Raw genomic sequence first — 142,399 nt, 5'->3', positions numbered from 1 at the left:
TACCTGTGACCCTTGCCCCCTCCCCTGAGGAGCCTGTTCTGTCCAACTTTCACTGTGAGCCACTCTTGGCTGCTTCTCCATTGTCTCTCCCACATGGAAGGGATGTCAGAGCACAGATGTTTCCATCTCCAGGTTTTTCTCTAGGCACTACAGTGACTCAGGGGTCAGTCATTGGTTTTCCAGCTGGACCCCTTGCAGCCCTGCTGGGACCTTGGAGGAGACCAGAGTCTGATAGGACCCTGGAACAAAACCAAACTCTGCAACAGGCTTAGATTACAGCTGGGGTCTGGAGGGTATCCCAACGATTGCCTCTTTCTCCTTCCAAAATTCCGAGGGAAAGTTTGTTTGGGCTTCAGTAGAGGCTTCTGTCTTGGGGCTAGGTGTGTGTGTGTGTGTGTGAGTGAGTGAGTGAGTGAGTGAGAGAGAGAGATTTGGCAGAAAAATAGGGAAAAGTTTCACTCCATCTCTCTGCACACCGTAATCCCAATCCTGCTCAGGAGATCCCCGTGTCTTCTATTTAAAGAATCTGAAATTTCCACATTAAATGCAAATTTAATCTATCACCTGGAAGGGGTGAAGGGTGCCTCAAGTAGCTAGACGACCTCTTCTGTGGTCTGGAATATGATGCTTACCAGTGAATCAAATCAGGAGCGTCCAGTGTCTGCCCACAGAACTGATAACTAAGGTGGTTCTGCCCACAGAACTGATAACTGATAACTTTTATAACACCTCACCTTCTTTCCTTCTGTTTCCCCCTCATTAATGGGAACAAGAATAAATTGTGGTTCTTGTACAAATGGGAATCAAGCACTTGGTGGCCTGACCTGTCCCAGAGGGCTGTCGTGAGGTGCGGGTGCTGCTCTCGGTGGGGTACGAAGATGATAAATATCCATTCTGATTATTTGAAAATACCCATCTTTTCCAGAAAGGCAGCTTTTGACCAGCTCAGTTTCTTTGGTTCACTTCTCCTAGCACCTTTGTGGGGAAGGGTATCACCATGACTCCTACTTATCTGCATCAGGTACGGATGGTTTGGAGCAGGTGCTGCTTTGGTGGGAGGTGGGCTTACCCCCCCCAATACTATGCAATTCTTCTCTTTCTCTTTGATTCCACCTCTTCCTTACCAGAGTATGGAATCGAAAGCTCCCCCCACAAAAAAAGTTAGCTTGGCTGGAGTGTTGTCATGCATGAAGGTGAATTGTTTGTGGAGCTGCTCCAAGGGCACAGCGACTTGCCTGCTCCAGGAAGCCCTCCTTTTGGATCCCTCCCTCTGGCCCCTTTGCTTTACTGCAAGAGTTGTTTACCCAACAGCTGCTGGGAGCCAAAAGTGCCCTTGGAGAACAGAAGTTTGAAAGGCACGGAAATTCACCCTCCTGTAGAGCCCCGGTAGCTTCTGCCTCTTTCTTGGTGCTGGCAAAGGATCCCTACCCTCCTCAAAAACCCCAGCGCTCTGGAGTGTGTGAACTGGCTCAAACGAGGGTTGGAAGTCATTCAGAGACAAGTGTACATGTTGCTGGGACAAAGTGCTCTGCACCCTCAAGAAATGCAACAAAAATGCAAAATACAATCATTAATATTTGCTAACTGGAAGATTGCAGAGTTTGCCCCAGGATGAGGAAGAGCAGAGATGGGATGGAGGCTGCCTGGCCCAGTGGGTTGGTTTGGGGCACCACTAATAGCAGAAATATAGGATCTGAGCCTCAGAGAAGGAACTCTGTGCTCCCTCAAAGGAATTATCCCCACAGATAGAAAATGATCCTCCTGCTTGGAAAGCTAGGCTGAAACTCTTCTCTGTGATATGTAGGGATATGTATAGATTTTCATGGGAATTCTTTCAAACTTTGCACCATGAAAAATAGGTGTCTGTCAACCTGTGGGTCCCCAGATGTTGGACTACAACTCCCATCATCCCTGAGCTCTGGCCTTGCTAGCTAGGGGTGATGCGAGTTGTAGTTTAACAATATCTGGGGACCCACAGGTTGAGAAAGGCTGATTTATAGGCTCTTTTGACTTGAAAGAAGCTGTTGTCCTTCCCCAGTAGACAAGATCACCTGAGCTGGGGGGGGGGGTGGAATCCAGGGCTAGTGGAGGAGCACATGGGGCTCACCCCATCCCACATGCAGAATCCTACCAGACAGGCAGGTGAAGCCTTTATTCACCACAATATCTGAGGTGAGCAGGCTGCCTTAGGGAGCCCAGAAGGGTTGGGGTTTTGCCATCCTCCAAGCAGTACCTGTTGCCTGAGGCTACAGACTCACCCTACCCAATGGTAGGACTGACGCTGGAGGAGGTGAACCCCAATTAAGAAGCTGTATCAGGGTCAGCAACCTTTTTCAGCCCTGGGCCAGTCCTCTGTCCCTCAGAACATGTGGTGGGCCGGACTATATTCTGAAAAAAATATGAACAAATTCCTATGCCTCACAAATAACCCAGAGATGCATTTTAAATAAAAGGACACATTCTATTCATGTAAAAATGCGCTGATTCCTGGACTGTCCATGGGCCAGATTGCGAAGGCGATTGGGCTGCATCCGGCCCCCAGGCCTTAGGTTGCCTACACCTGAGCTATATGTCCTGCTTCATTCCCCCAGTGGCTGATAACAGCTGGGTTGGGGGAAGAGTTCAAAACAGGAAAAGGGGAGATGGGGGGGGGGAGAGTCAAATAACTACCCTGTGCTGAACTGAACCTATCCCTCCCAGCACCCCCCCCTCCCAGGCTTGTGGAAAACAGCACACCTCTGTCAGGCCCTGAAGTGATGCACAGATAATTGAGCTCTTTGGCTAGACAGGAGCTCAGAAAGCTGCAGGCACCCCCCCTCCCACCCCGCCTGCGCAATCTGTCTGATTCTTTATTTTGTATCTTCTGAGCTAAGGCTGGTGCGGGTGGGGGGGGGGAGGTGCCTGGCTCTTGCTGACCAACAGCTTGTAGGCACTGAACTGTGGACCCAGTGTGTCGGCGGTCCTTTGCTTTTGATGGATAGTGTTGCACTGAAAGTCCAAAGGCTCTTCTGGCAAATTTTAGAGAGGAAAACAAACAAAGTGGGACAGCGGAAGTTGACTTTGTTCAAAGGCTTGTTTGTCTGCATGCTACATGCTTGCAACCACCCTCCTCTAAGTAAACCCCCCATTGTATGCCTGGGTTGGCTAGAGGTGGCCTGCAGGGCTTTGCCCAGCAGTTTGGAGCAGTTTCCTGATACTCCTGATGTTCTCGGGATCTGCATGCCGGCCGTGATTCAGAGGGAAGCCTTTAGAACCCGCAAGGAAAGGGTTGTTGCGTTATTCCTGGAAGTAAGAGTTTATTCTACTCTAGCAGGAATGGAATGTATATTGGTTAAAATTTACTTTACCATAAAAATTGGAGATAATTTGCCTTCAGTATAAATATTTACAAACTGCTCATGTAAGTTGTCAGGATTTTCCGGGTTGTAAGCAACAGCGGTGACTAAAAGACAGAAATGCAAACAAGGTATTCAGTTTGAATGTCAACTCCTCTATACCAGGCATAGGCAAACTCCAGCCCGCAAAATGTTTGGGACTACAATTCCCATCATCCCTGACCACTGGTCCTGTTATCTAGGGATGATGGGAATTGTAGTCCCAAACATCTGGAGGGCCGGAGTTTGCCTAGGGCTGCTCTATACGCTCTCCAGCTAGCCTTAAGCCCCAGGGGTCAGCAAACTTTTTCAGCAGTGGCTGGTCCACTGTCTCTCAGATCTTGGGGGGGGGGGCGGACTATATTTTTTGGGCGGAAATGAATGAATTCCTATGCCCCACAAATAACCCAGAGATGCATTTTAAATAAAAGGACACATTCTACTCATGTAAAAACACGCTGATTCCTGGACCGTCCACGGGCCGGATATAGAAGGCAATTGGGCTGGATCTGGCCCTCGGGCCTTAGTTTGCCTACCCATGCCTTAAGCCTTAACATACCCTCCCTCCCTCCCTCCCTCCCTCCCTCCCGATCTGCAATATAGGATAGTGTTAACTTTCTTTATACAGTTGTTGTTAATGGTCACACGAAGATATCATGTTTGTTAAATACTTTGAACACTCAAAAGTACTGTTTCCATGCTAAGTATCACCAATATTCACGATGGTGATATTATTAGCAACATTAAAATCTCACAAATAAACCAGGTTCCATTGATATAATAGCCCAGAACTAACCAATAAGAATAAGAGGAGAGTTGTCGAGCAATACCAGTATGACTGCAAAATGCTGCTTTTCAGTCCAAAGCTCCCCAAAGTAGTGAACAGCAGATTAAAGCAACAGAATATAATATAAAACGCCATAACTTGCAACAAAATAGGGCTCCACAAAGGCCTTATCAAGCTCAAGGATGAAAGAAGATTCTCAGCAACTACATCCACACACTTAGAAACCTGAACAGACAATGAGAAATATTTTAAGTTTTTTTTTTAAAAAAGCTTTCACCAACTAGAAAAATTCATTGAATAAGTTCTAATTTGGCTGAAGATGGTACAATTTACAAGAAATATAATAGTAGCAATATTTAAAGAAACTATTCAGTAAAAAAGCTTTCAGACAATGAGAAGGAAAGAAAAATAGGTAAAATGTGACAGAGAGAAGACAATGTCTGTGCATTCTTTGCTAGGAATCAGACTGAAAAATGAACAAGCAGGGATATAGACAATCCCAGCTCAACTCCTAAAACAAGCAGGCAGAGACTTACAAATACACCTGTTAGTACCGCGCCCTCAAAATTAGGCAAATATTGACATAATAAATAATAAATAGACTAAGCCACACTTCAGAAATATTGTCACAGCCTTTGCCAACCCGGTGCCCTCCTGCATCAGCCCTAGCCAACTAAGTTACAGAGCATTTATTGACAGGAGCAGGCTATGATGACAGAAGAAGAATACGTATATTGTTAAAAGAAAACAGGAAGCTGAACCAAAAGCCAAAATGCTCACAGAGGCTTGTCAGGTGAGCTTTGTCTCCGGTATTATGTTTACAGTGGATGCAATTCAGAAAATGAAGTTAAGTGGCAGATAATGGAGGAAGACCAACAACAAACTAACAAACTAGATAAAGGTAAAGGACTCCTGACAGTTAAGTCCATTCGCAAGTGACTCTGGGGTTGTGACGCTCATTTCGCTTTACTAGCCAAGGGAGCCGATTTTTGTCTGCAGATAGTTTTTCTGGGTCATGTGGCCAGCATGACTAAGCTGCTTCTGGCGAAACCAGAGCAGCACACAGAAATGCCGTTTACCTTCCCACTGGAGTGGTACCTATTTATCTACTTGCACTTTTTGGGGTGCTTTCGAACTGCTAGGTTGGCAGGAGCTGGGACTGAGCAACGGGAGCTCACCCTGTCGCGGGGATTCGAACCACTGACCTTCCGATCAGCAAGCCCTAGTCTCAGTGGTTTAGACCACAGTGCCAAACTAACTGGGAAGCAATATAACATGGGATGAAGACTTGGGTGCAAGATAAATATGGCATAACACAGTGGTTCCTGACCCTTTAGGTATGGTAACCCACATGTCACCCACAATGCTTACTATGGTGACCCATTGGCGTATTGTCACATGGGGTTTGGACCACAGGCCTTTGGCAGCAGTCAGTTTCGTGTATTTTAACTGCAACTTTGCCCATTCTCTAACATTACTTGAGGCAACCTGTCAAAAAATCTGCTTACCACTTATTAAAGTGGAGTTTGTTGGACTATTTATAGCACTTACAGAGCTATTCGGTTTTGTTCATGGGAATGTAAGAACACCAAACATCTGATTCCAGGATTTTACTTAATAAGCTATAAAAAATTATTCTAAAAACGCATGGCTACATGAGCAGATATAATGAACTTCAAATCACTAACCTTGGCAGCAAATACAGTAATGGTTTGCCACAGGGTGCTTGTGCAGGGAGGTGTTTTGAGTGATGGTTGCAAATTGCCTCTGATGCACATTGGAGGTGAGCTGTGGTGGTCACTGGGGGTGACTTCCTGCGTGAGCACCTTGTGGTGGCCCATCACTGGATCAGGGCAGTTCCCAAAGTGTTAAAATGCAAACCTTTCTGACTTTCAGTTACAAGTGTCAAAACAGCATTATAAAATGAGAACTAAACAAAAAGTTGAAAGGTATTCATCAAAGCAGTTTAGGGCGACAAGCAGTATTTATTTTGGGTTTGCTCTGTGCTTTTTTCCTAAAAAAAAAATTTTAAGGGGGTACTCTCATTTTCCTACTCATATTGAAACTCTGCCCCTCAATGAGGCCAAACTTAGATTCACGAAATGTTTAGGGTATGCGTCCTCCTGCGTCCCCCCAGAAAAAAGCACTGGGTTTGCTGCTTAGAAAGCCCAGAACCATTTTGCTGGTTGTGACCTACGGACTGGGAAACACTGATATAACTGAGATTTTATAAAAGGAAGACCCATGGATGAGGAGAATAAATTTACTTATTATATATATATGTGCATATGTATGTATGTATGTATGTATGTATGTATGGCTCTGTGTAGAATGTGACCTGGGAAGATTTGAAATGAAAGTGGATGGAGAACTATTGGATAGAACTGGAGAGGACAAAGACTGATGTGAAGTGTGACGAGGAAGCCATCATGTATGAAGGAGGCAGTCCAGGGTCAAGTCTGGGTGTGACTAACCTTCTCTGCCCCAAAGCCTGCACTGAAGGTTGGCCAATGTTCTGAGTGTTGCATTCCATTTGCAGGCACACACACAACCCCACTCACCACAGCTAAAGCACACATGAACTCACCCAGGCAGACCATACACAACCCCCACCCCACAGAGGAACAGAGGAAGCAACAGCCTTAGGCACTTCAGACCATTGGCTCATTCCAGTTTAGGGTTGGTGATGCTGACTGGCAGCCGCCATCCAGGGTTCAGCTGCAACTCTTTTTCCCTTGCAGGTTGTTCATTGGCAGGGGAAGAGTGTTGCTTCCAAGGGATTCTTCTTCAAGGTTGGCCCCAAAGAGTACACTGGGAGTTTCATGGGTGGGGAAGCAGTTGCTGCTGGGGTTGGATGCAGCAGCGGCTTCTGCAGGCCTGAGCCCCCCGGGTGATGTCATTTTTCCTTGGGTCTCTTTGTGCTTAACGCAGCCTTGGCTGCATATTTAAACATCTGACTGCCCGGAGGAATGAGTTAAAAAGGAGACTCTGGTCGGAGGCCAGTTTCCCAGAGAATGGAATGATAATTAAGGAAGCAAGGACTGTAATAATGCTGGGAGGGCGGCAAAAGCATCCAAGAAGGAAGGCATACAATGCACAGAAAGCGGCTGGGGGGGGGGGAGAGAAGCAACCCTGTTTATAATTGGGTTTTGATAGGGATGGTAGAGTAGCAAGTGAATGAGTTGAGTGTATGTAATTGTGCAAATGAGGCCACTGCCTAGGAGGCCTCCCTATGGGGCACCCGCCTTGCATTGGATAATGCCAGCTTGCACTGGTTATGCACCACACAAACAGAATCCTGGCTCCCATGAGGAGCACATGAATGGGGCCCAGTTCATACAGTCCATGGCAGGGTGGGAACTGCTTCCAAGTGGCATCTTTGGATGGGGGACCACATCTGAGACGGGGGTGATTGAAGGCTGTGGCCCCTTCCTACCCCCCAGCCATGGAGCTGGGTCCTAAGAAGTGGAGCGCCCTAGCGCCTTTCTTATGTTTTAACTGCATTTTAAAGCATTTTTTTCCTTTTAAATGCTGTTGCATCAGAAATCCATCTGGGATGCCTTCCGTATTGAAACAGAGCAGTAATTATCTCGTTGGGAGTCCCGCCTTATGGAGACACAAGGTTTTCTGGAGTCTCGGCTGGAGGAAAACTTTGTAAAACAAGCCAGAGTCTCCTGTGGAGAAAAGGGCTGGTTGTTATCAGATATTTGGACACAAACCAGCTATTGTGCTTGAAAGCGCAAACTGCATATAGAGGCACCGAAGGCTCCTGGCTCTCAGTGGTAGCTCAACCATCGTTGCTTTGCCATTGTTTCCACAAAGGCTGCTTTGATGTTCAAGAAAGAACTCCCAAAAGTGAATCACATGTTTCTACCATAGTCTAGTTTGGGGCTCTGCATCAATGGGGCAAGAAAACACCGAGGAGGAAAAAGAGGAAACGGGGCCTTACCTGTTAATTGTACCTTTTAGACCAGCTTTTTCCCAACCTGAAGCCCTCCAGAAGTTTTGGACTACAGCTCTCATCAGTTCCAGGGACTCCGGTGGTGCTGTGGTCTAAACCACAGAGCCTAGGGCTTGCTGATCAGAAGGTTGGCAGTTCAAATCCCCGTGATGGGGTGAGCTCCCGTTGCTCGGTCCCTGCTCCTGCCAACCTAGCAGTTCGAAAGCACGTCAAAGTGCAAGTAGATAAATAGGTATTGCTTTGGCAGGAAGGTAAACGGCATTTCTGTGTGCTGCTCTGGTTCGCCAGAAGCAGCTTAGTCATGCTGGCCACATGACCTGGAAGCTGTCTGTGGACAAATGCCGGCTCCCTTGGCCTATAGAGCGAGATGAGTGCCGCAACCCGCAAAGTTGTCCATGACTGGACCTAACGGTCAGGGATCCCTTTACCTTTCTCATCAGTTCCAGCCAGCAGGTTTAGACTGGCAAAACAGAGACTCCATACCTGGGAACAGATCAGACTATTTGAGAAAGCCACATGCAATCTTCTCGTACAAAGTGGATCAAGATGCAACTGGACCTAAAGGGGGATTGTGGGCCTCTCTGATTAGCTGATTGGCTAGACCTGCAAAGGTCCCTGTGCAGCCCTTGACAGCCCTTGACAAGCTGACTAGGTAACCCTTGTGCCTTTGCCTAATTTCAAACTTTGTGGGTCACCTGATGTGATTGACAGATGAGCTGCCCTGGCCGCCTGTCACACTTGGCCCACTGGGATGGGGTGGGGGAGATAAAAGATCCAGCCCACCAGCAAGGCTCAGTTCCCCATCTCTTATCTAGCCTCACATGTTTACCTGAAGGAGGATGCAGATGGGGAGTCTAGAGCAGTGTTTCCCAAACGTTTTTGGGCAACGGCACACCTGCTTACCGGAAAAAAATCTCGCGGCACACCACCATTGAAGCCCCGCCCCGTGACGTCAGCGCGCAGCGTCACGCCGGGAGGGACGCACAAAAGTGAACGTTTTTTCCCTCCCCCTTGCCGGGGTGGGAGGAGGCAGCAGAGCGAGGGCAGCTGAGGCGGCGGCGGCAGCTGAGGCGGCGGCGGCTGCGATAGCGGGCGGAGGAGGAGCCGTCGCCGGGAGTTGCTGCTGCTGCTGTTGCTGCTGCTGCCCGGACATGCCGGCCTCCTCCTCCTCCGCTGTCTCGCGCTCCTCCATTTGCGCGCGCTGCCCCGCCGCTCGGCACGACCACCGCGGAGCCGCCCCCGGCTCGACGCGGATCCTCGCCGCCGCCGCCTCTCGCCGCCGCCTCTCGCCCGCCTCCCTCCCACGGCACACCAGCCGGTGTCTCGCGGCACACTAGTGTGCCGCGGAACACCGGTTGGGAAACACTGGTCTAGAGAAAGAAAGTCAGGCTGGAGATCAGGAAGTGTCTTCCGCTGTTTCATTTCTGTAGCAACACTTGCCCTAGTTTACATAACAAAGGAGATAGTTAATAGACAAGACCAGGGCTATTCAAAATGAAACCATTTTGGTCACTTTAAAGATAAAGGTAAAGAACCCCTGACAGTTAAGTCCAGTCGCGGACGACTCTGGGGTTGCAGTGCTCCTCTCACTTTACAGGACGAGGGAGCCGGCGTTTGTCTGCAGACAGTTTTTCCGAGTCATATGGCCAGCATGACTAAGCCGCTTCTGGTGCAACGGAACACCGAAACCAGAGCAGCTCACGGAAACGCTGTTTGCCTTCCCGCCGGAGTGGTACCTGTTTATCTACTTGCACTTTTTGGCGTGCTTTTGAACTGCTAGGTTGGCAGGAGCTGGGACCGAGCAACGAGAGCTCGCCTCATTGCGGTGATTCAAACTGCCGACCTTCTGATTGGCAAGCCCGAGAGGCTCAGGGTTTAGACCACAGCACCACCAGCCACCAGCTTTTCACTTTAGCCACCAGCTTTTCTTCAGACCCCAGTCTTACATCTAAGAACCTATAAGAGCCTCCTGAGATGACATCCAGGCTAGCTCCTCAAAATGACAAAAATATTGTTCTTGGTTTTTTTCTTGTTTTTTATTTTAATTTTATGGGCCAGATAAAAATTGCTAAGATGTGAAACAGAAGAGTCTGTGCCATTAGTTAGAGCAGGGGTTGTCCACCTGGTCCCTACCGCCCACTAGTGGGTGTTTCAGGATTCTAGGTGGGCGGTAGGGAGTTCTACAGCACAAGCTGAATTCTCCTTCCATCGAGGACTGGTGGGCAAGTAAGGAAATTTTAGCATTAAGAAAGATGCATTAGTGGGCGGTAGGTATAAAAAGGTTGACTACCCCTGAGTTAGAGAAAGGCAGGCCATGAAGGAAGAGCTTACGGTTCAGAAAGGAGGGTTGGAAGAGGCAGCTCAAAGGAGGGAGCTTTGATTTGAGTGGCTGGGGAAACCCAGCCAGATGGGTGGGGTATAAATAACATCATTGCGATTATTATTATTGAAACAACCAGCTGCACCTTAGCCAGCAGGCGCTCCAGGACCAGGACTGGGAAGGACGCTGCCCCTTGAAGCGTTCCTGGCAGCCAGTCTGGACTGGTGATACGGCAGACTCACTGCTGGCTTCTTATAAAAATGAATTGCCTGCTCTTTAAAAAATGTTATTTTGGACACTTATTCTCATGTGGGTAATGATAAAAACCATCTAAAAGACACAGTGTAAAAAGCAATACTGTAGGCAGCAAAACAGCAGATCAAACCCTTTCAGCCCCCAAACCAGCCATTTGCAGTCTAATTAAAACCATCACCAAAATGTTTAGGCAAATGAGAAGCTTAAACTGGTGCCAGAAACTGAGTAACCCGGGTGTCAGGCGTGTCTCCCATGGGAAGGCATTCCACAATGGAATGTTAATATTTAAGAAGTGATAATGTATGAATTAATATCTACCTGCCTGCTGTCTTTCCTTAGCCTAGCCTTTCATTTGCTGAATGCTAAATGTTGGGAGATGGACTAACACTCCTTAATGAAGCTTCTTGTAGCCCATTAGCCTAAAGGAATATTCTCTGGGGCAGGTGATGGTGTGCTGCTTTAGATTTTGTGGCTCAGAGGCTCTCTGTTTTCCTGGAGGAGAGACAAGGATGGTTACAGGTAAAAGGTCCATGGGCTGCATTGTGTGGCTTTGCAGCAGAGTCAGGAAGGGAGCCCTGGCTTCTAACATGGCAGTTGGACCTCTTTTGTGAAAGGAGCATTGCTCTTTTGGACCTGATATTCTCATCTGGGTAGTTTGTTGAGCTTGTTCATTTTTTTCCTGGAGGAAGATCGATGGTTCTTGTACTTGGTTCTACTGCCAGTGTTCCCTAATCTGCCTCTCCTGTTCTCAGAATCTGGAATCCAGTGCCAAAATGGCTCATAGCCGACATTCCAAGTGTGAGACTCATGATGGGCATTTCTATAAAGACATTTCCTTCTGCTGGGTCTGAATGGGACCTGTTCAGGTTCCGTTTGGAGGGATAGCGAATTGTGTCTACTCCCTCGAGAGCAGCGACTTCAAACAGACATTGCTAGCCTCTTGAGATTCAGTAATGGAGTTGAATGTGGGTTTGTGCAATTCTGGGACCTTTTTCAGAGCAGGTGCAGCTGTGGCAAGTGAATTAGCTGATACTGAAGCTTTCGGGTTTTACTGTGTCTGTGCCATATTAGCATAGAGGAAAGAGAATAAGGAAAATAAGCAGAGATATTTCCCTCCTTTTCTTTGAAGTGTTACCATTGAAGTGGCTAGCAAGAAGAAGTTCCTACTTCATGCTAGCCATTAAAAATGGTAACCCTTCTTTGCAAGATTGCTTGCATTTCTGATTCAGAGCTAGAGGCTGTATTTCAACTGGCTGGAGTTGCTAAAGCCGAATGTGTTTTAGAAAGTTGAATCTATGAAGTAAAGGACAAACTGACTCAAGGAAACTATGGATAGTCAAGCTGATTCCAGTAAACTGGGTACTGTGTTGCATACTGCTCCTCTTTGGTGGGGTACAGTAACTGATCAGCAATTCATTTTTTGGATTTTCCTATGGGGCTGTCATGATGAACTTCTGAATTCCAAATTTACAACTAACCTGCTAAGATTTAGTACCCAAGAATCTAGTAGCCATTGGTGGACCTCTTCTCCGGTGTTAATTGGTCTACGCTTTTTTCTAAACAAACAAACAAACAAACAAACAAGAACAACACTCAATCTAAGCTTGTAGCCATCCTTACATCCTGTGGCACAGTGAATTAATTCTAAACTGCAGGAAGAAAATGTTCCTTTGCTTTTTGGAGGCTGTGAGATCTAGGATTGTGAGGCGGTGGTGAAGTTTTCTTGTAAACCAGGCATGTCCAACAGGTAGATCGTGATCTACCGGTAGATAACTAGACGTCTGTGGTAGATCACTGGTAGATCACTGGCTCCCCTGCAAAGAAGCTCAACAACTTTGGCTCCCCTAAAAAAAGCTCAACTTTGACCTGAACCCCCCAAAATAGGGCTTTCCTTCCTAAGAAAAGCTCAACAGCCTTGACCTGAACCCCCAAAAAGGGGGTAGATCACTGCTAGTTTTAAACTCTGTGAGTAGTTTGCAGTCTCTTGGGAGTTGGCCACCCCTGCTGTAAACCAGCGTAGTAATTATATCAGGATTCAATATAAATAACCATTATAAGAATACTGTGGAAATTGTGTGTTGGTGAACTGGCAAGGTTGTTTCCAACCCAATGATTGGTGTAACTGAAAATACAGTTGCTCTATATTCACTAGAATTGGGTTTTTTGCTTTTGTTTCGAGTCCAGCCATGTTTGCATTTTTTTGAAATTCTGGGGGAGCTTTACCACAATGGAGGCTGGACTAGAGAAATCAGCCTGGCTACCTGGGGAAAAGGAAGCAGATGAGATGAGCCAGAAAGAGACCACTTAGTAACCTCAAACAATGAACGAGCTTTGTGCCTGCACATACAGTCTCTTCCCTCCTCAGTGTGCTATGATTAAGCCTGGAAGTCTTTAGTTAAGCATCATTTCCTGCTCATTCCAAACTGGAAAACTATATTAGACTCAGACCAAGCCAAGACCTCAGTCCATGGTTTGAAGTTAGTTTAAGACCCTGGCTTCTTCCAGACATGGCAACCTGTCTCTAGGTTTAGGTTCAGTGGGAATCGATGGTTAATTAAAGACTTCTTGACTTAACACAGCATGACAGGACGGGACAGTGCAAGGATGGGGAGCATATACAAAGGGTGAACCAGATTGCTTGAACTGGGCTAGACAACAGGTTTGAGGGGGAAAGGAACTTAGAAGCAGAATGTCCTGAACCCCAACGTACATGGAGGTAAGTCCCACTGGTGTACACAGTTCCCAAGGGAAATGGTAGAGAGTAGTCAGACAGTCCAAGAGGTCAAAGACCAGGCCAAGTCCAAAGTCAAACAGTTAGGCCAGGCTCCCGCCTCTGCAGCAGATCCAGGGTCAGAAAACCTGCGGTCAGAAAACCTGTGGTCAGTCCCGAAGTCACAGTCCAGTGGAGCTTCTGAAGCAGCCAAGCCGTGGTCTATCAACATGGAAAGCTGAGCAGACACAGATTCTCTGCCTTGCTTCCCTTTTATCCTTCCAATTTTGACACATCTGGGTTTGCTCTAGCTGAGCAACTGTGTCTCTGCACTCGACAAGGCATGTGATCCTCACCTAATCCAGCTGTGTGACCACAAACTTTCTCCCAGACCTACTGATCCCTGTGATCCCCACCTGGTCAACTAGTGAGCTGGGTTGTGTTCCCTTGCCTGCCTCAGTTTCCTAGAGCTCCCTTCCCGCTGTTTTCAGCGCCTCAGAGCCCGCCATGTCTGTGGAGATGGGGCTGTCTCTGGTTTTGCTGATATGTTCCCCCTCTCCTGGCTCCTGTGAACTGTCAGCGGCCCCCACGCCATGTCCTGTGTGTACCTCCTAAGTCCCCAAACTCCCCTTCCCCATCTTCTTCTTGCCTTGGTGTGTACCAGTTGTGGCTACAGCCCTTGCCAGGATCCTGTTCCCCTTCCTCTATGTCCTGCCAGTTCATGTCACAGAAGGAGGCAAGGGCTGAAGACAGGCAGGCTCAAGGGACCACCCAGGTAGAAGTATAGGAAGCAGCCTGACACTGAGTCAGACCACTGGCCCAGATAGTTCAGTGCTGCCTAAGCTAACAAGCTGGGAGTGGCTCCCCAGGCTTTCAGGCAGGATTCTTTCCCCCGGTTCTGCCCAGGAATGTCATGTCAGGGGTTGAACTTGAGACCTTTTGCATGCAAAGCAGATGCTCTACTGCTCAGCTCTGCCCCTTCTCCAAGAGTTGATGACCAGAGTGAAAACAGCAGCAGAAGCTTCTTTGGGAGGGAGCTACTTGAGGCTGCAGCCAGGGAGTCCAGGAAAATTCAAACAATTTAGGCAATGCTGAAGTGTATGTCTTCAGCATGGAGCTCTTTGATCATTGGCCACAGAGCTGATAGTGCGTTTCTTGTTTTGCATTTAGGTTCCCTTTAGGGGTGGGTTGGACTTTACAGTCATTTCGGGATTGCTCTGGAGAAGCTTGAGTGTGGTGCCGGCTGCCTCTCCGGTCTGACCTGCTGCCTGGAAAGACCTGCTTGCATAAGTTGCGAAATATCAGAATGTGATTGAAGTTCATTTGTAGAGAGAACAGATCACATTCCTGGGAGTGCAGTGCAAGCCTCTGTGTGGGAGGAACCTGGGCAGGGCTCAGCAACAAGTACAGGATGTGGCAATTTTCTGTAGGGTTCTTTGGGGTCTGGTACAGGGTGGATTTGACATAAATTGCCTCAGGCTCAGCACTGGCCAGAGTCAAGCTGGAAATTCTACAGAAGACATGTGGTCTCCCAAAGCCCATGAGTTTCTTCTAATGAAACTCTTTATTTTTCCATTTACAGTGGTACCTCCCAAGACGAATGCCTCGCAAGACAAAAAACTCGCTAGACGAAAGGGTTTTTTGTTTTTTGAGCTGCTTCGCAAGACGATTTTCCCTATGGGCTTGCTTCGCAAGTTTGTTTCCTTTTTCTTAACACCGTTAATACAGTTGTGACTTGACTTCGAGGAGCAACTCATAGAACGCGGTGTGGTAGCCTTTTTGAGGTTTTTAAAGACTTTGGTGATTTTTGAAGCTTTTCCAAAACTTTCCCGACACCGTGCTTCGCAAGACGAAAAAAATCGCAAGACAACAAAACTCGCGGAACGAATTAATTTCATCTTGCGAGGCACCACTATAAATGCTGTATAACAATTGACAATAATACTAATAAAAATACACATGGATAGAGTGGTGGAGCAACATGTTGCAGCCCCCGGAGCGGAAAACAGGCGTGGGCGTGGCATGTTGCCCACGGGGGCGTGGCGCGTGGCTGGGATTGCGAGGCATGCAGCGTGTGTCGGGGGGGCAGCTGCGATAGCACCCTTTCCCCAAATGGTGCCCATGGAGGTACGCCCCCGCCCCCCCTTCGTATGCCAGTGCATGGATACAACTGTAAATCACAGGTATATAATGCTAAACTCTCTCATTAATAGACTTGGCAGATCGGCCAGGGAGGGACTGTATAGTGGGATCTGTTAGGTCTTCCTAATAGAAGAACAGTAGAAAAGAACCTGAAAGACACCTCAGCGCTGCTACAAGTGCAACATCTGTTGTTCATTGGGGCTTTGCTGTATCTTCCTTCTAGTAAGTTGGAAGGGAAGTGTTATGTACTGAGTTGAATAGGATCCAAACTGAAGCAGTCTGATTGGTCCTAGAACAATAGGATCCAAATTGCAGCAGTCTGATTAGTCCTAGAACAATAGGATTCAGAATGCAGCAGTCTGATTGGTCCTAGAACAATGCAGCAGTATGATTGGTTGGCAGGAACCACCCAATCCTGCTCCAGATAGAAGTGAATCCACAACCTGATTGGCTTACAGTAGAATTCCGGAATTAGCCAATCATGTGCAGCCCATTGTGTAAATAATGTATATAAAGCAGATACTGTGAGGGGACTTTCATTCATTCCTCCTCACCACTATGAGCTGAATAAAGAGCATGAAATCACTTTGCGACTCTGAGTATATTTCAGGAAGACATTAAACCTTGCCAAACAGGAAGTCTTGCTATATTTAGGGATAGTTAACTGTCCCTAGTGTGTCATTCTGTCTTTCCAGGAGAGGCTGTGAGGAATGGGGTCCTGTATATATGCCAAACCCTCCAATCATTATATCCCAAACTATATCCCAAACCCGCCAACCATTGATTTGGTCCCTTCAGATCCATAGCTAGCTGGTAAGAGGACGATTCTTTCAAGGAAAAGAAGCCACAAGTGGCTATGACTCTATTAAAGGGGGAGGGGTCCTTAACCCTTTCCACACAGCCCATTTTTCTGATGAAAACTGCCCTCCCTGTCCATCTTTCCCCACCCCAAGTGGTAGCAAAGTATTATGGAGAGGCGATTTTGACTGGAAAATCAGACCGCTGAAGTTATTAGCCCCCTGCTCATCTATTTGAAATGACAGCCTCTCACAGCTGCATTGCATGAGGGACACCCCCACCCCCTTGAGAGGCACATCTGCCACGGAACAAACAGTGTTGCTCTGAGTATTGGGCAGCAACTTCATATGCTAGCAATTAATAATTGTTAATAGCCAGTCTCCATTTCTGAAGGGGCCCCTTGTGCGCCTTTTGGTGGGAGCTATTTTGGCAGAAATTCAAATGGATCTTGCCAGGTTCTCTTTTTTTGCCCTTTGATGCTGGAGAAGTGAGCATGAATTGGCCGTCTGCTCGTGTCTTCATTCCGCCTGTACTTACAAACCTAAGTACAGTTCCTCGGTTTCTCTGTCTCCCTCATCCAACAGCTGGGCCTGGAATAAGAGCACCCCCTGCACCCCCCTCCCCATAGTTGCCTGCCAAAGACCGCTTGTTCTGAAGTGTTTCCTGTTTTAAAAGGGAAGGATAAATAAAATAATTTTCAGTCATAGAGGAAATCCAACACTGGTTGGTCGCCACAGGGCCAGAGGAGAGGCGGCCGTGAGGAAACTGGTATGGCCAGGCGGTGGGCTTAGAACGTCGCTTTGGTGGCCTTTTTGAAGTACTGTAAAGAATTCCATTTCCTTCCATTTGGAAGGTGGCATCAAGATATTTGTACTTTTACAGACCAGAAAAAAGAAATGTACAGTGGTACCTCGGGTTAAAAACTTAATTTGTTCTGGAGGTCTGTTCTTAACCTGAAGCACCACTTTAGCTAATGGGGCCTCCTGCTGCACAATTTCTGTTCTCATCCTGAAGCAAAGTTCTTAACCTGAGGTAATGTTTCTGGGTTAGCAGAGTCTGTAACCTGAAGCGTATGTAACCTGAAGCATATGTAACCTGAAGTACAACTGTAGAATAAAACTGCCTCCTGGCGCTTGGTGATGACTCCTGCTGTGTTGGAAGTCTGCAAGTGGAGACAGAGTCTGGGCAGCATGGGCCAAGGCAGGACACACCTGGAGTCTCCAAGGCAAGGTGGTTTGCTTGCCTCAAGCAGAGCTTGCAGAAGCCCCATTAAAAGAGCTGCAAATTGTCCAGTTGTTTCATTTTTATGATGGCCTGAAGGAGGCATCAGAATGTGTCAAGTTGTCTCTGGTAACAGAATCTCCCATGTTCAACAGGCCCAACCTGGGAGCTTATCTGGGGTTCAGGAGGAGCACCCCCTGACCTGCTCTAGCCTCTCAGCGGAAAGAGGCGTCCCAGGCTGCAGTTCCCACCTTCGGCCAGAGCTGTGGTGGTGGTGGGGAACAGTGGCTACAGCCCTGCTTTGGTGGCCACCAAGTCCCAGGTTCAGGTTGTGCAGCAGAGTTGAGCCCTGGAGAGGAAAAAAGGCAGGGCAGGTGCAGATCTGGGGCAGCTGATGTTTCCTTTGGAGCATGGCTTCACCCAGGCTGCTGGCACAGCACCATTCCCCTCACTGCTGCTGCTGCTGCTGCTGCATCCTCAGTGCTGCCTTCTGGCAGCAGTCTGGACACAGCTGTAGGCCAGTTGCAATGGCAGGGATGAATGCAAAGGAGTGGGCCTGGATCTGCCGGGGGGGGCATCAAGGACAGGGGCAGTGGGGCATTCTGCCTGCAGTTGCAAAACTTCTTGGTTCCTTCCCTTCCAGCCAGCTCCATGATTTGTGACAGTCAATCACATAAATGTACCAGCCAAGGGATCTCATTCTGCACCATCCTGTTCCTCACTCTCCTCTGTGGAGCTCTTTCCCCAAATACGTCTCCCCAGAAGTACCGTATGAAGCAGCTGAAACTTTGCCTAAGACGCTCTTTTCCCCCAAGCAGCCTGTTTGTTCTTTGCTTTTGTGACAGCAATGGATTCCCCCCCCCTTTCTAAATCCATTCAGTCAGGTAGAAAAATGTAAGGAAAGAACTGTAACTGCATCTTCCCTCCCTCTTTTTAAGATGTTGGCTGCCTGCAACAGGGCCTCTGAAACATTCGCAGCTGGGTTTCAGTACTTGAGAAAATTGGATTTGAATGCTGATTCTGACACAGCTGATCCCAAGCGAGCAGCTGATAAAACAGATTTTTAAGAGCTACTTAAATGCTCCATCTTGCGCAAGTTTTTTCTACATATAAGCAGTTCCAGGAGCAAACAGTGCAACGCAGTGCAGCCGCTGTGTGATGTTCCTGCAGTTTTCCAGCCAGCAAAGTAGTAACTGGGTTGGCTTGGATCGGCCTGACTGATGTAGTGCCTGGACTGACCTGGGGAGAAAGGAAGTTCTTTCTGTTTGGAAGATGAGCCAGAGACAGTACTTCCTTGCTAGATTCAGGGATTAAAAAATGATACCTTTTGGCCATAATGCAAGTCAGTGCCAGTTACTGGTTATTCAAAGTGTCTCCAGAACTAGTAGAATATATTCTGCAACTCCCTTAGAGTATCAGTCTTTTTAGTTTATTTATGGATTTATATCCACTTTCCTTCAAATATGGTTAATAAAAAAGAATAATTCATATTCTAAATATTAAAATATCCAACTATTGTTGCTCATAATATGAATAAAATGCAAGAGCAGCAGCAGAATCAGTAAAATATACCAGAAGCTGGCAAAACCTCCAGTCACAATAACAGAGAGTGAATACTCTTATGGGCCAATGGGATGCCAGTGGATGCCTTAGAGAGCAGTAGAGAGCAGCTTCCCCTAACCTAGAGCCCTCCAGATGTTTTGGACTGCACTGGTTGGGGTAGATGGGACCATAGTCCAAAATATCTGGAAGGTACCAAATTAGGTAGGCAATGTTAGTATAGCTCCTTAACAAAAAGGTGCCAGGTGGACAGACCAAGGGAGGGAGTGTCATGGCAGGCCTTCTCCAGTTTCCCACCTGGCAGACCTCTAAGCACCTGGAGAAACCTCTGAGGGAAATCTTAATTGCCAATGAGGTTCATGTGGAGAAATGCAGTTGTTTGATCAGAGGGTGATGAGCCTTGGATGTGGCCCTCCAGTCTTCTCTGTCTGGCCCTCAGAGTTCTGCTCCTTGCGTAGGGCTTATCTCTGCATCCTCCTCAAGAGCTTTTGTCTGGATAGAATGTTTCTTCGCACTGTGATTGTGCCTGGTGCTTACCTGGATGGAGGGATGTGGCCGTCCGCATGTGGAAACGCTCTGACTTTTCCTGTAAAGAAATGGGCAATATTGTTGCTGCCCCCGCTTCTGCCTCTAGCCCCACACACCACTGGCATGTCGCTCCTATAAGGTTGCCAATGTGGCCTTTGTGCTGAAAAGGGTCCCCCTGCCCTGCTTTAGATCTTGCTACATCCACCTGTTTTGGATTGTTACTCCTCATTTCCTGAGCGGTGAGAAGTCCAGGGTTTTGTTTTCTTTGGCGCCGAGAGAACAGTGGAAACTGAAGTGTCTTTGTATTATTTACAGCTAGTGAGCTTGCAAAAAGATAGGATTCCCAGAGCCCCCAAGCCTGCGTTAGATTCCCAGAGCCCCTAAGCTTGTGCCGGTTTCTAGTCAGCTCCATCAGAACTCTCTACTCTTTTTAAATTTAAGGTGCAAAACTGGTTCCAGGCCATTACTCTGCCCTCCCCTCTCACCAGCCGGAGGGTGCCACCTTCTCAAACATTTACAAAACCCAGCTGTTGCATCAAATACAATCAGCTTACAAAAAGGCAGCCTGTGACTTCCTTGGCCTGAATTCAGACTTTCCAGGTGAAAGGGTTTTTTTTTTGCTCCGTCAAATTTGGCATAGTATGAAACAGTGGATGTGTTGTCCTGCTAGGCAGAGAACATCAAAAGTGTTTCTTGCCCCCCACTTCCTAAATTGCAGCTGACTGTTTTTAGTGCCAGAAGATCCTGGGAGTTGCATTATTGGCCTCCAAAGTGTTCAGGCGCATTACTGACAGGAGAGGAAGCAATTTGTTCCAACTAACTTATGAGAAATAAGCTGCGGCCTGCCGTTCAGGGGCATGTTGCTGCAATGCCAGATTTAGGGTGGTATGGGCAGCCCCCCCCCCAGTGTGCAAAGCTGTGGGGGGCACAAAATCAAGAAGACCCATAATAGAAAAGATCCATTTGGGGGCACCAAATTTTGGCTTGGCACAGGGCGCCATTACGAAAGACTACCCAAGTCTGCCTCTGGCTGCTGTCCCAGGGATGATATATCTGTTTTGCAAAGTGGACAGGTTTCTGGAATGTCAAAATAATTCCAAGGAAGAGAGAAGCTTTGTTTGGTTGCAAAATCCTGTGCAGAGGCAGTTCTTTTCTTCAGCGAGCCCCAGATTGGTTTTGTGCATTTGAAGAACATTTGCTGCAACCTTAATGGTTTCTGCTTCATTTCTGACAAGACTGGCTGTATTAATAGCTGGAATGTGATACATTATTTGGACCAGATGCCTTTGGGCTTGGAAAAATTCTTTGATCCTGAAGATGTCCCTGGTGAAACAGCTTCTTCCTCCCCACTTTAGGATGTGATTGTTAAGAAAACAGTACGTGAGCCAGTGTAAAATTGAACTGAGTCCAACTACTATTCCTATCTTTTTATTATTTGATGGGACCATACAAAGTGGCTGTGCCTGTTTGTATCTGATTGGAAGAGGTCCATGTCAATAAAACTGCAGCCGTAGATAACTTAAGAACCGTACATTAATCTGCGTTAGGCATGCCCTCAAGATTTACAACACAACACAGTGCAAAATAATTTGGCTACTTTATGCTCTTACCACTCAAAATTGATATTGTTATGCCTCTATTTTATTTGCGAAACTATTTAAAAGGCATCAGCACACTGAACAACGATAAATAAATTTCCCCTCTAAATTAACACATTACTGAAATTTAGGGCAAATTAAAACAGAAGGCCATGTTTTTAAAAAGGAAAATTCCACAGCCATTGGATGAAAAGCTCAAGCTCCTAATTCAGTTTCCAGCGTTTAAAATATATTTGATACAGATGCCAATGCTTGTGCGCCTGTGTTGTGTGTAATAAAAGAAGGTTGGAGGTGGGAAAAACAACTCCCAAACAGATTCAAAATCTCCCTATAATGTCTCACTGGCCAGATTCCAGAAGATGATTATTTCTATTGCAATAAAAGCCATTGCTAGCACCTTAAAGAATAACAGATTCATGACACAATCATATTCACAGTCTCATAGAATTGTAGGGTTGGAAGGGACCATGAGGGTCAACTAGTCCAACAAGGCAGGAATCTTTTGCCCAACGTGGGCATGTTTACTTAAGTCTTATGCTCAGGTGAGTGTGAATTGAGTCGCAACCTTACTCTATAGCATTGACTTTCATAGGAGGAGCTCACTTTGATCTGTAGCATTAATTACCGTATTTTTCGCTCCATTGGACGCACCGGACCATAGGAGGGGGAGAACAGGGAAATTTTTTTTTCTTGTTCTCCCCCTCTAAAACAAGGTGCATTCAAGGTACATTCACCAGAGCTTGTGGGGCTGGCGGTGGGGGGAAGCGCTGCTTTCCCCCACCACCAGCCTCAAAGATCCCTGAAGCCTTTGGAGCGCAGCGCCCCGCTGCCCTGCAGAAGTTTGCGCGCAGCCGTCCCCAAGCTAGAGCAGCGAGACGGAGCCCTCCGTCTCGCTGTTCTGGCTTGGGAACAGCTTTGCTAGCTTCTGCAGGACAGCGGGGTGAAGGCACCCCGCTGCCCTACAGAGGTTTGGGCGCAGCCGTCCCCAAGCTAGAGCAGCAAGATGGAGCGCTCCGCAGTGCTCCGTCTTCCTGTTCTGGCTTTGGGCTTAGCGGCGCAGCCTGCATTCGCTCTATAGGACGCACACACATTTCCCCTTAATTTTTGGAGGGGGAAATGTGCGTCCTAAAGAACGAAAAATATGGTAGATGCTGAAGGTTCAGGATGGGTGTTGCTTTAAAATGTTAGAAATGGAGAAATCTCTTTATTCTGGCCTTACTGGCTGTTGCTTTAATAGTATTATGATGTCAGCCCCCCATACCCAGCCAATATAAATTATACATTGTTTCTTTTTTCCAATCTTGCTTCAAAATCTGTCAAAATGGACAGAACATTTTGTGGATATCCAAGGGTGCTGGATCTGTCTGACTGCGATTAGATTGGAGGCACCGTTTCCGGTGTTGTCTTCTCTCATAATACCTGGAAGTTGGAGATCTTGTGGGAGATGTGATTGTGCAGAACAAACAAAGGGAAGCTGGAAGTGTGGGGAAGTTCTGGGGAACTGAGAAATGGAGGCTGGGAGCAGCAAATGTCATTTCCTGCAGTTGTTCGTTGTCCACCTGTGTTTTCCTGTGCATTTTTGAGTTTTTACTCTTCATTCTGCAGCTGGGACAGGGCATGATGCTGTAGCTTGGCGTGTTCTGCTCTGAGCATGGCCACATGGTCTTCTCAGTGACGACTGTTGGGAAGCAGCAGCTGTGCCCTGGTTCCTCACCCTTCTGAAGCCTGATATGGGCAAAACGTTGAGTTGCCCTTTGGCAACTCTTGCCCCAAGGTGGTCTTTGATCAAGTGCCAAGAAGTGAGGCATGCATGGTGCTACAGAAGCACATTGGTCACAGGAAGGGCCTTTTACCATTTTGTGCCACACGTAGTTGCTACAGCTTTACTTTCATAGCCAGCTGACACTCCTGTCTGGCTTGGGATGCGGCATTAGGAGGTCACCAACTAGAAGAAGCGGAACAGCCAACTTTTGTTCATGGCGCTCTAGAATGTGTTCATGGCAAAATGGAATAAGGCTGTAAGTGCACATCCAGCAGGAAGTGGGATCCTTCTTTTGGACTTGTATTGCTTGAGAAGTGCAGCAGGTTTGCATGTGTAAATGGTTAAACTTTTCATCATACATGAAGTTGATGGGCTAAAGCTAGGTTGGTGAAGGCAGCATTACCTGACTTAGGGAAGGAGCTTTCAGCTTGGAAACATGAGTGGACTCTCTGTGTGGTTTGGTTTGGGCTTGCTTCTTCATGAAGAGGGGAGGAAGTGGGGCATTTGGAAGCTGGGAAGAGGATCTGGGCCTAGGGCATCTGAGGGGACTTTCTCTCTCAACATGTTCCCTCCACAGACTGAGAGTCCACCTGGGGAAGCCCTTCTCAGGTTAGGCCAGTGGCCTTTGCACTCATGGTATTGTCCAGGAGTGGCTAACCCACAGTTTGGAAACCTGATCCAGCCCCATTTATTCTGGCCCACCAAGACTCTATTAATTTTGGCAGCACTGGCAAAGAATAATGTAGTAGTAGTAGTAGTAGTAGTAGTAGTAGTAGTAGTAATGGCATCACAGTGAGGTAGGCAAATGCTAGTGCCCTGATGACGCAGAGTGAAAATTGCTTCCTCCTGGGTCCTTGGATTGATTATTTGCTGAGCAGAGAAGGGGTCCACCACTCAGCTGACATGCATGGATCACAAAGTATGCATTAGAATTCCTGAGATGAGGAAGCTGTGTGTGCCTTTAAGAGTTTGTGAGAGAGGCTGTGGGGTGGTTATACCCACTGCCAGCATCCAGCCCTTGGAGGTTTAGCCAAGGGTGAAGGCAGCACTCAGGCCAATGATGGTTGGGCAGTCCTCGTGTTTCCCTTTGGAACTCCCTGCTTGAGGAGATCAGCCAGCCTTGTTCTTCTCACTTCCCACTCCAGCCCATTTCTGTTCAAGGACTGAACTTCCTTTTACTGAACTGTATGTGGTGGATGCATTTTGGATTTTCCTCTGCAGATGCCCAATTGTCTTGGATCAACCCCATATGTCAGTGAAGAAAATGATGGTATGATGAAGATGAAAGTGGCTCATTTCCTCTACTCACATATCTGTTTCTTTCCTCTTTGCAGTGCTTAAACCCATGTGAAGAATGGAGTCCTATGTGGGCAGCTTCAGGCACATGCAGCAGCAGCAGCAGCAGCAGCAGGACTGTGGGATCCACTTCAAGCTTGCAAGCAATGTGCCTCCAAAGGCAAAGAGTGCACTGAATGCAAAGGATGGGTCCTATGGAGTCAGCATCCGGGTCCAAGGGATTGACGGGCATCCATACATTGTGCTCAACAATGCAGAGGGATGTTTGCCTGACAGTCACGTAGCACCTGCAAATGGTCCACAGGTTGCAACCGAGACACTTGATAGGTCAGTGCTGGACTCCAGTTCTGCTCCTGAACTGGGGAAGAAAACTGGCGAAGAAAGACAGTGTTTGGGAACTTACAGCACATTGCCAAATAAGTTTAAAAGCCTGCAGGCCAGTGTGGATGAGGGAGAGAGCAGCACCTTGCATTTCAAGGCTGGGTTTGCCCAGTCGTCCAGTCTGTTGAACTTCCAGAGGCATCCTGAGCTTCTGCAGCCCTATGATCCTGAAAAGAACGTCCTGAATTTGGAAGGCTTTGAGGCTCCCCCATCCAGTAAATCCAAATCTCTTGCAGATGAAGAGAAACCAGACAGCAAACATTGGAGCTCACCATTGAAGGTTGCTTCATTAGATAAAATGACCCTCCAGTGTGTAGAACTGGCCAAGCCCAAACCAAAAACTGTGAATTTGACCATGCCTGCAGTAGGGGCAGACCAAAGCAAGCAGGAATTGGAATGCCCCAGTGTTGTTGACACTCCTAATGGAATGCATGGATCACGTTCTTCTAGTGATGGATCTCCATCTGCTATAAGTCCACCCACCTATCAGGAAACAAGGAAATGCAGACCTGATCTCCTTCCTTTCCGCAGGCAAGATTCAGCAGGATCAGTCCTGAATGGCTCACGGCGGTCGTCGTCATCATCAACTACCCCAACTTCTGTTGCTTCCCTGTACAAGTTCTTCCTTGATGACCAAGAGTATGCCATCTATGCTGACAATGTTAACAGGCATGAAAACAGAAGGTATATCCCATTTTTGCCTGGGACTGGTCGCGATATTGACACTGGTTCAATTCCTGCAGTTGATCAGCTCATTGAAAAGTTTGACCGGAAGATGGGTCCTCAGAGAAGAGGCAGGCTGGGAATCAGGAGCAGGATTCACCCAGATGACCGTAAGCGGTCAAGGAGCGTCGACAGTGCCCTTCCCTGCGGGCTCAAGGTGAATTCCAGTTGTTCAGATGAATTTAGTCAAAGTTCGGCAACGTCATCCAAGCATTTACTACAGCCCTCTAAGGTTTGCCTTCAGAAGGTGTGGTGTTCAGATCAGAAGTCAGTGTCTTTTGGGGATCAGGTTTCTCCTCGGTCTGTGGGCAAACTCCAGGCAGCAGCAACAGCAGCAAGAGATTCTCCCAGCAAGCATTTCAACTCTTTGCAATATCACAAGCAAAGTAAAATAGTCAGCGAGAGTTCGGCTTATAAATCATCCACACTTCCAGGCCAGACCAAGAAAAGTGAAAATAAAATGGTGACTTCCACTCTCTTGTTACCAAACCGTATTGCGACTCCGAAACTGCCTGTGAAAACATTTGCTTCTGCTTCAGCTACTCAGGTATGTTTGCCAGAGTGTGATCTGTTGACATGATCCAGTGACAGGATGCTGTGCTACAGAGATGCAATTTTGAACATATGTATGAAAGAGCTGGTTATCCCTGCACCTTGTGGCCTCAGCCACTCGGAGGCGAGATTGTTGAATGGAAAACTTAGAGAGACAGAAAGGGGGAGTTCAGCTAAGCAGCTTCCATGCTCTGGGGAGGTAGTGCGGGGTGGTGATGGCAAGTTAAGACATATTTAGGAATAATTCACATTTTTGGATTTTGAGCCATTACCTTTTTGAAGGCAAAGTATCAAATAAACAGAGCTCTCCGGACACAGAAGTCCATTTCCCCTCCTGACTTTGGCATCAAGGCAGTCATCTGCAAATCCTCTTCTCTGCAACTTTGCAAATATTTCTGCCGCACACCTCTCAGACCATCCTATAGCACTGTTTTGGGCTCACCCTGCTTGTGGCACAGAGGCTGTTCTGTCTGAAGCCGAAGGCTTTCCTTGCAAGGGATATGACTGATACCTGGCTTTGTCTTTCCAGGTCACTCCTGATCTGCTGAAGGGCCAACAGGAACTTGCACAGCAAAGCAACGAGGAAACAGCTAAGCAGATTCTCTACAACTATCTCAAGGAAGGGTTAGTGGGCTTGCACAAACTTGTAGCTTGTGGAAATGGCATTATGTTGAGGACTTGAGCAGATGAATATTTGATATTTGGGACTGATATGGTCGCTGTCTCCAATTAATACATTACACCCCCCTCCCGATTTTCAGTCCTTAAAGCAACCTTGAGGTCTAGGTAGGCATCTCTGATTTACTACCAGGAGGTACAATTCCACTCTGATCTTAACCTACTAACATCTGTGGCTGAGTGTCTTTTCATAAGATGGTCACTGTAGGAATTGGGGGCTTTCAGGTGACTGTGAGACATCTCAGTCATTGCCTTGCTGGCTGACGTTTGTTCATGTTTCAGAAGCAGCGAAAATGATGATGCAACGAAGAGGAAAGTCAACTTGGTATTTGAGAAAATCCAGACTCTAAAGTCCAGAGCAGCAGGGAACTCACAGGTAAAGTACACAAGGAAAACAAGGTTGTCTCTCTCTTCAACTTTCTTGTGTTTATCCACATCCCTCACCTTGTTGTGTGAAGAAAAAAGATTAGGGCTCCTCTTGGCAACCCTGAGGCTTCAGCACCCACTCTGATTTGCTTCCAGTCTTTATTCTGATTTGTTTACAGGGCAGTTAGATGGCAATGAGTGTTCATCCTGCAGTCATCCTGATTTACTTGCAGGATGTTTGCATGCCTTTCCCTTAAATATCTCTTCATGTTTCCATGCATTTTCCTGTCACTTTCAAACTACAAAGTCCATTTCTTTTTTTAAAAGTGGATTTTTCATGCTAGGGTGACAGAGCAATTTAATCTACTTTAATTGAGCAAATCTAAAGTTCTGGAATGTGCATCCATCCTGCAAAAGCGTGACAGTCTGAATTCCTCCTCACTCTATAAGATTTAGTAACTTGGCAGGGATTCTGCTATTTGGATCTCTGTCCTTTTTCAGCATGTAAACTCCAGAGAATAATGAAGCTTCAGACCATGCCAAGCTCCATAAGTGTGTTGGCGCACTGTTAAGCTGGCAAGCTGTGCTTTGTAACTGTTACACACACTTTTTATGCCTGTTCTTTGTTTTATGTAGATATCAATGGTTAGCTGAGCACTATCAGGTTCAAATGTTAGTTTCAAATTTAGGCTGAACTCCATTGAAGTAAAAACATGATCCAATGGTCCATTCACATGTGATCCTGCCTTATGTTAAGTATGATATTAATACAGGAAATCCTTCTGCTAATTGGTACTCAGCGTTGAAGATGAAAAGGGATGCTGTGAGGTGAAACGGGGGAGGGGTGATGTTATGTATTCAGTGGTCTATGTTCACCTGAGCTCGAGTCTGGACTAAGGATCCTGAGCCCCTGCGTTCTGATTCGATACACGCTATCCAATCACGTAGCATTAGGGTTTGGGCTACTGGCATTGGCTCTTAAGCTCTGAGTTACGATTCGCTGCTTGCGGGGCTTAGACAGCCAATCACGTTGAGAGTGGGTGTGGCTCAGGCCTCCAGAAATATGGTTGCTTTGCCCTTCTTATGTCCCTGATCCTTTTGAGCTGAACTTCAGCCTCAGTCATGACTGAACCCACCTACACTTCATGGGAAGCCCCTCCCTTTGACCATTAGGACTAGGGCTGGGCCTACGTGGGGTCCTTGAGATGTTGCTCAGTGAGACCCCCTGAGTTTAGCTCTTGCAACGGATTCAGAACCTGGATGGAAAATGAGTGAAATCTGCTGGTGAAAACAAAAGCAAAACCGAATGGACAATTTTGTTTCAGGCCTAGTTTAAGAGGGTCGGCTTCGGCCTGAGGGGGTCCCTTGGCAAAGGGGCTCCTTGTTTGCTTATTCACTTGTTTAATTTATATACCACCTTTTCCTCCAAGTAGTTCAAGGTGATTTACATGGTTCTTGCCCTCCCTGTTTTGTCCTCACAACAACCCTGTGAGGTAGATTAGGCTGAGAAATGGTGACTGGCTCAAGGTCACTCAGCTTCATGGTTGAGTCAGGATTTGAACCCGGATCTCCCAGGTTGTAGCCCAGTGCTCTAACCATTACACCACACTGGCTCTGAGTTGGACCCAGTGGGCTTACCTAGGAATGGTGGGTAGCACCAATGTGAGTGGTCCTTCTCTGTGGTGCACACAAAGGACAGGACTCCCTGGTGACACGTGTTCCGCCCCCCCCCTACAATACATTATTTAGATATAGTACAGTGATGCTCCTTCAGGGACAGTGTGGGATAATCAGACCTGCTCTAAACTGAGGCATTGGCTTTGGATGGCTCTTTTAGAACAAAACAATCTATAGATTTTTCAGAGCAAGCATGTGTTCTTTGACTGTAGGCCTCTGATACGTCTGCTTCAGTCAAGGCGTTGATGGAACAGACAAAGGAGCTGGAAAAGGAGGTTTCTGATCTACAGAGGAGGCTGGATTTGGAAGTCAAGGTAGGTTCCCATCCACCCTGTTGTGCATCAGTGCTGTGCGCTGCACATTGCTCTGCTTTCTCAGGGAGAAGCAAAATTGTTTGCATGGGCAGGGACTGTCAGGGCAGCTTCGCCTTTGCATCAGAGTGCCCTTCTTTGGGGAGCCCATACCTCTATGTTGGGCCTAGGCTCTGTTCCCCACCCTGGGCCAGGTAGCACCCTGTCTGCCTGAGAGCCAGTGCTGGCCTAGTTGGAACAAGGGCCTTTCAGAATACAGAAGCTGCCTAAGCTGGTGGGGGCTGGCTGTCGATGTGGCCCCCAGCCCTGAAACTAGGGCTGCTGCTGGTGCTGAGCCCAGCTGCTGGGTACAGTGAATTTCTGCAAACATTACTATTTAAAAAGGGGGGCACCTCTTATTATAGTAGCTCAATGTAGTGCCTGCCCCTTTTCTCAAAAAGGCAGCATTCTTTCCGAAAAGGGCCCACCCCAGCCTCTTTCCGGCATCTTGTCTTTCTGATCTCCCCCGTTTGCAGAACCAACAGAACATTGCAGATGAAAGAGATGCAGTGAAGGCAGAGTTGAGATTGCTCCAGCAGCAGCTGGAAAAGACCATAGAAGATAAAGACACCTTCCGGAAGCAGCTGGAGGAGAGCGAGAAAGACCTCAGGCAGCACCTTGAAGAGTGAGTTTTGTGCAGGAGGACTTGCCTGCCTGCCTGCCTGCCTGCCGGGGTGAATAGTGGGGTGTGATTGTCCGCCCTCTTGGGAATCACCCCGTCAGCCCACAGATCCCATCTTAATCTCCCTCCCTCCTTTGCAGCCTTCCATCAGGAGCCTGATAGGGATCCTGGCTTAGGGGCACGATGTTCATGCCCTTTTACGGTTTCAGTCCATTTCCCTCAAAAGCCACCCTCCAGATTTTGCTTCTTTGCGGCTCTCTTGCTCCTCTCCCTGCCTGCCTCTTTTCTGCGCCAGGAGTGGGGAACCTGGGAGGGGGGAGATGTTGCCAGGAACCCCAACTAGCACGGCCAATGGTCAGGGATAAGGGCAAAGGGAGAAGCTGAGCACTGACTGCAATTCTTTTCCAGAAATGATGAAAAAAGGGAGTGGCCAGAACAGAGGAAAACATCCCAGAAACACAGTTTGGTTTCACCAGATGTTTGTCTCTTACTGCCAAAACTGTGGCTCATGTTTGTGTAGGAGCTGCCTCCCCCCAAACTACACCAGCGGCCTTGGTTTCCCTCTGTTCTCACCGGAAACTCTCCCAAATAAACCAGCCTTGAACCTTTTCCTGTGACTCTGGAGAGAGTTGGCTGAGAGCGTCTTCTTGGGTAGGGAGTTCCCAAGGCGAGAGGTTGGGAGGTCGCCAGACCATGAAGGCCCCAACTTTCCATTTGCCATTACCTGAAAGGAGGGGACCCCTTTGGCCTTCCTCAGAAATCAAGAATATATACATGAAACAATACATGACCAAATATAGGTAGAAAACATGATTCCGTTTCCCTTATTGAGGCTTTTTCAAGTGAAAATGGAGCAGGAGCAACAGCAGACGGAGATCCGGGACTTGCAGGACCAACTCTCTGAGATGCACGACGAGCTGGACAACGCGAAGCATGCTGAGGATGGCGAGAGGGAGATGCTCCTTGGGGTGAGTCGTGAGGGAGGCAGAATACGACCTGGGGGAGCGGCCGTGGTTCTTTTTAGAAGAAGGGGCAGGAACCCGCAGGCCTTCTGCTGTGTTGGAAATAGCGACTGTGGTAGTCCAGGCCTGAGGGAAGTGTTCTCCTATCCAAGGTCCCTGAGGTGAATTGGTGGCACCAGAGCACAGGGTTCAGTTTAAGGGCCAAACAAGAAGGGATGTTGGAAGATAGCAACTTTTTACTGATCACTGACCAAGCAGTGAGACACTGGTTTTCATCCCATAGAACAGGTGGAGAGGGGAATTCTTGTCCCCAGTATCTTTTTCCTCTGTGTGGAGCCAGTGTGGTGGTGTGGTTAAGAGCAGTAGACTTGTAATCTGGGGAACCGGGTTCGCGTCTCGGCTCCTCCACCTGCAGCTGCTGGGTGACCTTGGGCCAGTCACACTTCTCTGAAGTCTCTCAGCCCCACTCACCTCACAGAGTGTTTGTTGTGGGGGAGGAAGGGAAAGGAGAATGTTAGCCGCTTGAGACTCCTTCGAGTAGTGATAAAGAGGGATATCAAATCCAAACTCCTCCTCCTCCTCCTCCTCCTCCTCCTCTTCTTCTTCTTCTTCTTCTTCTTCTTCTTCTTCTTCTTCTTCTCCTCCTCCTCCTCCTCCTCCTCCTCCTCCTCCTCCTCCTTCTTCTTCTTCAAAGCGAGAAACAGCTGGGGTGGGTTGCGAGAATGGTTAAGCACTCTCCTTCCTGCAGCTTCTGCCTGCTGCTACAGTCATATTCAAGGCCTTTTAAGCCTGTGTTAAGGTTACAAAATCTTCAGAAGACTGTGTTTCATCTTATTGTGCCCTGAGCTGGAGTTGGGAAAGGAGATGGATTTGAGCCAAAGCCAAAAAATGCCTCTTTGGGCAAAGGGAGGAAATCTGGGCTCCTGGGCTCTGTATCAAGCCTGGCCCATCCAGAGAGTTCTTGCTGCCTGCCAGTGATAGAGGCTGATGCTCGGGGTGGTGGCCTGTCCCATTTCGCCACCTGAAAATCTACATTGAGAACAGGTGGGGGAATCAAATCGACCTAGCCCAGCGGTTGAAGTGGGACTCAAAGGCCACCGTGGGGAGGAAAGAGGCCCGCTCTGAATCAGGCTGGGCGGGTGCAGAGTCCACAGAGAACAGCCCCTGCCATTTTGTCTCTAGGGATGGGAGGAGACCAGCAGACCTCCTACTTGCTGAGAGGTTGCTGTAGAGGTGGTATGGGGGGATGGGTTACTGCTGAGGAGGAGGCAGATTTGGCCTCTAATAAGGGCACCATCACTGCCACTGTGGTGGCAGTGGCAGATGGTGCATTTCTTGAAGGCTGGAGCTGTGGATCCTGCCGCCTGAGGCATTCACCTCACCTTGCCTCATGGGTGGGCCAGCCCTGCTGATGCTCTACACTTATATCCTCTTCTGTGGCTGAAGAGGACTCTGCGGCCTGAGCACCAACAGTTTCAGGTAACTCTTCAAGCTAGGACTTGGTGCTGAGTTTCTGAGGGCCTTGGAAATGTCCCTTCTGCTCTCAGTGGTTTTGACCTCTCTTTTTAAGCAGTGCTGGCTACAAGTCCCTTCTTTTTTTTTATTGGTGCAGGAGCTAATGCAGCTGAAGCAGGATCTTCAGGCCATCCTGAGGGTCAAAGAACAGCAGGAAGACATCCTGAGGAAGCGAGAGCGTGAACTGACAGCCCTGAAGGGGGCCCTGAAGGAAGAAGTGTCCAGCCACGACCAGGAGATAGACCGGCTCAAAGAGCAACACAGCCAGGAACTCCAGACCCTGAGAGAGAGCTTGGAAGAAGTTACAGAGGTTAGCGTGGTGCAGAGCCAGACTTAACATTCAGCCAAGGCTGTTGTTCATTGGGAGACCCTGGAGGGGAACAACTGGTTTGCTGGAGCAGGGACTAGCCAGCAGCTAGCAGGGGACTCACCCAGCCCAGGACTCTGCTTCTCTCTGAGCCAGGTTGCTGTGCTGGGGTGGCTTTCATCCTGGGGTTCTTTATATCCCGGTTACTCCCCTGCCCCTGTTTGAAATGAGCCTCTACCTGCTCCCTGGGCCTGGTCACTCCTGTCCTGCTGACACCCTTGGAGTCACCTGGGAGCGGCTGGGGCCATGTCCCTGAGTCATGTATTACAACATCTGTCTTTGCTGTTCTCGGTTCCTGGGCTGACACCCTTCCTTCCAGGGTGGGCATTGAACCCAGCTGGACAGGAAGGACTATGAGGGGGCAACAAAGGCTTTCTGGACTTTTCTTGTGTTCTTTTGGTTCTGATATCTGGCTTGCCCCCTGGCCCCTAGTTCCTGGCTCACCTCAGACCCAGCCATGACATTTGAGCGAGGCCCAGTTCCAAAGTACAGAAATCCTCCTTTAGACAGCATGTAATAAACTTTTGGGCTTCAGGATGTGTCTGGGACGTTTAGATGGCTCCCTGAAAGCGAAGGGACAGAATTGGGAGCAGGGCAGGTGTTCCAACAGCTGTGAGCTGAATGGAGCCTCCATTTGCAGAGGAAGTCTTATCCCTGAAACTGGATACTGACCACAGGGTGGAGGGCAGGGTAGGGGTGGGGGGCACCAGAACAAGGCCCTAGAGAGACTTTTGTCCGGTTGAGCAAGAGGAGTCTTATAGAGCAGTTGCAGCCAGAACAGAGGCTGCTGCCTGTGGTCTCAGACAGCTCCCTGCTTTAGTGCTCAGAAGCCCAAGGCTCTTCCCTGTACCTCCACTGCCCTTAATAGGAACTGGGGGAGCAGGGGTAGAAAATTGGGGTTCATACTCAGGAGGAGGATGTAGACTGGTGGGGAGGAGTGAAGAAGGCCTTTGAAATGGAGCAAGACGATCTCCTGGCAATTATGGGATGCTCTCCTGTCCTGACTTAGGTCCTTTTTAGGGTCCCATAAGCCCTCCTGGGGGGGAGAGGATCAGAGTCCAGAGGCAGAGCCCCCGAGTTGCATGCATAAGGTTCAATCCCAGGGAACCTGGAAAGCGTTGCCACTTGGGAGACTGGACTCAGCTAGCTGGAGAAATTAAGTGGCGTGGTGGACGGCTGTCCCCATGTTCTTCCCTTCTCCTTTGGTGGATTTGTGCTGGCCCAGGATTTTTTTTTTGTTGTTGTTTTTTTTGTTCCTGTAGCTGTTGCTAAGGAGTGCAGAGAGGACAGAACTGTGCACCCCCCCACTTGCCTGCTGCCCTCTGCTGGTGCAGTGAAGGGTACTGTGCTATTGCCCGCTTTGATATAAGATTTAAGTGCCCACCACAGGCACTTCTCTGTTTGTAAAGGGGGAACCTAAGGTGTCAGAATGTATTCCCAGCCCTGGGAATGAAGCAGTTTCATACATCCTGGTGGATTGTACCCTAAATGGGGGCCACATTTGTCTGCCCCCCCTACTTTGCCACACTGAGTGGCACATATAAGCCACTCGCTTGTTGCTTCCTGGCCAACTGGTCAAAAATGGAATAAACATTTGCCTCCCATTTCAGATACTTTGCTCTGTTTATTTGCTGCATGTTTGGAATGTAAAAGCCAACCTGCATCCGTAGCAGAACTTCTTTGGCCTCCACAGAGCATCCTTGTGAAGCTGAGTCCATGCACATGTAAAAATCTATTTAATGGTCTTGGCAAGTCATTAGACAAAGCCTGCAAGGCACAGATTATCCCTTTAAACACTTTGTGGAAACTCAAAGGCTCTGATGCCGTCATCCTTCCCCTCCCCGGTCAGTCCCTTTAATCTTGAGTCTGCTAGATTCATTCAGTTTTTAATCTGACCAGACCACATTTTCCATTGTGAATATCATATTGCAGTAATAACAATAAGATATGTTAACACAGGCAGCACTTGTTTGCTTCCTGCCTGTGGCTTAGGCATAGGCCACCAATGTTTTGGGTGAATTTCACCAGCAATCTTCAGTAGCAAGAGCTGGTGGGAAGGAGCCAGTTCTGTTGACAATTTGACCCTTTTCCTGTGGCTTCCACAGCCACCCCCTGCTCTGCCATGCATATATGGGTGAGGGGGCAGGGGGCAGGGGGTTGGCCCTTCACTGTGTCCCTTCCCAGCATTCTACCTCTCTGATGTATTCTTTGTGCATTACATAGCTCACATGTCCCCAGCCTGGTGCCCTTTAGCTGTTGTGAACTGCAACTTTCATCAGCCCCAGGATTATACAGCTGCACTGGCTGAAGTGGTGGGAATTTGGAAATAACTGGAGAGCACCAGGTTGGGGACGGCTGGTATTGTTGACTGTCCCTGATTTTTACACAATGATTTCACTTGATTTTTCTGGTTGCGTGGTGAAAATGGTGAGTTATCAGAACTGGGCAGTTCTCCTACTCAAGCCTACTTAAATCTGCCTTGTGGGTGGGTGGATATTGGAAGTAAAAGGAATTCCTTTAGATGTTTTGTTGTTTATTTCTTGCATTTCTAAACCATCCTTTATTCAAACAAATTCCAGGTCAGTTTACAAAATGAGTAACATTTAAATTATGAATAGAAGAGTAAAAGAGCAGTTTAAAATAATGAGACAAAATACAGCAGCAGGCATAATCTGCCTGGATTCCAAAACCTTGGAGACTGATCAGTTCCACCAAGAGCAAGTCTGCTTGAAGGAGGACATTTTAACTTGGTACCTGAAGGCCTGATCAGTGCTGATCACACCTCTAGTGCGAGGGAATTCTGTAGTCAAGTTGCTGCTGCAGAGAAGCCTCTGAATACAGATAATTGCATATCCCACTGGGATGTTCTGCTTGATTGTCAATAATTGGCTGAAAGATCTGGCAAATATATGTTAATATTAGCAGTTAAAAAACACACAACATGTGGTTAAAAAAACCTAACATTCTGCACAGAAGGGTAATCATGTGGTTCTTATTGTTTGTCAAGCTGACATTATTTATATCTGGAAGTTTCATTTGAGCCACTTTGTTAAAACCCTCCCATGTTAATTCTTTTGGCCTAACTGAACTTTATATAACCAGCTTACTGTTTGGCAGAGGTGTCAAAATCTTCTGCTGTTCTGTTATTTTCATTTATTTGAACTGAATCGTCTGTTTGCCTTTCTGTGTTTGGGTTTTTAAAAATCATTTTCTTATCTACTTGGCTGCAGCACTAATTACAGCCATAAAGGCCCCATGAAGCAGCAGCGCATAGCACAATGTGGTACTTCCTGGCCAGAGGCCATGTGATGTGATTTCCCTCTGCTGATGAATTTTTGGTGCTATGAAGGGGTGCAGAGAGAGATTGGGCCGGCCCATCAGGAAGTTCTCTAGCACAAACCCCACTGACATGAACATGAGATGGAAAAAGAGCTTGGCTGTACTCTTGCGTATTCATTCCAGCGGGGCTTGTGCAGGAGAATTTCCCAGTGCTCTGTGTTGTACAGTAGTTGATTTAAGAAGTGAGTTGGTCTGTCTTGGGCACCAAAACGTTTTCATGCTGCCCCTGGTATCAGGTGTAATACATGCCACGCTGCCTTAGTTCTCAAAGCTTGGCCCAGTTCTGCTGCAGTCTAGTCTCGCTCTTTTCCTAAGGCTATCTAGAAGCAAGCAGAATACTTCTGTCTGATGGTGTCACATCTGAAACAGGGAAACCTATATTGGTAGGGGGTAGCTTCGGGGTTTCCCTGTTTAAAGCCTAACAAGTCCACAGGTTGAGGCCCTGAGGGAAAACAATCCACCCGTCTAGCGAGACCCAGGCCATTGCTGGGAACGCGAGTTAATCTTCTACTCGATTGGTATGACCTTGGCTGTGCTGGAGAGCCAAGCAAACAGAGTGTGGCAGAAGCAATGTACGGCTAAGAGGATAACACAGCCCTGAAATAACCACTTGTTGATAGGTTAATCCTTTTCCTGCTCTGGCTGCTTGTAGCCACGTTAGGCTGTGTTTATGCTGTGAATGAAGTGGCTTGTTTAGCGTGAACTGTACGTGGTAATCAAAGATAGGAGCGACACACTCTGTTATTAACCCAGGAACAAGGCTCTGGAGTCCTCTTTTGACTCCAACTGCACCTTGGTTCACACAGAGCAAGCCATCACTCAATAGATGCAGCATCTGGCAATGACTAAAGGAGATTAGGCAAATTCATGGACAAAGAGAAAGCTAGTTGTGGCTCCATTGGACTATCCAGAGGCTGGATGTACCGCTAAATATACCAGTTTCCAGTCGCCCCTGCTCTCCCCAGCTCCTCTCTTCCCAGGGACGTCTTATGTCCCTTGATTTAAAACAACAACATCCCCAAATTAAAAAACACACAAGTTAAAAAGCAGTTAGAAACAATTAAAACATTTTAAACAATTAGGGCACTAATAACAGCAACATAATCCCTCCTAACAGCAACAACGCCCCCCCTCAAACAATTCCCCAACCCAAGAGTCTGTTCAGCCACCTCAGCTTTGGTAGCTGGAGTCAGTCAGGGCGTCAGCCTCCCATGGCAGGTGGAAAAGGCCTGCAAGGCAGGGAACAGGTCTTCCAGCCGAGATGTGAACGGATTGCACCAAAGGCTCAATGTCCAATGCCAAGCGATGTGAACAGTCTGCCTGTGACACTTGGTCTGTGGTGATGGTCCACAACACAGACAAACCATCACATGATGTTGTAGCCCCTCAAGTGATGGGCAGGCTGCCACTGGGATGGTTCGTTCCCACAGCAAGCCCACGCTAGAGGTATTCATTTTTTTCATATTTGTAGGCAAAGCGTGAAGACGGTGGCATGGAGTTGAGGTGAAAGTAGTGTTTGATGTTGCACACATTCCCCCCACTTTGGTGGGGAAATTTCTGAAATCCAGAAAAGCTGTTATTCCAGCACACGTGTTATCTCCAAAAGTTTTGTGTCAGGCCAGGTTTTGTTGCCAAGTCAGAAAATGGGTTGGGGGTGGGGACTTTGAAATGAGTGACAGGAACTGAGCTAACCCAAGGTATTTTTATGCCCATGTTGCCTCTTTTGGAATTAACACAGATCATGATTACTTGGATATTTTACCTGTTGAAGTCTCCCTAAAGCGATTCTGTGCTACAGAAGCCTCCTGCCATTGGTGGAAATGTCTAATGAGTCAGACTTGCCTGTCTTCTAGTTTTCAGCTTTTAATGGCATCCCAAATGGAGAAGCCTTCAATTTAGAGTTCAAATTTAAGTTTAGATGTTAGATTAGAAGCCTTCAGAAGGAAGTCCAGTGATCTTCCTTTCAACTAAACCCTAATTCTGAGTGATAAACTACCAAGGTAAAATGGGTTAATCCAGCCCCCACTGTCTGTTATTAGCATGTCTTTTGATAATTAGGCTAAGTATACAATAATCTCTCAGGCGATGTTCGCACCCAATTCCTTCTAGGATTTTAGTACTGAGAGTCAGAATTCAGATCCATTCTCCTGGGGCTGCTGCATCCCTGTATCCCTGGAAGGGAGTTGGCCTATAACTTAGGTGGGTCACAACTGAGGTGTTGGAAGATAAGTCACTGGGTCTCCTTCAGCATTGTGTCCAGTTATTCTTTGACCCAAAGGAGGAAAGGTTATTTACTATAAGAACTGTTTTGAGAGTTAAAGCAAAACAAACAAAATCCAGCCTTATTTTCCACCTTCATTTGTTGATGCAGTTTTTCGCCCCACTGTCTTTAAGCTAAGCAAACTCTCTAAACTGCTGTTGTATGGCCAGACTGCTGGCTTGACCTGTGGGGCAGGGGTGTTTTCCCAACCCACAATATGCTTGTTTTTTAAACTGTCCAGACGGTGATATTCTTATATCCAGTTAAGATAACCAGCTTATTCCACATTCAGCACTAAGTCTTTTCTGTAAATTCATCAGCAGGATTGCAGGGCAACTCTTGGACCCATCCAAGATGACCAGAAACTGAAAATCTGCTTTGAACTTGGCTTCCTTCTGACATGAAGGGAATGTTGTGAGTCACACTTAGCTGTGTAGTTAAATGGGCCTCCTGAGCTGCAAGGACTTAGCTGTACTTTAGCAACAGAATCCTAGAATTACAGAGTTGGGACCCCAAGGGTCATCTAGTCCAACCCCCTGCAATGCAGGAATATCAGCTATACTTCCATGACAGATAGCCATCCAGCCTCTGCTTAAAAACCTCCAAGGAAGGAGAGTCCACAACCTCCCAAGGGAGTCAATTTTTGAGCCACGTTGCAGATCTGCCCAGATTGATTTGTGCACTTGAGGTGAGGGTGCAGTAGCAGCTAGAGTTGTGCTTCTGACACATTGGAAAGCGGCATTTTGGAAGCAGGAGAGGAAGAATTTGTATTGGAGAGACTTGGATCCGTTTTGGTCACCAAAGTGGATAGCTTTCTTGGTTGCTGTGCTAGCCCATTGAGCAGCATGTGCCTCTTAGGCTGCACTGCAGAACTGGTGCCCTGGCAAATATTGCCCTCCACTAGGGAGTCTTGTGGGCTCCTTCTGCAGTTGCACCATCCATGGTACCTTTTATATAGTGGACCTGGAATGGGGTGTGTGTGTGTGAGTGAGGAGATTCTGGGAAGCTGGCTTTGGCTATAGGCCCAGGTGGCCAGAAATGCCTAGTTCTGCCCTGCGTGCTTCTCGTGTACATTTTATGTTTATGTATTTTGTTAAAATATTTCTAGCAGAAGGGTTGAAACAGTAGCAAAATATAAAAATGGAAACAAGACAACATTGTTACTTAAAAATAACAGCTGAATTGAGTAATTAAAGGATGAATAGGCCAGGCACTTTCCCTAGGGCCAGCAAAAGTGCTGGGTATACATTTGTAAAAAGGGAGTTTAACGGGGGACCACCACTAAGGAGGCTCTTCTCTTTCTTAACCCCCAGGTCACCGAAGTAGAAGCACATGTAGGAGAAAATTTGAAGTTGACCTGCCAAGCTGGTGCCCTCCAGATGTTGGACTACAACTCCCATTGGCCCTAGCCAACATAGCCAGTGATCGTGGATGATGGGAATTGTAGTCCAATAAATCTGGAGGGCACCAGCTTCAGCAGACACATCAACTTGGTCATTTTTATCTGCGTTTTGCAGATGGAGTGGGTGGGGGCTGAGCAGAGGTGCAGTGCAGTAATTTAAGGCTCTGGTCTTATTGGGGCTTCTCTCTTCAGAGGACAATGTGTTGTGCTTGGCTGACGTCTCAATGTGGCAAGCCAGCCCTGCGGTGCTCAGAGCCTTCCTGCCGTGTGGGGCCCAAAGCCTCTGCCCTCTAGTGTGGCACCAATGACACTGGGGGTGAAAGGGCAGCAATTTGCCACAGGCAGCCTGACAAGTTTGTGGCTGAGCCAGCATTTGGCCTGGGGGTTTCCCACCTCCCCATCTTCTCCTTCTCAGTGTACTGCTGGCTGACTTCTGTACAGATTGGTATCAGCTCCTGGGGTGGGAGGTTGTGTCGTCCCTGGTGCCTTCCTAAGAAATACTTGCTGCATTTAGCTATATGCAACCAAGCCTAACAAAATTGCCACTTGCCGTTGGCTGTGCTAAAAGAAACCCACCCTTCAAACCAGTGCAGTGCGCTGCTCTTGTTGTGGCAAACCAGCCAGGCCATGTGCCCGCCTCCCATGCCTTCTTGGCACACACTGAGTGTTGCAAGGAATTAGTCTCAGAAGTGAAGAGCTCAGGTTCAAGGCCGGGCCGGCCGGCCACTGAAGGCTCTTTTTTAAGTGGGTTTTTTTCCACCTAGGTTCTTGAGATATTCTCAGCCTATCTGGATAAGTGAGCAGGTGATTTTGGCCTTTGCCTGCAGGAATCTTGCACAGCCGGTTCTGTGGCTTGTATTCTGTGCTTTATGTTAAATCAAGTAATCAGGTTTTAACCCTTGGGAGAGCCGCTGTGAATCACAAATGAAGGAGGGCAGAGCGTGGTGGGGGTGGGGTGGGGTTACAGTAAAACAAGGTTAGTCCAGCACAGGCATCTAACTCCAAACTTTGTGTAGCCTTTAAACACTCTGCTGTTGGTTTGGGGGCATCTGGAACAAATCGATGTTGTCAACCTGGCTTAACCTGGCTGCTTCTGTATCCCAAGGCTGTGTATCTCTGTGTGTTTGAGTAGGGCAGGGGGGAGTAGGGAGAGGATATGGTGTTCCTTACACAGTGCTTCCCCCATGTGCAATTCTTGTTATACGTAACCCAAGTTGTTAGGAAATAACAGTGCCTTTGGGCAGATCCAGAAGCTATCTGTTTCTCAGGTACGGAACACCGGTCAAGTGAGACCCCCAGGATCTGGCCACACCACACCACACCCCCCGCTTCACTCCAGCAGCTGAATCTTTTCTTAGCCTAGATTTGGGATTATTAGCAGCACTTTTGAGGCTTTTAGGACCATTAAATAAACAAACCATTAAATCTCTTTAAAAATGTCATCTGCTTTTGTTTCAAAAAATCGTGCTATTTCTTTTTCCCCCCATTAGTTTTTATTGAAGATGTTCTTGTTTTACAAAATTGACAAATACACAAGGGAAAGTACATATAGCATCTCCATTTTTGATTCATAGAGTCTTTTTCACGGTTCGTTAATGTTCAGTATGAGGCACTAATGTCATAGGCATCTTATGGTTGGAGGAAGAGATGGGTAGGTCCAATATTTATGTATTTATCTTCATTGGCATTGCGAGGGGTTGGAGGGTCTAGGGTTTGGTTGGTTGCGTTCAGTTGGTTGCAGTGTGGCTTGTTTATATGTGGGGGTGGTTGTTTAGTCAGGTTAGCCATATTGGTTTGTATGTTATTGTGGAGGGTAGGTTGTTGTCTTGTTGTGCTGTGTATATGATGAAGAGGAACCACACTGGGATGAAGGCGTCTTCCTTTGCTGGTCCCCATGCTAGTTTAAGTATGTTGGCTAAGTTCTCCAGTAGGGCGGTTTCCCATACATTTTGGTTCCAGTGGTCTATGTTTGTTCTTGATAGGTCTTTCCAGGGTCTACTTATGATGTTTCTAACTGCTGAGAGTAAGTGACTCATGAGTTCCTTGTTGTGTACATTTGCATTGTTGTCCTGGAAGTTATTTAATAGAGCTACTTCTACAGTGGTACCTCCGGTTACAAACTTAATTTGTTCCGGAGGTCCGTTCTCAACCTGAAACCGCTCGTAACATGAGGCGCACTTTCGCTAATGGCGCCTCCCGCTGTTGTGCTGCTGGCACGTGACTTCCACTCGCATCCCAGGGCACCCTCCCAGTTTGGTGTCATCTGCAGATTTGATGAGCATCCCCTCAATTCCTTCATCCAAGTCATAAAGACATTCAGTTCAGTTTATTGTGTTTACATTGCACACATAAAAAAAATAAGAAGAATACTGCTGCTTATAGTGGCTTACATTTCTACTCCCCGACCTTTAGAGGATAAATGATTTCCTATTCCTCATTTAAGTTTTATTACACGAATTTGTAAAGCCTTGGCAAAAAAAATGTTCTAAAGGATATATACTTCTCTACATCAGACAACAAAAATCAAGCCTTTGCAAGAGACGTACCTCCCTTCTGCGATCTTAACAATGGGTGGATGTAATTATTTCTAAGATCGTTGTAAAATGGGCATCCAAGGAGTACACGAGTTATGTCTTTGACTGACACAGAGTTTCAGCCGCAAACTCGTATCCTTCTTAGGAACTCCTTTATGTTGGCCCATTTTTATAAAGACATTGAACTACAACGGGCCCAGGACAGAACCCTGTATCATTTCCCCCCCAGGATGATGAGGAACCATCAATGAGTACTCAATCAACCAGCTACAAATCCACCTAGCAGTTACCTCCTTCAGCCCACATTTCTTCCAGCTGTGGGAGATGAGGCAGGTGCCAGATTGAGGCTGTTGGGATCCTTAGGAGGCGGTTTCCATATACACTGACCAGATCTTTCAAGTAGAGTCCATGTATTGAAATAGGTGGTACATTTGGAAAAAGAGAGCATTATAAAATTCTGCAGTCCTTTGATATATAGAGCAGGAGGTGTCTTCTCTGTCTAATGTGAAACGTAAGACTGAAATGGCAGCTGCCAGAGTATTAGCTGCAGCAAGATAATCCTCCAGTTCTGTAACATCTTTATTGGTTCCAATCCTGGGACTGTCTCCACCCACAAATTTTCTACCTGGACTCTTCAATGGACACCAGAGGCCCTTCCTTCTCTTTCTTCCACCACCTGAGGTCCTGTGGGTGGGCACACGAGACATGTCTTTGTGCCAGAACTGTGGGACGTCTTCGGAATGAGGCCTATCCTGCTCCATTGAGGCTACTGCAAGGAAGACTGTTTGAGGGAGGTGCCCTGTTAACAATGATTCTGTATTCAGCTATTACCGTACCTCTCCTGGTTTTTAGCACAGGACTCGGCTGTGCTGCGTTTTCCTCCTTGTCCCATATTTCCCTCATATTCTTTTTTTGTTTGTACAGTTAGCTTCTTTTTTAAATGGAAAGCTTGGGTAGAGATATTTGTTGAAGACTAGATCATCTCTATGGATTTAATAATATAATAAATAATAATAAATTTTATTTATATCCCGCCCTCCCCAGCCGAAGCCGGGCTCAGAGCGGCTAACAACAGTAAAACGATAAAACATTCTAAAATCATTTCATTCTAAAATTAATTCCAATCAAATTAATGGCAACCATTGGGCTAGAAACTATTTCTTGTTTTAAACCCTATAATAAGCAGCAGATATTGAGAGTGATCAGTGAGGAGTTGGTTAATGCACAGTTGCAAAGTACTAATTTGAAATATTACATCCCCACATCCCCGCCATTCAGTCTTGAGCTATGAGCAACATAATCTCCCTCAGCTTTCACTTTCATGTGCATAATGGGATTCCTTTAGCAAAGTTTGGTCTGAGGGTGACAGGATGGTGGCAGTGGGACAAATCCCTCTTAAAAACATTTTGTACCGCAATGCATGGGAGAACTGGTTAAAGGGCAGCTCATTTGAGCGAAAGTGTAACCTTTGCATAGCTGCCAAGGTGGTTGGAGACCTGTGGCGGTTGGTGACTAAGTGCCGGTCACACAGCTTTGGGTAGCCTTCAACAGCTTTTACTCGTACACCCCCTTCCCCCCCTTCCTTCCAGCCTCGTGATTCTAAATAACATGGGGGGGGGCAGAAATCCTTGGAATAGGTTCTCATAGCATGGCTCTTTACTGGTGAGCTCTGGGGAGCTGAAAGGGGCAGATGAATTGGCATCGAGGAGCTGATAAACATTAGGGAGAGCAGGCAGCAGCCCAAAGTCATTCCCCATCCAAAAGGGTTCAGTTTTGTACAAAGGACGTTGGGGATGGAGAGCTCTCTCTCTCTCTCTCTCTCTCTCTCTCTCTCTCTCTCACACACACACACACACACACACACACACCTCCCTTCTCTGCTCTGTTTCAATTAATCCAATTTAAAATGCTCGATAGAAAGTAAGACAGAGTTTGGAAAGACTGGTGCTTCCAATACCATCTCTGTGCCAACTTCTCCCAATGGCCCTTGCCTTCTCTGGCTAGAAAACTGCCACCGGCATCTTTGTATGGAGCCACATGGCAGAATGCACGTCCAAAGAACCTTGTGAAAGCCCCTCTGAGAGTTACTTCTTTCCCCCGTTTCTCTCTCTCCCACTACCACATGGGAGTTGCAAAGCCATGCTGCCCGCATGACAAGAGCCTGTGTGCCAGGTTGATGGCGCTGGAAGTTGCACTCGAGTTGTCCCTAAACGTGGGTGTGACCAGCACTTGGAGGGTTATGGGAGACCTCAGCATTGCATTCACTGAGTTCTGCGGCTCAGCAGGTCCTTTCAGTGTGAGGCCAAAGGAAAGGCAGGCCCCTCTCTGGAGTGTTTGCTAATGAGCAGAAAACTCTCGGCTCTCCTTTGTGAGAACTTGGAACAAACCTGCGCAGCCACAGCAGAGGCAGACCCACCTGATCTGTCTATCTTGCTAGCTATCTGCTAGCTAAAGCCTTTCTAACAAATCATGCAATTTAAAAAATGACATTCAATCTGATAGGCACGTTACAGTGGGGAAAAGGAAGGAGGAGTAGAAAAGCAAAATAGGCAAATCTGTGTAGCAACTCTTAGAAAGTATTAGATGATGGAGTGGCAGGCTGCCAATGGGAACAGTTCTGGGAAGGGAGGAGTCAAATGGCCAGTGGTGCTAGCCAAGCCAGTGGGACAGGCCCTTGCATCAGAGGCTGGCAAGAATCCAGAGTCTATTCTAACCTAAGAGAATCATAAGAGAGAATCGTAGAGTTGGAAGGGACCCCGAGGGTCATCTAGTCCAACCCCCTGCAATGCTGGAATCTCAGCTAAAGCATCCATGACAGGTGGCCATCCAGCCTCTGCTAAAAAACCAAGGAAGGAGAGCCATCATACCTGTCAATTAATCCCAGTTCTTCAACCCCAGCTCCATTCCCAGTGTCCATTGTGCGTTTTTGGTTAGAGAGAATGGCCAGGGAAGCTGTTTTAGGGCTGTCCATTGAACCATTCCTGTTAAATTCTGCCTTTCCACACTGTGGGATCCAGTGATGTCCAAAGCTGTTGCCCTCTGGTATATTCTTCCTAGTAGACTTGCAGCAATCCAGAGTTGAAAAGAGAAACCATATACAGTGGCACCTCGGGTTACAGATGCTTCAGGTTACAGACTCCGCTAACCCAGAAATAGTGCTTCAGGTTAAGAACTTTGTTTCAGGATGAGAACAGAAATTGTGCTCCGGCGGGGTGGCAGCAGCAGGAGGCCCCATTAGCTAAAGTGGTGCTTCAGGTTAAGAACAGTTTCATGTTAAGAACGGACCTCCGGAATGAATTAAGCACTTAACCCGAGGTACCACTGTATTTAGAAGACAGACTGTGTGAGCCCCAAAGCCACTTCCTTCACTGCCTCTCCCTGTTCACGGCATTCCTGCTTTGATGTTGATTCTCTAAGATATGTCATGCAATGGTCTCCTCCTCCTCCTTGGCAGATGGTTCAAATGATGAATCCCAGGTGGGAAGCATGGACTCTCCTGGTTCATATCTGCCTAGTCTGAGTTTCTGCTGATGCAAATCTGCTGGTGGAGGATCTTCTATAACAGTGTTTGTTCCTTTTTTTTTTAAGTGTTTGTTAAGATGGAATTGCATTTAAAGGCTCAGGACACCCTCCTTGGCCATCTGCTAACTCCAAGCCCGTGTGTTAAGCAAATACATCAACAAAGTCCATCAGGCAACAGATGGAGCCTCTGCCAGCAACCTGCTGAGAGGGTTCAACAGCTTCCTGATTTCTACTTTGTAATGACCCAGCATATCCTCTCCTCCCCACTCGCAAATGCTTAAGTTGCCTCTTTTTTGAGCAAATTGGTCAGACCATCTAAATTCATCAGCAAACAGGACTTTGGCTTCTGCCACTTTAAATCCAGAGCAATTCTGCCCCCTCCAGTCTCCATTTACAACCCTGTGAAGTAAAGGTAGCTGGACATGAAGCCACATACTTTGAGGTTCAAGATGCCAATGTTGACCATCTCTTCAGATACAGGCCAGTGTGACTTTCCAATGGAGGCACATTCTATACACTGTGTGTGTGTCTGTGTGTGGTGAGTCTTCTCAGAGCTGCCGTCTTCTGACCCATGTCATGTGTTGTGTTCCTAGAAAATGGGCTCCCTGTCCAGTGCCAAGGCTGCGGCCGAAAAGATGCAGAGGACAGCAGAAGTTCAAGTGGCCAAGATGGTGGAGCAGAGCCAGGAGTTGGAAGGAGCCATTGCAGAGCTGGAGAAGCAAAGCAAAGAACTCCAGCAGGAGCTGGAGAGGATGAGAGGAGAAGGAGGGAAAAGGGAGGAAGTAATAAAGAGCTATGAGGTGAGCATTGATGCACAACCCACAGCCAGCATGTGTGGTTTTTTTATATCCTATTTATTAAGTCTCCAAAAATGTTTCAAAGCATTTGTCATCATATACAATTTTTTTTAACATCCAAAGTTTCTTCTTGACTTCACATCCCTCCTTACCTGATGCTTGTTTTTTTATTCCTTTTTATTCGTTGTTTTATAACAGATATATTTTTTTATTATCTAAACCCCACTAAAAACACTAAAACTACCTAGTCATCATGTTGGGCTGCTCGGGCAAATGAAAAAATCTGCCCATCATCCAAATACACTAATCCGCTGCTTAGCCACAGCCAACATGTTTAGAAGCCAAAATAAACCTGGGGCTTTGAATGCTCAGCTGTAGCAAAGGCACAAGTGGAAGGGTTTAGGGTGACCTTTGCCAGCCTGGAGCCTCTAGATGTTTCAAACTACAACTCCCATCAGCCCCAGCCAGTAACAAGGGGCTGGGCAGAGTAAGGAAGGTGAAGTCTGAACAAGATGGTTTCTTCTTTATTTGCTTTATTTTGTAAATACTGTACAGAAGTCACCCTTCTGCATAAGATTGTCAGGTTGAACACAGTAGTCATGCCAACACAATCATAATAACTAAAATCACCCTTGAAGATACACACTTTAAAATTAACTTTGTGCTGCTATTGCCTTCACACACACACACACACTGGGTGAGATTCACCTTTTACTCAGTGTAGACCCACTGAACATAACTAAGTTAGGCCCATTAATTTCAGTGGGTCTGCCCTGAGTAAAACTTAGTTGAATATCACTCCCTGGTTTGTTAAAGTATTGTGGATTGTATATTTATTTGATTTTGTTTCTACGGGGATATACGCTCGGTATTTATCACTCCTGTTATACAAAAATCTCCAAATGGGTCCGAACTTCAATGTCTAAAACTCCTGGTAGAGGACAAGGATCTACAGATCACGCTAAGGGGGGCCAAATTCTGTGTGACTGCCATAAAACTTAGGGAACAAGCTGTACTACCAAAGTGATTAAGGTTTTAAATGACAATTTTAGGTTATATTTTAGTGATCAAGATTTAATATATATTTTTAACTGCCACTATATCTGAATTGTCTCTGTTATACCCAATGGCAATTCAATATATTCCTGTTGTGTTTTATGTTTTTCCTGATATTGTAAGTGAGCCAGAATTGGTTTGTGACTGTAATAATAAATTCATTTGATTTTTAAATTGTGAACTGCCCAAAGGACACCATGGATTAGGCAGAATAAAAATGCCTACAAAAATAAATAGAATGAAAGCAAAGTAACAAAAGTAGTGGACCATAACCAAGGAAGGGCATAAAAACTCTAAAACTAGTCATCATGTTGGGCTGCCTGGGCAAATGAAAAAAATCTGCCCATCACTCAGATGACATCACCACCGACTCCAGGAAAGCTTCTCATAGAAAAATTCCAAATATGTGGTGCCTTTAACCCCCACCCTCCCACTTGACTTCTGCTGGGGCAGGGGGTGTCAAGGGAGGGTTTCAAAGGATGTGAGCAAGATAAATGGGGAAGGACTGCAGCTCTGCATGCAGATGACCCTCAGCTCGATCTCTGCTGACATCTCCAGCTGGGGCCAGGGACCCCGGAGAGCCTCTGCTGGCCTGTGTAAACAGTACTGAGCTAGGTGGACCAATGGCATGACTTGGCATCAGGCAGCTCCGCGTGCAGCTGCAATAGCAGGGTTCAGAGGGCAATCCCTTGGCCCTCGTGGGGCATGCAGGGAGGGTGGTGAGGCCCTAAGCCCACTTATTATTATTATTATTAATTTATTATTCATACCCCGCCCATCTGGCTGGGTTTCCCCAGCCACTCTGGGCAGCTTCTAACAAAATATTAAAATACAATAGTGTGTCAGACATTAAAAGCTTCCCTAAACAGGGCTGCCTTCACTTGGTTTGAGGAGCTGGGTAAATAAAAGAGCAGAATTGGTGCCACAAGAAAGAGAGCCAAACTAGGTGAATATGTAGACTCATTGTACGGGAGCAGAAGTTTTGGAGTTCCAAAATGGGCAGAAGTTTGAAATGTTGTATCTTTGGGAGAAACACCATGGGGAGAATGCTTCCTCAGTTTTTTCAAAGATAACCTTGTCTTTTATGGCAGAAAGAGAAGCAGCACTTGGAAGAGGCTCTGGCACGTCTGGCAGAGGAAAGGCAGGCACTGGCACTGACCAAAACCGCTTTGGAAGCCCAGCTGGAGGATGCACAGGTAAAGAAAACCTGACCCTCAGCCTTGCATCAGGCCTGCTCTGTCCCCTTTTGCCCTCCCTGCAGAGTCTTTGGGCTTCCATGTCCTCTGGCCTTTACTGGTGTCCCTGGTGGTGTCACCAGCAGGATTGCTTTCCTGCCACAGTTGTTGAACATCAGCATCGTATTTTGCTTTCTAAGTCTGTATCCCTTCGACTTGCTTTGCAGCATCCTAAGCTGTCATTTTCTTCCTACAAAGCTGGCATGCTTCTCATAGAACGGTGAGCAGCAGATCAACAGAACTGCTGCCGAGACCTGCTGGTTCAGGGGACTTTGAAACGGGCTGGATCTGTTGCCGCCACTACTCCAACTTCATCTCATTGGTAGTCTGGCCTACAGGCAGAGCACGCATTTTTTATTCTCCAGCACTTAATGCTTTTGCCATGCAGCCTCCATCTCTGTCAGATCTGAGTTGGTGTTGGTTGGTTTTCAAGGATTTGTAAACAAATGGTGAAGTTAAATGAGCTGTGAAAGATGGATTCATGGGGCTGCAGGAGTGTTTTGGAATGGAGCAGGGCTGGCAGATTTAGTTTAAAAACACACAGAGAAAAACACAGTGGTAGCTTTTAACATCATCTTGTGTTCTGGTTAAGTGCTACATTGCCTGCTAGGCTCTTTTTCTTCAGGATTCAAAGATCATGCTACTTTTTGCACCCTGTTCTCCTATTTAAAACCTGGTGTGAAACTTTTCAGCTATAAGAACTCCCTTTTATACTAGGGTAAAGGACGCGGGTGGCGCTGGGTTCTAAACCACTGAGCCTAGGGCTTGCTGATCGGAAGGTCGGCGGTTCAAATCCCCGCGATGGGGTGAGCTCCCGTTGCTCAGTCCCTGCACCTGTCAACCTAACAGTTCGAAAGCACGTCAAAGTGCAAGTAGATAAATAGGTACCGCTCCGGCGGGAAGGTAAACGGCGTTTCTGTGAGCTGCTCTGGTTCTCCAGAAGCGGCTTAGTCCTGCTGGCCACATGACCCGGAAGCTGTATGCCGGCTCCCTCAGCCAATAAAGCGAGATGAGCGCCACAACCCCAGAGTCGTCCGTGGCTGGACCTAACAATCAGGGGTCCCTTTACCTTTAAAGACATAAGAGTGACCCCTCCTAGCTTTACTTGTGCTGCTGAGGAGTCTCCTTTGCCCCATGCTTGGTGTGAACACTGGGGTGGGGGGGACAGACCTAAACAATCAGATTCAGAATATGAACTGTACACATTGAGCAGGGTGAGGTTTTTAGGTGCAGGTGTGTGCAGCACATGAAGCCACATTTACATAAACGCCCTTGATCCACCATTGTCCGTTTTGTACACTGAATTTGTACTTCCCTGGTGCTCAGCACAGTCAAATGCTAGGTGTGCTTCTGGGCAAGATTTGTGCTTGGTGGTACTTTACTTACAATGTAACCTCTGTATTTAACCTTTAAAATAGTGATTGTGCCCACAGAGCAACATTAAAAGCCCAGGTCCCTGCGCCAGGGAACTTAAATCAGAGGACCCCTTCTCTGATTTTATTTTATTTTTTAAGTTTCTTGTACAGCAGGGATTCCCCCCCCCCATTTGTTCTCATTTCTTGGAAGAATGTTAAGTGCATGGGATCAAAAAAATTGCAAGAGAGCATCTCATGCGGTGGCTTTTTTTCATGGCTGCAGAAGGACGTCAGCCGGCTGAACCAGGAGCTGCAACAGTTAACTGACCGGCTGAAAGATGAAGCTAACCAGAAGGATCAGTTAAAGAGGATGAAGAGTGAATTAGAGAATGAGAGGTGGCAACTGGACAAGACTATTGAGAAGTTACACAAGGAGGTATGAGCTGGCTGGAGATTAAATATCAAGGGCAGGGGGAGAGAAAATAAAAGACCAAATTGTACAAAAGGGTTAGAGAGAAAGAGAGAAAGAGGTACAAATGAAAGTGAAATGTGAACTTTGCACTTAATGTTTGGGACCCAGGGAAGATCAATAGGCGCTTTTAGAGCAGGAGTTGTAGCTGGAGCAGGAGCACAGACATCTATCCCAAGCGCAAAACTGCAGGAAACGGACAGCACTTCACCTGGGGCCTGAAATGTCAGCAAACCTGGTGATTTATTTCCAGCAAAACTTAAGAACAACACATTTGTTGCTGGCTTTTTTTTTAACCCAGTGGCCTCGGGGCTGGCTGCCGCAAGCACAGCCAAAGAAACACACCTATGCCAGCTCTTAAAAGGGCAGCATAGATTAAACATGAATTAGTCAGAATGACTGCCCCTTCTCTCTCCTCGCCCCAGCTTTTCATTCCAACCCACAGCCCTTCTTTGCTGCTCCTTTTCTTGATATAATTACTTACGGGTTCATTTTTTAAATGTTTAGAACCACTTTTCTGCTTGTATGCTGAAGGTAGTGTTCAGTGTAACCGTAAGAGTTATCTTTAAAAATGCAAAATGAACTATTATTATATTAGCCATTTCATGAAGCCAGATGAGACCATTGTCTCAGGCCTTCTCCTGGATCACTCACTCGCCCTCTTCATTGCCAACCAGCACTCCTGGAACTGCCACTAGCATGCTCACCCACCGGTGCTGAGAGCCAGGCCAAGTCCCCACGGTTTAAGTAGCCACCGTGCCTCTACAAACACTATTCAAAGACTTTATAGCAGAGGTGGGGAGCCTGGTGCCCTCCAAGATGCTTTTGGACTGCGACTCCCATCATCCTTGACCATTGGCCATGCTGGCTGCCGGGGCTGATGGATGTTGGGGCTCCAGCAGCATCTGGACAACCAGAGAAGTTCCCCACCCACCTTTCACTTTAGATCGTAATTTGTGAGCAACACAAGCTGAGAAACCACCAGTCTGTGATTTGCTCTTTGGCCTTCTGTGTTCAGCCTAAAGCAGGGGTCCCCAAACTAAGGCCTGTGGGCCAGATAAAGCCCAAGGGACTCGTTTATCTGGCCCGCAGTGACCCCCGCTGCCTGCTCTTACCAGCGCTGCACTGCGCAGCTGCCCACTTCTGGGTTGGAGGAGCACTGGAAATAGCTTGTGTTCATGCGCATGCGTTGTGCGCATGCACATTATTTCCGTTGCACATCTGGTCGGAGGAGGCCCGTGCACATGCGCACAAGCTATTTCCGGTGCTCCTCCTACCCGGAGGTGCACCAGAAATACCGTGTGCGCACGCATATGGGCACGCACTCCCCCGGCCTCCGGCCCACCTCCGCGTGATTGGCACTGGAGACACCAGCCCGAGGCGTGGTAAGTTTGCTGACCCTTGGCCTAAAGCTTTTGGATATGCCATTTCGTAGTTGGAGTGATGATGGGAACCTGCTTTGGGTATCTTTTGATTGCTTCCTGTTTCTTGCTAATGCTTCCTTTCCTTTTTTTGCTAGATGGCAGAAATCATTGAGGTTTCACGAACATCGACGCTGGAGCTGCAAAACCAGCTTGATGAATACAAGGAGAAGAATCGCCGGGAGCTTTCCGAGACACACAGGCAGCTGAAAGACAAAAACCTGGAGCTGGAAAAGGCCCACTTGGCGTCCCTCAAGATGCAGGAGGAGGTAATGGCTCCTCAGCCTGGAAGAATCATCCTGATTCTCTGGGACAATGTGGACTTTTGCTTGGGGGGGGGGGCAGGGAGAGAGAAAGAGAAATCCCAATCTCACCTGAGTTAGCTCCATCCAAGTCCTTGCCAGCAAGTGTCCTGTTCTGGTCTCCCATGGTCAAGAGAGAGGTAAGAACAGACACATTGGGCAAGCTTCAGTGTTTTACAAAAATTTGAGAACTTATCAGTGGAGGATATAAAAGAATGTGGCCTCTTCATCTTTGAAAAGGAGCCATTTTCTATGTTATGATTTACACAGGAACCTCCCTGGGCAAAGTGGTCCAACAAGAAACCTGTTTTCCAGCATGATTCAGTAACTGACTGTAAATCCTATAATGAGTTTAAAGGGTCACTGATCATGTAAAGAAGCTCCAGGAAGAAGGGAGGGTTTGGCTTGCTGTCCAGGGTTACTGAGTTATTATCTAAGGCTTGCTAAACCAGGAGATGGTTTCGTTAGAATGTTTTTTATCCCATCCCACACCTATCTCCCCAAAAAGCCATTGGCATGCTGCCATCTTGTGGCTGGAAGAAAATCATGCAAGATCACCAATACAAACAGTTAAGAAGTGCAAGTTCTGACTTAACAGACTTTGCTCATGAAAGAGCCTGGACTTTTAAAAAAGTCTCTGCGTGAGTGATTCCACGTGGAAACATTACATGGAGATTGTTAATCTGCACACTATATCTAGAGCTGTATCCGTGAACAGGATCTTACAGAAATCTAAGATTCTGAATCTGGAAGTGGTATTATATTCAAATAATCTTTTCCCACATGAGGTGCTCACAAAGTCACCCAAGAAAGTCCACGAGCACAGAACACACCTCCAAAGGCAATTTGTACAAAGCTGTGCTCCTCTTTTGGCTTGCCTAATGAGCCACAACATCCAGATATCTTGTTCCTTTGCATAAACGGCTAGATCTTCATTTGCTTTGCCTCTCTTGCTCCCATGTTCCCGTTTCCTTTAGATAACCTTCCTCAACCCAGTCCCCTTGAGATGCGTTGGAGGTTTTTAAGTTGGATGGCCATCTGCCATGGATGCTTTAGTTGGGATTCCTGCGTTGCAGGGGGTTGGACTAGGTGTCCCTTCCAACTCTATGATTCTGTGACTACAGCTCCCATCAGTCCTAGCATCATACAGCTGTACCGGATGAGGGTGATGGGAGTTGTAGTCAAGAACATCTGGTAGATACCAGTTTGGGGAAGGTTGTCCCAGGAGGCTGAGGTGAGTTTTTTTACTTGCTGATCTGGGCAATGCCCACACAAATGTGGCCACAGATTCCTGATATTGAGAAAATAGAGCTGCCTTATTTGGTATTTCTTTCTGTAACCAGTTCCTTTCTTTTCAACAACCACTTTCTTCTTCTCAAACTGGAGTGGGTACCCCAAAATGGTTAAGCTGCTTTCAGTGTTAGCTGGACAGGTGAATTTTCACAAGACACCTCCCAAATGGGATTGCTTGCTACACTAGGCCAGGATTCCTGCACAGGGCAAGGTGGTTTGTTCAAGGGGTGGGCAGTTAGCCTTATGGGGATCCACTGCCCCTTCTCACCTTTGAATCAGGCTTGGAGGGAAGTCGGGCTTATAATAGCAGATGGGCCCATGAATCTGTACTTGGAAAATGCAAGGTGGGTTCACTTTGCCCTATAAGTTTCTCTGTCTGCAACAGACCAGACTAGTGATTGCCTCCTACCCAGGGGGCTCTTTAGCCCACAATTTCTTCTTCTTCTTTCAGATGCATTTTATGGAAAAGGAATTACGAGATCACCAGAGAGCTCAAGATGAGGCTATTACCAAAACACAGCTTCTGGAACAGACTTTGAAAGCCTTGGAATATGAACTGGAGGCCAAAAATCACTTGAAAGAAGATAGAGCAAGACAGGACAAGATCATGGAGGTAGATGAGATGAGTGGGGTGGAGGGTGGGAGAGAGCTGAGTCACCTTTTCAGACACCACCAGGAAGATGAACATGGGGAAGGGGGCTGACTCCAGCTCCAGCTCCAACTCCTTTCCATAAGCATCACCAGAGGCCAATGAGGTTTGGTTTGATTGGCTTTCTCGCTTGTCTCACACAAGACTATTTAGCTGCCTGGCCTTTGCTTACATGTTTCCTTCCTCCCTTCTCTCTGGAGAGGGAAAGACATGTTGCCCAGATGTGATCAGCTGGCTATTTGAACTGGAGCAGGCCATCCCTGGCACTGGGGCACAGAGCACCCACAGAAACACACAACTACACACAGACAGAGTTGCAAGGGTTCTGGGAGCGCATGTTTCAAATCTCACCCTGCTCCATTCACACTCCATCAAATGTTGCCCCTCTAAGTGCCCGTTGAGGTTGCTGGTACATTCAGCCCAGCCCACCACCTGCCACATTCCCACACCTCCTTTCAAAGACTGTTTCCAAGGCAGTATTACAAAAAGATGGCAATATAAAACAAAAAGGAATTGTAAAATGGCAGTAGAATCATAAAACAGCAGCTAAGCTATGTTTTGGCACTCACGGCTCTGCTGGAGTATGTAGAAGCCCCTCAAGGCATCACCGACCCCTTTTCCAGGAAGGGGAACTGTGAAGACTGCCCTTGGTCTGGGAAAAGCTGCCCACCTGTGGACCTGTGGACCTCTGGTTTTCCGGGGTTCTTCATGTGATGCTGCCATCACGGCTGAGGGGAATGAAACTCTGGTTGCCCTAAGGAACTGCCCCAGAGATTTTTTGGGGGGATTTCACATCTAATTGCTGATTCCTTTAAGCTTGAGAGATGTTGAATGATGATCAACGCAAGCCAGAGATGGGCGCCTGTGATCTTTTAGTTAATGATGGACTATAATTGCCGGCATCCCTGGCCATAGACCATTCTTGTTGGGCTGATGAGAGTTGGAGCCCAATAAACCTTTGGAGACCCACAGGTTCCCCATTCCTGAGATAAACACTTGGGAGCGCAGTCCTCACCAGTGCTTTCCCCCCTGTTGCTCCATGCCAGTATGCAGCACCAGCACTGTTTTCCAACAGCTTAAAGCAGGAGAGCAATGACTGGGGGCTGTTCAATCCTCTGCACCTTGGAAGTATTTCCAAGATCCTGTTTCCCTGCTTCCCACTTCCTCTAGTTTCTTAGCATTGCCGTGACAAACATCATAGCTGTCATTGCTGTTATCATCATGGCAGTTTATTCAGCCAATCCCATCTCCAGAATTTAACCTCCACCCTGGCTGTTCTGTGAGTCCACTGCCTCTTCTGCCCACTCTGATTTGACCAATGAGAGAGACTGTAATATGGAAGGTGACTGACAGCTGGTTCCTGGGTGGGTGGGTGGGGAGCAGTGACCGGCAACTCTGCAAGCCATTGGGGGCATGATTTGCAAAGGCGGGAAGCCCCAGCAGCCAATGAGATTTGAGAACGGAAAGGAAGGGGTTGAGGGAAAGAAGCCATGCAGGGAAGGCACTTCCGGTGCCTCGTCCCACCGCACAGGTGCCGTTTCCCTCTCCTCTTCCCGCCTCAACGCCTGCCTCCTCATGTGGCTGTGTCGCCAGTGGAGGTGCTGCAGCTGCTGTAGGGGCACATACAGGACTTTGCCTCTTTTAGGAGCAAGGCTGGTGCGCCTTTGAGTGGTACGGTGAGTACCAGCACCATTTTCCTGGTAAAAAACACTGGTCCTCACCCAGTTTCTAGTCCTGAATTCTTATCTTCCAGAGTTTGCCTTGGTCACCCACTGCTACTCCTTCTTCCCACTCTCAGCCACTGAGCCAATGTTGTGTCATCTCTTTTAGTACAAGATGTCCCAGCTGGAACTCGAGCTTGAAGAGGAGCGGAACAATTCAGACATCTTGTCTGAAAGGATCAGCAGGTGCAGAGAGCAGGTACCTGAGCAGGGGGAATTCTCCACTGGGCAGCTCTGGCTGGAGGGAGCACATTAAGATTCCTGACAATCCGCTGGAGTTCTCTAATTGGGCCCAACCCACCAGCCACTACTCAGCTGTGTTTCTAGGGATTCCATTCACATTCTCCTCTAGACAGCATACAAGACGATTGCCCTGTGTCATCCTTGCAGCTTCTCTGTGTGGCAGGTGGCACTGGGAGAGTAGGACTGGCCTAGGGTGAGTTTGGGGGCCGTGCCAGGAATGTGAGTCCAGCATTCTGTCAGCAGCATTAGCTGGTAATGAATCCCTCTGTTTCTTGTTGGTTTGAATTGGGCATGTACAAGCCTTCTCTTCTTCCTTCCTCTCTCCTGCTTAAAAGTTGTTTGTATTTATGCGGCATTTTGTGGGGCTAGGGCAAGGGGGCCCTTATTGGACCCACAGACCATGCCAGTGTTCAGTGGGGATGCTGCAGCCCATTCTGTGCCCAGGATCATGGAGTGGAGGGATGTAGCTGTAGTTTTTAATCAGACGTTTTAAAGGAAATGCAAACCACCAACTTTCTGACCAGCAGCATATTATGTAAGTTGGGAGGCGGGTGTTGGGTCAGGGCAAAATAGGTGTTCGTCCCAAAGGCTCTGGAGCCCCTAATTTTATACGAGTTACAAAGTTTTCCTTGTTCTGAGTCAACACTAGGATGGCCAAAGGATGGATTCCCAGGAGACTATTTCAGGGTCTGCTAAACATTCACAATAAAGCAAGGACTAATAATGGGTTTGTTTTGGTCAACATCGTTGATTAAGGGTGCCAACTGACCCAGCCCGGTTTGCCCCTGTGCCTTTAACAAAGGTTTGGGCTGTGGCAATGTGCAGGTGTCATTTCCATGGCATGGATGAAGCTAAATGTTGTTACCACTTGCTAATTGCTGCTGAAGTGACAGCAGCAGGGGCTGGCTGAAAAGTTGGCAAACCTTTGGGTGACCCAGGAAACTCCCCTCCCCCATTGCTGGCAAGCTCTCTTAATATGAAGTTAATGGAGACTAATCTGTAGAGTGATCAGCATTAAATAGAAAATATTGCCTAAGTTTTATGGTGCATTTAACTCCTTAAACTGCTGTTCGTCATGATTGAGAAGCTGTACATTTCTGCTTTGGAGTTAATGGCAGCTCTTCCAGCTCAGCAGGTGAGAGTTGCAGCTTCTTCATAGCCCCATACTTCAGGTGGCTTTGAGAGGAAAGAAATAATTGAAATGCGATTGTGGGGCTCCAGGGCCCTGGATTGTGTTCCCTGGATTATGCCCACTGTGTTGCTGGGGTGTAAGGAGGAGAAGGGAACATGCGGCTTGCTTTTGCAAAAATGTAAGGAGATGGGAGAACCAGTTGTGTCTCTGTGTCATTTTGTTTAGTCAGTCCCTAAACCTTGATTAAAGGGACGTCACCCAGAATCAATGCTGAGGGTGACACTATCAGCAGGAACAAAATCCTGTGTTATTATTATTTGCAAAGCTTGCAGGGGTGACTTGAACCCGAGTCCAGCTGTGGATATGAGAGAGCCTTCTTTGGCAATGCCACTGTGCCAGTGGCCAGCATTCAACAGCAGCCCTTATTCTTCTACTGCCTGGATGCATTCTCGTCCTGCAGCAACTAACAACTAGGGCCGGGGGACGGACGACCAAAGAAATAAAGCTGACTGAATTAATTGACTCCGGAGCAGCTTCTCTTGAGGGGCCTGTTTCCATAGCAATGGCACAGTAAATGAGCAAAGGATGAAGTTACATTGGCAGGGCTGTCATTCACTTCTTTTGGCAAAGCAGTCCCAGTGGATGCTGCACACCTGCTCCTCACTTGGCGCAGGTGCGTGGAGCAGGCAGATGAAAATGTGGGAAGTGCTGGCTTTTTTTTGGCCAGAGAGGCATCCATGCTTCCATTAGTTCCCTTTATTGAGCAGCTGAGTGTTTCTGCTGAGTCAGGCGGCCCAGGAACAGGGAGGGCTGAGGCTTTATTTTCTCCTGGCTTTCCCCTCTTGAGGACTAGTGAGACATGTCTGTGTCCAGTGGGAGACGGAAGACAGCGGCTGCAGCCGTCTTTAGGCTATTATTAGAAATCAAATTACTTTTCTCCTTGACAACGAACTCCGCAGCTGCGCCTTGTCCAGAAACAGACCCAAAGCACCAAGCTCTCTAATAAAGGCCCCTTGGACCGGACGTGCTTGCTCTTCAATGGGCCTCCCTTCCAGCTGGAGCAGCTGCCACCTGAAGCCGTGCAGTTAATGCTTGTGCTTGTCATAGAATTAGAACATCTTTGATGCATTGGGAGGGAGAAGATAAAAAATTCAGAAGAGCACAGTAGGCCCATGTCTCTTCTGTCCTAGTGGCCAAGATGTGCCAGTCTGGGGCTATCAGGAACCTGCCCCTAAATCAAAGGTAGGCAAACTAAGGCCCGGGGGCCGGATCCGGCCAAATCGCCTTCTAAATCCAGCCTGCAAACGGTCCAGGAATCAGCGTGTTTTTACATGAATAGAATGTGTGCTTTTATTTAAAATGCATCTCTGGGTTATTTGTGGGGCATAGGAATTCGTTCATATTTCCCCTCCCCCCCAAAAAATATAGTCTGGCCCCCCACATGGTCTGAGGGACAGTGGACCGGCCCCCTGCTGAAAAGGTTTGCTGACCCCTGCCTAGATCCTTCACTAAATTTGATCTTCTCCACCGATCTTTTTTCCTTAAAAAATGTTTAGGGGTACTCTCATTTTGACTCAAGAAAGTCACCATTCAGTAGTGCAAATTGGGGAAAATAAATACAGCAAATGGACAAAAGTACAAAGAACATGCATTACCTCATATTACACAGCTGACAGCTCACAGTAACGCTCACTTCTGTCTGAGACTCAGGGAACACCAGGAAAGGAAAGGAAGCCGCTGTTGGAGGTGGTAACAACAAAATTGACCAATCACCGTGCTAGATTCCAACTCCTACTTCACACATTAAACGCTCGCTTCCGTGTGAGACTCGGGAAACACCGTGACAGGAAATGAGGCCGCCATCGGGGGTAGCAATGAAACTGACAATTCACCGTGCTAGAGAAGAAACTAATTTTTAAAACATTTTTCGTTTCTTCTCCCGTTAGATTCACAAAATGTTTAGGGGTATGCGTCCCCCCCCCCAAAAGCACTTTCTCCACCAAGGAAGAACAAGACCCTCCCATGGCCCACAGCTCAGTTAACACCCCTTGAGAGCCGCGCCAAGGGTTGCAATTCAGAGAAGCCCAGTAAACCCTGAGAAGACCCCTGCTTCAGACCCCCCAGCATTGGGCCCAGTGAGATTGGCACCACAGGCAGCCCTTGGGGAAATGTCCACCAATAGACAATTCTGTGTTGACCCTTCTACACAGAAGCATCCTTCAACCACCACAGCAGCAGCATCCATCACCTCAGTGCCCCTTGCTGTCCTACATCCATCTCTAATGTGAGACCCAGGGATGGCCGCCCACATTTTTCACAGCCTCTGAGCACACAGAGGACACAATAGCTCAGTGTCTGGAACCTCACTGTGACCAGCTACATCCAAGCCCACTGACAAACACCATCCATTTAAAAGCTGCATCTTTAATTAGTTGCTCATTAATTCCCCCCTCCCCTTCAGAATTTTCTTTCATTTTGTCTGGGCCTCCTGAAGCAATTATAGCAGAGTTTTCTGCATGACCCCAATAAAAGGGCCTTGTAAAAGATGAAAGTAGGGGTGGTGGGCACTCCATGACAAGATCTTCCAATGGCCAGACAACAACATTGGTTTCAGAAGTTCATGGTACTCGGGGTGTGTATGTGTGGGCATATGGAGTGCATATGCTGCCATTTGGAATTTGGTGCACATTGGGATGGAACTGACCCTGTGTCTTGGATATGACTGAACCTTCCACTAGGATCCTCTTTGACCTCATTTTCCTATAAAATGGCACTGGTATCTTTGGCTAGTATCTCATTCCACCTCTCTCTCGGTGTTTGTGTGGCTGTGATTTTTACCCTAAGAAAATGACTTTGCTTTCCCAAGCTCTACTTCCCCCACTTCATTCCCCTTCTTGACCCCCCTTCTGTGGCTAAGCTCCTCCTTTGCCAGCCCCCTTTGTCTTCACCCAAACCCACCATTGGTCTTTGCCCTCCCCACTGCTCCCTTGGGTCAGAAATAGCTCCCTTCCTTCAGAAGCAGCTTTACACCGGACCAGACTATTTGTCTTAGCACTGCCCACTTTGACTGGCAGGGAGGCTCTCTCTAGTGGTGGCACATGCAGAGAAAAGTCCCATGCGCATTACCTGCAACCTGAGCTTTTTTAACTGGAGATGCTTCTGGAGATTAACCTGGGACCTCTTCCAAAATATGTCCTGGGCTACATTGAGCTACAGTTTCTCCTTTCCTCCCATCTGGCTTCTTTTTCCACAAGGCAGTCCCTGAGCAAGCCTGATGCTCCTTTCTTTCCCATCCTCGTCCATCCTCATACAGTGGTACCTCGGGTTACATACGCTTCAGGTTACAGACTCTGCTAACCCAGAAATAGTACCTCGGGTTAAGAACTTTGCTTCAGGATGAGAACAGAAATTGTGCTCCGGCGGCGTGGCAGCAGCAGGAGGCCCCATTAGCTAAAATGGTGCTTCAGGTTAAGAACAGTTTCAGGTTAAGAACGGACCTCCAGAACGAATTAAATTCTTAACCTGAGGTACCACTGTACTAATATTCATGCTGCCCTTCCTGCCACTTGTGCCCTTTCTGCCCATTTCAGACTGGAAATGCCCTTAGCTGTGGCCAAGTGGGTGACTACTAGCCATGATGGTTGTGTACTACTTTCAGGATCAGAGGCAAGGCCAGCTGCCGAGTACAGTGGTACCTCGGGTTAAGAACTTAATTTGTTCTGGAGGTCCATTCTTAACCTGAAACTGTTCTTAACCTGAAGCACCACTTTAGCTAATGGGGCCTCCCACTGCCATCGTGCAATTTCTGTTCTCATCCTGAAGCAAAGTTCTTAACCCGAGGTACTATTTCTGGGTTAGTGGAGTTTGTAACCTGAAGCGTCTGTAACCTGAGGTACCACTGTATCACACCTGGGGACATGCTGTTGCCCTTGTGCCTTGCTGGTGGGCTTTCAGGAAGCCCCTAGTTCACCCCTGTGGGACGCAGGGCTGGATAGGCCCGCTTGGGTCTGACCTACCCGCAGGTCTCTTTTTAGTGCCCGCAATTCTACGGCATTGGCTGGAGCTGTAGAGGAGAGTCTTAAGACGTGTTGTTAGGTTGCTACCATTTGGAGGTTTCAGCCTTTTTCCTTTTCTTTTTTGCTTATCACCTACAGATTGAGCAAATGCGGAGTGAGCTACTTCAGGAAAGGGCTGCGAGGCAAGACTTGGAATGTGACAAGATTTCGCTGGAGAGACAGGCAAGGATTGCGGCTTGTTTTGTGCTCAGGCTTGGGGTGTTTGATGCCAGGACCGGACAATGGGAAATATGGATGTTAGCAGGCAGTGCCAGTGTGTACTGAGTGCACTCCCAGTGCCATGGAGTGTCCAGAGCCTGGCTCAGCCTCCCCCAGCCTAGATCCCTTCAGATAGTTTGGGCTGCCACACCCACAGCTGTACTCCCAGAATCTTATGGCTGTGCTGGCCAGGGCTGCTGGGTGTTGTCCAAAACAGCTGAAGGGCATCAGGTTGGGGAAGGCTTGCCTAGGCCCACACCTTCAGGGTTAAGGAGCAGAGCTGCCTCCTAGCAGGGTTGGACACCAGAGCCTCTTCTCTTGGAAATTACACAGGAAAAACCCACCCATGGCCATCTCAGCTTAAACACTTCAGGAGCAGAGTGCCACCTAGTGGTGGACATGCATCTTAGCTGTCCAAAGCTAAAGGCTCAGCCAGACATCCTTTTGTCCACGTTACCAGGCACAGGTCCAGGCTTTGAAGCTCTGTGCCCGAGCGGTTTCCCTGCGTTTGCCTGCTGAATTGGAGAAAATGGCAATCGAGTTTTCTGCGGATTGTCATTTTGCTCCAGTTCAGTGGTAAAACATAGGTTTTCATGAGGAAAGCGCTGGGACAAAAACAAAAACAGAAAATGCTTGGACAAAGAGCTTTAAAGTGCAGATCTGTGCCTGAAAAGTGCAGCAGTATCTGAAGTGTGGATGATCCCTACGTGTGTGTTTTTCCTTCTCCAAAGGATCCACTATTTTCTTTGTGTTTGTGTAGCTTCAGCATAGAAGCCAACTCCTAGGGGCCAAGGTCCCTTCCGCCCCCCTAAAGTATTTGACTTCCCCCCCCCCCAGGTTGATGGCCATTGCCATTCAAATAGGGTTTGTGTGCACTGTGTATTGTGATTGATTATGTGAGGCGGGGCTTAGCTAGGCCCCCCCAATATTTTATTCAAGTCTGCACCCGTGATCTTCAGCAAGACTTTCACTACATGTTGTGAAATACAGAAACTTCACATCTATAACTTCCATATCCACAACAGTTTCTGCCAGCCAGTAAAAGCCACCAAAAGAGGTGGGTCTTTAAGGCCCATTTCAAAATATAAAAGGGTGAAGTTTCCCTGATTTCACATGGGACTGAATTTCACAAATGTGGGGTCACTCAAGAGAAGGGCCTGTTCCGTGTGCCCAGCAACCTAAGCAGGGCCTGTGAAGCAGATGGTTAGGCATAGGCAGGTTGATCTGAATTGTTGATCCTTTCTGAGGAATCTTAAGGGCTTTCAGGGTTATCACAGCACTTTGCATCAGACCTGGAAGGTACGAAGGTCAGATCTGAGCAGAGGGCCACAATCCCTTCAGAGGTTTCCATTAATCAAAATGAGAGACTCTTCTGACAGAGTGGGACTCATATTAACTGGGGAGAAGAGATGGATGCCATTCGCCAGTCAAAAGTCTAGGGCATGCAGCTGTCCAGGCCCCGTGCTGCATTGCTAATTTGTCCACAGACTTATCTGCTCAATAAGCTCTGCATATTCTTACTCTAGAACAAAGACCTGAAAAGCCGGATCTTTCACCTTGAAGGTTCTTACCAGTCCAGCAAAGAAGGGCTTCTGGTTCAGATGGAAACCAGGATCATGGAACTGGAGGAGCGGCTGGAGAATGAAGAGAGGTAATGCAGACTGCAAGACCACCCAGGGAACACCATGTCCCAGTCAGATATTCATCTACCGTATTTTTTGCTCTATAGGACTCACTTTTTCCCTCCTAAAAAGTAAGGGGAAATGTGTGTGCGTCTTATGGAGCAAATGCAGGCTGTGCAGCTATCCCAGAAGCCAGAACAGCAAGAGGGATTGCTGCTTTCACTGCGCAGCGATCCCTCTTGCTGTTCTGGCTTCTGAGATTCAGAATATTTTTTTTCTTGTTTTCCTCCTAAATAAAGTCTTATGGTCTGGTGCGTCTTATAGAGCGAAAAATGCGGTATTTTAAGAGTCGCAAAAGGCCTCTCATCTAAATACTGGAGACCCACCACCTCTGTTAGCTTAAAAAAGAATTGAACCTATTTCAAAATTTGTACTGCTTACAATATTTCAGATCAATACAAAGTTTATAATCCACCCATCCAATAAAAATAACACAACAGCAGAGCCACATATAAGAAGAACAGGTAGTAGAAGCAGACCATCCATACTTACTGGCAGTGGACATCAGAATATCTCATGCTGGAGACACACTATACGGAAGGGCTGTTGTCTCCATGTCCTGGCTGGCAGACTTCCCACCTTCCCACTTGTCTAGACAGGCCTTTGATATAGAAGTGTTCCAGGTTTTCCTTACCCTTAAAAGGTAAAGGGACCCCTCACCGTTAAGTCCAGTTGTGGACGACTCTGGGGTTGCGGTGCTCATCTCGCTTAATTGGCCGAGGGAGCTGGCATACAGCTTCCAGGTCATGTGGCCAGCATGACTAAGCCGCTTCTGGCGAACCAGAGCAGCGCACAGAAACGCCGTTTACCTTCCTGCTGATGTGCTTTTGAACTGCTAGGTTGGCAGGAGCAGAGACTGAGCAACGGGAGCTCATCCCGTTGCGGGGATTCGAACCGCCAACCTTCTGACTGGCAAATCCTAGGCTCTGTGGTTTAACCCACAGCACCACCCATGTCCCTTACCCTTAGAGACATATAATTCATGGGTTATTTTCTCTCCAATAGCCAGTCAACATATTTTTCTTCCACAATGAAAGGTTTTAAGTCCAATAATATATTTCATTTCTGGGCCAAAGAAGTTCTTATTGTATCCGGCATCCATGTAAGAAGTTAACTCGATCTGAAAATTGCTGTTTGATCATCCCATAAGTTCAAAATGACAAGTTGTGGGGAAGCTTGGATGGAGTATTTTTTTAAAGAAAAAATTCTTCAAAAACACCACCCCAAAATTTGGATGTCAGGGGCATTCCCACAAAAATGGAAAAACGTCCCTCTGCTACTGGAGCTGCACCAACAGTCCTGTGTGGCAATTGATGTCATGTGAGAAAGCTGGCCAGGAGTACGATGCTGCCTTGTAGAATTTTTAAGGAACACCCCCTTACACAAGCTGAGGTTGATTTATAGGGCTTAAGTACCCATGTTGCATTCTACTCTGAGTCATCTATTTTCAATTGTAGGTTCTTCTCCCAGGTAAGTGGAACATTTTTTGGTTCTTACCTTGCTACCTGTGAGTATTCCCTTCTCTTTTCCTAGGGATCGAGCTAACCTCCAGCTGAGTAACCGCCGGCTTGAAAAGAAAGTTAAAGAGGTCATGATGCAAGTGGACGATGAGCATCTCTCTCTGACAGATCAAAAGGACCAGGTAAGGAAGAAAAGCATCACTTGGGCTAATGTAGTTACCAAGGATTTGTCCCCCAAATTTACTTTTATTAAGTTTATAGCTCACCCTTCATCTTGGGACTGTGAGCCACCCCAGGAACTCACTAAAGACACTAAAACCATCACAAATATTACACAATATGAAATGGCTTCCATTTTTAAGAAAAAAGGGCGCTGGTAGTCACCATGAAGTTGTTACAGTAAGTGCCACACTTTTAGCATTTTGGGTGTGTGTGTGCCAGTACTGCATACCCTTCAGTACCCCCAGAAAAAAGCACCGAGTACACCTCTGCTTTTTCTTGTTTGTGGCATCCAATGCCTTCTGTTGTTCTAAAGCAGGGATTTGCCCACATGGTGTCCTTCAGAGGCTGGGACTCCCATCAAGTCCAGCCAGCCCAGCCAGTGATGATGTTGATGATGGGAGTTGCAGTCCAGCAGCATCTGATATGCTCCACTTTAGTGGCCCATTTATTTCCCAAAGGGTAAAATGCATACATTCATACATACTCGGTCAAAGGGATCCCATGGAGGGTTGGTCACTTCTGGAGCAGGTCCTTCCAATTCCCAACCTCTGGCAAAGGCTTTGAGCTTAAGCTTTCCTCTGACCATAAAAATAGCATTTCCCATGATTACTCCGTTGCTCACATAGGCTCCATGCCCTCCATCAAGGGTTGCTGAGGATGACTGATCCCTTGGCCTGCCAAGCTCTAACTGGCCCCTTTCTTCTTATTTCTCAGCTGAGCTTGCGTTTGAAAGCAATGAAACGCCAGGTGGAGGGAGCAGAAGAAGAAATAGATAGGCTTGAGAGCACCAAGAAAAAGCTTCAGAGGGAGCTGGAAGAGCAAGTTGACTTGAATGACCAACTGCAAGGACAGCTGAATGCAATCAAAAAGGAACTCAGGTGGGAAAGGAGGAGCCTTGGGACCCAGAAAGGTTTTCATCAACCCTTCCCAAGATCTGGAAAGTCACTGCTCCACTTGCCACATTGGCTCCTTGCTCATGGGTTGTATGACCCAACTCATTCTCCTCATTCTGGATCTAAGAATCTTTGTTTGGAAACCTTAACCAAGCTGATCATCCCTGCCCCTTCCAATTTATAATTTTGGGGTTCCATGGCACTTTGGATTGGATTTCCCCCTACCCTAACATTCAGCCCTCTGGGAACTAGTTTAAAATGTCCAAATTTGGAGCTTTCCCTCAAATTCCTTCCAGAAAAAATGTAGGACTTATGTGTCATGCCAGAACCTTCACTTTCCAAGGAGCTTATTTTTGTGTAAACATTTGGAGAAAGAGGAACTTTGCAGAAAGGGGCACATGCCCAAGATTGCAGTGCTCATTCTGGTGTTTCCCCCCAGGGCTGTGGAGAAGACAGTTGCACCCATTTTCCTAGCCTTGTAGTCATTGGATTGGCTCATTCAAATCAACCAGCGTCTTTAAAATACATCATGAAAGCAGTCCAAATGTTGACAGCCAGCTTATAAAGCCACGCTAACATGTTTATATATTTTTGCTTTAGCAGGCACAAAAAGACCTCTAGTAAAATGCTGAATGACCTTGAAGATGACGACGACGACTTCAGCACTGATGGGGAGAGCCTTTATGAAGCACCTTCAGGATTTAAATTCTTAAAGGACGATGATATCAAAAGCTAAAAATTCAGCTGTTCCATGAGTTGTGGATGTTCAGCCTTCATTGTTGAAAAGCAATGAGCTACGGACTCTGGAAGCCAATGGCTGCAGGAATATTGGTGCTGGTTGGCATTTATCTCTCTCTCCACAGTGTGCCATTTTCAGACTTGAGATATTTCAGAAATAAACAGCCTAAAACACAAAGGATTTGCTTTCCAAACCCAAAGCTGCCTGCAGACATAGAGAGTACACCACTAAATTAGGATGACGTTTCTCAGCAGAAATAGGATGGTTGCTAAAATTGTGTCCTAAGGAGCCAGCGCCTTCTGTTTCTAAACTGCATCCATCTGACATGGATGCTAGAGGTTTTTTTTTAAAGAGAGAAAAAGAGTATTTAACTGATGTAACTAGAGGAAACTGTATAGAATGTACATATTTTAAATTAGATGTTTTAATTGATCACACTATAGCTATTTTTGTAAAGCTTCCCGTTTTTATAGAGCACATGCAAAGTACTGAAATCTCTGCTGAAATATCATACTATTTTTCAGCTTGAAAAAGCCTTACATTCCAAGTATTCAGCAAGCAAGGTTTTAGGTCTCCAAGCAAGCAAGCAAGACTCTGTGGGAGGGTTAGGAAAGCTTTTATTCACAGGGCTCATAGAACATAAAGAGCAAGTTTTGAGCCAGAAGCATTGGATGCAGCTATTCCAGTCCCCAATCCTTGGTTTTCAGGAGTGTGCGGATGCACTCACTGTGTCTTTCATACTGATCCTGCCGTTTCAGTGAAGGAAGAGAATTTTGGGAGCTAGGTCTGCATCCCAGGAGCAATGACCTCCACGGGAATGAGCTCCCATGGATCTTGGCAAGGCTTTCCTGACATATGGAAGTACAGCAGTTTGTGGTGCCTTGAGCTTCTCTCACATCTAAATCCTCTGCTGTTCATGAAAAATGAGTTGAGAAAAAACGGTTCTCCTCTGGATTTGCAACTTATTTTTTCCACAACAACCCCCCCCCTATTTTCAATTGGTCTGTTTCATTCTGACCCAGCAAAGCCCTTGAGAGCAAAAGAACCAGGTGATTTCCTGCTACAGCCAGGTACAGAATCCCCGACTCTTTACTCCAGCTCTAGTGCACTCCCACTTCTGGTGTTTTAGGCTGGGTACACATGATGTTAGCCATATTCTATATGAGTCTTAGAGTTTTTGCCCAAACTGATATACTGTTGTTTGATGCATTTCCCTCAAACCAGCTTCCATCCCGATTCCGAAAACTTAAGCTGCAGTTAAGTTGAGGTGTGTACATTTGAGACAGTCATTGTGCATGTGCAGATGACACCTTCATGAATAGGATTTTCTGGGGAGGGGAGAAGGGGTTGTAGGCACAGAAAACCAAACAGGTAATGTGCATTAGGTGAAGACACCTCCATCCCATCTCTGGTGTGCACAGCAACATGCAAATGCAACTTGAAACACATGGGGTTGGGGGAAACAACCTCATTGTGTTTTAAGCTACTAATGTGTACATGGCCAGTCTTGGACCAGAAGCTAAAACAAGCCACTTTGTTCTAAATGGTTTACCAAATCTACTGTTGTGGACTACAAAGAACTGCACAACAAGCATATAAGAAACAGCTATCCCACTCCGACTTTGCATTTTATCTACAGGCTTTTATAAACATGCTTTTGTGTACACTGGGGAGGCTAACCTGTGGTCCTTCTGATGATGTTAGACTACAGCTCCCCTCACCATTCTTGACCATTGGCTATGCTAACTGGAGCTAATGGGAGCTGCAGCCCCACATCGTCAGGAGGGGAACAGATTAGCGAGGATTAAACACACACACACACACACACACACACACACACACACACACACATAGGTTTTATTGCAATACCATATTGCCATCTATGCAGCTTTGGTATTCTACAAAAGGAAGCATCCTGATTCATCAAACTGCTATACTGATGAATGCTGAATTACATGAGAATTATGTTAATTACAGTAGGTGGCCAACTTTGAGGAGTTAATCAGTTTTGGAAATCCATTGCTCAACATGTTGAGAATGAACTCGAGTTGAATGCTGCCTAGTTAGCAACAAAAACAAGTATGTCTCAAGTGTACTTGGGATTTTAAGTAACTTTGGTTATAATAACAATGAAAATCTTGGAAGCAAAAAAATGTGCATATGGGTCCACAGTAGCACTGTTAAGGGAACAAAGATACCAATTAAAAATGAAGGGTAAGAAACCATTCCTGATGAAGGAAACTTTGCTTCTGTATTGGAACAGGTAAAGCAGCAGTGTTTGTATGGCTTGAGTCTTGCATAAAAGCAATTAAGCCTCCATAATGCCTCCCATTGTGCATACATTAATAAATTCCCCACAACCCCCAAATTGGCAGTACCCTTTAATAGGAGAAGAAGCCTTAGATGAGTTGCAGGGCTATAAGGAAAGTGGGCAGGGGAGGACATCAGTCTGTGAAGTTTGTTTGATCATCTAAGCAAAATCAAATCCAGGCACTGAAGATCCCATTAGAAATGGCAGCTCCTGGGCAGCAAATGAGTCATTTGGAGTGCTGCTGCACAGCAGCTGACTTTGTAGCTTGACGTTCATGCTAAGAGTTCCTAGGGGCAGGTAGAGGCTTCGAGAGAACTGGAATTGGGGTGTCACGGAGGTCTGAAAGAATCTGAAAGCACCCAAGTGGCTTTCCTGTGGAAGTTTGATTGGCAGAATAGTCTGGTCCATCTTACAGGGCAGCAGCTGTAGGGAATGGAAAGGGAATTCTAGGTACAGTCAGAGCACCAGCTTTGTATGCAGAAGGGGCCCGGTTCAGTCCCTAACCCCTCCATATGAACACAGAATAGCGCTGCTGCTTTGGGCCAAAAAGGCCCTTCCAGTCCAGCACCCTGCTCTCGGGATAAACCAGATGCCTATTATGGGAAGCCCACAAGTGGGACCTGAGCACAACAGCACTTTCCCCGCCTGTGATTCCCAGCAAGTGGAATTCAGAGGCACTCTGCTTCCCACAGTGGAGGGAGAACCATGAACCATTGCCTTATCATCCACGAATTTGTTCAATCCTCCTTTAAAGCCATCCAAGTTAGTGACTCTCCTTACCTCTTCTGGGAGTGAATTCCATAGTTTAACTATGCACTGTGTAAAGAACTTTCAAAATACTTGTTATAGGTATTTCAGGTATGCTGGGGGGAAAACCCACCTGAGTTGTTGGAGAACCACTACCCATCAGAGTAGATCATACTAAGCTAGATGATACTCAATATGAGGCAACTATTTCTGTTCAATTAGGGAGGTTATACTGTGCAAATCCCTTGAAAACAAATCTGAATTGTGGTTCCTGCCAATGTTCTTTTCAGTCCTCTCTCTCCATTCCAGCCCATCAGCATCAACGAGAGGATTGTCACTAATATCTGTAGGAGGCAGATTGCACCATACTCAGGCAGCATTTTTAGAAGGGAAAAAGAAACTGGAAGTCTATTGTGTTGACAATCAATAGAGGCTACCTCTTGTGGTTTTATGTTTGTTCTGAAACTATCATATAGACATTATTTTACACTGGTGTTCAGCTGTCCTTCCAGAAATATAGGGCAGAATCTACCAGGAGGTTCCCTTCCAAAGTCCCTGTTCATGTCAAGGATTCATGCAAGAGAAATTTCCTTGTGGACTCTGCCCATAAACTGATTCACTCAAGCCATTTGTGTGTGGGGAGGTGGGAAATCAAATAATTCTGGCAGCTACCTCCAGATATGCTTAAACTGTAAAGGACTAGTCATTCTGAAATAAAATTACATTGGCTAAATATCATCCAATTTTGGAGTCTCTTTGTGCAGTTCCAACACCCTCTTTCTCAAGAGTAGAGGCACCTGGTGGACAGTGGTAGCCCAAACAGAGTTGGATCTCGAACATTGTTAAGGGTGGCAGAGTGGAAGACAGTTCAGTGGGAACTTTTATATAAGCAACATGGAAATGGGTCAACAGGAATAGGCCTAATGGATGAATAACATTCCCTCCATCTCTTCACAATGAGAGAATGGAAGCATCCTGGGGGTTCCTGCGCTTTTTCCTTCCCTTTTTAGTATTAAGCATGTTGCCATGTTATGCCTGCACTGAGATTAACAAAAATGGTGGTAACCTTTTAATCCAGTAGCAAGCTTCCTACAAGCCTCTTTTTCAAAAACTTGTTTAAAAACCAGGCATGGTTAGCAGTGGAGCTGTCGTAACACTACATCCAAGCAGTGCTTTTCTTCTAGAAAAAAAGTGCCAGTACAGCATAGCCTTGAGTATCCCCAGAAAATAGCACTGCATAAAACAGTATGTCCTGTGTCAAAGGAGAGGTTTAGTACAGTCAAACATCAGTTTTCGAACGTCTTGGATGCCAAACAATTTGGAAGCTGAATGCTGAAAACTCGGAAGTGAATGCTTCCGTTTTCGAATGACTTCTGAGGTGCATTTTTCACTTTTTCCCATTGACTTTGCTGCCAGCCCTTTGATCCTGTTTTCGAATGTTTCGGAAGTCAAACGGACTTCTGGAACGGATTACGTTTGAAAACCAAGGCTCCACTGTAATACAGTGGTACCTCAGGTTAAGTACTTAATTCGTTCTGGAGGGCCGTACTTAACCTGAAACTATTCTTAACCTGAAGCACCACTTTAGCTAATGGGGCCTCCTGCTGCTGTGCTGCCGGAGCACAATTCTGTTCTCATCCTGAAGCAAAGTTCTTAACCTGAAGCACTATTTCTGGGTTAGCGGAGTCTGTAACCTGAAGCGTATGTAACCCGAGGTACCACTGTAGTTAAAATGTGACAAAAGTGGAGAGGGGGATTGATGAGGCCTTTCAAAATGAGACCCACTTAATGGACCATCTTTTTTCATGTGATGTTTGGTTCCTTTTTTCTCCCATTTGGCATACCTGTGCTTGCAGATTGGTAGGAGGTAACATGGCAACTGAGACAGTTGTGCAACTACAGCAGTTGGCTGGCAAGCTGTTGTGAGAACAAGAGAACATAATTCCTGGCCAAAGAAAATGCAAAAAGGGGGGGGGGGAAGGGTAAAAAAGGAATATAAAACAATACGATGCAAAACATTGTTTCCAACTAAGTCAGCCTCAGAATATGCCTACTGCATTGAGCTTAAAACAGTCACGTCCATCGATTCCAGGCGGTCTATTCTGGGTATGACCCACTATGCAACATATCACTGAGTATAAAGTGATTTTATTTTAAAACAATGTCTTGAAATAAGGATACTTGACTTCTGAAACAACAATGGGATATTAGCTCTGCCCAAGGCATGATGGAGGGCAGCAACGGCTGGGAAAAGATTGATAAAACATTTTACAAGGACAGGAAGGAACACTATGGCCAGAATAATTGTCACACACAAGAGGAATGAAGATAGTTTGAATGCTTCACCTATAGATTTATAAATCACTTAATGTGTCAAGATGAATGGATGTCGTTAACATTGCAGTTGTCGTATAAGAGATTGTTATTTTGACTGAAATGTAATTGAGATGAATAAGATTTTGGAATGCAGAAACAAAGTAAATAATCAAACCATCAATGCTAGCACGCAGGCCACCTAAATTATATACCGGTAATTTGGCATTTGAATGAGTGGGATTAGTAATTGTATCAAATTGGGAATTGTTAGAATGAGGCTATCATTGGATTATTGTAATTAAAAACTAATAAAGAATATTGTTAAAAGAAATAAGGATGCTTGAAATCAGGATAAGCTACAGTTGTTGAAGGCTTCCACCCTCATAGGACATACAACTTATGTGGTAACATAACCATGGTTAAGTCAAAGCATGGTGTGCAACCTCACTTGGAATAAGTTTCATAGCCTGACTTGTGGCCAGTTCCTAAAAATGATACATGGCCTTTAACACATCACACTAAGCCATACCATGACAAATGTGTGGTCTCCGGGAAATAAGATTGTGTACCTTGCTGCTCCGTTGAGCGTTAAGTCATGGTTTAACATTGTTATGACTGAACCTGGACTCATAGTTTTTGTTTTTTTTAAAATGAAGCCAACGCTAGTGGCTAGAACGATGGATCCGTGTTGTGTGAATAGTAGGCTGATGCTGGACCTCTTGATTTCAGTTAACACATTTCAATTTAACCATGGGAAGACAGAGCTGCCTGTGTCTGATTTGGAAGGTCTGTCTCAAACTCTGAAAGCTTAAGTCTGAAAATTATCTGGATCTTAGCATCTCTCCAACATATTTAAATCGGAAAATCTTGTTAGGCTGGTTATGTGATTGCTTTTGGTCTGACCGTTTAACTTGGTATGTGAATCAGATCTATGTGAAATAGCCTATTTCCGTGGAAATTACAGGAGTAAATTTCCGTTTACTACTAGTAAAGAGCTCACATGCAAGAGAATATTGGTTGTTACTGAACTGTAGAACAGAATGGATGATACTTGAAAATACTAGGAAGAGCTACTCAGGAGGTCACCTAACTAAGAAATCTGGCTGTGTTTCCATGTTTTCTCCAGGGTAGGACCGCTCATTAAATGATGGGTGCTGCTACATACTATAGAACTTATCACAAAATGATCCCTCCTATTGGAATAATTGTAAGTCACTTGGTCACCAGATCTCTAGTTCTTCCTTCTAAGCATATTCTCCATGCTGATATTCAGTCGTTAGAAATAAATTTTTAATAGGACAAGGAAGTGCATACATTTCTCTTGCACTCTTACACTATTAAAATTCAAGGTCACCCAATTAAGTTAATAGGCAATAGGTCCTAAACAGAAGTGAACCACCCTGTGATCTTTGGATGAAGGGCGGTATTGGTTGGCATCTGTCCGTCTTAAGAGTGCGCCTCCAGGGATGAGGTCAAAGCACTGTTAGCAGCACCAGTGACCACCCCACTGCACAAGCCTCGGAAGTGTGTATGGAGGCCCTGGGCTGCCAGATGACAAGACCCCCCACTCTCAGCCTTGCTGATGTGATCCAATGGAAAACAGAGCTTGGCACCAGCTTGACTGCAGGTGTTGCTGTAAGGAGACATACAACGTACCATCCAACCATCTTCGGGACTCCACTCCGATTTGTGTTGAATTTACTCCTTAGCCTTTTCCCTATCCTGAAGATATCTCATAAGGCAGCAGAGGTTTCGGATCAGTTTTTTCATTCTCCTAGATGGGCTACCCTCCCACGTTGACGAGCCCAATCTGCCCCTCACTTTCCTCTACAGCACATGCAGAAACTGCTTTTTTGACTGTTAGACCCACCTTGGTCTCGTCCACTCAATCCGCTGGAGCCTGTCTTAGCATGCATGGGAAGTCCCTAACGCACCAAGGGTTTGAGATCCATTGGCTACTCTCACCTGGTTTAGCTGGCCAGTCAAAGCCATTTCCCAGGGTGCGGCAGCTGTCACATGCTGACAGCTTATAGAAGCCACAGGTGAGAGCCGAGTGCAGGTTGGGGACCAAAGATGGGCAAACTACCCTAGAAGGAGCACAACATGTGCCCACCAGGAGTACTACCCCTCCCCTAAGGCCCCATATACTCCTAAGGGCAGTATACAAATTAAATAATTTATCCACATGCTGTGCAATTAGCTAACAGAATTCACTGCCAAAGGATGTGATGATGATTTATATAAAAAAATTTTTTTGCTTGGAGTTCACAACCAGGTAGAGTGAGCAGCAGGGCAGAGTTTTACCCCCTATAGCAAACATTAGTACAGATCTGGCACTGTTCATGTACACAGGTATATACCCAGAAAAGAAAAAAATGGAGGGTGTGGAAGAAGTGTTTGTGGGGTTGAAATACAAAGAAACCTACAAATTCATTTCATCAAGTCCCATCCACTACTGTGGACAGAAGCTGCAGAGCAAAAATGAATATCCATGACTGAAGTAAACAGAAATGTATGACAGCTAATTTGTCATGTGTACACAAAGAAAAACTGGATCAGTGTCACACACTCCAACCAGGAAGCACCTTTAGTGTTACTGAAATGAGCATGTATAAGTTCTGAATGTGCCCATTTGAAGCAAATTTGAAAGTTTCAGATTGAGACAGTATTATTAATAATATTTTTGTCCATAATTATTTTTTGTCCAATTAAAAGTATTATTAATAATGAATATTTTAATCCACAATCTATCCCCTTCAACTGATTATATAATCTGCAACTAAGCACTAAAGTGGTTTGATATTGACTGTGTCTCATCCAAGATATACTCTGATGTGCCCTACAGAACCATCAGATTTCAGATCTCTTATTCTTCTGCAATTTCCTCTCATTCCTCAACACATTTTGGATTTGATAGAATAGGAAATCATAGCCCTAAATGATTGACATCCGTTTCATTTGTTACACACACTGTTAACTGTGATACAGGGTGTGCCATGTTCTGTTCTTTCATCTGGCTTAATTACTCAATGTATATTGTAAGCGTGAATCTTAACCCTCATGCAGCAATGCTGCTATTCCTGTACTGCACATTGTTAAATGACACGTGCATATGTTTAAGCAATCTGCCTCTGCGTATTGTGAAGTTTTTTGAGTAAATGTTGGATTTGTGCCAGAACAGAGTTGAGGAAGAAGACATTTCTAACCCCTATAAAAAAAGCAGTGTGTGGAACATCAAAAAGGAAAAAAATTGATCTGGTAACACTAGAACGAAATCTATAATTAGACAACAAAGTCACAATGAGCACCAAACAAAAGGAATTAGGGTTGCTTGTCTATTTACTTTATTGGCAAAGATTGGAGAAGAATGATAAGACCCCTAGAAACACAATGCTTTTCTTGCATTTAGCATAGAGCTTCATTCAGAGCAATTTGGCTGCAGAAAATATTAGACTGGAAATCAAAAGACTGTTTGTACACCAATGCAAGGATCTTGTTGCTTGTCTCATTTTGACTAATCTGATTGGATTTATGATCTTCAGTCTTTTCCATCTTTCTGAAACCAAGAATCCCTTTCAGTTTGGGCTGGGGTCCTCAACATGGCATCCAAAGGTACCCATGTATCTGTTACCTTTTCTGGTGCACACCCATTCCTCCCCACCCTCATCCCCTGGAAAATGGTTTCCTATCTCTGGTTCCTACTTCTTTAACCAATTCCTGATCCACAAGAGGACTTCTTATTCCATGACTGCTAATTTTACTCAAAAGTCTTTGGTGAGGTACTTTGTCAAAACCATTTTGTAAGTCCAGGTAATGTCAATGAGATCACCTGACACTCTCAAATAACTCTAAAAAGGTTAGTGAGCCAAGATTTGCCCAAAATCAGTTTTATTGCCCCCGTTTCTGCTCTGGTCAGGAGCTATAGGGCATGGGTAGGCAACCTAAGGCCCAGGGGCCGGATGTGGCCCAATCGCCTTCTCAGTCAGGCTTGCGGATGGTCTGGGAATCAGCATGTTTTTACATGAGCAGAATATGTCCTTTTATTTAAAATGCATCTCTGGGTTATTCGTGGGGCATAGGAATTCTTTTTTTTTTTTAAATATAGTCCGGCCCCCCACATGGTCTGAGGGATGGTGGACTGGCCCACGGCTGAAATAGGTTAGTGATCCCTGTCATAGGGCTTTGGATGCCGAGGTAGCTATCTTGCCCCACTGCTCCTGGACTGCAGCTTTATTAAAGTACTTATAGATCCTTTTATGCCCCCCTTATTTGAGGCTCTGAAACCAAATTTAAATGCTTCTTAAAATCTAGTAGAGGAGCAACATTTGTGAGAGCTCCCTTAATGCATTCAGCCTGGCCAGGCAAGGTCAAAAATGTGCAGAGAATAAGGGTGGAATTATGTTGACCATGTATTCCTGTTGGCTACCAACAGGAATGATTAAAAATAATAGTTATTTCATGAATATTTGGGAGAAGTTATTTAAACTGCTGTTTGTGAGTGTTATGTTTTAACAGATCTTTTAACCTATTAGCTTGTACAACAACAACAACACAAATCTCCTGCCTGATTAATGGGCAAGCAACTTTTTGAGTCGATTAAAATTTCTCAGCTGCGTCGCGTCTCAAAACTCCTGTTTTTCTGGAATCTCACCGAGGAATCCCACTCCTGGTTTTTTCCCCAGAGCTCTAGGTTTGTCATGAAGCGCGAGGCTCCGTTTTAAGTGGAATGAAAAGTTGAAAAACCGATTTATCGAACCCAATACTGATCACGCCCCCCCCTCTGTCCCCGTTTCAGCACGAGGCCTGAGGCGCCTCGTAGGAAGGATTTCCTTCGGGAGCCGCTTTGAGGCGCCGTCGACTCGCCTCTCCTTCCCCCGGGGGCCCTTCGGCCGCCCGAGCGAGCGCGCCTCCTCACTCCGCTCCGTCCGAGCAGGCGGGCGGGCTGGAGGCGGGGAAGAGGCTGGCCGGGCCGGGCGGCTGCCCGCCACGCCCGCCGGGTCAGGAGGAGGCTGTCAGTGGCCCGTGGCCATTGCGGGAGGGAGGCGGCGCGGGGCGTGTGCGGCGGAGAGAGGAGCGGAGCGGAGCGAGGCACAACTCCAAGGCGGCCGAGATGTTGCGCTACAGCTCGGGCTTGACCCTCACCACCACCACGCCGAAGAAGCCCGACGGCCAGGGCGGCCCTGCTCAGAGAAAGGTGAGCGGGGACGGGGCAACGAAACAGCGCACGGCGATAAAGGGAGCCCCCCCGGGCGCAGAGACCCCAAAGCGGCGGCCCCGAGCGGGTCTCTGCGAGGTGTCGGAGGCAGGGGCGCAACTTACCTCGGGAACAGGAGGCGCATGCGCGAAGCGAGTTCCCTCAGAGGCGAAAAAAGGCGGGAAGGGCGTCGAGGCGAAACCTCGGGGGAAATGGGAGCCGCCTCAGCCGCTGATCCCCGCATGCCTTCCTTAGCGCTGTTTTGGGCTTGGGTGCCTTGAAGACAGGGCCCCTTCCCTCTAGGGGTTGCTGGACTCCAACGCCCATCAGCCCCACCCAGTATAGCTCATGGGGTGGTGGGGTTCTGCAACATTTGGAGGGCTACAGGTTGAGGAAGGGCAGGCCAAGGTGGTTTTGTTCTGTACCCCTTACCTGCGCCAAGATGCCCTTGCTCCATAAAAGGGATAATCTTGCTTTACCCTAGAGTCATAGAATGGTATGGTAAGGTAAAAGGTAAATGACCCCAGGATGGTTAAGTCCAGTCAAAGGCGACTATGGGGTGCGGCGCTCATCTCACTTTTGGGCGAGGGAGCCGGTGTTTGTCCGCAGACAGCTTTCCGGGTAATGTGGCCAGCAGGACTGGTGCAACAGGACACTGTGACGAGTGCCAGAGTGCATGGAAATACTGTTTACCTTCCTGCCACAGTGGTACCTATTTTTCTACTTGCACTTGTGTGCTTTTGAACTGCTAGGTTGGCAGAAGCTGGGGCAGAACAGTGGGGAGCTCACCACCATCGTGCAGATTCGAACTGTTGACTTTCCGATCGGCCGGCCCAAGAGGTTCAGTGGTTTAGACCACAGCGCCAGGGACCACGAGGGTCATGTAGTCCAACCCCCTGAAACACAGGAATATTTGGTCCAATGTGGGGCTAGAACCCACAAGTCTGAGATTAAACATCTCATGCTCTACGGATTGAATTATCCTGCGTCATAATATAGTTTCAAAAAAAAGAAAAGAAGTAGTAGGATGTATTGGTCCCTCACAACAGCTTTAAGATGGAAATATGGATATTGGTGTATAATATGTTATGCCTTTTGTGAAGAAAGTGGATACAGACAAGTTTCCCCCTCTCTTTCAAGACGCACCTTGCCTCAGATGGCACAAACCAGACTCTGGCTTCTTTTTGTTTCTGGGGTTGAGCAGTGTGAGGAGCGTCTTAGGACTTCTGAGAAGCTGGCACCAGAACTCTGCTGTTTCACATTAAACGGTCTATAGCTTGTTTTAAACTGTATTTTATATGACATGCAAAGCAGGATGCTGTCACAAGGTGTGCTGATGGTCTGTGGCTCAGATGGCTTTGAAGGGCAATTTGACAAATTCACAGAGGCCTAGGAGGAAATGCCTATTTATTTATTTATTTATTTATAGAAATATTTACATACCACTATGTGAAAAACCAAACCAAAGCCCAAAGTGGTTTACACCAGTAAAACAAAGTCGTACAATAAAAACCATATTAAAATGTTAAAAACAGAGATCAATTAGCCATTGCGGAGAGAGGCATTCTTAACTGTTTGTGTAGGCCTGGGGGAATAGAAAAGTTTTCAGCAGGTGTTTAGAAGTTGGCACAGAAGGTGTCTGCTGAATCTCTCTTGTAGAGTGTTCCACAGGGTTGGGCCTGTGACACCAAAGGCTCGATTTCTCTTCTTGTCAACTGAGCGTTGACAACGGTGCTCCTGTAGGTGATCTCAATGATCGAGCTGGGATATAAGGGTTCAGGTGATCCCTGAGGTAACCTGGACCTAAGTTGTTTAGGGCTTTGTAAATTAATAATAGATGGATGACCTTTTGGAGCCTCCAAACTTGAATCAAGTCTACCACTGATTACCAAATACAAGGGAGCAACAGTAGGGGAGCATTGTTGTCTTCATGCTGTGCTGGTGAGTTTCCTTGAGGCATCCAGTTGGCCGTTGTAGGAAGCAGGATGCTGGACAAGACTGCTGGATTCACCACGGTCTCATCCATCATGTCTGTTTCTGAGCATGTGCAGACTGCTCTGCCTTCTGCCGAAAGGTGTCATTTTAAAGAAATAACAATGAAAACATCAAACTCAGAATTTTGCATTCTCTCTCTACATTTATTCTGGCAAAGAAACAAAATAATAGCCATTCCTGTAAAATTTTGGCTTGTTGGCAACCTCCCCTAAAATGTAGAAGGTGTAAACTATGTGTTTGTAGAGAAAGTAATTTACTATGGTTGGCAAGGGTGTATCATTGAAGAGGATTAACCTCAAAGGTCAGCATATATCTAAGGAAGTATACATGAATGCATGTGAGTTGGCTTGAGAAACCTGCTAAGTGGCTGCACTCCAGGATCTCTTGCAGCATCACTGAAGATGTTTGGATTCGAGAGTCTGATTCTGTGCTATTCCAAAGTGTTGCTTTGAGCAGCTGATGTGATTGGGCCAACCTGGTGCCATGCAAATATTTTATTAATCTGTGTTGTAGTGGATTATGTGCTGGCCTTTGGTAGTGGAGACCTATGCTGGAATCCCTGTTTGTTGATGAAGCTCACTGGGTGCCCTTAGGCCAGTTATGTGCTTTCTTACTTTTACCTATCTCAGCTATCTCAGAGGATTGGTGTGAAGATAACATGTGCTCTCCATCTTAGGCCCTTTGGTAAAATAATTGATTTAAAAAGTAATAATGAAAAGGATCTGAGTACTGTAGTTACATTTTTAGTTCCACCCTGAAAGGCATGAACCCAGTGTTACTAGTAGCCATTGATTGAGCTTTCATTTATGTAATTGTCTAAGCCCATTTTCAAGTTGTCTTAGGCTGTGAACACATGACTGCTTTCTCTGGCTCCAGTGTGCTCCCAATGCTAATGTTTGAATCTGAGTACGTATGACATTAGTCACAATGCATAGGCTTCATATAATTTGTTGAGAAATGTTGCTGTTTGATACATTTCCCCCCAATTCCCTCAGATCAACTTCCATCTGATTTGAAAATGTAAACTCCTGTTAAGATGAGGTGTGTACATTTCAGACATCCATTGCACATGCACAGATGACAGCACATGCACAGATTATTGCTTTACTGAATAGGAATTTGGTGTGTGTGTGTAAGTAACAAAACAGGTAATGGTGTGTTCTGCAAGTAAAAATACAACTTGAAATGCAGCAAGGGGGAACAACTTTGCTGCATTTTAAGGTCAAATGTGAACATAGCCTAAACCAGTGACCCATCTTGCCGTGATAAATTCCACCACACATGTCTTAATCTGCGTGTCTCTTTTACTGTCTTGGTCAAAGAATTTGGAGGGCCTCCTTTAGGCTTCTGAGAGAAGTTACCCAAAATGCACCTGTTCAGTAAAGCAAATGTAAAATAAATTGTTAGTTAAAAGTACTTTGACTATTGTAAATTTTCTCCAGAGTTACTCATTCCTCCATTATGCATCCATACTTCTGGATTCATATCAAGGTAACCTGGCCACAGTGGCAATCCTATTCCCCCACCCCCACCCCGCCCCTGACTTAATGTGACTAGAAATGCAGAAGTGTTGGGTTCACAGCACATTTTTAAACCTGATTGGATTTAATTTGTACCTGTATGCTTTAGAATGTGTGCTTATGATGTGTGCCGGGTACAACACATTTGTTTTGCTGAAGCATCAGTTTATTATTTTTAGTGTGGTCCAAAATACGTACAGTATTTTCCTGAGTCTGAAGAGAAGTTGGTTGTAAGATTGATATTAACAGAGAATGGTCAGCATAGCGGCATTAGATTTAGCTACTAAGAGCTTGGGTCCTTCACCAAGAATGTTGTTATTCATACATTATGGGTTTTTTTAAGTGTGTACCTAAGAAGTTTGAAGTGGAAACAAGCAGGAACTAGAGGGATAAAACTTGTGTTGGCATAAAAGTGTATCATGTATTTGCACACTCAGGAATCTAGGCTTGGTTGTAGCTCTTTGTGAAGTGTGCTTCCAGAAATAAACCCAGGTTTGCTGCTGCTTAATGAATGAAATGGCCCTAAAGGAATGAGGCAACAAGGATGATGTTGCTGCTATCTTGGATAATGGCAATTATCACTTCGAAACATTAACTAAAACTATGTAAATTATTTCTGAAATGTTTCATAAACCAGATTAAGATCGTGACTCTTTAATGCTGTGTTAAAACACTGGTAGATCTAATGAAAGGGCTGTTAAAACAGTCATCCTCCTAAACAGCTTTTCCACTAATTTGATAGTGTAGGCTGTTATCATTCCAGGATGCACATTCTTTGTATGCTGTAGGGGACAGAAAACTGAGATCAGCTGATAACACTTGCTATTACAAAGCCATTACTATGTTTTGGAACACTTGCTATCTCTATTCATGTAGCAAAGCAACACTTATAGGTTCAATTTTAATAAAAATAGTGGAATGTTAACACGTCTCATGCAGTAACATAATGTCAAGCAAAATTTGATCCCAAGAAGCCTTAATACTGGGGCAAGAAAACTCAGACCTAGGGGCCAAATGTGGCCCTTCAGGCCTTCCAATCCAGCTCTTGCAATTCTTTCTCCTCTACATTATCTCTTTAGTCACAGCCCCTCTCTCCAGTCCACACCACTCAATGGCCCTACTTTGCGCTGCCCTTTAATGTCTTTGCCTGGAATATGTCCTTGAACTCTCAAAATGCCTCTTGCTTATTTGGATGGAGGACAGAGTGAGCTTTGTGTATGTATGTGGAAACTACCTTACAGCACAGTGCTAAAATTTCCATTCATTGCTCTTCCCGCTTTTGCTTCTGGTCTCACCCACCACTGGTGTGTTGCCCCTGGGAGGCTGTCTAGAAGGGAATTTAGCTGTCAGTATGAAAAAGTTCCTTCACCCCTATCTTAACGTGTTATTTTATGCCATCTGTAAATATTACAGCAGGGGCCAGCAAACTTTATCAGCAGGGGGCCGGTCCACTGCCCCTCAGACCTTGGGGGGGACGGGACAGACTATATTTTGAAAAAAATATATGAACGAATTCCTATGCCCCACAAATAACCCAGAGATGCATTTTAAATAAAAGGACACATTCTACTCATGTAAAAACACGCTGATTCCTGGACCATCCGCGGGATGGATTTAGAAGGCGATTGGGCCAGATCTGGGCCCCTGGCCTTAGTTTGCCTACCCATGTGTTACAGTATCACAGTACGTGTTCTCAGTTTATTTTATTGTGTCTTGAAAAAATATACTGAAAACCATTTCAAAATGTTTGCTCACCAAAATGAAAGCAGTGAGAAACAAAGTTTTTCAGAGGAGTAAGGCTCTTCCAGCACTGCTGTGTGATTTTTAATGTATTTTCTCTGGTATGCTGTAATTAACTTTCCCCCCACCTAGTTCAGTCTCTATTTATAAAAGATGAAAGACTTATCATTACCAGCAATGGAGGAATGGTTATTAAAATTATCAGACTTAGCTGAGATAGCGAAATTGACATGTTTAATCAGAAAAAAGTCATTGTTAACATTTACTAAAGACTGGAACCCTCTCATAGACTTTTTGCGTGAAAAAGAAATAATGACATTTGGGTTTAAAGGCTGCAGTTTATAGAAAGTATTTTTCTCTTTCTCTGTTTTAATCCTTCTATCTCTCTTTCTCTCTTCTTTTTTCCTTTTCATTCCATCTTTTCCTCTTCTTTTCCTCTGGATCTATGTTTTTATTTTACTTAGATTACTTTTTAGTTTGGAGAAAAGGGTATTTGATAAATATCTTTGTATCACTCTTTATAAAATCTAATAAAATTTATTCAATTTTTAAAATAAATTTGCAAATACCTGTTGTCCATGAGAATATTGTTATAGTAATAATTCCATTTGCCATGGAATGAGTTTGACTTATGGAGAAAACTTGCTTGTAGATAGCCCTGCTTTTGACCCTCCCTTGTCTTTCAACAGTATTTAATAATTTCTGTTATAAAAACGTCTGTTTTTCTTGTCCCCTGAAGTAAACAAGCTACCTCTTAGAAAGTTACTTTTCATTCTTTTCACAAAGACAGTCATGTTTTTAATATACTGAAAGAAGAGCTTTGTCTTTCTTCTAGGCAAACGTGTGTCGGCTACGCTTGACCCTGCCTCCTGAAGAAAACTCGCTTTCTCAGGAAATTAAAAATAAGACTGAAAGGACAAAAAAGGTACGTTAACAAAATTTTGCTGATGTTTGCTTCACCCCTGTAAATATTAATCCATCTAAAAAAAAATAATCAGATGAGTCTGTTGGTATGCACTGAAAAAAAGTTCTAGAAATCTGCACTACACATCATAGATTTTGCAAATGGAGTAAACTTTGGTGGTTTACAAAATTACCAATTATTTTATTGGAAGGCATGCCCCCCCCCCCGTTTCCTTTTTGGGAAAAACTAAGACCAAAGTGCATATCCATATTACATTGTTGACTCTTTTTAAAAAGCATGCATAAGCTGGCCAACTTTATTCTGAAGGAAAAGCAAGCAGAGCTGCAGCAGGTCATGGGAACTACCGTATTTTTCGCCCCATAGGACGCACCGGCCCATAGGACGCACCTAGTTTTTTTTGGGGGGGAAATAAAGGAAAAAATTTTTTATTTCCCCCCCAGGTGCGCTGTGCTAATCCCGAAGCTTGGGGCGTGCGTAGCTCAGCGTGCCCCAAGCTTCTGGGTGCTGGCAAGGTCTCCGCTAGCCGTGGGAGAGCTGTGCGGCTCTCCCACGGCTAGCGGAGCGCTGCGCTAATCCCGAAGCTTGGGGCGTGCAGAGCTCAGCGCGCCCCAAGCTTCTGGGTGCCGGCAAGGTCTCAGCTAGCCGTGGGAGAGCCGCATGACTTCGCGCGGCTCTCCCACGGCTAGCGGAGCGCTGCGCTAATCCCGAAGCTTGGGGCGTGCAGAGCTCAGCGCGCCCCAAGCTTCTGGGTGCCGGCAAGGTCTCCGCTAGCCCTGGGAGAGCTGGGTCTCCCACGGCTAGCGGATAGCTTCCTGAAGCCTGGAGAGCGAGAGGGGTCGGTGCGCACCGACCCCCCTCGCTCTCCAGGCTTCAGCGAAAGCCTGCATTCGCCCCATAGGACGCACACACATTTCCCCTTCATTTTTGGAGGGGGAAAAGTGCGTCTTATAGGGCGAAAAATACGGTAGGTGGTTATGCTAATGGAAATAGTGGGTTTTAAGGAGGAATGTGAAGTAAGTAAGAGGTATCTTTCTTCATTACACCTGTGAAATGGGAGCAATTCTAGGCATATGAAAGAGCAAGGGAGCAAGGGTAGTTGGTTTTAAGACCTAGGATTCAGAAGTGTTATGGCTGTCTTAATAGTGGGATTTGAGTCACCGCCAGTTCAAATGTGGTTAATTCATGAATCTACTAGTGACCTTAGGGAGCTATTGTTCTCTCCACACCAGTCCCTGATTAGTAATATGGGGATAATAATTCTATAGTATAGGACTGTTGTAAATATTACAGAATGTTAATATGTTACATGAGCATGAAGTATTATTATTTACACTGATAAATAGTAATACAATGATCCAGAATTAAATATAACAATCCATAATATTCCACAGCAAAATATAAAATCATCATAATAAACAATATTCTGATAAAAGCCATCTACTTAACTCCTCAGAAAAGCCAATCTGTGCCCCCAGCTCAGTCAGCAATTTTAAAATTCCCTCCCGTATCTGTGTTGTCTCTAAACATTAATTAAAAGCTGTGAATTCCACGATTCCTCTTCAGATGTGGCTGCAGTGCTGTGTTGTCAGACAAGTGCTGTGCTACACCTTCTGTTGGTGATGCTGTTGGCCGGTTGACAGCTGTAAATCCTCAGAGTTTTCAGTTAGGGCCCTGACCAGGGTTAGTACTGTAGCATAAATTTTCAGTCAGCATCTTCTGACTTTTTGGGCACAACTAATTGCAACTCAGAAAATATGTAATTAGGATCTTGGTAATTAGGATTTCCTGTGGGAGCCCTGATTGGATCTGGGGGAGGTTTTTGGTTCCTACCCCTATTTTATTCCTTGTGGTGCTTTCCTGGTTTAAATCCTCTCCATCTGTCCTTTGCCCCATGGGAAGAAACATGCAGGTGTCCATATGCACCTGTATGCATTTTCCTACAATGAAAAAAATAGTAGCTGGAGGGGTGTAATTGAAACTGGGATGCTTGAAGGAAAGAGTTAATCCTACACTCATAGATCCAGTGTGGGAACTTGCGTATAAGAACTTTTATATGCAGAAATGGGTATGGTGCTGAATGTGCAAGGCACAGGTGACACACTTCTCTCCCGGCCTCCATGGCCTTCATTGCAAAGTGAGGCTCACAAAGAGGTGAAGCAGCGTCAAAAGCTTAGTAATAGCTCTATTATCATCACACCCACAATTTCACGAGGCCATATGGAAATAGCTGTGCTCCATAAATGCCAAGGTAGGTTTTGAAATGGGGCTGGGCTTCATTCTTTTGAGGCACAGTGTCAGGCTGGTGGTTCAGTGGCACCAACTGGATGACCCTGCCAAACAACTGTTGTAAGCTGATCAGCACATTTTATTTAACCATTACATGCCTCATTGTCTTCATGACTAAATGTGTTTTGTGAGATGCCAGAGTTGTCTGTGATGGAAGACAGCCTTGCAAATAAGTTCGCAGAAACTACTAGCTCAGATAAAACAATGACTAGCTTGTCTGTCCATGTAAATGTGTTACAATAACAGCCAGAACAAAAAAGAACCAGATTTCTTTCTCTATGCTTGTCACCAATTCTTATTTGCCATGGGCAAGAAGTTACTAAAAAGCCACATCGGCCAAGCTAAATGTGATGAGGCAGCAACATTGTTATCCACTAGTCTGTCCTGTGAACATATGAAGAGTTTATGTGTCGTTTGCTTTTAATATGAAATTGAATGTGTGGGAGGTAGAGCCATAGCTGGGGGAGGGGGGGCTAGCCATATTTTTTGCCCCAGGTGAAGCCTCCATAGCGGCGTCATTGAGGCTCCGAGCCTGTATCTATGTGTGTGCAAGTGTGTGTGGTGTGTGTGTGTTTGTGCACGCGCGCCAAGCTAGATCTTTGACCTGGGTGAAACTTGCCCCCGCCCTTGTCTTACCTTTTTGTGCTCAGTTGCATCTAGGAATATTCTCACTGGTCTTCTCCCAAATATTTGGATGTGTCTTTATATTTATATATGTTGTGAGGCACTTTGTAGAGCATGGTTCTTTAAAAAATGAATTGAAAATCTTGTTAATTAATAGCCCATTTCTGGGGATGCTTCTAAGCTGGAAGAACATCTGTGATTTTTAATAAAGGGTGGTTTAAATATAAAACGAATAAGATTGCTTTGAGTAGCAGAGTGCTAAGGAAGGAAAGGGGGAAGGTTTTGTTCCGTTTCATGGGTTGGGGACAGGACAGGACACTAATTTCTGTTTCTGGGAGAAAAGCAATAGAGAGGTAACAAAAAGGGCAGAGAAAGATGCCATTTTTAAATGTATGCTTAGTGTGACATTGCTAAGGAAAGTGCATTGGCAGTTACCAGCGCATAAAAATATATACCTTTGCTCTGCTTAATATCTGCTCTGGAAGGATTTAGTTTTTTAATAAGGCAAGGCTGGGAAGCTTCCTCTAAAACCTGTTTCAGTTATTGCCAAGTACATGTTCACAAATGTTCTAAAGCTTATATGCCTCATTTTGAACAGTATTTTTCAAAGCTTGTGGCTTGAAAGCTAACCCTCTTCCATTGATTAGCTTTTTGTATGCCAGTGATTGTAAGCATAGAACAAGGCTTTTGCGTATTTTTCCAAGCTGCAGCTCAGCTGCCTTTATATTTGTAGGTATCTGAAAACTCTGTTTGTGATGTGGCATTGTGTCTATAAGAGTGATAAAGAAAAATGTTAACTTTGGATGTGGATCTTCCTTTCTTGCTTCTTTGGCTCCGGGCCAGCATGATTTTTAAAATGTAGATGTAAGCTAACAGGCATGGTTGGAAAGCTTTCACAATGGCCCTTATGGACTACTGGCTGTATTTGCATATAAACCATGGTTTCTTTTAGCCATGGTTTATTCAATAACCTATAAGTCATCTCATAGGCAAACTGGTTTGTTTCAACAACAAGAACAACAACAACAACAACAATACCCCATTCATCTGGCTGGGTTTCCCCAGCCATTCAGGGCGGCTTAGAGCATATCTAAAAACATAAAACATCAAGTGTTAAAAACCTCCTGAAACAGGGCTACCTTCATATGTCTTCTAAAAGTTGTTTAATTCTTTATCTCCTTGACATCTGAAGGGAGCTTGACAGTTCCACAGGGAGGGCGCCACTACCAAGAAGGCCATCTGCCTGGTTTTCCAGCTACAGTGGTGCCCCGCAAGACGAATGCCTCGCAAGACGGAAAACTCGCTAGACGAAAGAGTTTTCCGTTTTGGAGGTGCTTCGCAAAACGAATTTCCTATGGGCTTGCTTCGCAAGACGACAATGTCTTGCGAGTTCCTGCTGGTTCCCCCCCCCTTTTCTAAGCCACTAAGCCGCTTATCAGCTGATCCGATCAGCAGATAAGCCGCTAATAGCGCTAATAGCGCTAATCCGCTAATCCGTCAATGGGCTTGCTTCGCAAGACGAAAAAACCGCTAGACGAAGAGAATCACAGAACGGATTCTTTTCGTCTTGTGAGGCACCACTGTACTGATGTCTCATGCTTTTGTAACTTGGTGAGTGTCTGAGATGAGGTGGACAAACAAGCCATGGTTAAGGAATGCTGTTGGGTTCGGAAGCAAACCACATTTTGTTAATGTTAAAACTAACCACATTTTGGCTTAACAAACCATGGGTTAGCATTATGTGTGAACCAGGAGACTGTCAAACATTTAGCAGTCAGGGCAGCAGTGAAAGTCCTCTGAGGGATCAGTAACTAGTTTAAAATATACAAAAGGGGAAAGGATCAGTGTTGGCCCATTGGAAAAACTCGCAAATCCACATTTGGGCAATACCTTTATTAAATCAATCAAAACGTTAGAGAAAAGTTTGAAAGTTTCAAGTTTTCCAGAACTCTTAATCAGCCTAGATGGTAAACAAAATGTGGGGAGGGGAGAGAAGAGAAGAAATGGCAGATGTTGCAAGAACAGGAAGTGCAGGATAGGAATAAACAGGCACATTTCACAATGGAGGGAAGTAAACAGCAGAGTTCCCATGGGATCTTTGTGCTAAGGCCAGTGCTATTCAACTTAGAAATGATCTAAAGTCAGGATTGTAGTGAGGTAGCCATTGTGCTGGGCTGAATATCTTCAGTTTTCACCAACTTCTTTGGAAAGAGAAGGGACCTGTAGTACAATCTTATACATGTCTACTCAATAGTAAGTCCTATTGGGCAGAATCCAAGTAGATAGATCTGGTAGCACATTGATTTTCTTGCACAATGGCACTTCCCCTTCCTCTCCTCTTCATGTTTCCCCCACCTCTCCAGATCCCCTCTGGAGAGTTGGAATAACCCCCAGAACAGATAAAGGGGCTATGGGGAGAGGAGGGGAAACTGAAGTTTCCTTTGCATAACCAAATGTCATTGTGCAAGCAATGGGTACCCCTCAAAGGGGTACTACCTTTGAGTTCAATGACTTACTCCAAGGTTATTGCCTATAAGGATTGCAGCTTTAAGGAGGATAAATGACAGTCTACTGAACTTTTGCAAAACCTAGGGTTTCGACATGAAAAAGTATGATTTCTAAGGTGCGCTGTGCAAGAAATATGTCTGTGTTTGATTTAGCACACACATCCTTGGAAGTTATTTCCTGACAGATTTCCCCCTGTTTGTTACTCCCTGTCATTGTTCAAAACTCCCATTGTTCTAGTTGCATTTTGCAACAGGGAATTTCATTAGCGTGAGCAGTTTCTGAGCTCTGAGTGCAGTACTGCGCCTAAGATTTCAGATTAAAACTGCAGAGTGGAAGGAGCTTCCTTTAGCCAATCAGAAGCCGTGCTTTGGTTTCCAAATGTTTTGGAAGTTGAACGGACTTCCAGAAGGGATTCTGTTCGACTTCCGAGGTACGACTGTAGAAGGTGAAAACTCTTCATGACAGTAAAGTGATACCTTGGTTTAGGAACAGCTTAGTTTATGAACAACTTGGATTAACGCTGCAAACCCAGAAGTAGGTGTTTTGGTTTGTGAACTTTGCCTTGGAATAAGAACATATTTTGCTTCCTGTTGAGTGTGTTCCATTTGTAAATTGAGTCCCCTGCTGCTATGGGAAAGCACGCCTTGGTTTAAGAATGCTTTGGTTTAAGAACGGATTAAGTTCATAAACCAAGGTAAAGGGACCTCTGACCATTAGGTCCAGTTGTGGCTGACTCTGGGGTTGCGGCGCTCATCTCGCTTTATTGGCCGAGGGAGCCGGCGTACAGCTTCCGGGTCATGTGGCCAGCATGACTAAACTGCTTCTGGCGAACCAGAGCAGCGCACGGAAACACTGTTTACCTTCCCGCCGGAGCAGTACCTATTTATCTACTTGCACTTTGACGTGCTTTCGAACTGCTAGGTTGGCAGGAGCAGGGACTGAGCAATGAGAGCTCACCCCATCATGGGGATTCGAACCGCCGACCTTCTGATTGGCAAGTCCTAGGCTCTGTGGTTTAACCCACAGCGCCACCCGTGTCCCTTTAAACCAATGTACCACTGTACTAATATAGAGCATCCCCCCCCATTTTGTGCACGTGGGGAGAATGCGATACTTAGAATTCTGCCAGAACTTCTTGTTCTGTGTGCAGTCTTCAAGTCCTTGGAAGAGTACATACTTCTAAAACAGTTGTTCCCAGTTCAAACTACTTTGCTCTTTGGTATTTCACAGAAATAATTCTTGAATGTTTCAATGTGAATAATGAGGGTAGGGGAGTGGCTGATACCAAAGCAACAAAGGAAATATTTAACCCAGGAAATGAAAAACTGTTTTTCAGTGTGGCGACACACCCATTTCAAATTGCATATGCTTGCTCCCCCTCCTTTCAAAACAAAACAATGTATTTTTATTGATGAGTCAGAATTCTGAGGCAGTCTGGTCATACACATGTATTACAACGTGACTTCATGTAATTATTTGACACTTTAGGCTATATACTTAAATTGGTTTTAAAATGCTCTGTGGATGTGAACCATTTAGCGCAAGGGCTTCAAGAAGTTACTGGTTATTTAGATAGATGATCAGTACCAAGCTTAATTGACATTTGTAGTCACCATCTCTATTTTTCATGGGATTTTCGGAACCCTAAAAATAGAATTCTAAAAGCATTTACTTGAAAATATACACATAACTATTCTTAACTGAGTTCACAATGGTGAAGGAAAGCATCTAGTATTTGGGAATTGTTAGCTGCTCCAGATTTGTTAAAATATTTTGAAATTCAGAGTGACTGTAACACAAGTCTGTTTATTTTTATATAGCAACTCTACCAGGTTCCCAATGGATTGTCTGCAGGGAACTTATCACACGGTGTGGTGTATGGTGTGGTGCGTAGATCTGATGATAATCATAACAAAGAAATGGTGGTTTATGGATGGTCAACTCAACAGCTGAAAGAAGAAATGAAATATATAAGAGATGTGAGTTGAATTTTCTGTACAGGATGCTGTTCATTAAAAATAAAAATAGGATTCTGCTGTATTGGATTTAGTTGGTTATCACTAGTGCTTTTTTCTAAAAAAATGTTTAGGGGTACTCTCATTTTCATACTTATATTGAAATACTGCCCCTCAATGAGACCAAACTTAGATTCACAAAATGTTTAGGGGTGTGCATCCTCCCCTGCATCCCCCCAGAAAAAAAGCACTGGCTATCACTATAAATAGATCAATATGTTTGGGCTGTGGAAATTTTAATCTACACAGAATTGGAAGCAAGATTCAATATTTTGATTTATATATTTTATTTTATTTTCTTAGGTAAGATTAACATTGGAAAAAGTAAGAAAGAAAATGTATGGCGAATATGACGAAATGAAACGCAAAATCCAAGAGCTTACAAATGAACTGGCAGTAAGTACTCATGTACTTTAAAGATGGCAAAAGTGATAAGCTTAATAATTACTGAATTCTCAGTACATTGATACTGTTTAGGGTGGAATGAATAAGAGTATTTTATTCCCATCAAAATTGGATACAACATTGGTCTGATGCTCAAAGATGATTACGTTTATAAAACATTAATAAGTCAGAAGCAAGGACTACTTCCACAACCAGTGTGTCTCTGCCTAATGTAGCTACTGTTCCTTCACCCTTTTTAGCTTAGCGTGGAAATACGGGCTATAGGGTGCTTTCATGCTTCCATTTTCTTTGTCCTCCCTGGTTAATCCACTCTTTAAAATCTGTCTGTGTTTCTCTGGTTCTCTGTCCTGCATATGTCTCCAAAGTACACCCTGCTGGCCTAGTTGCCACTGGTTAGTAAGCTTTTTGTGGAATAATTCACATATTTATGGAGGAGTGCCCCCAGTCCATGCACATTTCATCTAGACATGGCTCTCATTGGATGTTGGCAAGTCTAGATCTTTCATCTTACTTGGCATTGTTTGTATTACTGTGGGGTTTTCTGGTAGTGTGTTTTTGTGATCAAAATTACACATGCTGGTCAGTGTGCTGTATCCCTCTCTCAGATTTTGCCGCTGTATGTAATATCCTCCCTTCCTTCTGTTTCAGTGAAGCAGATCTCTACATTCACTCTTGTCTTGGATTTGTCATTTTTTCCCTTCAAAGCATTAAGCACAGGCCACCTGGATTCCTTATCTAGTCTCTCTCTCTACATCTATGCTAGTGTATATCTGGCTGCAATGTCAGGATAGTGCCATTTTGTATTTTACCCTGAAGATATTCTGGGTCAGGTGCTTAATGCACCTTGTGATCAATATTTTAACAACTGTGGGGCATTTTTACAGGAATATTATAAAAATATATATTAGGGCCGCAATCCAGAGAGCTGTATTAAGTGCAAATATTGTTTGAATGTGGCCTCTAGGACAGCCACCCACTAATGCATTATTACACATCATTTCTGAAGCTTTGTAAGTTTCAAGTGTCTTTTGCCATACAACATGGAATACTGCTCTGCAGGAACCACAAAGATGATTCATGCCTTTGGCACTTCTTTTGAGGAAGGTGCATTGGGACAGCTTTAGTAGACTCTTAACGGCAGCCAGGACATATATCATTGCCAAACATGGAACACAACTTGACTTGCCCTTGCAAAAGTGTGAACTGTGGCAAGTAATGATGGAGCACATGTATTTCCATAGATGCCTGTAAAACACATTGTATAAACAGGTAACCTTAATACAAAACAACTGGTAAGCTTGCAGTTCCTGCTATCTTAAGTTAAGGGGAAAATCTTGCTTATATTTCTCCAGGTATCAAGTGCTCAACAAGAATCATTGGACAATCACATAGAAGTGCACTCTGCAGCTCTGAATAGCTTCAGTGAAATGAATAACTCGTTGACCTCAGCCTCAATTGAGTTGCAGGTAAATTGCTGATAGTATGGTCACCATAGATACATGATTATGTTGGCAAACATCACTGCTCTTGCGTCAGTTGTATAAAGCATCGGTAGGCCAAAATGACAATTAGTTAAACATTTAGAGATAGGACTCTGTTCGTTTAAATATCCAGTGGTAGAAAAGCATTGTGAATTAAAACACATAACTTAGGTACATTTTAGAGTTAAGTGCTTATGTCATTTTCTGCAAGATAAATTAATATTAAATGCAGTGGGCCCACAACTTAAGTTTGCTTTAATTATGCTACTGCAACCTTATGTGTGGGTGTGAGGGTGGGGGATAAATAAATAAATGAAGAGCAGGGGAAACTCGATGTTTGCTGCTATCCATTTATTTATTTCTCCACCCACTTGCACACCCAATGGCTTTTCCTTGCTTACAGGGATCTGAGAAGCTTGCAGGAGGGTCCTGGGAAGCTGTCAAAGCCCATGTGCCTCCTTCCTAGAGCCTGGTGAGCAGCTTTCCACCTCATTTATCAGGCTTCGGTAAGGAGGCGTGAGGGCTTTGGGAACCTCCCTTGCACCTCTGAGCCTGGGCTGTTTGAGGACTTTGGGAGTGTCCCAGAGTGCTCTGGAGGCTTTTCCAGAGCCCAGTAAGCAGTCCTCTGCCTCCCAGGGAGGCAGTTTAAGGGGTTCCTGACTTTGTACAATATTGCCTTTGCATGTTGCCCCCGGGAGCCTAACCCTCGTGTAAGTGGTGAGCCCACTGTATTAAAGTACTGTGTTGTAATGTATTGTGTTGTAATGTATTGTTTTTTGGTCTTAAAGCCAGCATTTCATGCTTGGTGGTCTGCTATTTCACAGTAATCTACAATGCTTCTTGGTTTATTTTTGGATGGATTTGCACCAGAAGATTTTCCTCTCCATCACTATTCCCTATTCACTAGTAATCCTAGGGCAGGGGGGGAGAAAGTTTACTGGATTCCCCCACTTTATGTGGGCAAAGTTTGACAAGGGATAGGGACCACATACCTTTCAATCTCCTGATATCAAAATGACATCAGAGAACCCTTTTTGTTGAGAGGGCTTGAAACCAAACCATGTGGGCAAATGCACAGCATGCAAAGCCCCTATCAAAGCACTCTGCAAGTCTCGAGGAGTGCTTTGTAAGGAGTGTTCCAAACTGGTGGGTAGGGCTAGGCGATTTATCAATACATCACACAAAACCAGTTTGAAGTCACTATTGCGGTAACAGTTTTGGAATTTCTGACCTAGCAATAAATTGTGAATGCCAGCACCGTGCCTTTCACTCCTGGGCGTCACCAGTGTTTTGCTGAAGGTCCCTCCCAAGATACTTGAGTGGGTCTGGGGGCGGCAGCTGTACCTGTGCCCACTTCTTGCGTGTGCTCACTCACTCACCCACCTGCTTGCCTGCAGTGGTAAGAGCACATGGAAAGCAGCCGTGGCTTCTCTTCCTTGCCTCTGATGCTGTGTGCTTGGCATGTCCTGGTGGCTGTGATTGCTGCAGCTGGGAACTGCACCTTAGCACTAAGGCAGAATGGAGCCACTTCTGGCGCCTTGCACAGCATGAGCCAACGCTCTGGAGGGGCCATCAATATGAGCCAGAGCTGGTAGCAGCCCCGGACCGGCTTTGGGGAGAGGCTGTGCTGCGAATGGCCTCGGTTTCAGGGAGGCTGGTGCCCCAGGAGGCCAGCAGTGCCCTGTGGCTACTCGGCATGTATGGCGCCTTGCAGCACCCTGACAGTTACACTCTGCCTGCCTAACCTTGCCATGAAGTGGCAGAACCTGTGAACAGTGTCACTGATCACCTGTGTGGCTGCCTACGAAGGGCTGCCTACTGAGCCAGTTCAAACCGCTTTGAAGTTCACATCCAGGAATTAACGCTGGCTGCTTGCTTTTCCCTTCCCTGCCTTATCTCTCCATTCTTCCTTCTTTCTAGACATCATGATATATCACTACATCATGATGTTTAGCTGGCGATATCTTATGAGGTTGAAAACCAGATATCGCCCAGCCCTGCTCGTGTGTGGTGCTTGCAAACACCTTTAGGCTGAGCCAGGGCTTCACTTGCCTCAAACCTGACGTCATATATGACATCAAACCTAGGTCAGAGGGGTATGGCTTGGCCAAAATGGAGAGGCTGAAGGTTCTCCACCCATGCTCTCAGAAATCTTACATAGAACTGGGTCCTACAAATAATCTGTTGTATTTGTGGGTCTCTTGTACAGCACAAACTTGGTAAGTCTGATCTTAAAGTTTGTTCAATATGTCTGGTCCTTACATCCCTCTCAAAGGAGTAACGGGGGGTGGGGAGGGAATGCTGGGAGAAAAAAACAGGAAGCTTTTTTTTCAAGTTTCCCCAGTTTTTCAAGCAACTGAATTAATTTTGTATTTTTAAAAATATGTTCACAGAAAACTTTAGTTGATGTTACTTTGGAGAATACAGTTATACGAGACCAAATAAAAAATCTGAAACAAACACATGAACAGTCTATGGAAAAACTGAAGGAAAAGCAGAAACAGCTGGAAACTGCCAGAGTTGAAAACGAGCTGCTCAAACTCAAGGTAAGCTGAGGCAATACAATTCATGGGTGGTGGAGGATCCTACTGCTGATGACGCCTAGAAAAGGAAATTGCAGTGCCTCACAGCATGAGGAACGTGATAATCTTTTCAAAACAGTGACTGGTTGGAAAGGCAGTATCTGTGGAATGTTATATCATTACTCATTTATTGACACAGAATTCAGGATGTGTTTACCTCAAAACTTGCCTATTCTCCTGCCCCTTGTTTTTGTTGGTAGTGTTCATGAATTTTAGTTGCAACTCCTGTTTTCTATTATGATGGGGAACAGCTGTGTAGGCTGCCAAAGCGGAGAGTGAAAGCCTAGTATATTTGTAAGCTGGTCTGGGAGCCTTTTTTCTGCCGAAAAGTAAGGTAAAATGTAATATAAGGTAAAATGTAATATATATATGGTGCCAGTCCCATTGAAGTGACCAGGAGCTGTGTTCCTGCATAGGTCCCTTTAATTTGAAAGAGGCCTGTGCCAGGCAACTCTCTGGTGGTTTCAGGATTGTGTCCCAGGTTAGATCATAGAATCATAGATTTGGAAGGGACCCTGAGGGTCATCTAGTCCAATCTCCTGCAGTGCAGGATTTCAAGTAAAGCATCCATGATGGATGGCCAACCAACCTCAGTTGAAAGGCTGGGGGGTGGAGGGGGTTTGGATTTTCAGCTTCAGGCATAAAATGTCTTAGGCCAACTTCTTGAGCTTCTGCTTTATGGCATCTGATTTTCTTCTGCCAATATATTCCTTTCGCTTTCTGTCTTACATGTTTCATTTGGCTGTGAGAAATGTCCTCATCTTTTTAATAGGTAGAATGTTCACAGGAAGCAAATGCAGAAGTAATGAGAGAGATGACCAGAAAACTATACAGTCAATATGAAGAGAAGTTACGAGAAGAAGAACAAAAACATAAACTTGAGAAAGAAACTCTAATAGTACGTGGGAAGCTTTTTCCTGTGTTGTGTATTATTGTGGTGGTGGGAGAGTCTTACGCTAAACAGAACATGGAAACCCCAGGTTGTGACTTTCTGCAGGCCTTTTGCTGCATAGCTGTGCCCAATCCATCCACTTGTAAAGAGGAAATAGTTTTGATGGGTTGCTGCAAGGCTAAGTGATGGACACATGCTTTTTTATAGTTTTTGTTTTGTTTTGATTTCAACTGAACATGTACATGATATGTACAGACTAGTTTACCAACTAGTGTAGTAGCAGGAAGCCAAGTCATCTTCCAGTGTACACTGTGGTGTGAGGATATATTGTAAAATCAATAAAAAGGGAAAAAATAAACCTAAATATTTCAGAGGAAGAAAATTGAAATGCCTTTAGTCTTGTGCACATTTACTTGGAATTTAATCCCATTTAATGCAGCAGAACTTGTGTCCAAATAGGGATGGAAGGATTTGTTAATATTGGTTCTCTCAGTTTCTCATTTTTTCAATCTTAAAATCAATTCTCAACATTTTTGCAGCAGTTTGCCATTAAAAAGCCCACATGAAATTGTTTCAGATTTTAGTGTGAATTTCTCCTAATAAACATATTTTTGTATGTAGTTTGACTAATGTACATATTTTTGCAAGCAGTTTCTCCTAATATAATGAATATTTCATTACTATATTCATTTTTATGCACACTTTCCACTGTCTTATTGTAAATTCTGGTTATTTGGAGAACTATATCACAAAATTTGGATGTGCAAATTTTGAAGGATGTCTGCATTTTGGTTTTCATATTGTCTGGGAACATGCAAATTTGATAGATTTGGCTTTAAATGTGTGAACTGATTTTAATTTCTCCTTCATCTCTACTTCCATATAAACAAGTACAAGATTGGGTTATAATAGGTTGCTTTTAAGATAATTTGTTTGACTTTGCTAAGAAAAAGTAAGTTAATAATGTTATTTCCAAAGTGCTTACTGTCAATAATCTTTCAATGCCTGTAGTTCTAGGGTCAGAAGGAACAAAGTGGGTGTGTTTGTTGTAGCTGTAGCTTTTCACATACAGTGGTACCTCACAAGACGAATGCCTCGCAAGACAAAAAACTCGCTAGACGAAAGGTTTTTCCATTTTCGATTTGCCTCGCAAGACGAAATTTCCCTATGGGCTTGCTTCGCAAGACGAAAACGTCTCGCGGCTTTGTTTCCTTTGTCTAAAAACAAAGACATGTTTTGTTTATAAAGTTAATTTATTTTCCCTTCAATTTTTGAACTGCTCTTTACAGTATGTGTGACTTTAAAGAGCAGTTAATAAACTGTTGTTGTACCAAATTTGGCTTTGTTTCGACTTTTTTTGACCATAGGAACGCATTAATTGATTTTCAATGCATTCCTATGGGATTTCGTGATTCGCAAGACGAAAAATTCACTAGACGACAAAAATTGCGGAACGAATTAATTTCGTCTTGCGGGGCACCACTGTAGTTGGATCTTCTGGGGATCATGGGGGACTATGTGACTGCAAAATGAACTCTGGTAGCTGATGCTTACTGCCCTTCTGGGGAAGAGTTGTAGACCAGTGAATGTGCTTCTGCTTTGCATGCAGAAGGCTCCCAGGTTCAATCCCTGGCATCTTTAGGTAGGGCTGGGCAAGACTCTTGCTGGAAACCCTGGAGAACTACTGCCAGAATACGCAGTGCTGAACTATGTGAACCAATGGTCTGAGTCAGGATAGAGCAGCTTCCTGTGCTCCAAGCTTTCTCCAGGGTCTGGGAGAGAAGATTTTCAGAGTGGAGATGAGGCTGACAAGAGAATTGGAAGCAGAGATATATTCCTGATAGAACATTGCTTTAGGACATTACCCTGCTTATACAGAGTATTGCTGATCCTGCCTATTTTAACCTTTTCTTCACAGTCTGAAACAAATAGACTACTTACAGCCATTGAAGATGCAAATAAGAAGATGAGACTTACTGAGATGAGTTTACAAGAAAAAGACCAAAGAATTGGCGAGCTGGATCAGTTTATTTTGCGCATGGAAGATGTAAGTGTGTACACTAAAATTCCTCAATACAGTAAATTGTCTGTGTGCTTGCTTCATCCATTTTACAAAAATACAAAGATTGTTTAAGTTTCCTCAGTTTTTGTGGTACAGAGAGTATTTCGTATATAAAATAGCAATTAGGGACAGTTGTTTTTACACTTATCCTCTATTTCTGTGTGCACAGATAATTTTTTAAAAAATAAATAAATATAGTTGTATATACCACTATTTGATTAAATGTTATCCAAAGCAACTTGCAGCACATTAATACCACCCCCAATGCTGAGGCCCTTTGCTCCTTTGGCCATAGTGTCAACTTTCTTCTTCCATGGCTGTCATAGGGCAATTGACACAGTTCCGTTGTGGCAGAGAGCGGAAGAAGCAGGCTTCCTACATCTACTCATGCCCTGGCCTTTGTCTGAGTCTAGACAAGACTTCCTCTTTCTGTGGCAATTTTCTTAAGAGAGCAAGGGGGAGGCACAGCCTTCCAGTGGCCCACAGTCCTCCGAGTCAATGGCAGAGGGTAGAGTAGGGGGAGGAAAGTTCTGTAGCCCTCCAGATGCTGTTGGACTCTGAGCTCCCATCAGCTGCAGCGAGCCTGCATGGCTAATGGTGAGAGATTAAAGAAGCTGGAGTCCAAGAACCTGCAGAGCCATAGGATGCCCATCAGAGGGGTTAGGGTGCCATTCCTTTTACTTCTGCAGCCACAGGGCAGCTGGCTCAATATTGTGTTTGTTGAAAATCACAGCCAAGCATCAAATATGTTTTTACAAGTGACTGCAGCAAGCCTGCTGCCCACATACCTCTTGTGACATTCATAGTACTGCTGTTGAACAAGTTGTGGCAGATTTCCTCTTGCTTCCTTGTGTCTCTTGCCCTGCCCTTTTCTTTTCATGGACTTTGCCCCGGGTGAATGTCATGCTAGTTTTGAGACGATGGCTATATCTCAATGTGATTTAACAAGATTTCATTTTGAATTTAATGTAAGCTAGAAAATCTATGAAGTAGACCTATCTTCTCACACATCTAAACATTTTATTTTAGTGATCCTCCCAATGCCAAACCTGTTTACTTTATAAGACTTGCACATTCCCATATGTGACCATATTTTTGAAAGTTTAGTTTAATTTATTGATTCAGACACACACCTTTTTGTACATACTTATAATAGATAAGATAAAGCATTCATGCATGCTGCTAAGCCAAACTATGTCTTAGCATGAATGACAAAAGGTGTGGCCAGGCAGAGACAGGATTGCAACCACTTTGTTACTCCCCAGTTGTTTTGGTGGTGCACTAAGTTGTGGTCTGCCGTAATGTATTGCTTGAACCCAAGCTTGTGGTTTAGCTTTCCAGGCAAACCATGATTAGTAATCCATAGGAAAGCCTTGGTTAAAACTCCTGGTTGGCTAGAGCTGTCTCAATCATGAGCTCAGTTTTGGAGGACATGCTCAATCAAGCCACGTCATAGCACCACAACATAACTGGGAAGGAGCAAAGCAGCTGCAGTTTCCTTTCCAGGAGCCCACACATTTGCTTGTTCATTCTAAACCATGGTTCTAGATTCAGGTAGGTAGCCGTGTTGCTCTGATGCAGTCAAAATATATAAAAAAATTGTCCAGTAGCACCTTAGAGACCAAGTAAGTTTGTTCTTGGTATGAGCTTTCGTGTGCATGCACACTTCATCAGATACACTGAAACAGAAGTCACCAGACCCTTATATATAGTGTGGTGGGGCTTGGTTTGAGTTAGCATTTGGTTTGAGTTACCATGGTTTGAGTTAGCATTATGTGCAAACCAGGCCAATATCAAAATGAACAAATTGCCGCAAGCTAATATCTTTCAAGGAGGCAACAATTCTAAAAAAAACTCTCTAGAAAGTACACTTTTCACTGCCTGTCTAAAAGCAGGCAGTGATGGGGGAGGGCACGCCTCTCTAAGGAGATAATTGCACAGTTCAGAGTCCACAATGGAAAAGTCCCTTTCCTTTGTGGTCAGCTGCTGCATCTCTAATGGTGGAGGAAGATGAAGAAGGTCCTCATGGTCAGTGCAATTCATCCATTTTCATTGATGTATTGTACAATCCACTCAAAGCTGGGGGGTTACAGTCTGAAGTTGTTGCTGAGAATCACATTCTGAAACACTGACTTCTTTGCTGTTGGAAGACTAGTTTACAATTCCAATTAGATGCGGGGTGTGTGTGTGGAACTCATCAAGCAAAGGATTTAATTAATATTGGAACACCACAGTGGCAATTAATATGAGCATAGGAATTTTCTTCCGTAGAAGAGAAGATTAGTGCTCACATAGCTGAGAGGGGGAAACACCCACCTTATGCTGGTAACATATGCCTATATACCTGATCCATTGATGTGCATTGGCAGTGTGCAGTTTTTGAAAATTATGACATAATAACAACTCAAAGAGAGAATGAAGAAGACTTTTACCCTTGCCAGATTCAATGTCCTTCCATCTGCATTACTGCAGGGCATATTTGAAGGCAAACCATATTCAGAGCAAATATGCCTATATGGTTTGAAGGAAGTCAAAACTGCTACTCATGCCCTACTACATTGTCATTATTACAAAGCTATACTGTACGTTCTATGTTTATGACTCCAATCATGCAGCAAACCGCAAGCAGAACTGATGATTGCTACTTAAAATACTTAATAGAGGATAGGGAACCAGAGATTACCTTAAAAGTGGCTAAATTTTGTGCTGCTGCTATAAAATTAAGGGGATAAACTTTGAATGAATCTAAAAGCCAGTGTCTTAATATGTTTTAAATTAGTGGTTAAGGTTTTAACTTAAATATTGTAGCTGTTTTGTATCTGAATTATTTATCGTGTATCAGTTCATAAAACTTAATTTTAATCTATTATTATCTGTATGCTCTCTGTTGTTGTATATGTTTGCACACTGGTCAGACCGAAATACATCAGTTCATTCAAAGATCTCAAAGGCTCTCTAAGTGTATGGATACCTTTTCCTCCTGGACTCTATTTTGGTTCCATTTCTAATTTGGCCCTGATGTGAGGATAAGGTGGCAGTGCCGGGAGGCGTTTATGTAAGGGATTATTCAAAAATTATATCCCCCACTTGTAGTCTGGAATGGTACAATCCACTCTTATCACCTCATTCTGATGCATATGTAGACCAGGTCTCATTCTTCAATATGAATTTTGAGGCTAAGCAACTACCTGTATCCAGGTACAGTGTTTAGTGCAGAGGGAAAGAAGGCATGAATGCCTGGGCAACCCAAGTAGGAGGTAGAAGTAACAGTGTTGAAACTAGAACAACCTTTTCTGGTGGTTTTCATCGGTTTGGAAGGGCTGGATGAAAAATAGCCATTCATAAAGGTGTCCTGTTCTGTGAGAATTTGGGGCTGTTGGGGGAAGCTTGATGGTGTCCTTTCAAAAGGCCATGGCAGGAGTCTAGGATCGTGGAGAACTCCCAGGGTCTTGCTATGGTAGTTCTACTAGCTGTTGTCTCTACCAGCCCTTAGCACCAACTGAAGCCTTATCTGTGTTGTCTCTACTGTGCTGCTGAAAGCCCCACCTCCCCTGTGCCAACCATTTACAGCTTTAAAGGTAAAGCACGAGCACTAAGACCTGGGCTCAGGAGTCAATGGACCTTGTTTTTTTTAGTCTACGTGTTTGGATCTCTATGAGCAGTGTGTACATTCCAATGAAAAGTGTTTTGTATACTGTAGTTGATATCTTACATGTTAAAAGACAGAAATATATAAAAATGTATTTTCCCACACAGGAACGCCATCAACTGCAAAAGCAACTCATAGAATATGAAATACAACTTAACGGAGCAAACCTTCACAGTCAGTCAGGCAGACAAAGGTGAGGTCTTGATTCTTTCTAGGATTCTTGGTGCTCATAAACTATCCCTAACTGTAGTTGATAATTAACTTTGGATGATATAATGTTAGAATTTTTTTTAAAAAATTCCCAGATATACTGCTACTATCTGCATTCTCTATAGAGAAGGAGCCCTGTACAATTATTCCATAGTAATTTGCAGTGGTGATTGGTATGGTGGGGTCATCACTGCCGTGTACCTGGACAGGGCTGGTGGGGAGGAGGGTGGCTGCAAAGTTGAGGTTATGTTGTAAAGAAAATCCTGTGCTCTTGCTGTGCATCACTGACCTTACTGCCATCCCCCAGTGCCATCCAGGTAAGCTGTAGTAATGTTGATGGTGGGGGGGGGGTCTTTGTGGCTCCATCCCACCTGCTATTACTGGTAATATGCATGCATGGATTCTCAGTTGTGTAAAAAAAAAAAGTTCCTTTAGTCTTCTTTGTGTGGAAGACCTTAAAAGGTTTCTTCAAGGCATTAAAATGTCTCAGGCATTTCACTTGTCTACAGGACCCAACTTCTAATTTGGAGAATGTTCATTACTGAGCAGACGAGCATCACTAACATTAGTATTTCCTTTGAGAATTTTATGTACATTCTTTCTTCCCTAAAAATCCAGATTTTCTTTGATACCTTGTGGGCTATTTTCTGAGAACCATTTGTACTTTCTTTGCCCAACAGCTTTTATGGTGACGATAACAATTAGGAGCTCAAGTCCTGGAAAACTTGGAGAAAGAGAAGGGCAATTAAGAAAACTATGCAGAGGTGTGCCTTCCAGTCAGGAAAATTATTTGACAGGAAATATTTATAATGGGAAGATAAGAAGAGCTGGATCAGACACACCAAAGTCCCTAGGGATCCAGTCTGTCTGTGTATCCACATGTTGAAGGGGCCTTTCATGCAGGAGCCCCTCCAGGTGGGCACAGAGGCATTTGTTGTATGAGGAGCACCTAATCTGCCACGGGGAGAAAATCTGTGAGGAAATTTGAACTGAGCACAGTTTTACATAACTCTGTCAAGCAGGCCTGGACAATGTGTTGATGCATCGCCCAGGACCGGTATGAGGGGCAGACCATGATGGCAACTTCACTCGGCAGTATACTGCAGGAAAAACCAGTGCCGCTGCTGAGTCCTTCTGCCACCAGTGCTGCTTTCAACATTGGGCTGCTGGTAGCAGAGGGACTCAGGAGCAGTGGCGGGTTCACCCGTGATATACTGCTGGGTGAAGCCTTCTCACTCCCCAGCCAAGCTATACAAAGAAGCCCTAAGGTTCCTCACGCTTGCTTGCAGGCAAGCAGGAGGGACTTTGGGGCTCGCTCAGCTGGGGGGCAGGAGCCTTCCCACCCCCCAGTTGAGGAGCACAAACAAGCTGTGTGGTCCCCAGCACCTCATGGGATCCTCATGAAAGCGCCTCAGCTCCTGCGGTGAGAGCCAAAGCAGTTTCACCCTGTGCATTGTGGGTTGGGACCAATGCAGCTCTTGTGGTTTCAGCTTTGTGGTGTATGGCCAGTTTGCAATGTTTGACTGGTGATACATTGCAATGTTGAAAAGCTGACATCACCCAGCCCAGATGCTCCAGAATGTACTCAAAGGGCAGGCAAGACAAGATTTGAAAAGCTGCAGCGCTGGCCCAAAGCATACATGATGGTGACAGCCACGTCTGCCCCATTCATAGATAGACTGGTCTAATTTTAACATTAAAAGGGGTATGCAAGTGGGTGGGTGGGAAGTCCAACTCTCCCTAGCCACACCTGCCCATCTTCCATCTCCCTATCTTTGGGCCTAGTGGGACGTGGGTGGCGCTGTGGGTTAAACCACAGAGCCTAGGAATTGCCGATCAGAAGGTCGGCGGTTCGAATCCCCGTGACGGGGTGAGCTCCCGTTGCTCGGTCCCTGCTCCTGCCAACCTAGCAGTTCAAAAGCACGTTAAAGTGCAAGTAGATAAATAGGTACCGCTTCGGCGGGAAGGTGAACGGCGTTTCTGTGTGCTGCTCTGGTTCGCCAGACGTGGCTTAGTCATGCTGGCCACATGATCCGGAAGCTGTACGCCGGCTCCCTCGGCCAATAAAGCGAGATGAGCGCCGCAGCCCCAGAGTCGGCCACGACTGGACCTAATGGTCAGGGGTCCCTTTACCTTATCTTTGGGCCAGGCTCAAGCACCAGACATGAGTTGTGCTGAGAGAAAAATGACTGACTCAAAGGCCTTTGGCAAAGTGAGGAGGGTTCAGTTTCCCTCATTTGTATGGTCACTTTTCTGTTAAAATTGGACACACACACCTCTGAACAGGAAAGGCATGTCAACAAAATGTGGCTGACACCAAATGATGTAAAAAGCAATGGGGAGAGTATCGTTGCTGTTACACCCAGGTTATATGGGCTTCCCATAATGAGCATCTGGTTGGCTACTGTGAGAAGAGAATGCTAGACAGGTCCTTTGACCAGTTCCGCTGCATACAAGCTCTTCTGATGTTCTTATGTACATCAGCTCCTCCTCCACTGCCACTCCCCACCACTACCACTTGTTCATCTCCAGCCTCCATTTTTTGCTCCCTTGCTACCTTCAGCATGCCAGGGCTTCCCTGGGCTGTCTCCAGTTGCCTCAGGAAGCAAAAAAGAGGGGGGGGGCATTTTCTGTTTTGCATCAAGCAGCAAATGTCCTGGGCTGGCCTTGTTGTACATACATAAGTTAGAACTTTCATGTGGAGTGAAGTGAGTTTGTTTTGTCCCCAAATGAAATGCTGATGGATAGAATTATTGATATGTGCCACTTAAAACCTTCCAGGCATTGTGGCCAAGTATAAAATGTACCAGGGGATGTAGGTGGCGCTGTGGGTTAAACCACAGAGCCTAGGAATTGCCGATCAGAAGGTCGGCGGTTCGAATCCCCGTGACGGGGTGAGCTCCCGTTGCTCGGTCCCTGCTCCTGCCAACCTAGCAGTTCGAAAGCACATCAAAGTGCAAGTACATAAATAGGTAAACCTGCTCCAGCGGGAAGGTAAACGGCGTTTCCGTGTGCTGCTCTGGTTCGCTAGAAGCGGCTTAGTCATGCTGGGCACATGACCCGGAAGCTGTATGCCGGCCCCCTCGGCCAATAAAGTGAGATGAGCGCTGCAACCCCAGAGTCAGTCACGACTGGACCTAATGGTCAGGGGTTCCTTTACCCTTTACCTTTACCAGGCATACATTTAACAAATTATTTTCTAAAATTAAATTCTAAAATCTCCACCAATTTTTCAAATTAAATTGCTTCTCAATCTTCCACCTCCTCTGATTCATACTCTAAATAGATTACGGTACTTTGCAACTGATGAAAAGCTTCCTTTCTATAAGGTAAAGATCATCTAAGGCAGGTGGTAGTTGGCTTACTGAAGACAATTATGAATTTGTAGATATATGTTGCGAATTGGACTAGATGACCTTTGGGACCCTTCCAACTCTATGATTCTGTACTTCCCATTTATGTGTCATTGGTTTTATCATTGACAGACCTTTTTTTCTTAAAGTATTTGATACAGTGTTGGGGAAGCAGCTATTCTACAGATTAATATCTTACTAATTAAAATTTACTAATTTAGTATTCATATTTTTGTTAGGTCACATCAGTTAGAGGAGGTTACAGCTAGTCTGCGAGAACGAATCAAACATCTGGATGACATGGTTCTTTGCCAACAGAAGAAAGTCAAGCACATGGTTGAGGAAGTAAGTTGTGGCATTTTTATTTATTTTTTACTCTGAATAACCTTATATTCTAATGTGAAGATTTTCTTAAGGCAGAGATTGGAAACATATTATCAAATAGATGTAATGATCATAAATATTTTTTTTCAAGAACAAACATGTTAAAATGTTTTTAAAATGTTAATTTAAAATTTCACTTTGACCCATCACAGTTATACCAGAAATCAGACAATAGAGTCTGTGAAATTCTTTTTCTTCTTCTTCTTCTTCTTCTTCTTCTTCTTCTTCTTCTTCTTCTTCTTCTTCACCTTCACCTTCACCTCCTCCTCCTCCTCCTCCTCCTTCTCCTTCTCTTTCTCCTTCTCGTCCTCCACCCCTTCCTCTTATCATCATCATCATTATCACCATCACTATTTATTATTAAAAATATTGACGTTTTCTTAATGTTCTTGGCCAATGTGGCAGTTGCATGAAATGCAAACATAATTTCTAGCTAATGAAGGCAATGTCAGTAGATTTTATTGTTTATAGCCAATGGCCATCACAATACAGTTTGAGCACAAATCACACAGCTACAAAGGTACATTTAAGGCTCACACAGCTTTATGGAGGATTGTAAAGCAACTGAAAGATATCTGCTTGTTACATTCTCCTATTTGTAAGCCCGTTATCTGCCATATTCAAAAATACTAGTATAAGCAAATCAGCTTCCCACCTCCCTTTGCTTCCTGCTGTAGAGGCTTCTTTGTGCTTGTCTTTGAAAGGGTTGGCATACTCCCTGCCACTGAAAATGTACCTCATGTTGTGCATCACGGTTTTTTCTGTGTCCATTTTCTCTGAATTGACATGGTTGTTTGTGAGAGCCAAACTGACCTCTAATGGGTCTAAGTAGGCAGCAATTTGGGATCTCTGCATTGGTGGGTTTTTGGATAAGAAATGCCAGCACAAAGTAGTGTCCAACTAGTCATTACTTTTTCTCTTTTTCAAACAAGTATTCTTTGGATTAGATTTAAACCAGAGTTATTTTTATCTACTTTATGCATCCTGTCCTGTTATATAATCCTAGTGTGATTAGCAACCTCATTCAGAGATTGTGGCTAACTCTGGTTCATAATAAACATGAAATGCATTTTTATTTATTTAAAATATTGCTTAACCACCCTTCATTAAAATGTTATAGGGTGATGTACAAAAGTGCAAATAAAATTAATTCACACAACATATAAATATTGGACACTGACAAATATTACAAAATACAACAGTGGCACAATCTTATGGTCCCTGGAGAATGTGCCAAGATTCAAAATAGGATTGGATCTAGTCACCAAGGTGCGCCTTGGCCCACCCAGCATCAGTCAGTAGGGCCAAAAAGGGGGCATGTTGGGTGTTCCACAAAGTGGCTTGGACCCAAAGACTCCGAAATTCTCCTGGTCCCATGAAACCACCTGGAATACAGTGTATTTCTCCACTGTCGCTTCTGCTCTAACATATCAAGCCCAGCCACACATGAAAGTGGTTCATCCACCTTCATCCCCCACCCTTCCAGAAATGCACGTTCGAAATATTGAAAGCTGATACGGTCCAGCAGATTTTAATCTTAACTGAGCCTGGCTTTGTGCAAGCCATTATGCTTATTTGAGGGCCAGTGGTTTTCAACCTTTTTGAGTCCATGGCTCCGTTGACCAACTACATTCTTTCTGTGGCACCCCTGTGGGGCTCAGGAGCGCAGTTATGCCACCCCTTGCCAGAAGAGCTGGCAGCCTCTCACCCTTTCTCGAACACCCTCCCTTGTGCAGTGGTCCCTCAGCCTCCTCTCTCCTCTCCTTGGGAGTCCTCCAAGCAGCTGCTGCTGCCATCCCTTGTCTCTGAGCTGCCCTCCCTGCCCCAAAGAGAGGTGCCTCCTTACACTGCCCCACAGGGCCTGGGACTTGTCTGTCTATTCCCAGCAGCAAAGGCTGGTGGACTGGCTGGCTGGGTTCCCTTGCCCGCTTGCTTGCTTACCCCGAGGCCACTTCAGTTCCTGGCAACCAGCACCCCCTGACCAGCCCCAGAGGCAGCATTTGCCCTGTGAGCTTGTAGCCAGGGCTTCAACAAACAGCTGTGGAAGCCTTGGGGAGGCAGAGATGCGAGAGGGCATCAGAGGAGGGACAGAGGACAGTGTTGTCCACAGCACCTCTAACCATCAATCAAGGCACCCCAGGGTGCCAAGGCACACTGGTTGAAAACCACTGCATTATGTTAATTGTATAGATTCAGTTAATACATTGTTTTTGCGGTTTATTTATTTTAAAAATATTTATATGCTGCTGTATCATAAAAAATATATCACAGCGGTTTACAAGCCCATGGCCAATGGTATCAAAAGCCGCTGAGAGATCAAGTAGAAGTAAATAGTATATAGCAGCCCCAGAGAAGCTTGAGCAAGCTCGTTCTCTTCCGTGCCACAGTCCCAACAAAAAAATGACTTTCTGAAGCTGCTATTTTTATTTCAGCAGAACCTTCCCCAACCTCCATGGTCATGCTATTTAAATAACAAAAGCCACACTGATAAAGCACTGATAACATTCATGCAGTTAATGTCATGCCTAGTTTTGCCCTGAGCCTTGCAGTATCTGCAAAATGAGAATGTTAATACTCTACCTCTCAGGATGGTTTGAGGAAATGAAGTCAGTTATACCACACTTTGCATTAAAAAAATGGCATCAGATGCTGATATGAGTTCTTTATGTACCAGCAACTCTACAACCTCTCCCTCTCTCCTTCTCTCTTATTATTTGGTAGCACAGGAGGGGTTTGCCTTTAAAATGAAAGAATCACCAACTTCATGGAATGTGGCTATACAACCATCATGACCAGTTGCCACTGATAGCCTGAAAACCCTCCATTAATTTGTCTAATCCCCCTTTAAATCATTGAACTTTGTGGCCACTGGAGAAGTGAATTTGCTGTGTGAAGAAGTGCTTCCTTTTTTCTGCCCTGAATCTTCCAGCCTTCAGCTTCACTGGATGGCCCTGAGTTAGAACTCAGGTATTATTAGAGTATTATGAGCTCAGTATTATGAGAGAGAGTAGTTTTTTTTCTTTGTTCACATTCTTCACACTGTGCACAATCTTATGCACATCTATCATGCCCCACTTTATTCCCACTTTTTTCTAAAATAATGCCCAAGTATTGTAACCCTTGACATTTGTGGTTACCCTTTTCTTCACTTTTGTGCTCCAAGTTTCATTTCCTAGCATTTTTGTTTACCTCTTAACGATATTAGGTGATTTATAATTTGCATCAGCTTTGTCTTTATGTTGAGCAGTTGTGTATAATTAATGCTTGTACAGGGCTGTAAATATGTAAGTAGAACCAAACAAATAACAAACCTGAAAAACTAGTTTATAGGAACTAATTTATATGTAAAATCTCTTAGAGTTTCTGGCAGGTGTTGCTGTCACTTACATTCTAAAATGAAGAAAGCCAAGTAGCATAGAGGAGGAAGGGAGTGAATTAAGCTGCATGCACTATGCCAGGGGTCAGCAAACTTTTTCAGCAGGGGGTCGGTCCACTGTCCCTCAGACCTTGTGGGGGGCCGGATTATATTTTGAAAAAATAAATAAAAATGAACGAATTGCCCCACAAATAACCCAGAGGTGCATTTTAAATAAAAGCACACATTCTACTCATGTAAAAACACACTGATTCCCGGAACGTCCGCAGGCCAGATTCAGAAGGCGATTGGACTGGATCCAGCCCCCGGGCCTTAGTTTGCCTATGCATGCACTATGCCAAGACTAGAAAAAATAATTGTATGTTTGAATGTGTGATATTTAACATGGATAGAAATGTTTTAGCTCACTGTAGGAAATGTTGTTTTAACCTGCCATTTGTGAATAATAAGGAATTAATGGATGGGTGAAGAAACAGATGATGATGAAACAGATCTGACAGACCTTAAAAAAAGAAATTCAGAGTATGAATTTGGTCTATGTTCCTTGAAGAAATGTCATTAATGGACAATCTTCAAGAAGTTCCATTTCAGGGAATGACCAGCCCCTATAGTGAAGGCGCTGTTTATCATAGTTACTTTCCTACACCATTCCAGAAGGTTTGGATATGAGACATGCAGAGATCAAATAACGTTGTTACTTGCAGTGCCAGTACTAACTCTTTGTGTCTCCCTGCCAACCTCTTGGAAGGCTGGAAAGTAATGACATAATACATCTCATCTGTGTGACCTCCCTAGTTCAGACATTACTGAAACGATATAGGTAGGAACTACAGAGAAGTAGCAACTGCTCTGTTAAGAACAAGCTCTAAGCGTGAGAAATGCTGTTTCCCCTCTACTGTGGCCAAACATTTTGTTTTCATGGTATAATTTGTGGTAATTGTTTTGTGTTGCCTGCACATACAGCATCTGGAAATTAATGGAGCCACTGCCAAGCTACACAAATATGATTCTCTTGTTCATACACTTTACATTAACTCTACAGAAATTCATATAGAAACAGCTGTCTAAAATATGAGCATCCTGATTAGTAGTTAGTTGGGAGCCCAGCTGTATTCATATTTTCCTCGGAAGGATCAGGAAGATGAGTGGAGATTTAGAATAGGATAGCAAAGTGATAGGCTCTTTCAGGATTTGGTGTTGGTGACCCTGCCAGACCACTCCTGTACTTAGTTCCCTTGGAGAGCTCAGAAATATACTTCTAATAGAAAAAGACAGCATTGTTCTCTTGATATTTCTTGGCAAATGTGTTAATCTAGATTTATCCAAGCCCATGCAAAATAAATGGGAGTAAAACAAAACATTAAGTAAAAAGCTAATTTGACCAAGCAACAAAAGTACATTTTTAGTTTGAGAAATCATGTGCAACAAAATAGCAGAGAAAGGAGAAGAGCAAAAAAAGTCACTGTTTTGCTGATTACATAGAACCACATTTAACACCCTCATTAGTAAGCCATCTATTCTCTCTCATCATAGGAAGAGGGTAATTGTCAAAGCAGTGCTGATTGATAGATGGGAATTTACAGAATGAGCCAAAAAGGAGTGGGTTTTTTGTTTTTTTAAAAAAAGGAATTATATCCCTTGGTTAAGGAGCTGTTTGCAGAATACAGATTTAGAGTGACATTCCCCTAACCAACTGAATTGAACTGTCTCTAGGTCATGGCACATGAGCTGTTCTCCACATTTAGTCTCAGATTCATTGGAAGATGATAAATGGTGACTACCTGAAACAAAACGATGGAGAGAAATAACATGGATGCACCACAACCAAGGAATAATCTCTGATCCGTTCTGTAAAGTTACCCTATATACCCAGGCCAAACTGAATCTTGATTCCTGTAGTTACTTCGAAAACTCCAGTGTGGTATGATGACAATGTTTGTTTAGCAGGCACTTGAAAACCCAGCTGTAAAAGAAGCAATTCTTAAATGCCCTGTTCATACAAACTCAAGCTTTTGCAAGCTGTGCGATGTTGCATATTTTTCCATCCCACAAAAGTTACTTGAACTACTAAAAAAAGAAAACAATGAACCAAAGAGGTCATGGGCTCAACTTTTTGGTGGATCTGAGAAATGTGTGCCATAAACTACAACAGTTACGTTGTGGCAGGGATGTCAATTCTAAGCACCTGTAGTGCATGAACAAAAGCAAATTTCAGAATTATACCAGCTGCTAATTCCAGTCCAATGCTTGTGCAATATATTCCCAAAACCAATTACTTAGGTACTTATAGTAGAGCACTAACTTGTTGTATAATTGACTGGAATTATAGTATCTGTAAAAACAAACTCAGCAAAATGACAATTTTACTGAAAGTTTATGTAGAGTAAATAATAATATTAGTAATGGACTGGAATTTTCAAAGGGCATAAGAGGGAGTTAAACTCTAATCATAAATCTCAGTGGGAAAGTTTGGGCAATGAGAATTTTGTGAATCTCTTGGGGAAACTCCACTCCAGTTTGGTTAGGTTAGACTCTAGGCAGCTTTTGAGTAGGCACAAACAGAAACATTCAGACTCCAAGGCTCCACTATTTAAAAGCCTACTTTTGAGTCAGCCTTATTTTACTGGATTTAATAAACAATGGAATGTATTTAGGTTGAAACCTGATCTTTCTTGCATATAATTTGTCCATTCTGTAACTGCACTTTCTGTCTCTTGCATACAATCATGTTTCTGGTGTCTTTTATATCTAACATCATATTCACACAAAAAGCAAATGAACAATGTGGTGGAGGGCCTTGGCTTAGCGATACAGTGTGCAGAGAGCCCCAGGTTCAATTCCTGACATCTTCAGTTAAAATGATCTCTGTATGAAATACTGGGTTTGTTTCTGCCGAAGACCCTGGAAAGCTTCTATATAAGTATATAAGTATAAGGCAGCTTCATCTATGCTCCTCTTCTATGAAAGCCAATATTGTTTGTCTCTTCCTGTAGCACCTTAAAGACCAACTAAGTTAGTTCTTGGTATAAGCTTTCGTGTGCATGCACACTTCTTCAGATACACAGAAGAAGTGTGCATGCACACGAAAGCTTATACCAAGAACTAACTTAGTTGGTCTTTAAGGTGCTACAGGAAGGAATTTTTTTATTTTGACTATGGCAGACCAACACGGCTACCTTTCTGTAATTGTCTGTCTCTGTTACACTGCATAGTGTATGATGACAATGATATTGCTTTATAATTCCTGGAATAACCAGAAGGAGGAAATGTCTATAGGAAATGCCTATGGACAACATCCTGAAGAACAGGGACTTCTGGCCTTAAAGGGAAAGGAGGATTAGAGATTGTCCAAGAGAGGTATTGAAATAACAGGAGATGATGGGAATGAATGATAAGGAAGTATTGTCATGAAAATTGATGTGTTTTGAGGGGAGGACATAGAAGTGAAATCATTTTCATTTTTTAATTAGCTTTTGTTTCTTCTTACAAGTTACATGGACATAATTTCACACACCACTCTTCTAATGGCAGCAACCCCATTTTTCTGTTAATCCTGAACATTGGCCCTGTTTCATATTATACTGTGAAATGTGCTTGATGGTACCATATGCTCAATTGAATCACTGAAGGCACATAGTTGATGCTGGTGGTGAATGGCTTGAGATCTCTGGAGCCCAGTTATGCGAAGTGCCCAATAGCTGGTGTTTATTCTTGTCAATAGAACTTAAATGCAGCATTATCTTTTCATGTGTTAGGAATATGGATTGGTTGTTTCACTTTAATAGATCTTGCAAAGTGTCAAGCTCCGTTAAATGTTTTAAGTATTAATCTGGTTTTTAAAATGCTTTATCAAAACAATGCAAGGATGAGCCAATAACCTTATCAGCCAGTGCACTTTTATTTTATGCAGTGTTAACTGCATAAAAATACTATTATGTAGCAGCAACATTTTGTGTTAGAAGAGTACAAATTTTAATAAATGTTTTATAATACTTTTAAACTGCTTCCATTTTCTTTCTTTTTAAAACCTAGGCTATATGTCATTTTTGGGAAGGCAAAGTGTGTTTCTGTGAGGCTGAGAAGCAATCCTTCTTAGCTGACTTTGGTGCTATGTTGCCATCTCTTTGAACGCATCCCCTGGTTGAGTGACAGGTTCTGGTGCACAATGCTTTAGACAATTACTATTCCATTAGTTGTTATCACACTGTAAAAGGGATTCCCAATCACAGAAGGTGAGGTCCTTCCAACATGGCCCAAGACGGCATCAGCTCACCCAATGGGCCCTCTCCTTTCTCTCCTCCCCCTGCATCCCCAAAATCTGCTCTGGAGAACTAGGGGACCACACAGAGCAAATTTGGGGGGCATCTGGAGACTGTAGAGGGGAGAATAGAAACTGGATGTCCACCATTGCACAAGTGGTGGACTGTTAGCAAAGTCACTTAAATAATGTTGGCAAAGTCAAGAAAGAAAAGAATTTCTGATGAATTTGAAGAAATAAACAGAAAGGTTTTGACTTCTTAGGTCAGGCCTAGTACATAACAGGGAGAACGTCAACCCAAACATAAAGAGAAAAACTCTCTCAGAACTACACAGCCAATTAGGGCATCATGCCATTCTGCCTGGTTGCTAAGTAACACCTCCCCCATCACCCTCTTAGCTAGCTGACTTTAACACTAACAGAATATAACCCTTTTGTTGCACACAGCATGATTTTTGCTCTTGCACTAACATCACTGGATGTTTCCCAATATGTTTATTTGCAATTCTTCCATGATTCTATGAATTGTATTAATGTTCTTTAATCTGTAGCCATGGGATTTTACACTGGTTCCATTGGGTATGATCCTCCCAAATATTTAAGGGTCCCTCCAGGTTTTGTTTCGGGCATTGTATTCTGCAACATGTCAATGATCCCATTATAGAGCATCAGTGGTGCATCATTCTGCTTTATTATTTGTTCTGTGATGTTTCCCCAATGTTATTACATTATTGCTGCCTGGAAGGGTGCTTTTGACAACAAAAACAGGTCAAAAATTAAATCTGAATTTTGTGGTATAAAAAGTTACAGAATTCTGGCAGGAAGCTATGAGACATTCACCAAATTGAAACAAAGCAGCCTGTCCACTCTGAAATTTTGTGTGCACAAAGAGTATATTGAAAGTGGGATCACATATAACTGTCCCAATGCCATCATGAACACAAATAATTATCAATTCACAATAAAAATGATATCTTGCAGTGGGGCTAGCAGTGGGGCTAGGTAAATCCTTGACTCTCCAAATAAAATCAGGGGGACTTCTAAAAGTGCTCAACTTTTGCTGGATCACGTTCATCGTATTTCAGTGGCTGCTTGTATGTTGCTTTAAGCTCTGCTGTTTGAGAAGAAATGGGTAAACAGCACACATTATATACATAATGCTTCAGCAGTTGATCTTCTGTAAGTGCATTTCAGTGGTAGCTGATAAACGCATATGAGTGGTAGTTCCCTTTACATTTCTAGAAGCAACAATGCTGATAGAAAATTTTGCTTGAAAAATACTCTCATTTTATCATTGTCCTTCTTGTTACATTTCATCTTTTCTCATTTGGCTCAAACTTTTTGTGATATATATATATATATATATATATATATATATATATATATATATAAAATCTGTAAACAGTGGACTTATTAAACATCTATTTTAAAAGCATTAACTTGAATAAAAGATCAGTTACACAATCATAGCATTCTAAACACATTTTATGCATGTGGGTGTAAGTGTGGTGATAGTTTTAGATGGGAATTTGATTTATTTTGAATAAGAAACCAAAATTTCTCAAGAGCTAATTAAAATAAACAATCCCTTTGCTGCAGTTTATCTTATTTATTTAAAAAATATTTAATAAGCAAAGGTGAGTGCCATTCAGAAATCTTTTTAATTAGGTGTACATTTTATAGAAAATTCCTGTTTATATTGCTGTGATTTTATTTTACCATTCTCTTACAGTGACGTAGTAAAAGCTATTTATTATGATTTTCTTTGGCTCACAGTCCCTGTTGTTGAATTTATTTGCCCAAACAGGGAAGTTTATAGGTGCACTTGTCTTTGTTACCTCACATTCAATACGAGTGGCAGATGGTACATAAAGCACATAGTCTGCTAATGTGCCATTATTATTATTATTATTATTATTATTATTATTATTATTATTATTATTATTATTATTATTATTATTATTATTATTATATTTCCTGCCTTTTTCCCAGTCTGGGATGCTAGGTGGTTTACACAGGTAAACTAGAAAAAGCTAAAAACATAGAAAATACTATCACTAAAGGATAAAAGATTAGGATAATCATTACAGGATAAAAAAGGTGTGCAGTGTGCTTATATCTGTCATTTGTGCTCATAGGGTGTCTAACCAGTCCTCCTGTTCTTAATCCTGCATCTTCTGTTGGCAATTTAAGGCATTTGCTGTAAAAATCCCAGAACTTAAGTCCTGTTGGATCAGACCCAGCACCAATCTACTCCCAACATCCTGTTCTCACAGTGGCCAACAAGACGCCTCTAGGAAGCAAACAAGCAGTACAGCAGCCATCATGACTAGTAGCCAATGACATCGCTTCTGTCCTCCATGAATTTATCTAATCCTGTTTTAAGGCCATCCAAGTTTGTGGTCATCATTACATCTTGTGAGAATGAATTCCATTGTTTAAACATACTTCAACAGCTGAACCCTGGATATGCTTCTTGGCTTTGGACTGGCCAATGTTTCTGAAATATAAAGAAAATACTGTACTAAATAGGCCTCTCAGATATAAAGGAAGTATTCCACCCCACCCAAACCCCGAGTTCCAAATAGTTGCCTGCAGTGGTCTCCTACAGTTAGATAGGTGGTGACCAGGGACTGGGTCTTTTTAGTGTTGGCACCCTTCTTTGGAACACCCCCCTTGGTCCACAATCCTAGTGCCTACTCTTAGCTCTAGCTGTCAGGTAAATACAATTTTATTCACCCAGACTTTAAACTTGCTAAGCATTTGCTGCTATTGGAATGCTACAATTTTCGAATCAGGTCAGTTTATCTTCAGTTAATTTAGAGTTTAAATATTTTGGCATTTAGTGTGGATTCTTTTTAAAGTTCTGTTGATTTTCATCCTATTATTTGTTTGGTTTTATTTGCTTGCTTGCTTAGGTATATAAATAGTTGTTTGTGATTGGAGGTAAACAAATACAGCGATGACTGTAATGTCGTGGGAGCAAATAAGGAATTGTACCTAGCTGCCCTGAATTGCCTTTAATCTAAATGAAATAAGATAATTACTGTCTAGTCATCCATGGTATGGTTTTCCGGACCCATCCTGGTATGTTGTGTACCAGCCCTAACAGGTATTGACAAGAGGCACTATCTTGTTTGGTTGCCTCCTTCCATGTGCAGACGCATTTCCTGCCATGCTGCCTGCCTCTCCTGTCTTCATACACTGATGCAATTCTCCAGGGACTTAAACACACACACACACACACACACACACACACACACACACACCCTTCCTCCTTTGTCTAATTCCCTAGAATGTCATTTTCCTGGACATTTTCAGGGCTTTCCCTGTTTCCTAGCGATTTCTCACATACGTTAGTAGGGAGTGCCAGACAGAGCCTTGAGGTGGAAACCACCAAGACGTGAGCTCAGTTGAAATGCACGGGAGCAGAGCAGTGCCGTTGTGCAACTCCTGCTCATTTCACTGGTTGTGTGGGGGTTTTATTCAATTATGTCCTGACTTCCCTTAAAAATTCACGGTGTAATCATTGTTAGTGAGTCGTGAGGGTGCCATTTGGTTTCTCTGCTGATGCAGGCACTAAAATAACTTGGGGTGTCCCTGTTGCCCACCATCATGACCCCTCCCCTCTGCCCGTTGCCTCTGCATCATCTTAGTAGCCTTTAGTTCCCTCTCTGCTGCTAGCTCTCCCCTTCGCCGTATCCAACGACTTTTTGCCCGGCAGAGAAGTGAAAGAAAACATCTGCAGTGGCAGAGCAGCACAAATGAAAGGGAAGACTTAGGAGCCATGGAGTAGTCTCACATTGTGCAGTAGAAACACATGCATGGGGTTTTTTTTGGGAGGGGCAGGCTTTTGTTAGGGGGCAAAACCTCAGATTTGTATTGATTCCTATTGACTGGGGGGCAGCTGTCCCCCCTGCCCCCCTTGGCTATGCCCATGAGCACATGGTTAGTTTGTGCAGACACGGGGTATAATCTGTCATCAGCACAACATGGGTATAACAAATTGATTTCTTGGGGTGAGAGGGGGTGTGCTTGTGCATGAGATATAAGCATGTTTGTATTTGCCCCCTTACCACAAGGAGATCAAGACAGCATATATGCGGCTACCACACATCTATACAACAACTCTGCAGGTGTGAGAGAGTTCAGTTTTATTATTAGGATTTATCTCATGATAGTTTTGATTTTTATACATCACTGAATATTGTAATGACGGAAGGGTGGAATAAAAATATTTTAAATAAATAAAATAAAAAGTAACATTAGTGCTCTGAACCCTGAAACTTATTCACCATTGCCATTTGTTACATTTTTATGTGTTCGACAATCACAATTTGACCTGTTTGCATTCTGTAAAAACATTCAGGCTAAGCTATAAAGTTTGAGATGAGTAATTTCATGTTCCAATGAATGGAGTATTTCATGAGTCTTGTTTTTGCTGCTGCACAACAGACTGATACATAGCTATCCCTCTGGAAATCATTCCTATGGATATGTACAATCTAATTTCGGGTAGGGAACTTACTTAGTAACAGAGCTTCTCCCTCCTATCTGCATTTACATTGTTTCTTTCTTTTCTTCATAGATTGAGCTGCAAAAGCGAAAGATGAAGCAAAAGGAACTGTTTATATTACAACTTTTAGAAAAAATATCATTCCTTGAAGGAGAGGTAAGGATTATATTTGGCTAATTACTGAAAGTTATTGTTGTTAACTGATACTTAGCCAATTATCTTTCCCAGTGTAAAAATGCCTCAAAACTCTGCTAGTTCTGTTAGCCCAGTACAAATATAAATACAAATTTAATAATATAAAAGTTTAACAATGCAGAACGTTTATATACTCTCAATCTGGAAAATTCAAAAACAAATATGAAACATTTCTGATTGAGGCAGCATAATATTATAACTAGTAAGAATCAAGTGTCAACAAGAAGAAAAAAGAGGGGGGAACCATAGAAAATGTATAAACAGAAAACAATACACTATTAATTGAGTACACTCGTCAGCTGTATTTGAGTGGCAGTCTAGAGATTTGAGTGAGTCAGGAGCAGGGATGATAATGAGCTAAGTGCTTCCTGTATTAGGTAATGCAGACCAGGATGTGTTTGTGTGAATGTGAATGTGAGGGGAAGGGCAGAGGAAATGGAAATCCAATACTTTTCCCCTTTATAGGATCACTGTAGCCCAGTGGTGTGCAGTCAATGGACTGTTAGGGGACTAGACTAGTCCCCTAAATAGTCTGATTAAATTAAAGTATTAAAGCCTGGTGCCTCCTTCCCAAAGCCCAGGAAGCTTCTGCCCAGCTTAGGGAGGGAGGTGTGATGCTCACGTGTACGGCATTGCCCCATCGCCCTCGCAAGCTGGTGCCTCTGGCCCTAACTGATCTCCTACAAAAAATGTTGCCGCACGCCACTCTTGTAGCCATGTAGAGCTATATGTTATAGGGGGGATTGATTATTGTCTGGAAGACTTGCATACATAATAAATTAAGCCAAACTGTTGTGAAATTATCCTTTTGTTTCTGCTCCTTCAACAACCATAATTTATTAGTTAGTTTTTCCACTAGGCCAATGTTCCATACACTTTTGTACGAATGATCTATGTTTACCATGAAATATTTTTCCAATGTCTAGCTAAAATATTCCTAGACACTATATCACAACTAATTTTGTTAGATTTTAATTATGGTGTGTGCTGCCTTCTACTTTTGGATTAACTTGTAGGTTGGTTTTGTGGTTTGTATTAGATAGCAAGTCTACTTAGGCAGCACCTATCTTCCTACATGTTCTGTGAAACACCTATTTTTCAGGCACTCAACAAATAAAAAAAAATTATATTTGTATTTTGCACAGATGAGCAGTAAGATGTAAAGAAAAGCCTGTGAAAATTAATAGAAACGTCTTTTCACATTTGTGGTTAGATTTGGGAGGGGAAAACACAGGAAGCTGCCGTTTGCAGAGTCAAACCATTCCTCCATCTAGCTCAGTATTGTCTACTACACCAATGGTTCCCAATTGGTTAAGTTTTGTGGACCTCCTGTTTTTCAAAAGCCGATCCATGGACTCCATGTTTTTTGACTATGGTAGTTTGTGTTGCATGAATGGTGCCACGGACCCCCTGGGTCAGTTACGCGGACTGCCCAGTGGTCCGTGGACCATCAATTGGGAACCATTGGTCTGTACTCTACATTGACTAACAGCAGTTCAACAGGATTTCAGAAAGAGGTTTCACCCAGCCCTACGTGGAGATGCTTGGGACTGAACCTGGGGCCTTCTGCATGCAAAGCAGGTGCTCTACTGCTGAGCGACAGCTTTTCCAAGAAAACCCTGGAAGCTAGATCAGAGTGTTAGCATCCCATTGCTCCCGCTTGCAAAACCTGTCAGGACCCATGGGAGCTGTGACATGAAAGGGAGCGAAGCACTGGATAAGTCTCCCCTGTCCATAGGACGCTCTCCTCCAAATCACTCAAAAAAGGAGAGGGTAAGAGAAAATCCAGATTGAGAGAGGAGAATGTGTGGGAAGGCAGCTATTGGAGGGGAATGTCACATGAACACCAGAGAATTAATGGAAGTACAGGAAGGATGACAGTAAGGATGAGTCCTAAGTCCAACACTCTCCACTCCTCTCCCATGCCAGCTTTCATCTTTTTCCTTTCTCACTTTCTGCACCTCCAGTTTAAGAAATTCCCTATAAGCTTCCTTTTAAACACCTCCTGCTCCCCCACCTCTGTTGTCTTAATGTTCTCCTTCAATGGTAAAAATAAATAAAGCAAGCCTCTCTTAATCTAAAGAGATTAAATGATAGGCTATGCAGTGGCAGTGGTTAAGAGTGTTGACTTAGGACAGGGGAGGAGACTCTGGTTTGGGGCCCTCCCTGAGTGACCTTGGGACTGGTCACCATCTCTACGGCTAACAAGGTTCAGCAACAGGGGTGGGGCCTGGAGCAGGATGAGTCATGTACACTATCATGAGCTTCTCTCAAAAATTAAAAAAGATACTCATGAAGAAAATTTCTTCATTGCTTTACAGTATGCATGTGTAACAATTAATTGCAGGGCCTGCTGGGATATTGAACTGAAGAATTGAGTTGTCAATTTTGTATATTTCAGAATAAAGAATTACAAGACCGTTTGGATTACTTGATGGAGTCACAGTCAAGGACTGATGTAGAAACCAGAGATGTTGGAGTAGGATGTGACCTTCCACTGAGGTATCTGGGCTTGAATCCATTCAGGGGGAATCCTTTTTAGCCCACTTCGTTGAGAAACTGAGACAACTAAAGCAGTTGCCACCCCTTTGCAAATTCATGGAATTGTGAAGTTTTTTTGGGAGGGGGAACGTGGGCAGGTGGGCATTTCCGTGGGTGAAATGGTGCTTCTTCAAGGCCAAATGAGGAACAGTGATTTGTCACGCGTAATAAACTTTTATATGCTTGCTGTGTTTCAGCTTGCCAGAGGAGCCTGAAGTCTTAGCGGCACGCTGAATAAGTCATTTCACTAGAGCAGTTTAATGAAGCACTAATAAGATTACTCAGTTATGATTTTGCCCTTCTGACATTAACAACCAGCTACGCTGGTTTCCAGAGCTTCAGCCTAGAGGCGGCGATAGTAAGACAAGTTAAGAAATTTCCAGGCCGTGTGACAGCTATTTATGTGATGCTTCCTGGGGACCCTCAAGGTGCCAAAGCATCTATATGTGGTTCATTTGGAAATTTATCATTGACCTTTACTCTGCTTAGCTTTATGGAGCCCTTTATTTTTCCTGTTTAATTTTTATAAGTAAATAAGAATTAATGATTTTTTATGGCTTGAGGAAAGCTCTTAAGGCCCTAAACCAAAAGAATGTGTATGGGGAACGTGGCAGATGTTCCTCAGTTTGTAGCTACTTGGCAAATGCCAGTAAAACAAACAAACCAGGAAGAGGCTTTTTTCACGCTGTTTATGAATAGCTAATTGCCATTCATAAGGCATAGGCTTAATGTATTTTCTGCACAACGAAATAAAGAGACCCAATAATATCCAAATACAACCTATATTATACTAATAATAAGTTTTCAACCATGTGCAAAAGTGTTAAGCAGCAATTAATACCAACAACTATGGATCACTGGTAAAACATCTGTTTAAATAAAGTCTTTTGCAAGTTCTTATACATAAATAATAACTTCTAGTTCCTGGGGGGGGAGTTCTTAATCAGATTCCAGTTTGAATGCTGAAGTCTCTGAATGCATGTGTCTCTGGGGACTTGCATGTACTTCACATGTGACCCTTAAACAGACTTGTGAGAGGGGAATGCTTTCTGTGGGTTGATCGTGTGCCACTCTGGCACATGGTTCCAGGTTCCAGGAATTCACACCAAGAGCTTGAGTTGAATGCTGAAGTACAAGATATATTAAGGTAGGGTTGGGAAAGGAAGTTCAATTACACACTAATAGTGTGTTCCTTGGGCTCCCCCCCAATAATCTACTGCACTCTAACCCCCAAAGTGGAGAAAGAGATCTCCAGTGGAGAACAGAGAAAGAGAGAGAGGTTGCTAACTAGAGTAGATTTAAAGGGTTGGGAATCAGAGGAGTTCCTGCAGTTGCAAATGACTAAATGACTAGTGGGTGTGGGTGGGTGTTGATTCTAGGGCCAAGCATCCAGGCCAGAGTTCCTCTGCTTCAGGTACTCTTACGATTTTTCAGCTCTTGGGACCCACAAGCTCTGACATTCAGTTGCTCTGAGTAAGACTGCAGTGGGAAGCAGATGAGAATGGTGGGTGTGTACAGAAAGAAGTCCCAAGCATGTGCCAGAATCTGTTCTCTTTTTTTGGAGTCTGGTTTCAAAGGAATGGCTGGAAGAGAAGAGGAGAAAGGAGACAATGGCTGAGCTTTCCCTACCCTTATTAGTTAAAAATTCATTTGAAGCTCTGCTTGAGATTGCTATTGTGCCTCAGGTGTGATGTTTTTATGCTGGTTCCTCAGGAAGTATGATACAAGTATTGTCTTATTTGCCCAGGTACATAATAACCCACATATGAACCAAAGGTTATTGTTTACCTTGATTTTGCATGATAGAATCATAGAATCATAGAGTTGGAAGAGACCACAAGGGCCATCGAGTCCAACCCCCTGCCAAGCAGGAAACAATAGGTAGATCTTCTACCTACACTTTGGGAGGGGGGTGATTGAAGTCATCTTTTGTGGGGCTCACTAGGTCAGCCTTTTGTAAGCCAGTTACTGTCAATTCCTGTGGGTGTTGCAGTGTAAAAAAATTGAGAGTCAAATTACCTCCCCCTGGGGTTTAGGGAGCAGAGATATTCCCAGCATGCATCACTGTCCTCCCCACTTTTCCAGTTCAGTGTCTGGAGACTAAAGGTGGACTGCAGTGGGCTGCCATGTTACTACAAGTTGCATGTTAGATGCAATTCTTCCAACATGCTGTGTCTTTTTTAAAAAATAAAGAACTAGCAGCCTCATACCCAGTGTTGCTTGGGAATTCCAAGAAACCAAAAACCAGTGCAGTTTTGAAAGGTTCAGTCCAACATTTTGATTCAAAATGGCATCCAGATGTATCCAAAGATAGATCAAGACTTGCTCCTTGGTCTCAGGAAGCATCATGCAAAATTTGGCTTTGATATTTTAAGGTCTCCAAATATTGAACAGACTCTATAACGAACCATCAAACAATTTTCTAAAACATGTAGAAGATTTGTTTCTGGTTACCAGCTGTGCTCCATGAAGGACTTTCCTCACTCTACTGGCTCAAGGAAAGAGTTACCTGTATATGTGTTGTGGATTCCTTTTCATGGGTTTTGATCAGCCAAACAGTATTGGTTGATTTCTCGAGTGTCTAACATTTTGTGCTGTTGGTTTTCATTCCTAGCACTGAGAACAGCGGCACATCTTGCGAGACATCAAAGCCTGCCAGGACATACACTCCATTCCGGAGAGTCTTGGAGTATTCGTCAAAGCGCAGCACAACTGCCATCATTCCAGGCCCAGGAACTCCTCACACATGTTCCAGCGTCTTGAAACTCTGCAGCTTGAAGGACTGATGAGGCAGAGAAGCCTTTCAGACACTTTGCTCATGAAGCTGCCCTGTATTTATTTGCAAGGGAACCAAAGGTGAGCAAAACCTCTGCCCCTGTTCCTTTTTTAGAGGAAGGAGTATGCAAAGTCACCTGCCACATTTTGAGCACACCTGAAGGAGAGGCTGCTGGACAGCAATCCTAACTGCACATGGAAACTCATTTCTCGTTTGAACTTTAATCTAATTCTACTTCACAGAAGTGCCATTTTCTTTACTTGAAAAGGGCATTAATTTCAATGTTACTCTTTTCCTTTTTGGAAAAGTGGTAGTTACAGCCAAAGATATATTGGCAGTTTGCTTGGGTCTCTGCTTTTTTAGCTCTTTAAGATGCTGATTCTGAAAACACTGAATGGGACCACGGTGCTCCTGAAGAGGGAGGCAGGGGCCACCACCAAGGAAGCGTGCCAGGGGTGCTCGTGTGAGCTTTGTGGAAAGGAATGAAATTTGTTGGGTTTCTGCAACAAGGCACATAGCTTTCTAATCTGTTAACTACCAAGTTTATTTCTGAGATCCACAGTTTCTTTTCAAAGGGACTTTTTCAGTCTTTCATACCCACCTCTCATCTGTCTCCAGGAAATATAGCATTGGTTCTTCATGTATATTAATACCTGGAAATACTTACGTGTCTATTTATAACCTTCGTGTTTAACAAAGCCTATTTTTTTGTATATTGAAAATCCCTGAATGCTGTTCCACTGAAATATGGTTAAAAATCCTTTGTACTGAAGCTTAAGCCACATTTGACTAACTCACTGTACATGCATTTTTATAATATGCTATGTTGTATTTTAATGTCATTTAACATCAGTTCTGGAGGGGCTAGCTATTCCTCAAGGAATACACAATGTGTAAGAGTTAACAGGGGAAATGTTGATTTAAAATGATTGGCACCATGCTTTTAAAGACTCTGGCCCATTGACTATACTCTTTCAACAGAGCTCTTGTTATTTTCATGTATGTGCACTACTTAATTAGTAAATAAAAAAGAACACTGTATAGGAAGTCTGAGGCCATACGAGTCACTTGGATAACTCTGCAACAAGAGAACTACCGTATTTTTCGCTCTATAACACGCACCTGACCATAACACGCACATCGTTTTTAGAGGAGGAAAACAAGGGAAAAAATATTCTGAATGAAACAGTGGACGTATCATTTTTGTGCTTCATGCTGTGGCCACAGACATGTGATCTGATGGTGAATTTGGGGTGACCCAATGCAAAAATCCTGAGAATCCCTGTGGATCCATGCTTTGTAACCACGTTTTTGCACCATTGCAGCCCCAGGCAACAGTGGGTGCGTGATTTTTTTGGGGGGGCAGGCTGTAGCCATGGACATGCTATGTGCTCTGATGGTGAATTTTGGCTGACCCAATGCAAAGATCCTGAGGATCCATGTGGACCCATACTTTTTAACCACGTTTTTGCACCATTGCAGCCCCAGGCAACAGTGGGTGCGTGATTTTTTTTGGGGGGGACAGGCTGTAGCCATGGACATGCTATGTGCTCTGATGGTGAATTTTGGCTGACCCAATGCAAAGATCCTGAGGATCCATGTGGATCCATGCTCTGTAACCACGTTTTTGCACCATTGCAGCCCCAGGCAACAGTGGGTGCGTGATTTTTTTTTGGGGGGGGACAGGCTGTAGCCATGGACATGCTATGTGCTCTGATGGTGAATTTTGGCTGACCCAATGCAAAGATCCTGAGGATCCATGTGGATCCATGCTTTGTAACCACGTTTTTGCACCATTGCAGCCCCAGGCAACAATGGGTGTGTGATTTTGGGGGGGCAGGCTGTAGCCATGGACATGCTGTGTGCTCTGATGGTGAATTTGGGGTGACCCAATGCAAAGATCCTGAGGATCCATGTGGATCCATGCTTTGTAACCACATTTTAAGTGGGGAGGGAAGGAAAAACACAGAAGGCTAAGAATGCAGGAGAGGGCTATAACGTGAGGAAAGGAAGGCAAAAGTTTCCCCCCACCCACCCACCCAAGCCAGCCAGCGTGCTCTCTCTCTCTCTCTCTCTCTCTCTCTCTCTCTCTCTCTCCCTCCCTCCCTCCCTCCCTCCCTCTCCCTCCCACCAGCATGACAGAAGAAAGCATTTTAACTGCATTAAGAACTATTTAGCAGCGAAACCTAAGCTTTGCCATCCCTTAAGAGGTACAGACACTGTAATCTTCCAGATCGCATGAATTTACAGGCAAAACACTGTTTAAGGATTTCATCCTTTTAAATGGAAGAAAGCATATTTGAATGCTGTGTGTCTCCAAAAACAAAAAGCAGGAAGTCAAATCAGAATTTTAAGCCGAACCTGTAATCTCTCTTCCCTTCACAAACATTGTTCCCTCCGGAGCAGGGAGAGGATAGAAGGAGGGACGCTCCTTTCCTTTCCTCTCTTCTTGCCTGGAGGGGAGGGGCTTTCCCTGCTCTTTGTTCCGTTTGAGCAAACACAGTAACGAAACAGAGAGGGTGGGCAGTAAGACCCTGAGGCAGAATGCAGGAATGCTGCCACTTCCTCTCTCACGGAGCTCCCTTCTCCCTGAAGCGCGGTTTGATTTTTGCCTCATTTTTCGGCTCCAGGGACCACACATTCGCTGCATAACATGCACAGACATTTCCCCTTCCTTTTTAGGAGAAAAAATCTGCGTGTTATAGAGCGAAAAATACGGTAATTGCTTAGGATACCACCCAGCCACCTCAGTTCCTTCCCACTTGGCTCCAGTGTGCCTGCTTGAATAAATACTTTTTGCAAATTGTACCAAAGGCAACATATTCTACATTTACAAATGGAGGGAAAACCTAAATATGAAGTATATATTCCCTGTGAAGTTATATATTCCATTTATATTGTTATGAAATTGTTACTGTGGGTGGGACCATCATGCCTTTGCCCTTGGCTTCCCAAGGCAATTCGTGGTCAGAGTCTGGGATTTGATGAAGTAATGTTAATGGTTTCCAGCGTGAGTGAATGCCTAGGAAGTAGTTTGAGATTGTTCTGAATGGAGAGAGAGACATCAGAGATTGAGGAAGAAGAGTGGCGTTCCTGTTGCGGTCATGGGGAGGAGGCTGAAGTCTCTGAGTGAAGCAAACTGCAACAGAAGGAGAGAGCGCAGCGCTGAGGGAGCTGAAACGTTGAAAGCAGCTGGGTGTGCCTCTTTCTGGAGATTTGATTTATTGCCATTTGTAAATAAATCTGATAATACAAAATGCCGCAAGTCTCTAGTGTTCCCTCCTCCGAAAAAATGCAAGCACTTGGGAAGCACCTGCACACCTGGAAATCTTCATCACTTGGGGAAGCGAGGACCATGTGACAATATGTACTGTAGGTACATATAGCAGCAAAGTGGATTGGGTTCAAAATGGCAAGAAATATGGGGCTTGAGGGCCCAGTCTCTTCTAGTGCTTTGCCTTTTCTTCATATACTTTGGACAAAAAATCTTGAGTCATGTGTGGGGCAGTCCTACAAACAAAAACAGAGTCTTGCTCCTGGAATCAGACTAAAGGGTCTTCTGGTCCAACATCCGGCAAACAGCACTCTCATGTTTACTCAGAAGTAAGTGCCAGTATGTTTGTTTAAAGCATTTCCACCCACTCTTCTGCCCAAACAAGCTCCCAGAGCAGCTCACAATCTAAAAAGACATGACACAAAAGAAAAAAGAAACAGGAGGGAGGAGGAGGAAAGCAAATTCATGCACTAATTCTGCAGGCCATGGAACTAGATCTACTGCTCCAGATTCCGGGTTCTTGCACTAGGGTTCTTTGAACATAATGGAGGAAATCAAACACTGGCAAGGGCTTGTCATTGAGCCTACCTAGTGGCAATGAAGGCAGCAAAGAAGGAATACTTTACTATCTCCATTGCATCCTCTTTGTACCATCCAGCAGAGCTTTTCCAGGTGGTGCAGGACATTTCACAGTCTCTCCAGAAGAAGGTGACAGAAGGTGGTAGCTTGCTGTGATTTGTTTGCAAAGCAATTTTAACGATAAACTTGCTTGCATCTGTGGGGACCTTGACTCCTTTAGGCACCAAGCAAAAAAATCCTCTTCTGCCAGGCCTTTGGCTAATGAAACAACATATGACCTTTTATACAGGAGCCAGGGTGGGTATTATTTTTCTTTGTTACTATGTTGCACATTTTACAATATAAAACTGCCCTGTGTTCCTTGAATGAAGGGTGGTATACACATTTAATAAATAAAAAATAAATAAATAATAGTGTACAAGCAGGGGCGCCGACTTATAAAAAATATTGGGGGGGCCCATACCGGGGTCCTGCCCCGGGAAGTTTTCTAAATTTTAGATGAAAATTAGTTTTAAAGTATTTCGGTGGAGCCGGAGCGATTGGGGAGGAGGGGGCTTGTTGCCGGATTCTTCAGCTGGGCCGGAGATCCGCTGCTGGGGGGTCCCTGGGCCGAGTTGTGAGCACGGCCTGCTGAAGGGAGATCCAGCCGATTGCGCGACGGGGACGGCCGGGGCTCTCCGGCTAGGGCGCGCGGCTGGCTGGCTGGCTGGCTGGCGAGGGAGCAGGTGGGGAGGAGGCGGGGGACGGCGACGGCGCTCTGCTGGAGGGGTGCCCGAGATTATTGGGGGGGCGAAGCCCCCCAAACGAATTTTTGAGGGGGCTCGGGCCCCCTCAGGCCCCATGGAGTCGGCGCCTATGTGTACAAGCCCAGGACACCTTAAGAACCGCCTTGCCCTAGACATCCCAAGTTGATCACTGAGATCATTTGGGAGAACAGGGTCCCCATGGAGCAGAAGCTTGACTTATGTCAATGAGAAGTTGTGCCTTCAGTGTTCTGGGCCCAACTTTGGAGTTCCCTGCTTCTAGAAGTCAGACAGGCACCACCCCTGATGAGTTTCAGGTCCCTGGTTAAAATCATATTTCAGGAGGCTGTTTTTATGTGCTAAAAACACATAATCCCACCAGACTGCCCCACTCACCAACTACTGCATTCTAATCTAGCTGGTTTCTGGACAGTATTGAAGGGCAGTCTCATGTAGAGTGTCCTGCAGTTGTCCAAGAGGGAGGTCACTAGTGCATGGACCAAGGCTGGGCTATCCCAGTCCAGGGAAAGCCATAGGTGTTGTGAGCTATAGGTTCAGCCCTACCAGGAAGATTTCAGAGATTTCAGGGTCTACTGTGATTAGGACTAGCAATGGATGCAACCCTAAGGGGTGAAGCACTGTATAAATGGCTGAAATAAATACAGTGGTACCTCGGGTTAAGTACTTAATTCGTTCTGGAGGTCCGTTCTTAACCTGAAACTGTTCTTAACCTGAAGCACCACTTTAGCTAATGGGGCCTCCTGCTGCCGCCGCACCGCCAGAGCCCAATTTCTGTTCTTATCCTGAAGCAAAGTTCTTAAGCTGAAGCACTATTTCTGGGTTAGCGGAGTGTGTAACCTGAAGCGTGTGTAACCCGAGGTACCACTGTAAATGAAATGAAAACAATTCAATTGAAAATGGTACTACCTCCTTGGATAGATAGCACATTTGGCAAATTAGCTTGCACATTACATATTCAATGGAAGAGGAATAAATGTGAGCTTGCCTAAAAATGATGAACAAACTTGTTAAGAGTTGAAATATGAATGGATATGGAAATTTTCTACAACACTCTTCCAACTGTACAAACCAAGCAGGATATAACGGGCCAAAAGCTACCCCTTAGCAAAGGCAGAAATGAAACTTCCTATTTTGACAGGGGAAACCCCAACGCTATATATTCAAGTCCCCCTGAAGATGACCTTGGCTCTGTGACTTCACTTTGCTGAAGTTTTATTTCTATTTAAATACTGATATTGTAAGTAGGGCACCTCCCGAAATATACTGGAAAACACCTGCCAAGTCAGATATGAGTGTGGACTTTGAAACGAGGAGGGGAATGTAGTTCACATTCTTGCAGCTGAATGATGACTGCTGCAATTACTTCAATTGTAACTTGGAAGTGTGTGGGCAGAGAATTTCTCTGGCACTACGGAGGTGCTAATGAGGTTGCCTCACATGGCTGATGCTGTCTGTCGCGTGATTTTGAATTAAAGTTATGGTCACACAAATATACTGTATGCTTTATTTTCTCTAAGAATTCTGTATCTTTTCCCTCACATCAACATCTTGTCCTTAGCTAAATTAAAATAAGTTCAACTTCTGAGTACCTTTAGAGCAATACAAAACAAAGACCACCTGATACAATAGAGCAGGGGTCCCCAAACCTGGGTCTCCAGCTGTTTTTGGACTACAATTCCCATCTCTAACCACTGGTCCTGCTAGCTAGGGATGATGGGAGTTGTAGTCCAACAACAGTTAAAGACCCAAGTTTGGGAAACTGCAGTAGAGGACTAGAGTCTGGGTTTTCCCCAGGCAGACTCAACTACCTTCCCCCAAAGTCGAACCACTAGATTCTAAGTGCATTTCAGTTTTGAGATTTGTGTATAGGGTTTAAATGGCACTTTACAGAGCAATGTTAGCAAAAGAGATTCCTGCCCAAAAGAGTTCATGATCCAAATTTGGACTGTTGGCTAGGTGTAAGTCAACAGAGAAAACACATTTCTCCCTTTGATATGGAGCTGGTGTCTCTCAAAGCCAAGCCTATAGGACACCAAAAAGACCTCATCTATGAAACTGCCTTGTCTACCGAGATCACCTGATGAGGCCACTTTACTCACATGCTATCCACCAACTTCTAAGGCAAGGGGGGGGGGACCTCAGGCCCATTCCCAGGCCATGCCTCTCACCAGTCCTTCCACATGCCCCCACCCTTGAGTGCTTTTATCCTGTTGTATTGTGTGCTTTTGCTTGGCTAGATGGAAGATGGGGAGGGGAGTCTATACCTATTGTACAAAGTGTCACCCCCCATTCATTTTTTGCATCTGGCTCTGTCCATCACCAGAATGCCCCCACCTCTGTTGTCCAAAAGGGAATGTGGCTCTTGGGCCACAGGTTTTGCACCCCCGTTCCAAAGTGAGGCTGGTGGGGAGACAGTGGGCCTTTTCTGTAGTGGTAAAACTCCTTCCTTCAAGGACTACTAGCCACAGTGGCTATGCTCTCCCTCCATAGTCGGAGATTGTAATGCAGGAGGGGAGAGGGCTTTTGGGCTTGGGTCCCACTTGTTTGTTTCCCAAAGGCATCTGGGTGGCCACAGTGAGAACAAGGCTGCTGGACTAGATGGCCCCCTTCCTTCTGATCTAGCCCTGGCAAGGATAACAGTGGGGAAAATGTTTTGTTCAGGCAATACTTTGGTTTGAGTAGGGTTAATTCTTAAGGAGCTTTTGGTTCTCTTGTTTTGATGGGTTCCCCTACTATTCTTCATATTGTTAGGCTTGGTCTTGCAGAATTTATTTTGATGCTGTCATGCATTTATGGGTGGTGGGAACCTCAGACACTACCACATTTCAAAAAAGTGGGATAAATAAATACTATATCTGTAGCTGTTCCACAAATGATGTGTCTGTCGCGCAGCAGCTGTGCACATAGAATACTTTTGCCAAGTACTGTGCAGTACCGCAAAGTGGTAATGCCCTATTTCACATTTTGCTTGCTTGCTCAGGTCAGAAGTAAGGTCCACTGAACTCAGAAGGATTCACTTTTGATCAGGTGGTTGTAATTTCTTCTCAAGAAGAAACATCCTTTGCAGAGCACATTTTACACTTTTGGCTGTGGCCTGCTTTGTTTTTGCTGATCTGAACTTTTTGAAACCCATTCACTTAGAAGAAATATTGGTGGCTTTTTCTTCTTAGGAAAAAAGAAAAGAAAGCCCAGACCAGTACAATCAGTTGGAAAACGGAAATATGATGATGCAGTTACTGTTCAGCCAAATATCTGACAAACAGGATGGGCTGTGGCATGGACCTCATCCCAGAGGGAAGGAAGGAAGGAAGCTGATTTCAGCGGGAGCTTGGACTTTAGGATGGAAGCAGATCCACCAAGTGCTGCGCTTTCTCCAGGAATGTTTGAAGAAACGGGAGGTGTAAGGCCAGAACGTGAGTCTGGCTGGGTTCAGTATTTCTGTGAGAGCTGAGACTTCCATGTCCCCTTCTAAATAGAAGGGCTTGTAGCTCAGTGGCAATGCCTCCACTTTGCAGCAGGCAGACGGTCCCAGGTTCAAACCTCAGCATCTCCAGGTATGGTTAGGAGGGAACCCTGCCTGAATCACTGGAGAGCTGCTGCCAGTCAGTGTTGACAACAATCTGACTTGGTATAAAGCAGCTTCCCAAGTCTAGGACTTGCCGATCAGAAGGTTGGCGGTTCGAATCCCTGCGACGGGGTGAGCTCCCGTTACTCAGTCCCTGCTCCTGCCAACCTAGCAGTTCAAAAGCACATCAAAGTGCAAGTAGATAAATAGGTACCACTCTGGCAGGAAGGTAAATGGCATTTCTGTGTGCTGCTCTGGTTCACCAGAAGCGGCTTAGTCATGCTGGCCACATGACCCAGAAGCTGTACACTGGCTCCCTTGGCAAATAAAGCGAGATGAGCCCCGCAACCCCAGAGTTGGTCATGACCGGACCTAATGGTCAGTGGTCCCTTTACCTTTAAGTCTTCCCAAGGGGGCAAACCATTGTGCCTTCGCTCTAAGGAACAGTAAAAAGGTAAAGGTAAAGGTACCCCTGCCCGTACAGGCCAGTCGTGTCCGACTCTAGGGTTGTGCGCCCATCTCACTTAAGAGGCCGGGGGCCAGCGCTGTCCGGAGACACTTCTGGGTCACGTGGCCAGCGTGACGAAGCTGCTCTGGTGAGCCGGCACCAGCGCAGCACACGGAAACGCCGTTTACCTTCCCGCTAGAAAGCGGTACCTACGGTATTTATCTACTTGCACTTAGGAGTGCTTTCGAACTGCTAGGTGGGCAGGAGCTGGGACCGAACGGCGGGAGCTCACCCTGCCGCGGGGATTCGAACCGCTGACCATGCGATCGGCAAGCCCTAGGCGCTGAGGTTTTACCCACAGCGCCACCCGCGTCCCTGTCTAAGGAACAGTATCTTTTCTAAAAAAGCAGCAGTAAGGAGATGCTAGTTCACCTCAAAGGAAATAGTTCTACATGTGCTCTGAGGCACTTATAAAACTTAAAACTCTAGCTCCCACTCGGAGAATTTTAGAGTTGGAGGGGACACCAAGGGTCAACCAGTCCACCTCCGCAATGCCGGATTTACAGGTAAAGCAGCCGTAAAAGATGGCCGTCCAACCTCTGCTTAAAAACTTCCAAAGGAGAGTCCAACACCTCTTGTTGGAATCTGCTTCACTGTCAAACAGCTCTTACTTTCAGAAAGTTCTTCCTGATGTTTAGCCAGAATCACCTTTCTTGTAACTTGAATCAGTTGCAGATAGGTAGCCGTGTTGGTCTGCCATAGTCAAAATAAAAAAATTCCTTCCAGTAGCACCTTAAAGACCAACTAAGTTAGTTCTTGGTATGAGCTTTCGTGTGCATACACACTTCTTCAGATACACTGAAACAGAAGTTGATAGAAGGATGTGGCAACTTCTGTTTCAGTGTATCTGAAGAAGTGTGCATGCACACGAAAGCTCATACCAAGAACTAACTTAGTTGGTCTTTAAGGTGCTACTGGAAGGAATTTTTTTATTTTGAATCAGTTGGTTTGAGTCCTACCCTCCAGAGCAGGAGAAAACAAGCTTTCTCCATCCTCCATGGGACAGCCCTTAAGATATTTGAAGGTGGCCAATCATATCTCCTCTCAACAGTTCCTCATAAGGCTTGGTTTGCAGATCTTTGATCATCTTGCTCGCCCTCCTCTGCATACGTTTGTCAACACCCTTCTTAAATTGTGGTGCCTAGAACTGGACACAGGACTCCAGGTGTATTCTGACCAAGGCAGAATAGAGTGGTACTATTCTTTCCCTTGACGGAGACTCTATACTTCTGTTGATGCAGAGTAGAGTAGCATTAGCCCTTTCTGCTGCTGCACCACACTGTTGATTCATTGGCCATCATTGGGCATTAATTGGTATTGTTAACGATTGGTTTTAATGATTAGCTCCACATGCGCCCAAAGCGTTTTGCAATTAATTTTATAAATAGAACCGACTTATATATAAGGGAGAAGGAGGAGGAGCCAAGCATCCTATAAACGTCGGAACGCGTTTGCAGCAGCGCCTCTCTGGCTCCTGCCGAAACGGCTGCCTAGGAAGCGAGCGAAGGCGTAAAGGCGCCACCGAAGTGTTTTGGCCCGGCTGGGGAGCCGTAAGGCGCTTCCGGAAACATGGCGGCGCCCACCGGGGGCCGGAAGCGGCGGAGGTGCCGCTGCTGTGTCCGTCCCCGCCCGCTCTCCTCCTGCCTCCGGGACCATGCGGGCCTCCCCTCCCCGGGCGAGGCATGGCGGCGGCGGCGGCGCCGGAGCAGCTGCGAGGCCGGAGCCTGCCGGAGCTGCGGGAGATGCTGAGTCGGCAGGAGAAGCTGCTGGGGGACCGGTGAGAGGCCGGGGACGGGAAGGAGGGCCGGGCCGACTCCCCCTCCGCGGCTCGGGCGGGGCTGGGCGAGCAGCTCTCCTTCCCCTGGAGAGCGGCGCTCCCTCCGCTTTTGCCTTCCGGGGGGCGCCCCTTCAACCCCGAGACAATATTAGTAGCAGTAGTAGTATTAATGATATTATTATTATTATTATTATTATTATTATTATTATTATTATTATTATTATTATTATTAATTTATTTATTATACCGCCCTTCACCCTAAAGCCCCAGGGCGGATTACAGCATCGAAACGCAATTATAAGTTATAAGAACAGTTAAAACAACTTACACAGCCCTTTGTTCTGGTACCAACGTGAACGAGGACTCTTAAAGCATTTCTGTTATTGTATTTCAGAAATGTATCATTTGCCTACTTTTCTACGAAGATCAATAGCTGTTATTTACGTGCTGGTTTCCTGCTACTTGGTGCCCCTTAAAGCACCTCACAGTCAATAAATAACACATACGCACGTGGGAGAAAGGCTAAGTCATAAAACCATTGGTCTGCCTGGCTCACTGTGTTTTTCACTGATGAGCAGCAGCTCTCCAGAATTTCAGGTGGGATTCTGGGCCAGCCCTTGTTGGAGATGCCGAGGACTGAAATGTTTGCATGTGAAGCAGGTGCTTTAGGTCCTTCTCAGATATGACAAACTAAATGAAATTGTGCAGCATCAATAACAAAAGAAACACTAGAGGCGTCTATGGAAATGGTTGTCACATATAAATTGCACACATAAAGGCACACTGCCAGTGAGCTGCTGTTTTTTAATTCAACTAAAACTGTTTTATCTAAAAATTAAATGTTGTTGAATGTGATATGAACATAGAAACACCGCAGGCACACTGATATGCCTATTGTCACCTGTGAAATGTTAGAAGATCTCCCCCGCCAGAAATGAAAGCTCCAAGTAAGGGTGGCCAAATGTCACATAGGGTCATATGTGCCCCTCTACCCTGTTTTATGTGCCAAGGCTGGGGGGGTGTCATTTCCTTATCTCATTAGTAGCATGAGATTGGGCTGTGGCTCAGTGGTAAAAGCATCTGTTTTGCATACAGAGCAGTCTCTGGCAGGAAGGTGAGAATCCAGCATGAAATCCTGCTGTGAGTACAGTACCAAGCTAAATAGGTGAATCGTCTCATTCAGTATAAGGTAGCTTCCTATGTTCCTTTGATGCCAACTTCAAATACTGTACAATATGGCAATCTTGGTAGTTTCAACATTTTTAGTTTTCTTTATACAAGGAAAATAAACATGCTTAATTAGATTGTTCTCTAGGACATAAAAAGATTTTATTATGCAAACAATTCCCCCCCCCCCCCCGGAAAATCTTCTGGAAAAAACCATGCTGTTGCATTTGACAACCGCAAACAAATAGAAGGGATAGTAGCAGACTGTTTGCTAATGGGCTTTAGAGGAATTCAAAATGTGAATTAGAACTCATCCTTGAATTCTGTTTACCTTAGTGTGTATCTTCATCACATCTATTGTAGGAAATTTGTATCCAGGCTTCCGGATAAAGGTAAAAAGATATCCAGCTTCGTTGAGAAATTGAAGATTGCCATTGCACAAGAGGAAGAGCTGCAGAGAACAACTGAGCTTCTATCTGCTGTTAGATTAGAGTTCCAAGAAAAACAAGAGGCAATCAAATCTAGCAAACAAAAAGGGGTTGTCAGCAACAAGTCAACATGCCAAGACCCACCTCTTATTTCTGAACGTCACTACAATGAGATTGAATCATCTCTGCAGAACAAGCAAAGTGTCTGGACCAAGAAAAGAAGCAAAGCAAACAGAAGTGCATTAGTAGGACAAGCCCCTGAGGACACCAGTTTCCCTCAAGGAGGCAAAAATGTTTTGGAGGTGTCAGTAGCCAGGCTTCCAAAAGATGCTCAGGAGGCTCCCAAGCGAAATTCTCTAGACAAAGTTGAAAATCCAGCACAATCTGCAAGCAGCAGCAGTGAAGCACTGGTGGATGCCTTTGAAAGAATTTCAGTTGGAGGGGGAGAGAGTGGGGAGAACTCTGAAAATGGGCAGAGTTTTGACTGTAAAGGCCGTGCTTTTCAGAACTTTCCAAACACACCACCCAAAACTCCACATTACATGCAAGTGCTGGAACTGAGAGCGAAGAACCCTGTGGCAAAAAGAAGCAAATTTAAAGCTAATGTGTGAGTACTGTAGGAAACGCGCTCTCGCAGAGAGAGCTTTTGCTATAACCACAAGTGTGGGTATTGTGATAGGAATTTTATGGTTTTAGATATATAGTAATGTTCATAACTGCACATACATAGATCAGTACAGGAAGGCAAACCTGGAACCATTTTGATTCCTAAACTGACCAAATCCTGTCTCTGCAAGGTTAAAAATGGAAAAGCCTCCCCATTGTCTCTTCCTTTAATCTGTGTTTGAATAAGGTGTGAGCCTGTGACCTGGCCCAGGAAATAAGTATTTTAGCATTACAAAAGAATGGCCAGGCTCCCCAGAAAATCCAATCAAGTAACCTGCTAGACAGGAGATAAACAAGGAGAAGAGAAAAACAACATTTAAATTTCTGTGATATAGGTGGGATGTACCTGAGGGGTGGTCTTAGGTTACACCCCTTCTGTGATGTAGGCATAATGTTTCTGGGGGTGGGCTTGACCTAGAGGAGGGGAAATTCAAAAGTTTTTATAAGGTCTTGCAGCCCATTGTTCTGGGTCCTCTTCCTCTCCTGCGTGTGAGGGGGGTACCCTGTTGCAACAGATCAATAAAGATCAAGCTTACTAACTGCTTTGCTTCTCAATATTCTCTGGTTGGCCTCTGTTATTTTCTCCTACCAATAGGGAACCTATGTAAGGACTCTATATGGGCTCTTGGATACCCCATAAGGGAAAAGGGCATATTTTTATTTACAACAGTATGTTTTATGCATACTGGGAAGTTTATGATACATATTTTGGGGAATAAATATTTTTTAAAGGTAGGATTATAAAATAGTTATTATTTGCTGTGATACATTAGAATCATAGAATTGTAGAGGTGGAAGCTACTCCCGAGGATCGTCTAGTCCAACCCCTGCAATGCAATGCAAAACCACCTAGCTATGGCCCTTTCCCGAATGCAGGGGGAGCTTAGCCCAAGCAGTGCAGAGCCACAGGGGTCTCTTCCACTCAGAGACCCCTAAATTCTCTCTTGGCCCAATTCCAGGTGGACTTGAAGGAAACCAGGCAGCAGCTGCCACCTGACCAAAGCTGCCATTTTCTCTGCTGTGGAGGCCTATATGAGAATACAAAGTGTTTCAGTCCTCTTATAAACCATAATCCTTGGGACAGAGCAAGATGGGGGTCATTTTAATTCCTTGATTGCTTCATGGCCCCACTCTTCTGTGCAAGCACAACTGAGGAAGCTTCCCTGAGCATCAGATGTTAGCCTCAAACTCGTCCAAACCTGAAATTTCAGAGCGGAATAGGAATGGAGGGAAGGAGCAACTTTATGTGCCAGAGGGCCGGGAGGCATTTCATGAGCTGTGCTCTTGGTTTCTTCTAGATTGCTGGCTGAGTCAAGTGGATCGTCTTGTGGCTCCCCAGATATCCCTTCACCTAGAGGCCCCCCCTTTTCCCTTTCTGCAGAGGAAAGACGCCACAGAGATAAGAAGCACTTGGATGACATCACAGCCGCTCGGGTACCCCCTCTGCATCACGAGCCTACGCAGCTGCTATCCCTAGAAGATTCAATAGCAATTCAGATCCAACAAAAGGAAGCTTATGAGGTATAGATGAAAGCACTGGTGCTTTGCGCGAGCTCCTGTTACATATTATGGGGACATGCAGATTGGGGGGGGGGGTGGAGGGGGAGAAGTGTCTGCTAGGATTTTGTTCCAAGGAGGGAACTCCTTGACCCCAGAGTTAGAACAGCTTGTTGTGGCAAAGAGGTTTCAATACTTTTGCTTTGCCTTGGGCTGTGGAGGACAGAGGAAAGAAAGGAGGCGCAAGGTCCAGCCCCAGCCCCAAACCAACATCAGGGAGAATGCATTGCTTGGTGGTACAGCACAGCTTATCCTGCAGAATGTGCAGGCTCAGTGGAAAGGTAGCAGGAGGTGGGAGAGACGGAAAGGTGGGTAGGAAACTTCTCTCTCTCCCATAATACTAGAACTCAGTGGGGGTCGTCTGGTGTAGCTGGAGGGTGGAAGGTTGAGGACAAGCAAAAGACAAGTACTTCTACATGCAAAATACAGTCAGATTATGGAATTCACTCCCACAAGAGGTAATGGTGGCTATCAATTTTGGTGGCTATAAGAGAGACTAATTCATGTAGGATAAGACTATCCATTGCTACTAGTCAAGATGGCTGTGTTTTAGACCCCGTTAGAGGCAGTATGCTCTGCAAGCCAGCTGCCAGTGCTGTTGTGCTCCGTTCTTGTGGCTTCCCATAATAGGAGCCTGGCAGGCCACTATCAGGAGAGGATCCTGCAGTAGATGAGCCCCTTTTGGCCTCATGCAGCTGCTGCAGGGCTGTTCTTGTTTGTGCCTGAGATATTGGAAAACTATTGCCAGTCAGAGGAGGCAATACTTTGATCAGTGGCCTGACTCAGCAGTACCAGTATTCAACTTCACCCAAAAGATGCTGCTTTCTAAAAACACTTGGATAGGAATGTTCTGAATAGAAATGTTCAGAGCAAACTTAGCTTATTTATTTTGATATTTATTCCCCATTTGTCTGTGATTGCAATCTAACTCATGTTGACTTACAAGTAAAAATACGCAGATTGCAAATAAGCCAGTTTTGCATAGCTTTGAAATTCTACATGCTGAATTTGAGTTATGAATCTTTTTCATATGCACATCCACTTAATTTACTTGCAAGCCTTAATTTAATTGAAATGCAGGTGAGAATGGAATGAATACAGAAGAGTATCGGGCACTAAATTAATACTGTCTTGTCACGCTCTGCTTTGTTTTCTTTTGCTTATTGTGATGTTAATAAACAACTTGGGACGGTTTGTCTGTAATTAAATTACAAATAATGTCATATCTGGTCCAACCATCTCGGATTTGTAGACTCAGCTAGATAAACATCAGCCAGAGTTGATTTTTTTTCTCTGAACACCTTCGCCTGAAGTGCAGTTCGCCTGTAAAGGACAATTACTTCCAGCATTTAACAGCTAGTTTGCTCTATGATGTCTCTTTATTTCTTCAAGTTCATGAATTAATACATTGGTGTTGAAACTCAGTGGTTAAGGATGCCAGAGAAAAGAGAGGACTGGATCTCCCTCTCCACCTACCTGCTTGCACTGGGCTTTTTGTCCTTAGGGTCCCCTTTGCTATCTTGTTCTGCAACTCTGTGTGTGTCCAAATACTTCCCAGTGTTCAGCACAATGTGGCAAAGTTGCTTTTGCACTGTGAATGACAGTCTTGTTCCCGCCACTCCTCTTCTCCACTGCCTTTCTTTCTAGCATGGCACTGCGCCTCGACACCAGGGGATTCTGTGGGCAGCTCATAGTATATGGCTTTCTCTGGTGTGTTTCTGTCGGGCCTAGGGACCACCCTAGCATTTACTCACTTTCAGTAAATGGTTTCTCTTCTCTGTTTTTATAGGAAATGCTAGCCAAACTTGCAGCCCAGAAGCTTGCAGGCAGACTAGGCCCTCAGATGGCCAGCTATGAGCCAGAGGGGGAGACGCTGGGCAACTACAGAGAAGTGAGGGACGAGGAATGCTACAGCTCGGCTGAAGACTGAGTCCAAGGCAGAATCTGCAGCGGATGCCTGGGCGAAGACTCAGAAGGATCGCAGTGCTTTTTGCTCTTGTGGGCTGCTACATCTTAGCCCAAGGATGTTAGGAGTGCTCACCTGCGGAGGCCCTGGATTAACCAGAGTGCTGCAGAGGTTTCCAGATTCCCTGTTTCCTTTTCTGTTGCTTGCCAAAGAAGTTGGTGCATTTTGAAAGCTTGTAAGTCATAGAAGCAGCAGTCCACAGTGGCCTGCCTCAGTTGGGTTTGTGCAGGGGCATACTGAGTCTGCTGTGCCCCCCATGTAAAAGGGGGAGGCAGCGGATGCAAGAGCAGCCAAGTCTCTGCCTTCTAGTCTTTGACTGATTCCAAACAAATGTAGGATTTGTTAACTTGTGTAAAAGATTACAAATATTTTCTATTTAAAAATACAAGTGTTGTGTTTCTATATTTTTCTATGTGGCATTAAAATTCAGGAGCAGCATGTTTCAGTGTGTGTCTCCTTGTGATGTCAGGGTTAAAATACCTCCTTGTCAGTTAGTTGCGCTGCCTGTGAAGGCATCTCCTGGATCAGGGCTGACCAAACCGGGGGGGAGGGGGAGGGAAGAAGTGTACATCTCTGCTCTGTAGATATTTGCTGTGGGGAAGAGAAGATCCAACCCTTTGCAGATCAATAGTCTCTAGGAGTGCTGCAGGTTTGAGGCACACGTGCTTGGGTGGAATGAAGGCATTCAGAGGCAGGAAGTGACTCAAGAGGCAGATCAGTCATAGTCCTTCACCTTCTCAGAGTATGTCCAGTTCAGTTCTGCAGGTTTCCTTTTGCTGCCTCCTGATTAAACTTTGATGGAGCAACTGTTGGGGTGGTTAGATAGAGCCCTTGGAACTGTGGCAAAGGCTCATAGCACAGTGTTAGTACACATGATTGGCATGCAGAAGATCCTGGTTCAATCACAGCATCTCCATGGGGTTGTGTGAGAAGCCCTGGGAAGCCTCAGCATAGCAGGTCGTGAGCTAGATGCACTAGTGAAGGCAACCTCCTCTGTGTTGGCTAAAGTGTGGGGTTGGCTAACCTGCCCATGGGGTGCATCCACCCCCCTGAAGAGGTTATTTTGCACCTCCTCACCCCAATTTGTCTTTAAAAAAAGAGTTAATTTTAAAAGGTCTTTTTACTGCTTTGAGTCTCCTGCTGTGAGACCATGGTCAAAAGGTTTTTTGTGACCTCCCAAGCCACTCCTAATTTTTAATTTTAATTATGTGTGTGTGTGTCCATTTCAGCATAGTCCATGGGTAGGCAGACTAAGGCCCAGGGGCTGGATGCGGCCCAATCACCTTCTAAATCTGGCTCGCGGATGGTCCAGGAATCAGTGTGTTTTTACATGAATAGAGTGTGTCCTTTTATTTAAAATGCATCTCTGGGTTATTTGTGGGGCATAGGAATTCATCTCTCCCCCCCAAAAAATATAGTCCGGCCCCCCACAAGGTCTGAGGGACAGTGGACCAGCCCCCTGCTGAAAAAGTTTGCTGACCCTTGCATAGTCCCATCATCTTCATCAACCATTTGTCTCTGGTCGGGATTGACCATTTAATTTTTAAAAGTCCTGTACTCACTGGCCTTTCCCACAGGCCGCCTACTGTGTATCAATGATGCCACAATGGTTTTGTGACACCCCACCATTTGCCCTTCAAAAAAAAAGGCCCTGTCCCCCTTTACGCATAGGCTACATACTCAGTTTGACATGTGGCCCCCAGTGTAGTGGAATCCAGTGCTAATCCTACTCCAAATAGAACCATTGAAGTTAATGGACATGAGTAATTTAGGCTCATTAATTCCCATGGATCTACTCTGAGTAGGACTTGTTAGGATATGGCCCTCTGCTTAGACTTGTTCTGCATCACCCAAGCACTTGCTTCTAGCCTCTTAATGGCAGTCAGGTCTTAATGGCAGTCAGGGGCCTCATTTGAGACACTGCCTTGGAGTGACCCTCATCACATCTTAAATGCGGTTGCCTTCAAAGCTGTCTACTTCCCACCATCTAGTCCAGAGAAGATTCTTGATGTGTGTGTGTGTGTGTGAGAGAGAGAAAGATTACACATGGAAAACATGGTTCTTTCTTCCCCACCACCTTTGCCTAAAATGGTGAACACCAGATTTTTTTTTTAGCACTACGCTCCTTTGAAGATATACAGTGGTGCCTCGCAAGACGAAATTAATCCGTTCTGCGAGTCTCTTTGTCTTGCGGTTTTTTCGTCTTGCGAAGCACGGCTATTAGCGCTTAGCGGCTATTAGCGGCTTAGCGGCTATTGACGGCTTAGCGGCTTTAAGAAAAAGGAAACAAACTCACAAGAACTCACAAGACGTTTCGTCTTGCGAAGCAAGCCCATAGGGAAATTCGTCTTGCGGAACGACTCAAAAAACGGAAAACTCTTTCGTCTAGCGAGTTTTTTGTCTTGCGAGGCATTCGTCTTGCGGGGCACCACTGTACTTCATTTTAAATGCTGTCAGACTCCGGGGTGTAACATAGTTTAAAATCTTAAATGCATCAACAAAAACGTACTCTAGGCTCCTTAAAGTCAGTGAAAGTGTTGCCATTGGGCTGCTGGGAGAGCAGGGGGCCCCGGGGTTGCGGCGCTCATCTCGCTTTACTGGCCGAGGGAGCCGGCGTACAGCTTCCGGGGCATGTGGCCAGCATGACTAAGCCGCTTCTGGCGAACCAGAGCAGTGCACGGAAATGTCGTTTACCTTCCCACTGGAGTGGTACCTATTTATCTACTTGCACTTTGATGTGCTTTCAAACTGCTAGGTTGGCAGGAGCAGGGAACAAGCAATG

At 45.0% G+C, this 142,399-nt stretch overlaps 3 protein-coding genes and 1 long non-coding RNA gene across 8 annotated transcripts in view; 3 read left to right on the top strand and 1 right to left on the bottom strand.

Moving 5' to 3' along the window:
* CGNL1 (cingulin like 1) overlaps window positions 1–70,301 on the top strand; it is an 81,473-nt gene extending 11,172 nt beyond the window's left edge. For both annotated transcript variants that reach the window (XM_081170515.1, XM_081170516.1), the window contains 18 exons: window positions 24,351–25,963; window positions 26,498–26,592; window positions 26,929–27,022; window positions 28,902–29,003; window positions 29,516–29,664; window positions 30,494–30,629; window positions 32,236–32,448; window positions 46,156–46,362; window positions 48,507–48,611; window positions 50,289–50,441; window positions 51,994–52,164; window positions 53,942–54,103; window positions 55,970–56,059; window positions 61,390–61,473; window positions 63,036–63,160; window positions 64,725–64,833; window positions 65,588–65,751; window positions 66,367–70,301. In XM_081170515.1, coding sequence (XP_081026641.1) covers window positions 24,371–25,963; window positions 26,498–26,592; window positions 26,929–27,022; window positions 28,902–29,003; window positions 29,516–29,664; window positions 30,494–30,629; window positions 32,236–32,448; window positions 46,156–46,362; window positions 48,507–48,611; window positions 50,289–50,441; window positions 51,994–52,164; window positions 53,942–54,103; window positions 55,970–56,059; window positions 61,390–61,473; window positions 63,036–63,160; window positions 64,725–64,833; window positions 65,588–65,751; window positions 66,367–66,502 — 3,888 coding nt within the window. In that variant the 5' untranslated portion in view covers window positions 24,351–24,370 and the 3' untranslated portion in view covers window positions 66,503–70,301. The remainder of the gene's footprint in view (window positions 1–24,350; window positions 25,964–26,497; window positions 26,593–26,928; window positions 27,023–28,901; window positions 29,004–29,515; window positions 29,665–30,493; window positions 30,630–32,235; window positions 32,449–46,155; window positions 46,363–48,506; window positions 48,612–50,288; window positions 50,442–51,993; window positions 52,165–53,941; window positions 54,104–55,969; window positions 56,060–61,389; window positions 61,474–63,035; window positions 63,161–64,724; window positions 64,834–65,587; window positions 65,752–66,366) is intronic.
* On the bottom strand, window positions 8,507–13,775 carry LOC308573610. Its single transcript, XR_014002139.1, has 3 exons — window positions 13,408–13,775; window positions 12,176–12,253; window positions 8,507–8,605 (listed from the first exon to the last, which is right to left on the bottom strand). It is a non-coding gene; the product is annotated as an uncharacterized lncRNA (long non-coding RNA).
* Window positions 70,302–76,806: 6,505 nt separating the features above from the next.
* On the top strand, window positions 76,807–124,953 carry MYZAP (myocardial zonula adherens protein). Of its 4 annotated transcripts, none has more exons than XM_081170627.1 (13): window positions 76,807–77,073; window positions 83,164–83,253; window positions 90,492–90,650; window positions 90,990–91,082; window positions 92,444–92,557; window positions 94,966–95,118; window positions 95,927–96,052; window positions 97,965–98,093; window positions 101,865–101,950; window positions 105,560–105,665; window positions 117,927–118,010; window positions 120,451–120,551; window positions 123,205–124,952. In XM_081170627.1, exons 1-13 carry the CDS (start codon window positions 76,990–76,992, stop codon window positions 123,374–123,376), a joined length of 1,497 nt encoding a protein of 498 aa, XP_081026753.1. In that variant the 5' UTR covers window positions 76,807–76,989; the 3' UTR covers window positions 123,377–124,952. The 4 variants fall into 4 exon arrangements, with proteins under 4 accessions (XP_081026753.1, XP_081026751.1, XP_081026750.1 ...); XM_081170625.1 differs by lacking the exon at window positions 76,807–77,073 and adding an exon at window positions 77,266–77,586 and having other exon boundaries at window positions 123,205–124,951; XM_081170624.1 differs by lacking the exon at window positions 76,807–77,073 and adding an exon at window positions 77,613–77,781 and having other exon boundaries at window positions 123,205–124,953.
* Window positions 124,954–133,459: 8,506 nt separating this feature from the next.
* POLR2M (RNA polymerase II subunit M) lies at window positions 133,460–140,057 on the top strand. Its single transcript, XM_081170705.1, has 4 exons — window positions 133,460–133,833; window positions 135,364–136,035; window positions 137,393–137,615; window positions 139,441–140,057. Exons 1-4 carry the CDS (start codon window positions 133,739–133,741, stop codon window positions 139,579–139,581), a joined length of 1,131 nt encoding a protein of 376 aa, XP_081026831.1. The 5' UTR covers window positions 133,460–133,738; the 3' UTR covers window positions 139,582–140,057.
* Window positions 140,058–142,399: the final 2,342 nt, after the last annotated feature.

This window comes from Podarcis bocagei (assembly GCF_964188305.1).
Source record: "Podarcis bocagei genome assembly, chromosome: 14".
NCBI classification, from domain to species: Eukaryota; Metazoa; Chordata; class Lepidosauria; order Squamata; family Lacertidae; genus Podarcis; species Podarcis bocagei.
This window is presented reverse-complemented; position numbering and strand designations above follow the sequence as displayed.

Coding starts and splice junctions, on each gene's coding strand:
- MYZAP (XM_081170624.1), top strand. CDS start 77,698: ATGTGGCCAGCAGGACTGGTGCAACAGGACACTGTGACGAGTGCCAGA. Junction 91,083..92,443: donor AGCTTACAAATGAACTGGCA/GTAAGTACTCAT, acceptor ATATTTCTCCAG/GTATCAAGTGCTCAACAAGA. Junction 92,558..94,965: donor CAGCCTCAATTGAGTTGCAG/GTAAATTGCTGA, acceptor ATATGTTCACAG/AAAACTTTAGTTGATGTTAC.
- POLR2M (XM_081170705.1), top strand. CDS start 133,739: ATGGCGGCGGCGGCGGCGCCGGAGCAGCTGCGAGGCCGGAGCCTGCCG. Junction 136,036..137,392: donor AGCAAATTTAAAGCTAATGT/GTGAGTACTGTA, acceptor GGTTTCTTCTAG/ATTGCTGGCTGAGTCAAGTG. Junction 137,616..139,440: donor AACAAAAGGAAGCTTATGAG/GTATAGATGAAA, acceptor CTGTTTTTATAG/GAAATGCTAGCCAAACTTGC.